The sequence below is a fragment of the Mirounga leonina genome, unplaced genomic scaffold (genome assembly GCF_011800145.1).
Source record: "Mirounga leonina isolate KUSES-001 unplaced genomic scaffold, KU_Mleo_1.0 Mir_101529, whole genome shotgun sequence".
In the NCBI taxonomy this organism is placed as follows: Eukaryota; Metazoa; Chordata; class Mammalia; order Carnivora; family Phocidae; genus Mirounga; species Mirounga leonina.
In genome coordinates, this window is record NW_023270143.1 from 913,281 (window position 1) to 1,043,742 (window position 130,462).

Consider the following 130,462-nt stretch of genomic DNA (forward strand, 5'->3'; position numbering starts at 1 on the left):
AAAAAATCTGCTTCACTAGGTCTGGATACCCCAGTATCCTTAATTTTTAAAAGCTTCACTGACTTGAGTTTACCTAAAAAGGTAAATATGGAAGAATAACTAGAACATTTCTAAAAAAGAAATTAAAAAAGGAAGTGACAGAAAACTAGTTTCGTCAGATATTAAAAATACTACAGAAGTAAAATGATTAATACAGTTTAGAACAAGAAATGAATTAGATCAATGGAACAAATATATTCCTTAAGTAGACCTCAATACTAAAGGAATTCAGTTTATGATAAATGTGGCAATTGAAATTAGTGGGGAAAAAAAGAGGCTTATTCCATAAATAGTGCTCAGAGAGCTGGCTATTTGGTGTTGGGGTGGGGCAGGGCCTATCCTTACCTTACTCCTTGTACCAAAATATAATTCTAGATGGATCAGATGTGGAAAAGGAAAAAAATGAAAACATAATTCTAGAAGAAAAGATGAATGTACTTATGTGTACTTAAGAATAGGGAATGCCCTTTTAAAGCAGAATCCCAAACCCAGATACCAATAAAGGAAACTATTGATGAATTTGTGTGCATAAAAGTTAAAAGCTTTGTGAGACAAAAAATACCATAAACAAATTCAAAAGATCAACAGAGCTGGGAAAATATATTTGCAACATATATGACAAAGGGCTAGTTTCTTTAATTTACAATGAGTTCAGAAAAAAAATCAACATGAAAAAGGCAAAACCCATTAGTAAAATGAGCTAAAGAATAAGCAAGTAATTTACAAAGAAAGACATATACACATCAATAAAGATTTGAAAAGATGTTCAATCTCATCCATGAGATATATAAGAAATATATTTCTTATGTGTTATATAAGAAATAGAAATCAAAACAATAAAATACCATTTTCACCTATCATATTGGGAAGTGTTTAAAGTTTGATTATATGCAGAGCAAGAAATAGATATATGCTGCTGGTGGGACCATAAGTTGGTGCAACTTTTTGCAGATACGAATTGGCAATATTTATCAAAATAGAACATGCACATATTCTTTGACTGAATGTGGTGGACTTTGCTAGAACATTCACAGCAATTATTCCCCACTTTTTCCTTTCTACCAATTCATAGGTTTTATTTGTGTATTTATTCTTCCCACTCATAGCCCATGTATTTTGGGGTAAACTGATTCTACTCCTAGTTCTTCTGGCCACAGACATTATTACTTCAGGGAAGATTTGTAACATCAGCAAGCCAATTAGAGTGCACCTGGGGAGTCCCGCTCACTTGAAAGGCTGGATCAGAAGTTTTTGTGAACTTAAAGGAAGAGACTCAGTATCCATTGCCACTGGCAGCCATCTCATGGTTACCTTGCCTATAGCAATGGTTCTTGGCCTTTAGTGTGCAACAGAATCACCTAGTTTGTTAAAACACAAATTGCTGATCTCCATCTCCAGATTTTCAAATTCTGTAGCTCTGAGGTAGGGACCAAGAATTTCCTTTTGTAAGAAGTTCCCAGGTGCTGCTGAGGCTGCTGGTCCAGGGACTGCACTTAAAAATCCCCTTGGAGGGGTGCCTGGGTGGCTCAGTCGTTGGGCGTCTGCCTTCGGCTCGGGTCATGATCCCAGGGTCCTGGGATCTGGCCCCGCATCGGGCTCCCTTCTCTGCGGGAAGCCTGCTTCTCCCTCTCCCACTCCCCCTGCTTGTGTTCCCTCTCTCACTGTGTCTCTCTCTGTCAAATAGGTAAATAAAAAATCTTAAAAAAAAAAAATCCCCTTGGATAAAGTAGGGATTGCAGAACATAGAGACTGAAAGAAACTGGGTAACTCTAGCTCACCCTACTGCTGGAGTTGTGTTTTACTTGTAAACAAAAGCATCTTAATCATTATACTTAATAATCTTGCCACTAAAAATTTACCCTATGGATATCCTTGCAGAAGTTCACCAAAATATATGTCCATGGATGATCACTGCAACTTTGTTTGTAATAGCTAAAACTGGAAGCAATCAAGGCACTTCTCAATAGGGAAATGATCTGATGGAATCATCCATCTAATGGAATACCATGTAGTGTTAAAAATGATGAAAGTCTTGGGGCACCTGGGTGGCTCAGTCTTTAAGCGCCTGCCTTCGGCTCAGGTCATGATCCCAGGGTCCTGGGATTGAGCCCCGCATCGGGCTTCCTGTTCGGCGGGAAGCCTGCTTCTCCCTCTCCCACTCCCCGTGCTTGTGTTCCCTCTCTTGCTGTGTCTCTCTCTGTCAAATAAATAAATAAAATCTTTAAAAAAAATTATGAAAGTCTGTATAAGCTCATAAAGAAATATCTAAGATATATTAAGTAAAAAAAATCATGATGACTAAGAGGGAGTAATTTATACTTTTTAAACAAAAGAACAAACATAAATATATGCAGGTATATGCTTAATTATTTCCTGGAAGGTTAATTACTTCCTGGAAGGTTAATTCTGATTAAGAATGGCTACATTTGAGGAGAGGGGTTGGGATTGGGGTAGTGCTAGAGGTTTTCTAGCCATCACTTTGTACATTTTTATTGTTTTAATTGTCTAACTTTAGGTAAATTTTCCTTTTTTTAAAAAAAGGAAATGTATTTAGAGTTATTTGGGCAAGGCATAGGCCAATTTTAGTCTCTTTGTATTTCTGTATTGAAAAAACAATAAATGTTATATTCTTTTTTAAAAGATTAAATCATGAAAAGATAAATGGAAAATTGAAGACTTCCCAGGTACTCAACAAGGCTCGAGTGCCACAAACACAGTGCATAGGTTATAAACTGGTGAGGACCTATACCTACCCAGATTGAAACTCAACTATGGAGTTGTTTATCGTACCCTAGTATGCATATGAATCACCTAGGGATCTTGTTAAAATGCAGATTCTGATTGAGTAGATCTGAGGTGGGGCTCAATATTCTGCAGTTCTAATAGGCCCCCAAGTGATGTTACTATTGCTGGACCACTGATCAAACTCTATAGCAAGAAAAAAGGAGGTGAAGAGGAAGAAGAAAAAGGAAGAGTGGGAGTGGGCTGGGAAGATGGAGAGGAACGGAGAGATATAAGACACTGCAGCAGAATGATTAGACATGGTGGATGAGGAGAATCTGGGATGATGAGGTTTCTGGCCTGGGTGATGTGAGGATAGTGCTGACATTAGCCAGAGACAGAGGAATCAAGCTGGAGATAGGGGGAGAAATAGGAAACAGTGGAGGAGTGGTAGCAAGACTTCACATTTAAACATACTGAGTTATGCTTTTTCTGGGAAAGTATTATATGGACTTGCCCAGCAGACCATTTGAACTCTGCATCTCTTCAGTAGAGTTCAGCTGGAGGTAGATTTGGAAGTCATCTATATAAAGATAAGAGTTGAGGCCATGGGATGGGATGAATCTCACCAAGGAGAAAGAATAGTGAGAATATGGCTGACAACAGAAACTCTGAGAAACGCTAATCCTAAGAAACAGGCTAAGGAAGGAAATGAAGAAGTAGTCAAGAGGCAGCACTGAAGACTAGATATCCTGAAGGGCCCTCCTACCAAAACTTGATCCTGCATAAAACTTAATTTGTACTGTATTGCTGGATATGTGAGTTAGCAACTGCTGCATCATAAACCATCCTCAAACTCAGTGGCTTGAAACCAAACCATTTATTATTGCTTATGAATCTACGTGTTGGCTGCATAGCTCTGCTGTTCTGGACCAGGCTTGGCTGATCTTGGCTGGGCTCATGTACCTGTGGTCTGCTGGTGGGTTGGCTGGGGGTTGACAGGTCTAGGATGGTCTTGTCTGGTATAGCTGGACAACTGGGTCTCACCCTCCAGAAGGCTAGCCCAGGCTTGTTCTCATGGGAGTTCCAGCGGTTCAAGAGATTGAGCAGAAGCATCCAGCCTAGGCATGGAACTGGCATAATTATCACTTCTGCAACAGTCTATTGGCGAAAACAAAACACTAGTCCAGATTCGAAGGGTGGAGAAACAGATGCCATCTCTTAATGGGAGGAGCTGTAGAAGGTATAGATAAAGGAAGATGTGAACAACTGTGGCCATTTTTGTAATCAATTAATCATGCTGGATTTACCAGAAGTAAAAGGAGTCTTTAGAGGATAAGCAAAAAAACAAACAAACAAACAAACAAACAAACAAACAAAAAAAAACCCAAACAAATCTATGACAGTGACAGTTAACAAACAACAGTGAGCTGGCTGGGGAGAGCAGAGCACTTAAAGAAACTTCCAAATATAGAATAGAGGTATATCTTTGGAAAACTGAGGTGTTATTACTGGATAGAACAAGAAAGGTTGCTGGTCAGGTAGGAAAACAGACAGACAGCTGCCTCAGAATCTAAGAGTCTAGCCTTTTTTATCAGAAAATTCTAGAAATACTTTAAATTGACAATGAAAAGTTTTGGTCTTTCTGGTCCTAGAAACTAGCATGCACATGGGTCAACTTTAGGAGTTTGAACTTGGACTCAAAACCAATATGCCAACCATGTCTTCTTAATGTACTGAATGTGTTTTCACATCCATTAGCTTCTTTTATTCTCACAACTATCTGTAAGGGAGGCAAGGCAGCAGGTGTTATTATTCCCACTTAATGCTACTTTTTAAAATAATTTTTTTTCACACACAAAGATTTTTTTTCACTATCTTATAAAGGTGAACATTTGCATGCCTTAGGTCCCAGCAGGAGCCACGTGCAAAAGTATTCACAGCAACATCAATGGAAACCCATAATACCACCAGACAGAGAATGGGTAAATTGTGGTATATTCATACAACGGAATACTATATAGACGTGAAAACAAATTAACTACAATTATAGCAACAACACATTTGAGTCAGAGAAATCAAATTGAGTGAGCAAAGGAAGTTGTAGGAGACTACATAAAAATTACTTTTTTTTTTTAAGATTTTATTTATTTATTTGAGACAGAGAGAATGAGAGACAGAGAGAGCATGAGAGGGAGGAGGGTCAGAGGGAGAAGCAGACTCCCTGCCGAGCAGGGAGCCCAATGCGGGACTCGATCCCAGGACTCCAGGATCATGACCTGAGCCGAAGGCAGTCGCTTAACCAACTGAGCCACCCAGGCGCCCCTAAAAATTACATTTTTATAAAATTAAAAACCCAACAATATATTCAGAGGTAAGTATGTGATGAAAATATTTAAAAAGAAAACAAGGGAATGAAAAATAAAACCCAAGGTACCAGTTACCTCTGGGGAAGATAGGGAGATGGAATAGGTCTTAGGTTGAGCAGTGGGCTCATGAGTGTTCATTTTATTATCTAATCTCATAACGTATGTTACATATTGCCTTTTGGTTTTCAAACATTACATGATTTTTTCAAAGTAGTCAAAAAGGAAAGAGAAAACAGGAGAGAAATGTGAGGGAAGCCAGTTTCAGGAAATAGGTTCTGTTTCAGTGTCAGTTACTGTGGAAGTCCTCGGTGAGATGAGGCCTGTATGAACACCCAGGACTTGGTGACTGGGGGCACACTGGTCACCTTTGGAAGCAGCCACATTCAAATGGAAGGACTGGCACCCAATTATAGACTAGGAAGGAATCTGTTATCAGGAAGTCAGGACTGGGAGCGTAAAGTCTTTCATCTATTACCACCTCCCCGCAAAACCACAACAATAGCTCACATTTATCAAGGCTGGATGATATGCCAGGCACTTTACATATACTATGTCACTTAATCCTCACAACCACCCCCACAAGGTGGGTTAGGGGAGCTAAGCTCAAATGCTTGTTACCTTCAGCCACATGCAGAGAATCCCTTATGACACTGGAATGGGAATGAATCCTTCACTATTTCATTCCAAATTTTAGGTATAATGACTCAAGTGGTTAGATAATGGCAACCAGACAAAATGTGACAAATCAGTTCTACCCAGAAATGGGTCATTTCTCCTTGTGATGCTTTTACTGCAACTCACCAAACTTACCTCTCCCTTGTTCCAGGCACATAGTATAGAATTGTACTTTTCCACTTCTGTGAAGTTAGGTGCAAACATGTGACTTGCTTTGGGCGATGAAAAGAGAGAAGTGATGTGTGTCATTTTAAGCTTTAAGAGTCAGTATGCATTTTGGCCACTTGCCTTCCCTTGACCCAGTAATGGGGCTTGTTAGTCTGAGTTCCCAAGCGACTGTAGATGAAGCGCTCCTGCCAATGCATGCTGGACATATATGAACAAGAAGTATACCTCTGTTATGTTATTGAGATTTGGGGGTTATTGCAGCAAAACCTAGCTTATCCCGACTGATACACTCCCCTTTTCAACAGTTAGAGATTATTGATGTATAAGGACTGAATCGTGAAATGTGAACGTATACAACCGTGTAAAATAAAGTGCCCAGACCTCTCTCTGGCAAGACCTCAATAGATCACTTTCTGTAATCTGTTCCTAAACAATGACCACAGAATTTTCGTATTTCTCACACACAAAGACCAGTTGTAGAAGATATAAATAGAAGGCAATGTTCTAGGCTCACATTATTCCTAATGCTTGTGAGTTTAGAAGATACATTTTAATCCTTTGTTACTTTCTCCCTCAAATCCATGAAAAAGCACAATTGGCCCTGCTCGGATCATATACCCATCCCACTGGGAAGGTGAAGCCATGTGACTGACCACCAACCCACCTCTACCCCAAGATAGGGAGGAGCACTACCCCAAAGGGAAAAACTGAATTTAACTGCTAGAAAGAAGGAATGCTGGGCAGGCAGAAACAAAGTTATCTACTTAGTCAAAACAAACGTAGATTTAGAACACTGGTTTTATTGCTCACTAGCGTGTACAGACTTGGGCGCCACTGAATGCATTTGCTCATACACAAAGTGGGGATAGTACTTATAGTACTTACTTTGCAGAGTGGTTTGAGGATTAGAAGAGCCTAGTACTATGCCTGGTACCCAATAGGTGCTCAATAAATGGTAACTTTCAAAAGCCAAATGCTAAAGATTTCCTACTATTAATTTCTGAGTCCCAACCCCCAAAGATCAAAGGCTAGGAAAAGGCATCTACAGCCATGATAAACCCAATATAAAACAAAGTATGTTACAAATAAGAATTTTAATTTAAGGGTAAGGTGTTTATAAGCTTCAGTAAGCCTCTAATGCTCCCCTTTAGACTCAGCTGTTTCCTTTGGTACTCTGTACACACAAGGCACAGAGCAGTTAGGGAGGCCAAGCCCAGCTGGTGTCACTCAGCAGAAGCAGTAAGGTAAGAAAAATGCCCTAGAGTCTTGGCTTCAGACTCTGCTCCAAGCACCCCTCTATGGCTCAAAGGTGACTCAGAGCTCAGGGTTGTTTTTTTCATAGCCCCATAACACATTTAAATGAATACCATCCAGTGCTGAACCTTCATACTCAATCGTGTGTTTTTGCCATCAACACATCCTGCCTCAGAAGTCTACAATCTGCTTTATACCAGGGAATATTTTCAAAGGTGTTTTAGCTGTCCTTGATTTCCTAGGTGCATGCTGGGTGGTAGGTGCCAAGAAGACAGAGATGATTGAGTTTAACTGAGGGGCAGACATGCAGCAAAGTGCTATAGGGACTGGGTGTGATGAGTCTATACAGGGATCCCTAGTCAGGGATCAAGAAAAGAATCACAAAGATATGAGCTGAATCTTGGGGGGTAAAGTTGAGAATGCACCAGAGACAAGGGGAGAGAGGCATTCTAGGCAACGGTACAAGCAAATGCAAAGAAACGGATATTAACAGCTGTATGGGATGCACTTTAGTGTTGCTGAAGTGGGTTAGGGTTGTAGGAAATGGGGCTAGGAAAGTGGTCAGGGGCCAGATCATGAAGGGACCATAGAAGCAGGGGTACAGCATGTTAGGACAGATTACTCTGGAAGCTGATATACATGGTGGATTAAAGCAGTGGTTCTTAATGTTTCTTGAGTCATAGCCTTCTTTAAGAACCCAAAAAAAGCTACAGGCCCTTTCACTGGGAAAAGGTCCATACACTTAAACACGAAATGTTGCTTAAAATTTCCTGGTTAGGCGTAAGACAGGGGAGCAACTACAATAATTCAGGTGAGACATGAAGGGGCCTGAACTAAACCACAGCAGCTGGGACAAAAAAGGGACAGATGTGAGAAACAAAAAGCTGGTTGAGTATTATCAACAGATCTTGTCAGGAGTTGGGTTTCAGAAGTGAGGGAAAGGCATGAGTCTAGGATAACTCCCCGGTTGGTTTGTGATTTTGACCATTGAGTAGAAGGTAGTGTCGCTCACAGAGAGGGGGAGGCTTCAGAAGAGAGGATGTGTTCAGTCTGGGAAATGTCAAGTCAAAAGTGCCTTTAGAACATCCAAATAAAAAAGTTCAGCAGGAAGCTAAATATGCCCTTCCTTTTGATGATTCTTGTACTATTTCTCTTGCCCTGATATTCAACTACATATAGGCTCCTAAATCTCTGTGTGCAACATTTCTGAATTGAGAGAAGCATATCCCCCACTTGCAGAAAGGGATCCAGAAATGGGAGAAGAAATCAAACTTCACACACCCAAAATTATTTCACATTTTTTTTTTACTAAAAGAATAGACTTTTATTAAGCACTGTAAGTTTCTTTCCATCAGCATTAACAGAACAACAGACCAATTTCCATCACAGAACAACTCCTGAGACATTTTCATTCCTTTCTGAAACACTTCCAGAAACTCCTGCAGTTTCCCCTAAGAAGCATCCATTCAAACTTACATTAATAAACTATGGAGCTTTTGTGGTGAGGTGGGCCAAAAAGGCAGGGAATTTGGAATCTGGGAGTGGGAAAGAGAAATACATATTATCCATCCACTAAACACACTGTCAAGAGCACAGGAGAAGAGATATTAACACAGGAAAAAACAATGAAAGAATTTACTTTTGTCAATAACATCATTTATCAGGGAGCACTACAAATCATTGACTCCTTGCAGTTAAAGTTTCTTTAACCTAGTATGTTATTCTAAAAATAGAAGAGAATAGAATAAAAGAAAAGGAGGGGAAGTGTCTTCGGGGAAGTAACTAAAATGAAGTCATCAGATTTGGCCAGGGTTATGAGAGATTAATAAAATCTGAAATATTTAATTTGCTTCATTTACATGAAAATTCACTAGTCATTAGTTACTACCAACACGGACAAAAAGAGCATCTATGAAAGTACAAGGGCAATGTCAAAAGCTGAAATGGGCACCCTAGCACAGGGGGTATTTTATTTTGCTTTTAACTTGGAAAAGATGATTTTGTAAAAAAAAAAAAAAAAAATGAAGTTATCTTCTTAGAACATCAAAACAACCTCTGACAATATTGAAGGTAATTAGTAGTAATAAGGGAATAAGTGCACTGAGCTCTACCTGCCCCAGCAGACTACTGCAATAAAGCCAAGGGAAAGAGAATGGAGGGTCAAATTAAAGATGCCAAAGTCACGAGAGGGAGAAAAATATAGAGTGACATACAATGGAACAGTGAAAACTTACCCCCTGCCCCAAAACCCCAAGCATATTTAGGAAATATGCATCAGGAAATGAACAAGTATAATGATTAAACCTTAGTAGAATTCTACTAGCTACTTTAAACTGTGGTCTACTTGTATTGTCATTTCAAAGGGGGGGGGGTCTTAAGAGACTGAAAGGGTAGCACTGACATGCCCACACGAGCCTTCTAAGGTTCCAACGGACTGGATCACTATAACCGAACAGTTACTTCCACATTCTTCCTACCCTATGTAAGCATTCCTCCCCCCCACCCCCTCCCCCACCTTAACCACCCTCCCTAATGCCTTGTCTGGCTGTTTTTCTCAGTGATCAAAAGAAGCTAATGTGACTTGGCCAATCAATGCCAGAAAATCAAGATGGAGACCAAAATCAAATGTCACTGGTCAAAGCAAGTGCCATTTCTTGGGCTTTAAAGTCTACCCAAAGTCCTCCTGGCTCAGAATGAAAATGATGCAAGTGAGCAAAAGTTTGTCAGGCCTGGTTCAGACCAGACTGCCACTGAATAAGGGTGCGAGTTACAGGCTGACCCCAAGACATACCAGCAGAAATCAAGAAGAACTGCAAGTCTTTGGGAATCAGTGGCTATATACAACCAGGGTGCTTTTGCCTGTGGCCCTACAAGGTCAAAGGGTCATTTCTGGGGGTACCTATATGACTTTGTTCAAGAGAGGCCACACATATCATAGTAAGAAATGGAACCTCGAGTAAAGGATGACAGTCTCTTCAAGTGGTACTTGCAGCAAAGATCAGACCCATCTTCCCCAATTTGTCCTCAGATAAGAAAAAGTTCATCTTTCAGTAATGAACCTGAGCCTTTCTGGCTTCTAAACTGTATATTTTGGCAGATAAATTAAAATGCAGGAATGTGGCCCTTTATGGTTCTTTCTTAAAACCTTCCAAACCCAAAATGCTGAATCCAAATAAAAATCAAGGTTGGAAGTGAGCCACTTATTTCACCCTGGGCCAGGCTAGGAGAAAGCAGAGGTGTGTGGAAGGGAGAAAAGCAAGCCTTTCGGCAAACTGGAATCATCCCTGTCAAAGCAGCAATTTTACTTCTCACAGTGAATGCCTATAAAACAAATTTTCTTAAGGCTGTGAGAGTTAACAATACTGTCATTTGATTGTGTCAAATAGATTCAAGATGCACAGAAACAGTTAACTGAAGAAAATACCTTTCCATAGAAAATGGTGTCTACATACTTAATTTAACTCAGCTCAGTAATTGTGTGGTCATTTTTAGAGCTTCGAAGGATTCCTCCCTCTGTGGCTCCAGAAAGAAATTTCCAAGCCACCTAAGTGCATTACCAAATCCCTCTCTTGCTGGACGTAGAAATCCTAACCTTCAAGATTTTGGTGAAAGGCTGGGCAGGTCCACTAGAAGAGGGGGGACCAAATTAAGGGAGCAAATCCAAAGAGGAGGTTTCTGTACACTTTGTTCCTGGTTATATCTTGCTAGGTGTGCACTCTCGTCATCTTGCTTTGGTTTATGTAAGAAGTGTCTGGGCAGGGAGAGAGGCATTCTAGGCTCCCTCCCCCTACAAGTTGTGGGTTCTTTTAAACTGGGCCAGACTAGGATTAAACAGTCTGAGACTGTTTCCAATCTCTCATGATGCACTCATTGTAAGTGGGCAGTGAGCAAACAGCCTTCTGGTTGTCTGGAAAAAAAATCACCAAGGACCTACTGTGGGTTAAGGTGCATGGGGTTTTTCAAAAAGAGAGAGAAACCCTGCTAGAAGTCTAGTCGGTTGAATTCCTGTAGAAATGGTACTTCTTGGGCAAGAATATCACAGAGCCCAAAAGGAGATGTGTAAGGCTGGAAGCCTCAGTTCCTGAATGAAGACACAATGCTAATCTGTTGTAAGCCATGTTCCCATCCCTCATACTGAAGTTGCTGAGGAGGGAAACTGGAAATGCAAGGTTGTCTCAAGAGTATCTCCGGCAAGGAAGAACAGCTTTTTTTGTCCTGGACAGATTCTGGCCTCCTCAGGGGCTGGGAGCCTTTCCAGAAAGCCCCTAAAGGCCTGGGCCAGAGTCCTCTGAAGTCCTCCTTGCAAAGCAAATGAAAAGATCCAGTAGTCAAAATGTCAATGAACAAATAAAACAATCTAGGCATGTAAAATCAAATTGTTGATTTCCTCACACTTCCCTACCCCATCTTTCCAATGCTAGTCCTCTCTCCTTCAGGGATTCATGGCAATCAATTCTAGCCTGAGGCCAGTTTGACCCAGGAGTTCCAGATGAGATTTCCTCCAAATTGGCTGCAAGCCCTGGTAATCACCTCCCATCCCCTTTCTCTCTCTGAACGAGGCTGTTCCCCCCGAAGGAAATGCCCGAATCTTCCCCACGCCATTCCAACCTCCCTGTGTTCACTCTATGGGATGTGAGGGCTCTGTTCAAGATTAAACTTGTGACAACCCAACTGTTTGTTGTTCTGAACAGGCAATCTCTGGAAAGTACTTTTTGTCTGCTTTAGAGAAGCCCATCTTCACATAACTGATGGGCTGTGACTCAGTAAGGATTTTAAAGTGTGGTCTTTTGAAACCCACCACTCCATAGCAGTGGAAGCATTTCTGGGAAATTCAGTAAATCCTCTGGGACATCACCATGTATGTATGTATGTGTGCATGTATGCACACACGCACACACACATATATTTATATATATAAAATACGTATAGATAAATAGATCTGTCTCTTTATATAAAGGGTATGTGTATGCATATAGATACACACATTCATATATACATCCACCCACACACCCACACACCCATACACACACACACACACACACGCACGCACTGTCTTTTCAGTTCCCTTTCAAACTCAGTTTTAATACATCGATTCCCACCCTTTCAGGGTGTGGGCAGCAGGGAGTGGGTGAACTGCACCACATCTTCTATTTTACAAACAATGCATTAGTTCAGAGGCAGGAAAAATCTGCCCAGTACTTTTCTGACTCACTAGAATCCCCCAGTACAAAGGCCATTGGTAGTTTTTGTTTTTGTTTTTTTTCTAAAGTGTATAAAATAAAATAAAAAATAAAAATAAAATAAAATAACCAGTACTATTTCACTTCCCTGAAAACATTTACCTATCTGATTGTCAGGCCAGAGTTAGAGGTGGTGGTACAAAATCCTGGATGAGGTGAATGGGGAGAAAGAGTGAGAGGAAGGTACGGATTATATACCAAGGTCCCACTACTTCATAGAGGAAAAAGCAAGTTAGGAGGCCATAGACGGCAGTCCCTACCCCTACCATCCATGGGTTTTGTAAATGAGTAACGTGATGAAGACTCAGAAAACCAAAGCTGGAACTTTTCTATAGGGCCTTACATGATGACACCAGATTTCTGACAGACACTGCCTTACTACGCTCCCAGGGGAGGCAAAGAGAATATTGGCACTTCATATTCAATTTGAGAATAGGAGCTAGTCCTGCTGCCATTCGTCTCTGCCAGAGCTTCCCCAGAAGCACACCACTAAGTCTGGAGGTCCAGAGAAACACAGGGAACGGGAAAAGATGAATACAACAGGACATCCCAATAAAATGCTGGATAAATCTAGGGAAAGCATTTAGGTGTCCTCCTCTAACTTGGGCCTACAATCAGAAAAGTATAGGTTTTCCTCTCTTCCTGATCTGCTGAAGCCATCTTCTGCTCGTTACCCCTCCTTCTGCTGTACCATAGTTCCTAGCTTTTGCTCTCGTAAGCGGCTCTTCTCCCCATTCTTCGCAGGGAAGTAGCGGTTACCATTATTACACATGTTGCTGTCTCTGGGTAAGGCACACTGGGATGGAGCTGGAAGATGATGATCACTCTTCTCTTCTTTGATCAATGTGCCATTGTTTCCATTTACCTGGGAGTGGGACCGACCCTGATGAGGCTCCAGGGATTTAGAAACTCCATCGGAAGTGCCCTGTCAAAGACGGAGAGAGTCAGTGGAAATGGTAATTACCCAAACATGTTCTTAAGCTAGCCTCCAGAAGCTGCTTCAGTTCTTCAAACACAGCAGAAAGCCCAAAGCTTGTTACCACCTAGTAGTACACTCTGATGACTGTCCTGAGAACTTAGGGTGACAACAGACGGATTTGACCAAAACTCAATGGCCATGACAACCACATAATAATGACATAGCTATCATTTATAAAGCTTTACAATGTATTTTTCTAATAGTAGTAGGAACCCTGAATGTAGACATGGTGCCCCATTTACAGATGTGGAAGCTGAGGCTCAGAAAGGTTAAAGTAACTCGCTCAAGGACACTCAGATAGAAAGTAGTGGGGTCAGGAATCCATGCCAGGTAGGTCAGCCTCTAAAGTCTATTCTCTTTAACCGCTGCACAATACTGTCCAATGCTGACAACTGGACATGTAAATGAAAGGAAAGGAAAATCAGAAGATCTCTATGCACTATTCCACAGAATCTTTCATAACTAAAAACAGTCACCTGTTTTTCTGTTAATTCCAGGGATGTGACTGCTATTGAAATGCTAATGACATGAACTGCATTACCTTGCAGTGCAGGGCTGTCTCTCCATGAATGTTATTAGGAAAATAGCAGCTTCCGATTGCTAAGTGGTTGGGTGTGCCAGGTACTCTGTTGTCTATTTTATGGATAAGACAAATGAGGCTCAGAAAAAAGTAAAATGATTTGCCCAAGGTCACTGGCATGCCTAGACTTACATCCAAGTCTATTTGACTCCAAAGACCTTATTCTTTCCACTAAGATACAATACATAATAGAAATCTTATTTATCTATCTATTTATTTATTTATTTTAAATTCAATTCAGTGTAACAGAAATCTAATACCTGTTGAATCTGTGGTCAATTATAAATAATAACTTAATTTTTATTGAGTACTTCCCATGTTACAGCCTCTGTGATAAACACTTTATATCATTTAATACTCATAATAACTCTGTGAGGTAGATGCCAATTTCTCCATTTTACAGACAAGGATACTAGGACACAGGGAAGTTAAATAACTTGTGTAAGGTCACAGAGCTAGTAAATGGCAGAGCCAGATTCAAAGCTAGATCACTTGGCTCCAAAACCTATACTACTGTATAGTAGTACTATGGGCACTACTATAAAGTGTTGCTCAAGAACCTGGAAAAAAAGATGCAGCTAGTCAAAATCCGCACAATGGATGGAATTAGCTACCTGAGGGAGTCAACAAAGAAATCAAAACATTACCAATAAGTGACTTAAGAATCTGAAAATACACAAAAATCCAGTGGCCTAGGAATAATCTCAAGAGGACAGGACAATAGGGGCACCCGGCTGGCTCAGTCGGAAGAGCATGTAACTCCTGATTTCGGGCTTGTGAGTCTGAGCCCCATGTTGGGTGCAGAGATTACTAAAAAAAAAATAAACAGACTTTAGAAAAATAAAGAACGCAGGACTATAACGTAAGCAGATTTAATAAGCTGGAACAATGATCTCATACTCTGAAGAAAGGGTGACTGAACAGAAAAAGTAGAGTCATCAAGGCAATCAGCAGCAGCTCTGCCCAGAAACGATGCCTTAGTTAAAAACAAAGTCAACATGAGAATTTCCTTGGCCAGGCTACCTCTGGAGTAGATAACAGTATCCTCAGTAATCTTAGCAAAGAGAAACTTAAGATCATCTATCATCCCTTTTTTTCCCTTAGTTTCTTCATCTGTAAAATATAATACTACTATCTGTTTTTTAAATTCCTATAAGGATTCAATGAGATACTCCATGTAAAGCACTTAGAACACGTTGTGCCTGGCACACTGTAAGAACTCAATAAATGCTAGCTAATATTATTTTGATTCCAAGTCCCCAAGCAAACTTCCATTACCATGGTTTCCCTTGCAGCTTACACTTAAAGAAAGCAAGCTCTGGTAGAAATGGTTAAGAGTGTATGCACTAGGGTCAGCCAGACCTAAGTCTGAATCTTGTCTCTGCCAATTAGAGTTGTTATACTGCAGTGGAATCAGGACAGTACAGGGCTTTGGAATCAGCTCAGGACGGAATGGCAACACAGATATTGACTTGATGGATAATTTGGGGCAAGATGTTTCATCCCTCTGAGCTTCAGTTTCCTCCTATTTAAAATGGAGAATAATAAGCATCTCACAAGTATTTATAAGAGTGACCAGAAAAGAGTAAGTGTACAATATATCACAATAATTACTGTGGAAAGTACTTGATTGAGATAAAGTACTGTGAATTCGTACCTTTCACTACATCTTTCACAGATCTTTCAGTATCTTTCCCTCCCTCTCTTCTTCCCAAGGCCACTCTTTCAGCCATATCCACATAGCTATTTCTGTGATTTTAATGTGAGTCAACCCCTGAGAGATAGAGCTACTCTTATTGTACCAAAAAAAAAAAAAAAAAAAAAATCCAGTTTTTTAGACCATATACCTAATGATCAGACCCTGAATCATGGTGAGTTAATCAAGGCTGTATTACCTTATGGGAACCTATCTGAGCGACCAGTTTTCCTTCTAGGTATAATCCCTTGTATCTTACTGAACAGCTTCTGGAAAAAGTTGAGAAGCTTTGGAAAAATCCCAAAGTCCTTGCTCTCCTTGCTCTCTGACTGGTGTGGAGGACTTACCATTCTAGTTCCATTTTTACCTCAAAATAACATTAAAGCAAATATGTATCTTTGAGAAAACATTAGACAATGGGGATTAACTGGATGCAACGAGGGCTGGCTGTATACAGGAGAGCTAATTTGGGACCGAGAACCTATGTCAAAGTTGCTTTGCAGTATGGTCTCATCAGTGACCCTTGGGAGGATTAGAAACTGCATGTAAAATGTCTAATAGAGGGCTTGGTAGAAAGGGGGCACTCAAGAAACAGCTGCTGGGGCACCTGGGTGGCTCTGTCAGTTAAGCGTCCACTCTTGATTTCAGCTCAGGTCATGATCTCAGGGTTGTGAGATCCAGCCCTGCGATGGGCTCTGTGCTGGGCATGGAGCCTGCTTAAGATTCTCTCTCTCCCCTCTGAAAAGCAAACTGAGGGTTCTAGAGGGGAGAGGGGTGAGAGGATGGGTTGGCCTGGTGGTGGGTATTGGAGAGGGAGCGTTCTGCATGGAGCACTGGGTGTTATGGGCAAACAATGAATCATGGAACACTACATCAAAAATTGATGATGTAATGTATGGTGATTAACATAACATAATAAAAAATCAAAGATTAAAAAAAGATTCTCTCTCTCCCTCTCCTCTCCCTCGGCCCCTCCCCCACCCCTGCTCATGTGTACTCTCTAAATAAATAGGAAGGAAGGAAGGAAGGAAGGGAGAAAGAGAGGAAGAAAGAAAGAAAGAAAGAAATGGCAGCTGCTATACTATGAGGAGCCCAGCAGGCTGAGTCCATACAAGATTCTGATTCACTATAAGATTAGGTTCTTCATATCTGGGGAGAGGGGCATGTCTAATGAAGACCAGCAGAAACTGTATTATAATTCAAGGTGTACATTAGAGGAAAGTTAAAGACCATTTTGAGCCATTAAGAATAAACAAAATGGCAACACTTCCTTCCCTCTCATATTCAGCAAAGGGTAAAGGCCAATTTTCTGAGCATCTCTGGTAGTCCCTCAGAAAGCCTGAGCTGGAGGCAATCCCACTGTTAACTTCACTCTGGCCCCTTTACGGCTACACGTAGCACATACTATGCTAGGTATGGGTGTTCAGGACACAGTGCCTGGTTTCTATCCTGTGGTCTCACTCAGGGAAAAGGATGACACTCTGCAGCATTATGGGGACATCCTGGGCAGGCTAACCCTCACTAGACAGCTAGAGAGCAAGAGAATGGAATCAAATGCTGGGAGAAGCTAGGAAAACAGTCTTCCATGCCTGATCTGATCTTTTGCAAGTTAGCTGAAAAGACAAGAGGTATTAAACAGAAGCCAGAGGATCTCAAAACAGGGCTTACTTGTTTGTTTCCTTTTTTATGTCCTTTGGATCCTCTACCAGTCTGTTCTTTTCCATGCCTGTAGAAAGTGAGGGAAAAAGTGATCCTGAGGAACATATAGAGCCCACACCCACATTTTCACTTAGTTAACTACTCACCTCCTCTAGGAAGTTTGACCCTCTTAAGTTAGATGACCCTCTTAAGTTAGATGCCCCTCCTCTGTGTTACCATTGTAAACCTTTCTCTCTCTCATTTCTGTATCATACTAAATTGTTCTGTGTCCCATATCCTCCTCTAGGGCAAAAACTTTTTCACTGAGGCAGGGAATTGAGTGTATGTTTGCTGAACTAAACTGAAAACTGGCTTTAAAAATGGAAAGTTAGTTAATGCCTCTTACCTTAACAGAAGTATTCAATAGTTGGGCATTTTCCCAATGGCACCTTGACTGACATTAGCTCATACCAACCTACTGGAATACATACCCTTTTCCTGGCCCACCGACAGAAACAACTTGCATGCCAAAAGAGCCTCGGCCCCTGGAGGACCTGCTGCCAGCCCACTGGCCCACAACCATCCCGGCAATCTCCAGTTTTCCTCCTTGGGGCGGGATTGGATGGAGACCTGGAAAGACAGGAAGAAGGGCAGTGAATGCTAAGTGCAAGGTAGGAGAAGAGGTGGAAAAAAAGATCCTACAGCGCCCCCTACTCTGCTTATTTCCATTTCTCTATGATAAAGAGAAATAAAGACTCGGGGTGGGGGGTGCCTGGGTGGCTCAGTCCTTAAGCATCTGCCCTCGGCTCAGGTCATGATCCCAGGGTCCTGGGGTCATGATCTCAGGGTCCTCGGATCAAGCCCCGCATTGGGCTCCTGGCTCAGTGGGGAGCCTGCTTCTTCCTCTGCCTGCCACTCCCCCTGCTTGTGTTCCCTCTCTCACTGTCTCTTTCTCTGTCAAATAAATAAAATCTTAAAAAAACAAAAAACAAAAAACAAAACCTCTGCGGTGCCTGGGTGGCTCAGTCGTTAAGCGTCTGCCTTCGGCTCAGGTCATGATCCCAGCGTCCTGGGATCGAGCCCCCAGTCGGGCTCCCTGCTCAGCAGGAAGCCTGCTTCTCCCTCTCCCACTCCCCCCGCTTGTGTTCTCTCTCTCTCTGTCTCTCTCTGTCAAATAAATAAATAAAATCTTTAAAAAACAGCTCTGATAACAACAAAGGTTCTTAGTGGAAGCATATTTAGGGACGGGGGTCGAAGATCTGTAGCACATCCACTTTGGCAAGCTGGGTGTGGACGACTCATTTTTCAGCTACAGAGCCTGGCACATAGTAGGCATTCAATATCTGCTGAAAGAATGAATGTCCTAAAATCTAGTTATTAGAAAATTATATGCCAAAACCACTTTTATTTTCCTTTCTTTTTTCTTTTTATTAAAGTTTAGTGGGCACACAATGTTACATTAGTTTCAGGTGTACAACATAGGTATTCAAGAATTGCAGAATTACACTCTGCTCACAAGCGCAGCTACCATCTGTCAGCATGAAGCGCTATTACACAATTCACTGACCAGATTCCCTATGCTGTACCTTTCATCCCTGTGACTTACCCATTCCATAAGCAGAAGCCTGTACCTCCCACTCCCCTGCACCCATTTTGCCCAGCCCCCCACCTCCCTCCCCTGTGGCAACCATCAGTTTGTTCTCTATTTATGGGTCTGATTCTGCTTTCTGTTTGTTTATTCATTTGGGCCAAAAACACTTATCTTTTTTTTTTTTCTTTCTTTATTTTTGATTATGTTATATTAGTCACCATAGAGTACATCATTAGTTTTTGATGTAGTGTTCCATGATGCATTGTTACCACTTTTCTTTTCCTTTTAAGTGTTTATTTAAATTCTGGTTACTTAATATAAACTGGGCCCAAACCACTTTTGATTCAAATACGTACCACTACACAGTGGAGGCTCAGCCAAACTACCAAACTAAATGGAAAATAATGAAACTAAACTGAAAGTAATTTATAATTAATAAGCAAGAACAGCAACAGTTGAAAACCAGAACCAATTTAAGACAAGATAGCATATCTCCTTAAAACAGGAAATTCCAACTCCGTATATATGTATGAGCTCACCAGCACAGCAGAGCTTTGTAATCTGGCACAAAGGGAAGCCTTCATAGAATACAGAGTTCAGGTAAACCTTTAATTTTAGTTTATGGAAAAAAAAAACGAATGTTAATAACCCTTCGCTCACTAAGCAGGTCGCCAGTAAAGAGCCCTTCAATCATAGGACAGTGGGAGTCTAAGGAACTAGGGTACTAGAGCTAGTCCTAAGAAGGCTAGAAAGACTTGCATTTGGGGATCTTATTGTGGCCTTTCAGGAGGCAAGAGGTTCCTCATGAACCACCAGTAACTGGAGACCAGGCATCACTGGGAGCTAGGACAATGGCAAGGACCTCCTGAGAACTTAGCCTTAATTAAGGCTGGCTTCTGAGACACAATAAAATCAACATGCAAAGAATGAGAGCAAGGATCTCTAAAGTCAGCTTCAAGGAATGGAATGAATGAATGGCTGGCTCCCTGGTTTATAAGGCTTGATCATTACCTGACTGAACAGAGCAGATATTCACACTGCTCATCTAAGGAGAGCCTTGATCCTAAATTTAAGACAAACTTCAACTTCCAGCTTTAGTTTTTTAAAATGATGAGCAATAGACAACAAACAGGAGCCCCTGGGTGGCTCAGTTGTTAAGCGTCTGCCTTCAGCTCAGGTCATGATCCCAGGGTCCTGGGATCGAGCCCCGCATCAGGCTCTCTGCTTGGCGGGAAGCCTGCTTCTCCCTCTCCCACTCCCCCTGCTTGTGTTCCCTCTCTCACTGTCTCTCTCTCTGTCAAATAAATAAATAAAATCTTAAAAAAAAATAGACAACAAACATCTTCAACCATAGCAACGACACTCCCACCTGATCAAAGAACCTTGATTTCATGTCAAAATGTCCCTATTAAAATATCCTGTTTTGCCAGGGTTGTTTGAATTATTAGGATCAGTATCTGAGCTGCCTAAGCATGACTGTCTATTCGTCATTAAGCCACAGCTCAGGTGTCACCATGATTTATACTTATATATGTCTGTGTGTATGTGTGTGTATTTGTTTTCCCCACTAAACTGCAATCCCCTCATGGGCACAGACTGTGACTTATTTCTCTCCATGCTTCTGGAAATGTGTCAGGCCTACCCCCAGAGCAAAAATGGGTACATCAGGTATGGTTGTCTGTGGACACTGGTCATTTGCTCTTACCTCCCATTTGGTCTTTCTGGAAGCTCCTATGTACATCTGCCTATGGGGAATGAGTGAGCTAACCGGCAACTATGATGATCCAGTTCACTTGAGATATAGTTCTCAAAAGTAATAAAGTAGCTCCAGGTTTCTACATCAATTACTTTGTGAGTTTGGTTGGTGAGAGTCAAATCCTCAGGGACCAACCACCTCTATGGAGCATGGTCTGGGAAGTCAGTGGACTTTCTTTCCTAGGCTATACCCCTTCCTGTCAATAAACTTCTCTTCAAGTAAATTAGATAATATATATATGAAACTACTGATTCTGTATCTGGCAATAATTACTGGATGGGTTATTGCAAAACAGACTGAGGATGACAAATACCTCATTCTTAGGTACTGACCGGCAAATCCCCGGCTCCGTCCTTGAGGGGGAGGTGGCACTGAGCCCATGGCTCGGGAATAAAGTGAAACAGGGTAGAGAGAGGGCACCATGGGAGGCACAAAAGTAGGTGATGGAAGTAGAGCCGAAGGTGGTGGATGGTTCATGTTGACTCCTTCAAGGATACTCTGTCTCATCTTTTCCACTTTGGTTGCCAGGTCAGCCTTCAAAGGAAGAACAGAATTAATAATAGCAACTGCCATTTTTTAAAAAGATTTATTTATTTATTTTAGAGAGAGATGGGGAGAGGGGCAGAGGGAGATGGAGAGAGAAACCCAAGCCGATTCCACACTGAGTGCGGAGCCCGGCGTGGGGCTCGATGTCACAATCCTGAACCAAAACCAAGAGTTGGACGCTTAACTGACTACATCACCCAGGTGCCCCAACAGCTGCCATTTTTTAACTTCTATGTTTCAGGCACAGTATTGGGCACTCTAGGTACAGTTTCACAAATCTATTGCCATTAAGAGAACTGAGGTCTGGAGTTAAATGGCGCAAGGAGCCATACCCAGGAAAACCTGCCTGGCACTGTTTGCATGACACCAAACTATCATATTAGCTCTGACAGAGGGCTTGTGAGGCACACTGACTAGGTCCAGGAAGACAAATATAACTATAAGTATTTACCGATGGTCTATCACATGACCAGAAAGAAAAAGGCTAGGTTATTTTTTAAGGGGGAAAGAACAGAATTAGATGAAAGAATAAAACCTGACATACGCCAACCTTTTTAACCTTTTCCTCCATACCCAGGATCAGAGACCATGACCTCTGTCCAGGATAAGTCCAGGCCTCTAGGCCAGAGGTCAACAAACCAGTTCTGAAAAGGGTCATATTGTCTCTGTCGCAACTATACAACTCTGCTGTTGCGGGGGGAAAGCAGTTATAGACAATATATAAATGAATGAATGTGGCTGTGTTCCAATAAAACCTTACTGGAATAAAAATTCTAAGTTTTGAATTTTGAGGTAGTTTGCCAATCCCTGTTCTAGTCCCTCAGCACATTCCCCCCAAATGGATAAAGGAGTAAGTAAGGGTGCCTTTCCTCATCTTTCCTAAGGCTTCATTGTAAAAAATCCCCTGCTTCTACTCTGTCATCTACTTTACCACCCTCTTCTAGTTCCAAACATAGTTCCTTTATGAAAGATATCATCACTTGCAAAAGTAACTTGCAGTTTTTTTTTTTTTTACAAATAAGGGAAATGAAATTCTAAGAATTGCAGGAAAGGCAGTATATCTGAGTATTCCACGGGAAAGAAATACTCAGAGTAAGAAAAACAATATGAAAATTTGAAGTTCATAAAAAAACACTTTCCAACATATGATTTTATAGCATGTACATATCAGACTCTGGGCCTTTGGGCTGATCCTTGACCAAGTTAGGTTAATGGCAGACACGTTCTCCCACTTCTCCTCCCTCCCTCTCCAATGTCTCTGCTCCTTTCCACCCTCTGCCCATTCATCCCCACAGCAGATCAGAGATGGCCCTCAGCAGCCACCCAACTTGCTGGTACCTGGCCATCGCAGAGCTCAAGCAGGGATACTCGCTCTCGGCCTGCTTTAATTAACTTGCTCTGGAACAGCTTGCCATCGAAGTAAATCCAGGGGCAGCAGTGCTCCCACGGGACTGGCTGGCCACAGGCATCATTAGCAAACAGAGCTGTGTCAACCCCACTCATGAAGAGGGCAGCAAGCTGGATCCCTCGGGCATCCAGTTTCTCAATCTGAAACCACCACAGAAGAAAAACTACTATTAAAAACTTACTGTTATTGGGTACATTTACTCTTATCCCCGTTGTGTTGATTATTCTAGTTAAATCTGAACATGCTGCCTTTTAATTACAGACATTTGAGTGCACAAGTAGCTTCTATCCATGTCGTTCCAGGAGACAGTTTTTGAAAGATACTCATTACCACCCCCCCCACCAAAAAAAAAGACATCAGCTTTAAAACTTTAAAAAGACACCACCTTGAGATACCAGTTTTTTTTTTTTTGGCCTGTCAAATTAGAAAAAAATTTAAAAATTAAAGACAAAAAAGAACACCCAAAGCTGATGAGGAATGTATGTTACACTTAAGCAGTATGTCAGTAACCCTGAAAATGTTCACATTTGTTGACTCAGAAATTCTATTTTTAGGAATCTATTCTAAGGAAGTAGAACTGAGAATAAAGCTCTATGCATAAAGATCTTAATGATAACATTACATATAATTGGGGAAAACTGGAAACCAAATGGCTAATGTGATAATAATTAAATGATACATACATGTAATAAATTTATTATACTTTTTTAAGACACAGAAAATATGTGCTATGTTAAGTTTAAAAATACAATAGGTGATTACATCAACAATACCTCAACTATGTAGAAAATGCATGGCAAAAGATAAAGAAAACATCAAAATGTTTATACTTGTTATCTCAAGTGAGCATGTTAGATGGCTTCAATGGGAAAAGGGGAAGTACTTGTAGGTCCCCTCCTACATGTGATCTGGCCTCAGTAACTGCTTTAGTGCCAAGCAATATTACGCTTACCGTAAAAAGGAACCAACATTGTTTTCCTTAGACTGTTTTTGTCTTTCCCTTAGTTAACCTCATTCAAATTAAAATTTTCTAAGTCCTACTGGACTGCTGCTTTTCCAGGTTCATCCTAGGTTCTCAAAAGACCACGGCTACTGAAGTCAGGAGAGGGGTGGCCTGCACTAATAGCTAGTCTAATAACTAGTATTATTGGATACTAAAAATATGCGAGACACTGTTCTAATAAGTGTTTTGCATGGATTATTTTATTTAATATCCTCATAACCCTACAAGTAAGGAAACTGAAGCTGGAGAGGTTAAGCAACCTGCCCCAAATCACACAGCTAGGAAGTAAGGAAGCCAAGATTCAAACCCAAGGCAGCCTGGCTTCAGAGCCTGCCCTCTAACCTAGTATGTTCTAATGCTTTCAGTTATATGGTGGATTTACTTTCTGCCTTATGTTCTTCTAGACTTCCCTCTAACGCCCAATACATATTGTTATAAAGGGAGGGTGGACATTTACTCAGAAACAAACAGAGGACACCAGGGAAAATCCCCTGTAGTGTATCTTGCAAGAGTCAGAAACCCTGACCATGGTTTGTGGCCACGACTTACTTGTGCTGTATAATATCCATTTTTTCTGTCCATTCTCACCCAATCATATGGGAGCAGTGGTAGAGGCACCTCTTGGTTTTATTAACAAACATACATGTTTGGCTAAAGTGAATCAAACACTTACCTGCAGAACTTACTCTTCTTCCCAGCTCCGGGGGGGTGGGGGTGCGGGGCGGGGGAAAAGACCAAAAGGAAAGCCATGAACTCATAAAAGAAAGAATTTAAGTGAGGGAAGATCAAATCACCTTGAGTTCTTGAAGTTGATCTGGTTCATAAAGCTGGGTAGATACTGCCTGGGCAAGGAAAGTGTCAAGCTCATGGCGGTGCAGGATTCGGCCACCAGGCCACTGAACCATGTACCTAGAAAATAAAAGCATCGTTATTGAGCCACAAAAGCTCATTTATTCATTTCACAAATATTTACTAAGCTAAGAACCTATCATGGACCAGACTCTAGGTGAGGTTTTGGCAATTCCAACAGAATAAAGTAAAAGAGTCTCTGCCTTTGGTTGCTTACAATCTGGGTGGTAGAGGAGATAGGCAAGTGTATCAACAATGACGGGACAGTGTGGTAAATACCAAGATAGAAGAATGCCCAGGGTGCTACATGAGCACAAAAGAGGGCGAGGCTGGAAAAATGAGAGAGGTCATGCTGAAAAAAGTCAGTAGGAGCTGGGTTTCAAAGGGCCTGTAGAAAATAGTGAAACAAAAGGTGGGGAAAGGATGTCCTAGGTTGAGAGAACAGTACGCATGAAGGCACAGGGTTGTGGAGTCCAGTATGATATAGCAGGTTCCATAATGCTGGAGCTAAGCAGGTTTGCAGTGACAGAAGGCAGGATTAGAAAGTAGGCCAGACTATGGAAACCAGTATGGAGGTTCCTCAAAAAATTAAGAATAGAACTACCATATGATCGAGCAATCCTGTTTCTGGGAATATATCCAGAGGAAATGAAAACACTAACACAAAAAGATATCTGCAACCCCATGTTCACTGCAGCATTATTTACAATAGCCAAGACATGGAAACTACCTAAGTGACCACTGATGGATGAGTGGATAAAGCAGTTGTGGTAATATACGCAAATACAACAGAATATTATTCAACCATAAAAAATGAGGAAATCCTACCATTAGCACCAATACGGAGGACACTTGAAGGCATTATGCTAAATGAAGTAAGTCAGACAGAGAAAGACAAATATTGCATGATTTCACTTCTATGTGGAATCTTAAAAAAACTGAACTCATAGGGGTGCCTGGGTGGCTCAGTAGTTAAGCGTCTGCCTTCAGCTCAGGTCATGATTCCAGGGTCCTGGGATCAAGCCCCACATCGGGCTCCCTGCTCAGCAGGAAGCCTGCTTCATCCTCTCCTGCTCCCCCTGCTTGTGTTCCCTCTCTCGCTGTGTCTCTCTCTGTCAAATAAGTAAGTAAAATCTTAAAAAAAAAAAAAGAAATGAACTCATAGAAAAAGAGATCAGAGTTGTGGTTACCAAAGGTGGGGGGGGCACTGGGGGAAGGGGAGGTTGGGGGAAGGTGGTCAGAAGGTATAAACTTCCAGTTATAAGATAAATGAGTACTAGAGATAATGTACATGATGACTATAGCTAACACTGCTGTGTGGTATACAGAAAAGTTGTTAAGAGAGTAGCTCCTACTAAGAACTCTCATCACCAGGAGAAATTTTTTTTCTTTTTCTTTGTATCTATATGAGATGATGGATGGTAACTAATCCTACTGTGGTAATTATTTCACAATATATGTAAATGAAACCACCATGCTGTACTCCTAGAACTTATACTGTGATGTGTATCATTTTTTTTCTCAATAAAACTGGAAAAAAAAAGGCCAGATCATGAAGTGTCTCAAAAAACAGTATTAAGGAATTTGAACCTTGGTTCTGAAAATATAAGAAGACACTTAAGGATTATCAGCAGGACAGTGATAGTGACTGGCTCATAGGATAAGAGACAAGAGGCATGGATAACAGTTGGGAGGCAACTGTAGCAACCTGTGGCTGAAGAGGTATGAACAAAGGCACTGGCTCAGGGGATGGAGAGGACCAGGGGACAAAGACAAGAGCTATTGAGGAGAGGAGATAAATCCATAGGATTTGGTCATGCATGTTATGAGAAGGGGGTAAAGCAAAAAGAAGAGTCTAAGATTCCTAGAATTCTGGCTTGAGCAGATGGCCAGATGATGGGGCCATTCTCCAAGACAGGAAATTCACTAACTAAAATAAGTACTCTTTTTTAAAATTATTATTATATTCAGTTGGCCAATATATAGTACATCATTAGTTTCTGATGTAGTGTTCAGCGATTCATTAGTTGCGTATAACACCCAGTGCTCACTGATGAGTATTTGACCTGAATTTCATGAACTGAATATGTTTTAATATTCTAGGCACCAAGAATGCAGAAAGAGGAAGAGAAAGATGAAAATATACATCTATGTCTTTGTCCATGGCTTCCTGAAGACCCACAAGACAATGATGATTCATATTTATTGGAGCTGTGTGAGACTTCAGAAAGCTGGCATTTAAAGCAAGGGCTGGTCTCTTCTGAGTGGCACGTGGAATGAATTCCTGGGGACTCCGATCCCATCACTACTACTAGGAGGCAGTATGGTGCCCTGGAAAGAGCCTGGGCTCTGCAGCCAGGCAGCCTGGCTTTGAATCTCTAACCTGCTTTTTCCTCACCCAGAACGATCACAGAGGCACAGACAGCCCTACTGCCATTACTCTTTTTTCAAGCCCGACTGTCATTTCCCTGAACTCCAGGGTGTTTTGGGGACTGCAGGACATGCCGACAAGCCCTGTTGCTTCTTTACAAACTAAGTTCCAAATGACTGGGCTTTCCAGGAGGTATCTTCCTGGGCCACATAGAAAGAACAATTTCCACCCTCTTCCCTGTCCACACATTCTCCCCTTGGAAAATTTATTCATACCTTATAATCTATTTTATACTTTTTAAAAAAGATTTTATTCATTTATGAGAGAGAGAGCACAAGGTGGAGGAGGAGCAGAGGGAGAGGGAGAAGCAGGCTCCCTGATGAGCAGGAGCCCAACGCAGGGCTCGATCCCAGGACCCTGGGATCATGACCTAAGCCGGAGGCAGATGCTTAACCAACTGAGCCACCCAGGCACCCCTATTTTACACTTTTTGATGCTATATTATATAGTGCACAATTCAGAGCTTATTATCCTCTATCAATATAAAATATTCTCCTTTGTCCTCAATGTTTTTTTGCCTTGGGGACTATTTTATTTATTCTTTCTTTGATTTTTACTTCCTTGATTTAATTTTGCCCATTCTTTTATTTTTAATCTTTCCATCTTATTTTGTTGGCAAAATATGAGGCAAAAATAGAAGAAAATGAACAGAAATGCAATTACAGTGGGAGACTTTCAAGCATACTACCATTGAGCTTTGACATGTAAAATATGCCTAAAATACATTTAAAATCACAGAAGATTTGAACAATACAACAAATAAGGTTCAAATGCTTGACTAATTTTGTACAAAGAAAACATATTCCTTTCAAGTGGCCACGTGAGTTCCCGTGAGATCTAGGACCTTGTCTGTTTGGCCCTGTCTATTGTCTTGTTTCTTATTCATATTTATTATAAACTATCTAGCATAGTACATGGCATAGAGTGGGTATCAGTAAATATTTATTAGGGGACTGACTGAATGCATCAACCAGGTCATGGAAAAAAACAAAACAAAACAAAACAAACAAACAAACAAAAAAACCCAAACCAAAAAACCTCAACAAAAATCCTCCAAAGCCAAATTGTACCAGTCACATCCTGAGTACTGTGAAAGAAAAACTGACCTAAAGGAGCTCCGAAAGAAGTCAAGTGTGGGAGACAGGCAGGCTCACTGAAAGACTAATACATTGAGAGGGATGTGACTTTATAAGTTGAACAGGTTGTTTTGGGTGCTCTTAGGAAAGAGTGACTAAATTCACCTGGCAGAATCAGAGAAGGCCTCACAGAGGAAAGAGTATTTCATTTCCTAGGGATGTGAGATTTTTGGTTAGTTTGATTTATACTTGTTAATATTAATTTGCAATTTTTCACATTTCTCTAACCCTTGTATGATGCATGGCAGAATGGATGCTCAATGTTTGCTAAACAAATGAGTCTATAGCAGGATATTCAAAAGGAAACGCTAGCTCCATCTTTTGGCCAACACTGCTAATCAGCCAGCCTTGAATGAATTATAAGAAAGAGAGGACAGTGTCCAAAGACAGTGAATGAGACAGCAGGAAATAGTAATTATTAAACCAACCAATATTTGGTGATGTTCATCATGTGTTATTTGTTAAATTATATGATTCCACTGGGGATTTATTCTGGAAAAACTACAGGATTACTAATTCCCCGCAGAAGTTCCTCAATCTCAATGACAAGACAGCTTGATTACTATTAGTAGTATTTACGTTATTATATATACTATGTCCAAACATTATATATTACAATATATGCAGCAAACTGTAAGTTACTCATAGGAATAACATTTACTAAATGCCTCCTGTATTCTGGACTCCCTGCCATAAACTTTATACACATAGAACACAGTAGCAAAGAATACTATAGACTTGAAGTCTGACATACTTGGTTTCAATCTAGGTTCTACTACTTCTTTTCTGTGTGATTTGGGCAAATGCTTCAGCTTCTAGGGGCTTTAGTTCCCTCTCTCATCTCTAAAATGGGGATAATACTACGTACATCTCAAAAGGTTGTAATAAGTAAAGGAGAAAATGCACATAAAAGCACTTAGCACAGATAGTGCCTACCATAGCAGCACTACTGGTTAACATTTGTAACTGAGCCAATTATGGTCTAATGCTTCCTTCACTATTTGGTGAAGCCCCCATATCATATATTAAATTCTCATATATACAAGGATCTGTTCTACCCTACTTATTCTATTTTTATTTCTCATGCCAATACCATACTGACTTAAGTTTTAAATATGTCTTAATGTACGGTAGTCTCCCCTTTTACTCCACTTCTTTTAATTTTAAATAATACTTATGATTTTATTCTGCTTTCAGAAGTTCATTATCATTCAGAAAATATGAAAAAAGCAACAAAAAAGTATAAAGAAAATGAAAGATAAAAACTGAAATAATTTGTACTTTTACCATTCAGATATTACCACTGTTAAGATTATGATTTTGGCTTCCTTCTTCCTAGCACCTCAATTTTCTCTATTTCAATATATAGAATACTGTATCTTGCTTTTTTCACTCAACATTATGAGAACTCTTCACTCATTAATTACTTTTCAAAAACATTTATCTTTCATTTTCTTTAAATTTTTTTTTTTTTTCATTTGATAGGACGCCTGGGTGGCTCAGTCGGTTAAGCGTCTGCCTTCGGCTCAGGTCATGATCCCAGGGTCCGCATCGGGCTCTCTGCTCAGCCAGGAGCCTGCTTCTCCCTCTCCCTCTGCCCCTCCCTCTGCTTGTGCACGCGCATGCGCACGCTTTCTCTCTCTTTCTGTCAAATAAATAAAATCTTTAAAAATCTTTTTTTCATTTGAGTATAGCTGACACATGATGTTACATTAGTTTCAGGTGTACCACTTAGTGATTTAACAAGTTTATATATATATATCAAGATTTTATTTGAGAGAGAGAGAACAAGCAGTGGGGAGGGGCGGGGGGAGAGAGAGAGAGAGAGAGAGGGAGAGAGGAGCAGACTCCCGCCTGAACAGGAAGCCTGATGCGGGGCTCCATCCCAGGACCTGGAGATTGTGACCTGAGCGGAAGGCAGATGCTTAACTGACTGAGCCACTCAGGTGCCCCAAGTTTATATATTATGCTCTGCTCACAAGTGTAGCTACCATCTATCACCATACAAAGCTATTAAAATATCATTGACTATATCCCCTATGCTGTGCCTTTTATTCCCATGGCTTATTCATTCCATAACTGGAAGCCTGTATCTGCCACTCCCCTTCACCCATTTTGCCCAGCCCCCACCCCCTCTCCTCTGGCAACCATCACATTGTTCTCTGTATTTATAGGTCTGATTCTGCTTTTTGTTTGCTTATTCATTTGATTTTTTAGATTCCACATACAAGTGAAATCATATGGTATTCATCTTTCAGTCTGACTTGTTTCACTTAGCATAATACCCTCTAGGTCCATTCATGTTGTCTCAAATGACACTATCTCATCTTTTTGTATGGCTGTGTAAAATTCCATTTCATACACACACACACACACACACACACACACACCCCCCATTCTTATCCATTCCTCTATTGATGAACAGTTAGGTTCCTTCCATATCTTGGCTATTGTAAATAATGCTGTAATAAACACAGGGGTGCATATATCTTTTTGAATTAGTATTTTTGTTTTGTTCGGGTACATACCCAGTAGTGGAATTATTGGATCATATGGTATTTCTATTTTTAACTTTTTGAGGAACCTCCATACTGTTTTCCACAGTGGCTGTACCAATTTAGTTCCCATCTACAGGGCACCAGGGTTCCTTTTTCTTTACATCCTCGCCAACACCTGTTATTTCCTGTACTTTTGATTTTGGCTATTCTGACAGGTGATATCTCACTATGGTTTTGATTCATATATATCCCTGATGATGAGTCATGTTGAGCATCTTTTCATGTGTCTGTTAGCCATCTGGATGTCTTTGGAAAAATGTCTATTTAGGCCCTCTGTCCATTTTTCAATCGGATTGCTTTTTGGTGTTGAGTTGCAGAAGTTCTTTATATATTTTGGATATTAACCCCTTATCAGATACATCATTTGCAAATATCTTCTCCCATTCAGTAGGTTGTCTTTTTGTTTTGTTGATTTTTTTTTCACTGAGCAAAATCTTTTTGTTTTGGTATAGTCCCAACAGTTTATTTTTGGTTTTGTTTCTCTTGCCTTAGGAGACAAATCTAGAAAAATGTTGCCAGGCTGATGTCAAGGAAATTAGTGCCTATGCTCTCTTCTAGGATTTTTATGGTTCCACATCTCACATTTAGGTCTTTAATCCATTTTGAATTTATTTTTGTGTATGGTGTTAGAAAGTGGTCCAGTTTTCCCAACACCATTTATTGAAGAGACTATCTTTTCCCCATTGTATACTCTTGCCTCCTTTGTTACAGATGAATTGACCATGTAAGTGTGGGTTTATCTCTGGGGTCTCTATTCCATTCCTCTGATCTTTGTGTTTATTTTTGTGCCAGTACCATACTGTTTTGATTACTACAGCTTTGTAGTATATCCTGAAATCTGGAATTATCACACCTCCAGCTTTTTCACAAGATTGCTTTGGTTATTCAGGGTCCTTTGTGGTTCCACACAAATTTTAGTATTATTTCTTTTTTTTTTTTTGCTATTTTTTTTTATTCTTATGTTAATCCCCATACATTATTACATTTTAGTATTATTTCTTCTAGTTTTGTGGCAAATGTTGGTATTTTGATAGGGATTACATTGAATGTGTAGATTGCTTTGGGTAGTATGGACATTTTTAATCAAAAACATGATTTTTAATGACTGCATATTCATGATGTGAGTATACCAGTTTACTTAAACATTCCCGTAACAGTGGAAACTTATACTGTTAACAGTTTTTCTTTTATTATAAATATATATTATATATAATAGTATAAATAATACTACAAAGATCACATACATATATCTCATCTGTATCTCTGATTATTCATTCTCTTAGGATAGATTCTTAGATTTGGAATTATTGTGCCAAAGTTATGTCCATTTTAAAGGTCCTCAGTACATTTTGCAAAACTGTTTTCCATACCAGTTTGTCCTATCTTCTAGCAGTGTATAAGCATGTATTGTTATCATTAATGTTTGATGATTTGAAGGGCAAAAAAAGTCTCTTGCTATTTAAATATCTTTTTGTTGCTACTGATGAGGTTGCATATTTTTAAAAGATTTTATTTATTTATTTGAGAGAGAGAGAGAGAGCACAAGCAGGGGGAGCAGCAGTGGGAGAGAGAGAAACAGGCTCTCCACTGAGCAGGGAGCCCAACTCGGGGCTTAATCCCAGGACCCTGGGATCATGACCTGAGCTGAAGGCAGACGCTTAACCGACTGAACCACCCAGGCACCCGAAGGTTGCATATTTTTTACAAACACTTATATACTTCTATGACTGGTCTATGTCTATCATAAACGTATCAATTAATTTTCTTGTCCTACTTATAGCTCCTTCTCAGATAATCTAGAGCTTTATCTTTATGATAGTGACGGCTATTTGGACACAGAGTAGACAGCGAATCTAAGTCAAATCAATCCATGGCTTGCCAGAGTCTCAAAAACTTGAGCTAAAAGATCCCGAGAGTGATGAAACAGAGAGTGACAGAGGCCCATGAAAGAGTAGGGGCAGTCTCCATTTCTGCCTTTCCAGCACTATTCCCTGTGTGTACCTTTCATGACAATGGCCTACCTGGTAGGTAGAGATGGCTTTTGCTTGTTATAAACAAATGAATCTGAAGAGAATGTCATTTACCCATTTTTGTTTTGGGGTGCTAGTACAGGCATATTTTGTTTTATCGTGCTTTGCAGATATTGCACTTTTTACAAATTGAAGGTTTGTGACAACCCTGCATCAAGCAAGTCTATCAGCACCATTTTCCCAACAGCATTTGCTCACTTAGTGTCTCTGTATCACATTTTGGTATTTCTTACAATATTTCCAATGTTTTCATCTTTATTATATTTGTTATGGTGATCTGTGATTAATGATCTTTGATATTGCTATTGTCATTGTTTTGGGGGCATGACAAACCACATCCATATATGACTATGAACTTAATTGATAAATGTGCGTATGTGTTCTGACTGCTCCATCGACTGGCTGTTCCCTAGTCTCTCTCCCTCTCCCCAGGCCTCCTTATTCCCTGAAACACAACAGTATTGAAATTAGGCCATTTAACCCTACAATAGCCTGAAAATGTTCAAGTGAAAGGGAGAGTCACATATCTCTCACTTTAAATCAAAAACTAAAAATGATTAAGCTTAGTGAGAAAGACATGTCAAAAGCCAAGACAGGCTGAAAACTAGGCCTCTTCTGCCAGTTAACCAAGTTGTAAATGCAAAGAAAAGGTTCTTAAAGGAATTATTCACTATTCCAGTGAACATATGAATGGTAAGAAAGAGAAGCAGCCTTATTACTGATGTGGAGGAAGTTTTATGGTCTGGATAGAGGATCAAACCAACCACAGCATTCCCTTAAGCCAAAGCCTAATCCAGAGCAAGGCCCTAACTCTCTTCAATTGTGTGAAGGCCCAGAGAGGTGAGGAAACTTCAGAAGAAAAGTCTGAAGCTAGCAGAGGCTGGTTCATGAGGTTTAAGGAAAGTAGTCTCCATAACACAAAGGTGTAAGGTGAAGCAGCAAGCGCTGATGTAGAAGCTGGATGTAGCAAGGGAATCACCTGCTCTTTGTGAAAGTAAGTCAATGGCAAACTTCACTGCTGTCTTATTTTAAGAAATTGCTACAGCCATCTCAGCCTTCAGCAACCACCACCCCTATCAGTCAGCAGCCATCAACACTGAGGCAAGACCCTTCACCAGCAAAAAGACCGATTTGCTGAAAGCTCAGATGATGGTATGCATTTTGTAGCACTAAAGTATTTTTTAATTAAGGTATATATATTGTTTTTTTAGACATAATGTTACTGTATACTTAACAGGCTACAATACAGTGTAAACAACTTTTATATGCACTAGGAAACAAAAAACTTCATTTGACTTGCTTCACTGTGATAGTCACTTTATCACAGTGGTCTGGAACTGAACACACAACATCTCCGAGGTATACTTGTAACCAGAAAGCCATATTAGTTTGAGACTACTGACAAACTAACTGTCCTGACTTGCAAATATTTCCCAAGTTTGTCATTTGTCTTTCAATTTTATGTATTTTGGGATACACAAGCTCTTACAATTATTGATCTCCTTTTTATATCTTCCCTTTTTTGGTCAGGGAGTGCCTCAAGTCTTAATCTTTTTTCTTTAACACTAATCATTTTTTAAAATAAATTTTTATTTTGCAAAAATTTTACATATACAGAAACTTACCTTTAAAAAGTTCGGTTGAGGTATAATTTACATACCATAAAATCCATCCACTGTAAGTGTAGAATTTAATGATGTTTAGTAAATTTACAGAGTTGTGCAATATCATGACAATTGAGTTTTAGAGTATTTTCATTGCTCCCGAAATATACCCCATGCTCATGTGCAGTCACTCCTCATTTCCACCCCAAAGGCAACTACTAATCTACTTTCTATCTCCATGGATTTGCCTTGCTGAACATTACATACAAATGGAATTTTGTGGTCTTTTGTGACTGGCTTCTTTCCCTAGCATAGTTTTTTTTTTTTTTTTTCCCCCAAAGAGAGAGAGAGAAAGCACAAGCTGGGGAGACAGGCAGAGGGAGAGGGAGAAGCACACTCCTTGCTGAGCAGGGAACCTGATGCCCAGCTTGATCCTAGGACCTTGAGATCATGACCTGAGCCGAAGGCAGACACGTAACCGATTGAGCCACCCAGGCGCCCCTCCTTAGCATAGTTTTTAATTCAACTTTTAAGTTTGATATTGTTGTAGATTCACATGCAATTTTAAGGAATAAAACAGAAGGATACCTTGAACACTTTACCTAGTTCTCCCAAAGGTACCATCTTGCAAAATGTAATACAACATCACAGCCAGGATACTAACACTGACCCAATCAAGAAATAACAGTTCCATCACCACAAGGATCCCTCATATTGCCTTTTATAACCATACCCACCTTCTTCCTCCACTCTATGTTCCTAACCTCTGGAAATCACTAATCTGTTCTCCATTTCCATAATTTTGTCATTTTAACAATGTCATATAAATGGAATCACACAGTATGTAATCTTTTGGGATTGACTTTTTAAATTTAGCATAATGTCCTTAAGATTCATCCAAGTTATTGTGTGTTATCAAGAGTTTGTTGCTTTTTACTGGTCAGTAGAATTCCATGGTATGTGTATACAATAGATGAACAATTCATCTATTTAAAAAATTAAAAAAAGAAATCAGGGTTGTTTCTAATTTTGGAGTATTAAGAATAAAGATGCTATAAACATTAGTGTTCAGGTTTCTGCAGGGATATAAAATTTCATTTCTCTGGGGTAAATGCCCAAGAGTGTAATTTCTGGGTTGTATAGTTATTTTTTAAGAAACTGACAAATTATTTTCCAAAGTGGCTGTACCATTTTACATTTCCAACACTACTGTATGAATGATCCAGTTTCTCCACATCCCCCCAGCATGTGGTATTATCACTATTTCTTTTTATTTTTTGAGAGAGAGAGCATGTGTATGCATGCAGGGGAGGGGAGGGGCAGAGGGAGAGGGAGAGGGAATCTTAAGCAGGCTCCACCCTCAGCACAGAGCCCATCTCGGGGCTTGATCTCACGACCCTGAGATCATGACCTGAGCTGAAATCAAGAGTCAGATGCTTAACTGACTGAGCCACCCAGGCACCCCATCACTATTTCTTATATTAGCCATTCTGATAGCTGTGTAACATCTCATTGTGGTTTTAATTTGCATTTCCCTAATGGCTAATAATATTGAACATCTTTTCATGTATTTATTTGCTATTGTATATCCTCTTTAGGGAAATGTTTATTCATGTATTTTGCCTATTTTTTAATTGGATTGTTTGTTTTTGTGTGTGTGGTTTTTTTTTACTGTTGAGTTTTGAGAACTCTTTATATACTGTAGATACTAGTCCTTTACTGAATATGTGGTTTGCAAACATTCTCTTCCAGCCTGTAGTTTGTCTTTTCATCCTATTCACATGGGCTTTCTTCCAGTTGGTCAAAGTTTTTTTTTTTAAAAAAAAAACACATTTATTTTAAAATTTTACATAATCTTTGGGTAATTCAGAATTAGATTAGGCATGTTTCAGAAGCTTCTGAGATTGAGGTCTCCAAACCAATGTGAATAGCTTATGTGATTGGTGGAAGGATTGTGGGACCTCATGACACAGGATGAATAGATGGCTACTGATGAAGGCAGAACCCCTTATGGATAGGGACTTTCCTGTAGCACTTAGTTATCATTTTTAAGTTATCTGTCACAAATATTAAATATGTCACCAAACCAACAATACCCCTATCTCATTTGCATTTTACTTGTTTCCATGTAGAAAAAACACAGAATTAAAAATTCTGTAGACCAAGAATCACACTTAATCTGATCCCTTATATTAATAATAACAATTAAGAGTTAGCATCTACCCAGTGTAGTCTCAGTGTCTACACCAACATCTATCTCCTGTTGATGGAATGCCACCTTCCACTCACTCAGTGTTTATGATTCAAAGATTGCAATGAGTGCCTCCATCAGAACATGAACCAACCCAGATGGTTGCCTGGCTAGCTCAGTCAGTAGAGCATATGACTCTTGATCTTGGGGTTGTGTGTTCAAGCCCTACATTGGGTGTAGAGATTATTTAAAAAAAAATAAGCCGGGAATTCATGGGCCCAAAGAGGTGGAAAAGACTCACTCCACACAGCAGTAAGTGGCCCAAGTGCTCCACCCATTCCCAAGCAGAATCAGGCCTGAGTTGCAAGGAGGGAGGAGGAGGAAGGGCGTGTTCTGCATCCTCCACTGCCTTGGATGGTTTCCTGGGTGTTCCAGGCAGGGTAGTTATTGTCTCCCGATAGGATAGTTAATTCTCTGAGGACAGGACCCCCTCTCTGGCCTCCCTCAAAGCAAGGTCCTCCTCAGGTGTGAGCACAGAGCAGGTCCTTAATGAAGGAAGGAAGGAAGAAAACCACAATGTACTGAGCACCTGCTATGTGCCAAGTACAGAACCAGGACAGATATTTCATGTGACCCTCACAACAGTCCTGATGTAGGCTCATCACCCCCATTTTACAGATGAGGAAACAGTCTCAGGAGAATTCGCCCATGGTGGAATAGCTAGTAAGTAGGGGATCATCAATTTGAAAACCCAGGGCTTCTCCCTTCAGGGCTCCTTCTACTGCTTATATAAGCCAAGGGTTTAGGGCAGCAAGTGAGCACTGCAGCTCCCAGATGGCTGGTCTGGAGCTCACACTTAAGAGGCCCTTGAACACATGGAGTCCAGAATCCTGGGTCTAGGAGCCCTGGCTCTACAGCATTACTTTCTGACCCTATGTGAGTCCTTTACTTTCTCCACACTGGGGGCCGGACTACTCCAATGTGCTTCTCCACTGGGGGAGGGGGTAGCAAAACTACCTGGAAGCATGTTTGCAGACCGTGGTGGCAAGACCTGTCTGGAGACTCTGACGTTGCTCCCTTGCTGGAGGGGTGGAGGGCACGGCAGTCTGATAAACATTGTGAGAATCAGTCATGATCTCTAAGGCTCTGACTTCTGAGAACGACTAAATTCTAGGGAACCACAGCCCCACTCCCTGAGAGATGTTCTACAAAACGCCCATGAAGGTCAAAAGAAATTGTCAGGTCAGGATACTCAAAGTAGAAAATGCTTAAAAGCAATTTGAGAGAGGGGAAAACTACTACTTTCAAAGGGAAAAGCAAGATTGGCAGTCAGGAGGGGGTAGGGTGGGCATCAACAGGGAAGCAGTGGACACGGTGGGCAAACCCAGCTATAGGGTAGGGTCTGGCCAGGGTGAGCCTGGACAAATCCGGTTTTTGGCATCTGGCTTGCCTAGTGTGTGCCATGGGGCTGTACTTGCTACCTCAGACAGGGCTAAGGGTTTCCTCAAAAAATAATTTGAGCCTTTAAGTTCAGGCAGACCTTAGAGAATAAATACGGGCAACAACGGCAGAAAGGAAAACACAATTCAAATGACTCAAATATCTGCTTGACATGTTTCTTCTCTTCCTCTAAAATTTCCTCCACAGCCCCAGCTCTGTGAAGCCCTCTCCAGCCACAGACACAGCAAGTGTATGGCCCCTCCAAGTGTGCTGGCCTCTCCACAACACCTCCCTCCTCCAACCCTGTGTAATGAACACACTGTATCCTCCCTGTCTCTCTTCCACTGAACTATGAGGAACTGGAGGATGGTACCCTTCTGTGCCTCTCATCTCCATATGGAGATGGCTATGGGTTCATCAAGACCCTTTGCTCATAAGCACCCAGGCTAAGGATCCACCAAACCAGCCAGCCAGACAGAACACCACCTCTCCCAGGGGCATGGTCCTTGGGGGCAACTTTGTTCTGGAAGAATTGAGCATGTTTCCTATGTCCTGTACCACTTACTGGCCCCCCAGAGCCACCCTATACCAGGGCACAATCATAATTTGGGAGAATTCAACACATGAAATCAGTGTCTAGGTGCAGATTTCAAACAATAGAGAGTGCTGGTTTGTGGGAATAACATTCCAGTGGGGGAAAACAGCCCAGCTTTGGCAGCCCTGGTGGGAAAGGTGGAGCTTGCATTTACCTGTCGAAAGAAAGCTAGGTGTGTGTGTACGTGTGTGGCCGGAGGATTTGGGCTCGCATATCTCTGCAGCTACAGGGCAGGCTGGACCTGGCTGCTTGCTTTTGGGCTCCTCGAGCCTGGGACTCTTGCTGACAGAAAGCCCACAGTGCAAGCTGTGATTATTCAGGAATGTGGTCTGCCCAGGCTTGGTGGAGAAGGGCAAGGGGACCTGACCAGGGAGCCCATGCTCAGCAGCGAATTCTCTGGAAGCCAGGCAGTGTAATTTTGCCAAGCAGGTAAATGTCCTTGTCTGTGCCCTGGTTGAGGTGCTTTACCAGATTCTTCTCAAAGAGGAGTGGGTAGTAGGCACTCACCGTGCAGGCACTGCCAAAGAACTTCTGGTAGTAGTAGCACACATTGGTCTTGCACTTGGATGGGAGGAACTGGTAAATGTCCACCTGGTCACACAGCATCCCAGAGGATGGGGGATTTGGCTGAATCTCTTCTGTGGAGACTTCTTGAATGATGTTCCACAGCTCCCAAGGCATCTTAGGCTTGAGGATATAAAAGGGCTGATCAGGATGCAGCTTGCAATAGCTCTTATAGTTCTCAAAGAAGCTGTAGTCGGGGCTCCGGTTCCACTTTGGGTTATCTGAGTGGCAAACAGATGGGTCCCACACAATTAGGAATCCCTCACTGTACAAGCTGTCTTGAGGAAGTGCCCTGACGAGGTGACCAACTGAGAGTCCATCAGGCGAAGGGTAGTTTTTGTGCCCACATTTTGCTGGAAATTGGTTGTGGGTGCCCCATTAAACCTCGGGACTGCGTCATGATCATCTATTTCCTGGCCCATCTGGGAGGACTTCAGAGATTCTGCTGATGAGATAATAGCACACCTGCCCCATGGCCCAGCCTTGGTCCTAATGTTCTCCTTGGGCAGGAAACCCTCCCATTTGGAAATGTTGAAGGGAAAATCTACAGCCTCTACTATGGATATGTTCACAGGGTCCCAGAGGTGGCAGTGCAGGGCCTCTGCACTGAACTTGACCCCCGGCCCTAGCCCCTTGTAAGACACTTTATATTTCTTCATGTTCAGATAATTCCTCCAGATTTTCTGCAGCCTGGTGATAAAGTTTTTGGAAGAGCTGTTCTTGTTCCACACTTGGAAGGAGGCCTGTGGCTTGGTCTTTGCTGGGCCCCGGGGCCTGTTGGCCTGGTTGCCCCTGTGGGGATTCTGGGTGCTGCTTGAAGTCATAGACCATTTCTCCAAACTTCTCAACATCTGGAATTCTTTGGTTTGCAATTTAAAGGGAATCATAGTAACTCCATTTCTTCTTCTCCTGCTACACACAGATGACTGCAAATAGGAGAAAGGCCAGCACACAGCAACTGAACTTTCTCTTCAAGTTGGTGTGAATCATAATGAAAGAGGCATTCAAGGCAGCCACTCTGTTCCAGAGCAGGAAAACAAAACTGGTTTTTGGCTAAGCCCCCTGGGGCTGCAGGCCCTTCAAGTCCTCAGGAACCAGCACTATTCTCCATGGGAGGAATGTTTACTTTATTGGGCCTGGAGGCCAATGTTCATTTATCTCAGGATGATCAAAATTCATCTTGATGTTTCCAGGGCCAAGGTCAGTGCCTGTAGCTCAGCTCATGTGCCAAATAAGCAAACGTCTTCTTCCTGCAAAGAAGGTTCTCCTTAGCCCAGGAGTAGGGGCACACATCCAGCCTGGGATCAAAGCATTCGTGGATGAGGAAGACCTCAGTGCTGGGACAGAGGCTTGGCGCCAGGGCTTGGGCCCACTCAAGGAGACCAGTTCATTTTCGGCTGGGCTCCAGGACTTCACTGCTTCTCTCTGGGCTGCTCGCTGCAGAGCTCTGCACAATTGGCTTTACCCTGCTTGCTGCACGCTTGACCACCTGGGCTGCAGCCGCTCCCTTTGTAAGCGCCACGTGGCTTCCCAGGCCTGGCCCTGTTACCCCACTCCCCTCCCCCAGGTACCAGCCAACTCTATGCCCTGCAGCCACAAGGGCGCCTGGTGCCAGGCACCAAGTCCCGGCAGGAGGGTCTTCTGGGGAGGAGTGGGGAACCTGGGCTGAGCGGGGGATGGGACGGTGAAGGAGGGAAGAAAAGAGCTCAACTGGCAAAAGTTTTTAGTTCTAAGGAGGTCCAATTTATTAATTTTTCCTTTTATGAATTGTGCTTTTGGTTACAAGTCTAAGAACATAAAATCTTTAAAAGATCAGTTAAGTGAATAGTGAGAAAAAGTATATTTATACAACTTTTTATATTTGCCTATGAAATTACCTTTACAGGTGGTCATTACTTACCCATTTGGTGTCATTGCCTTTCAGTCCAAAGGACATTTTTTTTCTGTTTTACATGTTTATGTACTGTTTTTTTAATTCTAATTCCAGCATAGCTAATATAGTGTTAAATTAGTTTCAGGTGTACAATATAGTGATTTAACAATTCTATTTACTACTTACTGCTCATCAAGATAAGTGTACTATTAATCCTCTTTCACCCATCCCCTCACCAACCTCCCCCTTCTGGTAACCATCTGTTCCCTATAGTTAAGAGCCTGTTTGGGGTTTATTTCTTTTTGTTTTGTTTCTTAAATTCCATATATGAGTGAAATCATATGGTATTGGTCTTTCTCTGACTGACTTATTTAGCATTATACTCTCTAGCTCCATCCAGGACGTTGCAAATGGCAAGATTTCTTTATTTTTTCTGATTAAATAATATTCTATTGTATATAAATACCACGCCTTTATCCATTCATCTATTGATGGACACTTGGGCTACTTCCATAATCTGGCTATCATAAATAATGCTGCAATAATCATTGTGGTGCATATATCACTTTGAATTAGTGTTTTGTATTCTTCAGGTAAATACCTAGTAGTATGATTATTGGATCATATGGTAGTTCTATTTTTAATTTTTTGAAGACCGTCCATACGGTCTTCCATAGTGGCCACACCAGTTTGCATTCCCACCAACAGTGCATAAGTATTCCTTTTTCTCCACATCCTCACCAACACCTGTTGTTTCTTGCATTTTTGATTTTAGCCATTCTGACAGGTGTGAGGTGATATCTCATTGTAGTTTATTGTAGTTTTGGTTTGCATTTCCCTGATGATGAGTGATGTTGAGCATCTTTTCATGTATCTGTTGGCCATCTGGATGTCTTCTTTGGAGAATGTCTATACATTTCTTCTGCCCATTCTTAACTAGATTATTTGTTTTTTGGGTGTTGAGTTGTATAAGTTCTTTATATACTTGGGATACTAACCCTTAATCAGTTATGTCATTTGTAAATATCATCTCCCATTTGGCAGACTTCCTTTTAGTTTTGTTGATAGCTTCCTTTGCTCTACAGCAGCTTTTTATTTTGATGTAGTCCCAATAGTTTATTTTTGCTTTTGTTTCTCTTGCCTCAGGAGACATATCTAGAAAAAAGTTGTTATGTCTGATGCCTGTGCTCTCTTCTAGGATTTTTATGGTTTCAGGTCTCACATTGAAGGACATCATTTAATACTTCCTATAATGCAAGTGGTAGCAATAAATTCTCTTAATCTTTGGTTATCTGGCAATCTATTTATTTTACTTTCCTTTCTATTTTATAGGTTGAGATAAAATTAACATACTATACATTTCGTGTATTAAATGGGTACAATTCAGTTTTTTTTAGTATATTCTCAGGGTTGTATAACCATCACCACTATCTAATTCTAGGACATTTAACTCACTCCCAAAAGAAACCTTGTATCCATTCACTCTATATTTGCCCCTCTCTTAAGACCCTGGCAAACACAAATCTTTGGATTTGCCTATTCTGAACATTTCATATAAATAGAACTGCATGATATATGTCCTTTTGTGACTGGTGCCTTTCACTTAGCCTAATGTTTTTGGGTGGTTCATCCATGCTGTAGCATGAATTAGTAGTTAATTCCTTTTTATAGTCGAATAACATTTTATTGTCTTAATATTTATTTTGTCTGGTATTATTACAGTCACTCCAGCAATCTTATGGTTGTTGTTTGTATGTATGTATTTTCCCATCTTTTTACTTTCCATCTATTTGTATCTTTGATTCTAACCTTTGTTTCCTGCGGATAGCATATTGCTGGATTTTGTTTTCTTACCTAATCTGACAATCTCTGCCTTTTGATTCGATTTTTAATTCACTCAAGTTTAATGTTATTATTGATTTGCACCTGCCATTTTCCTTTCTATGTATCTCATGTGTTATTTGATCCACTATTCTTTCCTTATTGTCTTCTTTCTTTTAAGTGGATATTTTCTAGTATAACATTTTAATTCCTTTAATAATTTTTAAATTACATATTTTTAAAGATTTTATTTATTTATTTGAGAGAGAGAGAGTGTGTGAGTGAGCGAGCCTGAACAGGGGGAGGGGCAGAGGAAGAGGGAGAAGCAGACTCCCTTCCTGAGCAGGGAGCCCCATGTGGGGCTCGCTCCCAGGATCCTGGGATCATGACCTAAGCCAAAGGCAGATGCTTAACCGACTGAGCCACCCAGATGCCCCTTAAATTACATTTTTGAGTTATTTTCTCTAGGGCTTATAATATACATCTTAACAGTATCTGCTTCAGATATATACTAACTTCATTCCAGTGTAATATCAAAACTTTATTCTTATGTAGCTCTATTCCCTCCCCTCATTTTTGTGGTATTATTGCTATACATGTTACATCTGCACAAACCCAAGAATACATTGTCACAATCATTACCTTATATAATCTTACTTCTTTTAAAAGATTAGAGAGGAGAACAAGTACATATTTATAGTTTTTGTTGTATTAACCTAATTATTTCTGGTTCTCTACCTGTGGATTTACCATCTGGTGTCATTTTCTTACTCTAATACATCTTTGTTCCCATACACTTTCTTTTTGCTGATTTGTCAAATATATTTCTATATGATATAGGCTCAACAATACAATTATATACATATTGTTTGATGCAATTATATTTTAAATAAGAACTATGCAATTATTCTGGTTTTTGTATTTACCTACATTAATTACCTTTACCGGTAGTGTTTTTCCATATGAATTTGAATTACTGTCTGTTATTACTTGCTTTCAGCCTGTAAAACTTCCTTTAGTATTTCCCATATGGGAAGTCTGCTAGCAACACATTCTCTCAGTTTACCTTTGAATGTCTTTATTTGGCTTTCGTGTTTGAAACATAGTATTATTGGATATAAAGTTGGCAGCTGAGAATTTTATATTTAAGCACGTTGAATTATGTTGTCCCACTGCTTTCTGGTCTCCATTGTTTCTGATGAGAATCTAATCTTTGTGGTTCCCTTGCATGTGATTAGTCATTTTTTCCTTATAGTATTCAAGATCCTCTTTTTGTCTTTGTCTTTCACCATTTTGACTATGATATGTCTAGTGTGGTTTTCTGAGCTCATCTCATCTTAGATTATGAAATAATGTGTTTTTTGTCAAATTTGGGAAGTTTTCAGCCATTTTTTTCAAATTTTTTAATTCCCCACTTCCTGCTGGTACTCCCATTACATGAATGTTGGTGCACTTAATGGTGTCACGCACTTTTCTGAGGCTCTGTTCAGTTTTCTTTATTCTTTTATCTTTTTGCTCTTCAGGCCACGTAGTCTGTATTAATCTGTCTTCAAGTTTGTTGCTTCTTTCTTCTGCCAGTTCAAGTCTACTGTTGATCTCTAGTCAACGTTTCATTTTGGTTTACTGTACTTTTCAACTCCAGCATAGTCCACTTGGGTTTTTTTAAGACTTATTCTTTATTTATATTCTCTATTTGAGGAGACCCTGTCATCATGTTTTCTTTTAATTCTTTATGCATGGTTTCATTTGGCTCTGAACATTTTAAAAATAACTGCTTTTAAGTCTTTGTCTGCTAAGTCTACTATCTAGGCTTCATTAAAAGCCTGTTTTATTTACTTTGAGTGGGTCACACTTGCATATTTTTTAGAGTGTCTTGGAAGATTTGTTGAAAACTGGATATTTTAGATAATATACTGTAACAACACTGGATACTGACCCCACCCCCCAGCCCAGGGCTGGTTGATGTTTGCTTGGTTGTTCTCTTGTTTATTTAGTGACTTGGCTGCACTAATTATGTGAGTTCTATTTCTAAAATATGTAGGATGCAGCCTCTGATGTCTCTACTTGTTTTTCTTTTAGCTTGGCAACCTAGATGTTCCCTTCCGGGTCTGCATAAGCCACTAATTGGTCAAAGATTATGCTTAAACCTTCTTAGCCAGTTAGATTTTTACCTTTTACCAGTGAATATAAATGTAGAGTAAGGCTGCTATCATAGTTCAGGAAGTTGACACATTTTTGCCCTATATTCAATGAGGGAATATTAGTTTGGAGGCTCCTTCTCTGATCATTGCTAAGAAGGCTAACTTTGGGTATTCACAATCTTCTGGTCTGGCAATGATGAGTTTTATTTTTGTGCTAAACATGGCTTCCTAGGAGTTGCCTCTGGGTCAGAGAAGCTTATTGTTCAGTTGATGCTTGATCAGAGGTGGTATTTCAATTCCTTGTGTCAGTGAGGCATCTGCCCTGTATTGATGGTCTCTGGGTGGTTTGGGGAATGCTTTGAAGTCTGTCCTGTGTCCTGTTCCGGTTGCTCTGGAGTGGGTGCCATCTAGTGCATGCATACACCCTTCCCGATCTCCAGAGTTGACTGTGATCCTAGGAGGGTTTTTCTTGGCTGTTTCTTTCCCTGGTTTTCTCTATAAAACTTCTGGATGCCCTGGTGTTCTGCATGTATCATGGAGCTACCAGCCTCCTCTTAATTGCCCATCATCAAGATACCTGTTGTTCTTGACATGCTCTTAGGCATGGAATTCTCCATACTCTGCTCCAAATAGAGACAGTCCCTTCAGGCAGGTGTAGAGCTCCTCGTTCTTATGGCCTACTTTCTCCCTGAAAAGAACTGCTCATTGCACCATACTGAGGCTGCTTTTCCCAGAGTGACAAGTGACACCCCTGCTCTGTAAGTGTGCACTGAAAAAGGGTGGGGTGGTTGGCAGCCCCTAGTCTTTTTGGTTTGATCCTCCCAGTGTGGAAACTCCTTCCTACACATGCGCTGGGGTGGGAATGATTAGGGCCCCAAGTATTCTTGGCATGCTGCCCCTAGATTAGAGCTTCTGCCCTGAGTGGGGGGGTTGGTGGGTGATCCTCTTTACCATGCCTACCTGGACACAGGGCAGGAGTTGATGAGAAATGGCAATGTTTTCCTCCCCGGGTGAAACCATGACCCAAGAATGAGAGCTGGGAGAAGGAAACCTCATCTTCTTGGCTATATATACCTAAGGGTTAAATGATCAAAAAAAATGATTTTCACCAGATAAGGTGCAATTTTGCTGGGGAGTGGGTTTGTCCACGTCCTTACTCTGTCCTTTTGGAAGGGGAAGAGGAAAAAGGTATCCCTTATGTACTTTTTTTTCTTTTGTGGTAAAATATATATATTTACATTAATAATTTTTCACTGTACATTTACAGTGGGATTAAGTACATTAAGTACATTTACACCATCACCACCATCCATGTGCAGAACTTTTTATTCTTCCCAACTTGAAACTCATGCCCACTAAATACTCCCTATTCCCCCAACCCCAGCCCCCTGGAAATCACCATTTTACTTTCTATCTCTGAATCTGACTACTCTAGGTACCTCATATAAATTAAATCACACCATATTGTTTTGTGACTGGCTAGTTCACTTAAGTATAATGTCTTCAAGGTTCAGCCGTGTTGTAGCCTGTGTCAGAATTTCCTTCCTTTTTAAGGCTGAATAGTATTCCATTTTATGTATATACAACATTTTGTTTATCAATGCATCCATCAGTGGAAACAGGTGCTTCTACCTTTTGATTATTATTAATCTTCTTTTGATTCCTTGTATGTGATAAATTGTTTTTCTCTTGCTTCTTTCAAGACGGTCTTTGTCTTTTATAACAATAAGTGTGGATCTTCGAGTTGGAGGATTGGAGTTTTTGATCTTGGATGTGTAAATTTATGTTTTTCACCAAATTTGGGAAGTTTTCAATTCTTAGTTCTTCACATAGTTTTTCTAACCATCCCCCTCTCTCTTGGGTCACCTATTGTGCATATGTTGGTATGTCTGATGTCCTGATAGGTCTCTTAGTCTCTTTTCATTTTTATTCTTTTTTACATTCTGTTCTTCAGATTGGATAATCTCTATTGATCTACCATCAAGTTCCTTGATCTTTTTCTTCTCTCAGCTCAAATCTACTATTGAGCCTCTTCCTTCAAGTTAATTTTTCATTTCAATAATTGTATTTTTCAATTCCAGAATATCTATTTGGTTTCTTTTTGTAATTTCTATCTCTCTATTGCTATTCTCAGTTTGATGGGTCACTGTTATCATACTTCAATTTTTAAAATATGGTTTCCTTTAACTCTCTGAATATATCTATTGTAGGTATTAAAAATCCTTATTTACTATGACCTACATGCATACTCCCTCAGAGACAGTTGCTATTTATTGAGTGCTTTTTTTTTCTGTGTATGAACCACATATTATTATTTCTTTGGAAGTTTTATAATTTTTTGTGGGCACTGGACAGTTTCAATCATATATTGCAGCAACCCTCCTGAAGCACTGTTGTTGCTGTTGTTTTGTTTGTTTAGTGACATGTCTAGACTAATTTTGTAGAGCCTGTCCCTCCTGCAGAGTGTTGCCTGATAGCCCTGCCCAGATTTTTATTTTTATTCTTAACTCTTCTTTTCATTTTTAAGCCTAGCTTCCTAGGCAGCTGCCTTGGATCAGCATAGCTTACTGGTCAGCCAATGATTAGTCAAAGGTTGTGCAGAAACATCTTGAGCCAATAAAGCTTCCATTTTTGCCAAGGGGATCTAAGTGTAGGTTAGGGCATGCATTAAAATTTTAGGCAGTTAGACGTCAGGCTTTTATTTTTATCTTGTGCAGGTCTATGTAATTGGGACTCTCTCCAGCTTCTCTTGAGTATGTATGTAGCCCTACGATGTACACAACCTTTCAGAGCCCCAGGAATATAAGGCAGCTTATCAAAGCGCTTTATGATTGTCTTATTACCCAGTCTACCAGTTAAATTTTTAGCACAATGTACAGCAGCCACTGGCAACAGAGGTGTTTGCCTTCCCTGATACTGTTATTGTTTTTGATACTGCCCTGGACTTGAGGCTTTTCATTTAAAAATTCCTTTCTTATCTCAAGATCAGTTAAATCACTACTTAGTTTTTATTCTATCTTTTATCTTTTTTCTTTTACCTTTATCTCTATAGTAAATCCATCTGGAATTTATGCGAGGCAAGGCCCGAACTTGATGTTTTCTCCCCAAATACCAATATAGCTTTCTCAACAATTATTTAAAAATTCCTCTATTCCTCACTGATTTGTGAAGCTTCCTTTGGCTTGTTTTAAGTTATCATATGTCTAGGATCTTACTCAGTATTATCTGCTCTAAAACAATGACCTGTCAATTTTTATGCCAGTATCACATCATTTTAGTATAAATTTAGAATACATTTGGGTATTTTTTTTGTTTGAGCCAAGACTGCTCTTTTTTGTAATCCCAAGCTATTCTTATTCATTTGTTTCTCCCAATAAACTTTAGAATTATTCTGTCAAGTGAACAAGAACTAGTTCTTATTTATCTTTACTTTTTACATATCACGATGGCACTTGGTTAACTCAAATGCCCTATTACAGCTGATAACAAATCCACTGCTTCTTAACAGAATTATTCGTCAGAAAAGATTCAACTTTACCCATGAATCTAGAGGTATGACCTTGTCCAATTTCATGTTCTGTTTCTGGAAAACTGTTGCGATTTGAATGAAACCTTGCTACAAATGACAGGGCCTTGTTACATGCCTCTCCACATTCAACAGGGCTGCACCCCACTCCTGGAAGCCTGACAGAGTTCATTATCCTTTCCTCCTCAGTGGTGTCTATTATATGTGTAAAGGTTATGCCTTCCTCAAACTGTACCAACCTTTCTTATAGACTCTCATTTCTCTAGGCCAACTGTCCAAGAGCTGCATCAACATTAACTTTTAGTCACAACTTCCCCTGCATTACTTTACTTCCATGAGAGGTATCTTATACCTATAGTTAGCAGAAGCAAATGAGTTTAGACTCCTAGTACCCAATTAGGCCACAGTTCAACACTGCTACCCAGTCTTCACCTGACATTGCTGAGCAATGCAGTGTTTAGGATTAGTTAATCTTCATTTAAAGTTGAATTTTAAATTTGAACCAGATTTTACGTTAATTTTTAAGACTGTATTTTTCCACCATTTTGTCTTTTAAAGAGCATAGGAAATGGGAGTTGGAGAGACTTGGGTTCAAACTCTTAACACTACCCATTACTAGCTATGTAACCTTTGCAAGTCACTTCTCTTTGAGCCTTTGTTCCCTCATCTATAAATGGAGATAAATAATATTTACATTTTAGCACTATTATGAGGATTAGTAGCATTGTACACAAAAGGCTGACTTAGCACATTGTCAGGTACATAACATGTAATATTATAGAACCTGTTCTTGATGATTTTCTGAACACTGATTATTGCCTTGTGCTTTATTAATGAACTTATATGAGTTACTGGTTTATACAGGGCAGTTTCCCCTATACTACATGGGTTCTTAGGTCTTTTTACGAGTAATATTTGTACCTTTTTCCCTAAAAAAGGCAACTTTTAAGCTGCCACTTATCACTGCTGTCACTGGGGCTGGTTCTAAGAATAGGTCCTACTCCTCGTCTCACCTCCCTTACAATTTGCTGCTTCTGATCTGTTGTACACTGTAAAATCAGATAACCAAATTGTCAGAAATGTGTCTAAATTAAGAATAAATAGGTTGAGCAGGAGGCTATAGGGTTTTCTTCAGGGAAAGCATATGGAACCTATTAGAATATTAGAGCATAGTCTTTGTGATAGCTATCAGGGCTATTCATAAGCCATTCTTATTTTCATGTTCCTGGAAGTGTTTCAAAAAATCCAGAGAATCAAACATATGGAAAAATGAGCTATTACTGTACTTTTGAGAATAAAGGTAAATAAAACAGGTAATTCCAGAGTTAATATGTGACAATGCAGGGCTGTGGCCCAGAAACATGTTAGAAGCTTGGAGGAATGAATCCTGTCATTATTCTAATTGGGAAGACTTCTTAAGTCACCAATTTTAATCTCAAGGCAGTTAGAAAATTAACAAATATTAAGCATCTATTATATGATCGGGCCCCTATATGCATTACCTCAATCCTCAAACAGCCCTGAGAAATAAGAATTATTATACCCATTTATGGTAAGGGAATGGATGTTCTAAAAGGTTAAAATGACTTATCCAAGCTGTAAAGTCCCAAAGCCAGAGTTCAAACTAAGGTCCATCCAATTTCAAAGGTCAGTGCTCTGTAACCCTTTGATGACTTGTTGAGACTGACTTCTTCTCTGCACAAAAATTTACTTCCTCTACATCAGCAAATAAACAATGAGAAAGTGTAATAGAAAACAGAATGTCATCCATAATCACTACAATATACATCAAGTACCTAGGACTTTAAAACGCAGAAGACCTCTATGGAAAAGAAACTAACTCTACTAAGACATAAAGGAAGAGACCTAAATAAAGGAAGAGGTAAACTATGATCTCTGGATGGGAGCACTTAACATGATAAAGATGTCAACTCTCCCCAAATTAATCTATTAATTCAATTCATTGACCAAAAAATCCCAACAAGATTTTGTGGAAACTGGACTAATTCTAAATTATATGTGGAAGAATAAAGATCACATGGTTCAGAAACAGTTAGTACACGTCTGACACAAGAAAAGTACAGAGTGGAGATTTGCCCTACCTGATATTAAGGCAAATTAAAAACCTATAATAATTGAAACAATGTGATCCTGGCCAGAGATCAAATAGGCAATGGAAAAAAAATGAATCCAGCAATGTACTCATGAATATATAGGAATTTGGTACATAAGAAAGGTGGTAATATACATCAATGGAGAAAGAAGAGATCATTTAATAAATGCAGTCGGGAAAACTAGCTTATTATGTAAAGAAAATGAAATCACCTTTCTTACAGAATATACAGAATAAATACGCACTATATTAAAGACCTGACATGGAAGGCAACATTATAAAACTATTAAAAAATGTAGAAAAGTATCTTTATGACACAAGGGTAGAGAAGAATTTATTAAATAAGAGCTCAAAAGCACACACCACAAGGATACAAGTTGAAGGGTGTGACAAAACCAAACTTAAATATTTCTTGGTTGGGGTGAAGTATACTGATGTCTGCAACTTATTTGGAAATGCATCCAAAAGGATGGATAAATGGCTGGCTAGAGGTGGACAGATGGACAGTTATATAGGATAAAGCAAGTGTAGCAAAATATTAATTATAGAATCTAAGTGGTGGTCATATGGGTATTCACCATACTGTTCTTCCAACTTTTCTGTGTGTATGAAGTTACAACAATAAAAAAGCTGGTGAAAATGAAACACTTCTGTGTTCAATAAAATATTGTACATAGTTTTTAAACTGTGACTGGAAAATATATTTGATATACACACACAGATACAGAAATGATATTTGCTATATACGTATGCATATACACACATTTGACAAGAAACTTCTGTGATCGGCAAGAAAGACAAGTAACCTAAGAGAAAACTTGCAAGGTAAAATAAACAGGCACTGCAGAGAATGAGAAAACAAATGGTTAATATGTATAAAGCAGAAGCTCACCTCATCTATAGTCAAAGAAATGTAAAGTAAAATAAAAGGTACAACTTGAGGGGTGCCTGGGTGGTTCAGTGGGTTAAGCGTCTGACTCTTGGTTTTGGCTCAGGTCACGATCTCATGGTTGTGAGATCTAGCCCCCGTCCAGCCCCCTGGTGGGCTCTGCGCTTAGTGCAGAGTCTGCTTCAGATTCTCCCTCTGTCCTTCCCCCACCCCTCTCTTAAACAAACAAACAAATAAGTAAATAAAATCTTTAAAAAAAGATACTACTTGAAGTTCACTGGGCTGGCAAAAATTAAGAAGTTATGTGGTATCAGTACTGGCAATACTATGAAGAAAGAGAAACCCTTACGTGTTGTTCACAGGACTATATATTAGTACAGAAATGATCTAGAGCAACTTGGCAATATGTGGCAAAAAAATATATATACATATCTTTTTTTATTTTAGATTTTATTATTTATTTGAGAGAGAGAGCGAGTGAGCACATGAGCAGGGGTTGGGGGAGAGAGGCAGAGGGAGAGGGAGAAGCAGGTTCTCCACTGAACAGGGAGCCCCATGTGGGGCTCGATTCCAGGACCCCATGATCACGACCCGAGCCGAAGGCAGACACCTAACCAACTGAGACACCCAGGCGCCCCCCTATATGCATATCTTATAGGATCCAGGAATTCTACTCCTGAGCATATACTTCAGATAAACTGACACAGGAACACAAAGAAACAAAGACATCTATGAAGGTATTTCCTGCAGCACTGTTTGTAACACTCAAGAACTGGAAAACAATAAATATTGTGTGACATTACTATCTGATGGAACATAATCCAGCAGTCATGAGGAATGAACCATGTATGAATATGGATAGATCTCAAAAATAACAGAGTGAAAAAAATAAGAAATAGAATGAGATGTAGAGCACCTTCCATGTTAAGAAAGAGAAAAAAATCTACACATACAAATAACACTATAGACTCTGCAAGGATACACTTATGTCTAAATAAATACATGGAAAATGGCTTGGAAGGACACACACCAAATACCCAAGAGTGGATAACTACAGGAAGAGAAGGGAATTAGATCACAAATAAAGACTGAAGGGGACAAAAACCAAATATAAAACCAAATATAAAAGTTCACGAAGATCATGCGTGAACTGATGTTGACAGAGGATCATGAAGTGAGGAGACTGTTGTAGCAATCAATTTCAGTGTTTCTGAATTCTAAGCTAAACATAAAACAAAAACCTCCCCATCCCAAAACACCATTAAAACACATGCTTAAAGGAAATGTGAAAAAAGTAAAAGAGAAATGAACTGGCCACCTCCCTGTCACATGTCTTACCGGAGTACACAGCACATGAGCAGCAGATGGGTTGGGACATTAGCTGGATTGAGCATACTGGGTGTATCTGACTTCATACAGGCCAGGAAGGCCCGCATCCTTCTGTTCTTGTCCTCGACTGCTTTGCCTAGCCAGAGCTTCTTGAGGTTTGGGCAAGTCCATTCCCGAAATGTCAGTGCAGACACCAGCTCAGGGGTTTGAGGTGACTTCCCTTTATAGGCAGACCACTCTTTGAGGATCACTGAAGGAACTGGAAAGCAGAAATTGAGGAAAAACAGGCTCTAGAGAATGTCTGAGCATTTCTGCAACTGGCCACAGTTGACAGGATCTGTCACATTTCAACAACTTTTTTATTTTTTGTTGTAATTTTTATTGTTAGCAGTAGTAACAGAAGGAGTAGTAAACACTTATCAGATGCTTGATATGTTAAGAACTTTACATATAAATGTAAATCTCATTTACTTCTCAGAACTCAGAACTCTAATCCTGAGAGAGAAGTATATCTATTTTATCATAAAATATAGTGTTCATTTTTCAGATGAAGAAATAAAGGCTCAAAGTCACACAGTTAATTAATTACACAGAAACTCATTTAAGTAAATGTACCAGGCTAGTAAGGAAAGAAGTCCAAGGAAGAATTACATAAATATCTGGCTTCATAACAGACTATGGGACACTCCAAAAGATTTCTAAAAATTTCACAACATTCTCCAAAAACCAACATCTTTTAGATTTTTGAAGGTTTAACAGATGAGGAAAACATGGCTTCTGTCTACTTCTGGTATACCTCAGGCTCTTAAGCTATGGCCTCTTTTACTTAAGACGTCAAGCATCTACTCAATTACCCAAGCTAGAAACCTGGAAGTCATCCCACAGTCTGCATTCTCGTTCACCTCCTACACATCTGGTTATTTCCAAGGTCCTGCTGATTCTATTACTTTATTATCCTTTATATCTGTTCCCTTTTCTTCATCACAACAAATATTGCAGAGGTTCAGATCTCATCACCTGACAAGAGCTTCCAGACTGCTGTCCCTGACTTCATCCTGTCTGGTCTACTTCATATGCATGCTCCACAATTTTGACAGTGCTCTTTTTAACAAAATTTTTAATTTGAAATAATTGATTTACAAGGAGTTGCAAAGATAGTTGAGAGAGGTCCTTTGTACCCTTTACCCAGGTTCCCCCAAAGGTTGTATCTAAAACAACTGTAATATCAAAGCTAGGGGGGCGCCTGGGTGGCTCAGTCGTTAAGTGTCTGCCTTCAGCTCAGGTCGTGATCCCAGGGTCCTGGGATTGAGCCCTGCATCGGGCTCCCTGCTTGGCAGGAAGCCTGCTTCTCCCTCTTCCACTCCCCCTGCTTGTGTTCCCTCTCTCGCTGTGTCTCTGTCAAATAAATAAATAAAATCTTTAAAAAATATATCAAAGCTAGGAAGTTGGCATTGGTATAATTTTGTGTATAGTTCTATGTCGCTGGTAGATTTGTAGAACCACTACTGCAATCAAGATACAGAACTATTCAATTACCACAAAGATCTAGTTTATGCTACCCCTTTTATGGTCACACCCAATGCCCCACAGCACCATCCCTAATCCCTGGCAACCACTAATCTGTTCTCCATCCCTACAATTTTGTCAATTTGAGAATGTTATATAAATGGAATCAACTATATAGTATACAACCTTCTGAGATTGGCATTTGCACTTGGCATAATGCCCTTAGGATCCTTCCATGTTGTTGCACATATCAATACTTTTTTTGCCAAGTAGTATTCCATGGTATGGATGTACCACAATTTAACCATTCATGTTTTGAAGGACATCTGGGTTGTTTCCAGTTTGGGGCCATTATGAATAAAATCTTCTATGAATATTTGTTTATTAGTTCCTGCATGAAAATAAGTCTTCATTTCTCTGGGATAAATGCCCCAAGGTGTAAGTGCTGGGTTGCACGGTAAGTCTATTTTGAGTTTTGAAAGGAAATGCCAAATTATTTTCTAGAGCAGTGGTACCATTTTACATTCCTACCAGCAATTTATGGGTGATCTAGTTCCTCCACATCCAATCCAGCATGCTGTATTAACACCATTATTCATTTTAGCCATTCTGATAGGTATGTAGTTATATCTTGTTGTGGTTTTAATTTGTAATTCTTTAATGGTTAATGATGTTAAATATCTTTACATGTCTACATGTCTTTATTTGCCACATGTATAATTTCTTCAGTGAAATGTCTGTATTCTTTTGCCGATCTTCTAATTGGACTGTTTTCATAATGCTTAGTTTTCAGAGTTCTTTATATATTTTAGACAGTAATCTAGATGTGTGGTACTTGTTCACCTATGGATGTCCAATTCATCTAGTACCATTTGTTAAAAGGACTACCCTTCCTCTAATGAAGTACTTCTGCAGCTTTGTCAAAAATCAGTTGGTTCTACTTGCATGGGGCTATTTATGGGTTCCCTATTCTGTTCCACTGCTCTATGTGTCTATACCACTACCTATACCACACAGTCTTAATTTTTGTAGCTACGCAGTAAGTCTTGTAAATCAAGGCAGAGTGATTGCTCCCAACTTATTCCTTTTCAAAACTGTTTTAACTGTTCTAGTTCCTTTGTCTTTTCATATAAATATCAGAATAATCTTGTATATATCTACAAAGAATCCTGCTGGGATTTGGATAGGAATTGTGTTAAACCTGCATATCAATTTGGAGAGAATTGACATTTTACTATGTTGAGTCTTCCAATGCATGGAGATCTATGTCTTTCCATTTATGTAGTTGTTCACTGATTTCTTTCATCAGCATTTTATAATTTTCAGCATACAGATCTTGAACATCATTTGTTATATTTATGCCTAAGTATTTCATTTTCTTTGGAGGAATTATAAATGGTATTTTTTTAATTTTGGTTCCTCATATTCATAGTATACAGAAATATAATACAATTAATTTCTGTATATTTATTGTGTATCCTACAACCTAGATGAACTCACTTATTAGTTCTAGGAATTTTGTTGTAGATTGTGATTTTCTACATAGACTATGTCATCTACAACTAGGGACAGACAGTTTTATTTCTTCCTTTCCAATCTGTATGTCTTCTATATCATTTTCTTGCCGTTCTATGCTGGCTAGAAGTTCAACACTATGCTGAAGAGCAGCAGTGAGGGCATAACTAGCCTTGCTCCTGATTTTAGGAGAAAAACATTCAGTCTTTCACCATGAACTGTAATGTTAGCTGTAAGGTTTTTGTAGATGTTCTTTATCTCATTGATAAAGAACATCTTTATATCTTCATATAGTTGAAGGAACTATATCTTTATATAGCTGAAGGAATTCTCTATTCCTAGTTTTCTGAGAGTTTATCATGAATTGTTGAATTTTGTTAAATATTTTTCCACATCCATTGAGATGACCATATTAATTTTCTTTTTTATCCTGTTTATATGATAGATTACACAGACTGATTTTTCAAATATTGAACCAGTCTTGCAAGATGGAATAAACCCTACTGGGCAATGGTGTGTAATTCTTTTTATATATTGTTGAATTCTACTGATGAATATCTTGTTAAGAACTTTCACACTAATATTGATGAAGGATACTGGTCTGAAGTACTGTTTTTATATACTCTCTTTATCTGGTTTTAGTATTGGGGTAATACTGGCTTCATAGAGTGAATTGGGAAGTGTTCTCTCCTATTTTCTGAAAAAGATTTGTGTAGAATTGATGGCAATTCTTTTTTTTTTTTTTAAAGAATTTATTTATTTGAGAGAGAGAGAGTGAGAGAGAGAGCCCAAGAGGGGGTAGGGTCAGAGGGAGAAGCAGACTCCCCGCTGAGCAGGGAGCCCGATGTGGGACTCGATCCCGGGACTCTGGGATCATGACCTGAGCCGAAGGCAGTCGCTTAACCAACTGAGCCACCCAGGCGCCCCGGCAATTCTTTTTTTTTAATTTAAAGATCTATTGTCCACAATAAGTGCCCGTGTAAAGCACTGTTGGAAATTAAAAGATTTGAGACAGACTCTATGTATTTGTTTTTAAAAAAATTATTATTGAGGGGTGCCTGGTTGGCTCAGTCAGTAGAGCATCCAACTCTTGACTGAAGGGTCATGAGTTTGAGCCCCATGTTGGGTGTAGAGATTACATTAAAATTTTTTAAAAATTTATTATTGAAATATAATTAACATACAATGTTATATTAGTTTCAGTTGTACAACATATGGGTTTGAAAATAATTTGTTAAAAATCTGGTAGAATTCTCCAGTGAAACCAATTCAGTCAGATTTCGTTTTTGGGAAAATTTAATTTACAGGGCTATTCAAGTTATCTATTTCATATTAGGTGTGTTGTGGTAGTTTGTAATTTTGAGAAATTGACCCATTTTGTTTAAGTTGTCAAATTTATGTGTGGAGTTGTTTACAGTATTCCCATATAATCCTTTGGATATCTGTAGGTACTATGGTGTTATTCCCTGCCTCATTGTTGATATTAGTAATCTGTGTATTCCCTATTTTCTTCTTTGCAGACTTTCTAGAAGTTTGTCAATTTTATTGTTCTTTGCAAAGAACCAGGTTTTTGTTTCACTAATTACTCTGTTATTTTTCTGTTTTCAATTTCACTGATTTTTGCTCTTTATTATTAATTCTTCACTTTGGTTTGCTGCAGGTTTAGCTTTCACCTCTTCTTGTTTCTTGAGGTGAAAATTCAGACGACAGATTAGAAATGTTTCCCCTTTTCTAATTTGAGCATTTAGTACTATAAATTTCCTTCTCAGCAATTTAGCTCCATTTCAGACTCTAATATACTCTATTTTTATTTTCATTTAGTTCCATGTATTTCTTTCTTTCTCTTGAGACTTGCTCTTTGACCCATGGATTGTATAAAAGTGCAGTGCTTTGTTATTTTCCAAGTATTTATTGATTTTCCTATTATCTTTCTGTTGTTGATTTCTAGTTTGATTCCATAGTGGTCTGAGAATATACTCTGTATAATTTTAATTCTCTTAAATTTATTGAGTTTGTTTTATGGCCCAGGATATGATCTATCATGTATATGTTCTGTGGGCATATGAAAAGAACATATACTTTGCTCTTGTTGCATGTACTATTTTTTTTTTAAAGATTTTTTATTTATTTGACAGAGAGAGTCACAGCGAGAGAGGGAACACAAGCAGGGGGAGTGGGAGAGGGAGAAGCAGGCTTCCCGCCAAGCAGGGAGCCCGATGCAGGGCATGATCCCAGGATCCTGGGATCATGACCTGAGCCGAAGGTAGACACTTAACGACTGAGCCACCCAGGTGCCCCTGTTGCATGTTCTATTAAGAGTCAATTAGATCCTATCCATTGATGGTATTGTTGAGTTCTATATTCCTGATGATTTTCTGTCTAGTTGTTCTACTCATTATTGAAAGGGGAGTTGAAGTCTCTGATTATAATTGTGGATTTGTCTCTTTCTAAGTTTCTCAGTTCTTTTTCGTTTGTTTGTTTGGTTTTTTAAATATTTTATTTATTTGATAGAGCGAGAGAGGGAACGCAAGCAGGGGGAGTGGGAGAGGGAGAAGCAGGCTTCCCGCCAAGCAGGGAGCCCAATGTGGGGCTCAATCACAGGACCCTGGGATCATGACCTGAGTGGAAGGCAGACGCTTAATGACTGAGCCACCCAGGCACCCAGTTTCTCAGTTCTTCCATCACATATTTTGTGGCTCCATGGTTTGGTGATACACATTTAGGATTGCTAGTCTTCTTGGTATATTGACCCTTTTACCAGTATATAATATCCCTCTCTCTCCCTGGCAATTTGCTTTACTCTTAAGTCTACTTTATGTGGTATTAATACAGCCATTCCTAATTTCTTTTGATTAATGTTTTCATGGTATATAATTTTCCATCATTCTACTTTCAACATACATATCATTTATCTTTAAAGTGAATTTTTGGAGACAACATATAATTGGGTCATGATTTTTATCTAGTCTGTCAATGACTGTATTTTAATTGGTGTAATTAGACCACTACATTTAATGTAATTATTGATATGTTAGGGCTTAAGTCTATCATTTTTTTTGGTTTGTTCTCTCTGTTTTTCATATCTCTGCTTTCTTCCTCTTCCCTTCCTATAGGTTACATGAACTTATTTTAGAATTTCATGTTGATTTATCTATAGTGTTTTTGAGTATTTCTGTGTACACCTTTTCTAGTGCATTTTCTAGGCATTGCATTATGTACACATAAGTTACCACAGTCTACTGGTGTTGACATTTTACCGGTTCAAGTATAGAAACCTCACCAGTTACATCCCTTTAATCTTCCCCACTTAGAATTGTCTTACATATTTTCCCTATAGACACCAAGAACCAAATTAAGCAGTGACACTTTTGCTTCAACTGTGAAACATAATTTAGAAAACTCAAGAAAAGCAAAGTCTATTGTTTTTACCTACATATTTGTTCTCTCCATTGTCTTTCCTTCCTTCCTGATGTTGTTGCAAGATTCCTTCTTTAAGTTTTTGCTTTAATTCTAGTTAGCTAACATACAGTGTTATTAGTTTCAGGTGTATAATACAGTGATTCAACACTTTCAGACACCACCCTGTGCTCATTATGACATGTGTACTCCTTAATTTCCTTCCCCATCCCCCTACTCTCTACCATCCGGTAACCATGAGTTTGTTCCCTATGATTAAAAGTCTGTTTCTTGCTTTGATTATCTCTCATTTTTTTTCCTTTGCTTGTTTGTTTTGTTTCTTAAATTCCACACTTGAGTGAAATCATATGGTATTTGTCTTTCTCTGACTTATTTTGCTGAGCATTATACCCTCTACCTCCACCAATATTATTGCAAATGGCAAGATTTCATTATTATTAGGGCTTAATAACATTCCATTATATATTCTAATACAATATTCCATTATATTCCATACACATACCACATCTTTATCCATCCATCAATTGATGGACACTTGGGCTGCTTCCATATCGTGGCTATTATAAATAATACTGCTATAAACACAGGGGTGCATGTATCCCTTTGAATTAGTGTCTCTGTTTGGGTAAATACCCAGTAGTGCAATTACTGGATCATAAAGTAGTTCCAGGCTTAAATTTTTGAGGAACCTCCCCACTGTTTTGCACTGTGGCTGTACAACTTTGCATTCTCACCAACACTGCAAGAGGGTTCCCCTTTCTCTACATCCTCACCAACACCTGTTGTTTCTTGTGTTTTTGATTTTAGCCGTTCTGACAGGTGTGAGGTATTATCTCATTGTAGTTTTGATATGCATTTCTCTGATGATGAGTGATGTTGAGCATCTTTCCATGTACCTGTTGGCTACCTAGATGTCTTCTTTGGAGAAATGTCTGTTCATGTCTTCTGCCCATTTTTTTATTGGGTTATTGCTTTGAGTTTTATAAGTCCTTTATATATTTTGGATACTAGCCTTTTAGTGGATATGTAATTTGCAAATATCTTCTCCCATTCTGGAGGTTGCCTTTTAGTTTTCTTGATTGTTTCCTTTGCGGTACAGAAGCTTTTTATGTTGATGCAGTCCCAATAGTTTCTTTTTGCTTTTGTTTCCCTTGCCTTGGGAAACCTATCTAGAAAAAAGTTACTATAGCTAATGTCAAAGAAGTTACTGCCTGTGTTCTCTTCTAGGATTTTCATGACTTCACATCTCACATTTAGGTCTTTAATCCATTTTGAATTTATTTTGTATATGCTGTAAGTGGACCATTCTTTTCAATGTCGCTGTCCAGTTTTCCCAGCAGCACTTGTTTGAAGAGACTGTCTTTTTCCTACTGGATATTCTTTCCTGCTCTGTCGAAGACTAATTGACCACATAATTGTGGGTTTATTTCTGCATTTTCTATTCTGTTCCATTGATCTATGTGTCTATTTTTGTGCCAGTACCATACTATTTTGATTTACTACAGCTTTGTAATATAACTTGAAGTCTGGAATTGTGATGCCTCCAGCTTTGCTTTTCTTTTTTCAAGGTTGCTTTGGCTATTTGGGTTCTTTGGTGGTTACATACACATTTTAGGATTGTTTGTTCTAGCTCTGTGAAAAATGCTGTTGTATTTGGATAGGGATTGCATTAAATATGTAGACTGCTTTGGGTAGTACAGAACATTTTAACAATATTTGTTTTTTCAATCCAGGAGCCTGGAATGTCTTTCTATCTCTGTATGACATCTTCAATTTAGTTAATCAGTGTTTTATAGTTTTGACAGCAAAGATCTTTCACCTCTTTGGTTAACTTTATTCCTATGTATCATTATTTTGGGTGCAATTACAAATGGAATTTTTAAAATTTCTCTTTCTGCTGCTTCATTATTGGTGTATAAAATGCAACAGATTTCTGTACATTGATTTTGATTCCTGCGACTTTACTGAATTTATCAGTTCTAGCTGTTTTTTGGTGGTCTTTAGGTTTTCCTACATACAGTATCATGTCATCTACAAATAGAGTTTTACTTCTTCCTTACCAATCTGGATTCCTTTTATTTCTTTTTGTTGTCTGATTGCTGCGGCTAGAAATTCCAGTACTATGTTAAATAAAAGTGGTGAGAGTGGACATCCTTGTCTTGTTACTGACCTTAGGGGAAAAGCTCTCAGTTCATCCCTATTAAGGATGATGTTTCCTGTGGGTTTTTCATAGATGGCCTTTATTATATTGAGGTACATTTCCTCTAAACCTATTTTGTTGAGGGTTTTTATCATAAATGGATGTTGTACTTTGTTAAATGCTTTTTCAGCATCTATTGAAATGATCATGTGGTTCTTGTCCTTTCTCCTACTGATGTGCTGTATCATGTTGAATGATTTTTTTAATGTTGTTGGACTTGGTGTGCTAGTATTTTGTTGAGGATTTTTATATCTATATTCATGAGAGATATTGGTCTGTAGTTCTCTTTTCTAGTGGTGTCTTTAACTAGTTTTGGTATAAGGGTAATGTTGGAGTCATAGAATGAATTTGGAAATTTTCTTTCCTTTTCTATTTTCTGGAGTAGTTTGAGAAGAATAGGTATTAACTCTTCTTTAAGTGTTTGGTAGAATTCGCCTATGAAGCCACCTGGTCCTGGACTTCTGTTTGTTGGGAGTTTTTCCATTACTGAATCAATTTCTTTGCTGGTTATTGGTTTGTTCAAATTTCCTATTTCTTCCTGTTTCTGTTTTGGTGGTTTATATGTTTCTAAGAATTTACCCATTTCTTCTAGGCTGTCCAATTTGTTGCATATAGTTTTTCATAATATTCTCTTACGATTGTTTGTATGTATATCTGTGGTATTGGTTGTTATTTCTCCTCTCTCATTTGTGATCTTATTTATTTGAGTCCCTTCTCTTTTTTTCTTGAAAGTCTAGCTAGAGATTTATCAATTTTACTGATTTTTGCAAGGAACCACCTCCTGGTTTCATTGATTGGTTCTAATGTTTTTTACTTTGTATATCATTTATTTCTGCTCTAATGTTTATTATTTCTTTCCTTCTGCTAGTTTTAGGTTTTGTTTTCTCTTCTTCTTCTAGCTCCTTTAGGTGTAAGGTTAGGTTATTTGAGGTTTTTCTTGTATTTTGAGGTAGACCTGTATTGCTATAAACTTGCCTCTTAGTACTGCTTTTGCTGAATACCAGAGGTTTTGGACCATTGTGTTTTCATTTTTATTTGTTTCTGTGTACATTTTGCTTCTTCTTTGATTTCCTGGTTGAGCCAGTCATTGTTTAGTAGCATGTTATTTAACCTCCATGTATTTGTGGTCTTTCCAGATTTTCTTTTTTTTATGGTTGACTTCTAGTTTCATAGTTTTCATAGCTTTCTGTTGTGGTCAGAAAACACGCAAGGTATGATTTTTATCTTCTTCAACTTTTTGAGACTTGTACTGTGGCCTAATATGTGATCTATTCTGGAGAATGTTCTTTTTGCACTTAAAAAGAATGTCTATTCTGTTGTTTCAGGATGGAATGTTCTGAATACATCTTTTAAATTCATCTGTTCCAGTGGGCGCCTGGGTGGCTCAGTCATTAAGCGTCTGCCTTCGGCTCAGGTCGTGATCCCAGGGTCCTGGGATTGAGCCCCGCATCGGGCTCCCTGCACCGCGGGGAAGCCTGCTTCTCCCTCTCCCCCTCCCCCTGCTTGTGTTCCCTCTCTCACTGTCTCTCTCTCTGTCAAATAAATAAATAAAATCTTTAAAAAAAAAAAATAATAAATAATAAATTCATCTGTTCCAGTGTGTCATTCAACGCCATTGTTTCCTTGTTGATGTTCTGTTTAGATGATCTATCCACTGACATAATTGGGGTGTTAAACTCCACTACTATTATTGTATTATTATCAATTAGTTGCTTTATGTTTGTTATTAACTGTTTTATGTATTTAGGTGCTCTTAGGTGCCTAAATATTCACAATTGTTACATCTTTTTGTTGTACTGTCCCCTTTATTATTATATAGTGCCCTCCTTTGTCCCTTGTTGCAGTCTTTCTTTTAATGTCTATTTTGCCTGATATACGTATTGGTACTCTGGCTTTGTTTTTACATCCATTTGCATGATAGACATATCTCCATCTTCTCACTTTAAATGTGCAGGTGTCTTTAGGTCTAAAATGTGTCTCTTGTAGGTAGCATACAGATGGGTCTTGTTTTTTTTTTAATCCATTCTGCCACCCTATGTCTTTTGATTGGAACATTTATTCCATTTACATTCAAAGTAATTATTAATAAATATGTATTTATTGCCATTTTATTATGTTTTCTGCATGTTTCTAAAGATTTTCTGATTCTTTCCTGTCTTTCTGTCTTTCATGTTTTGCTGATTTTCTTTAGTGCTATATTTGATTTCTTTCTCTTAATTTTTTGCATATTTATTAGTGGTTTTTGACATATGATTGCTATTAGGTTTGTACATAACCTCTTCTGCATAAAGCAGTCTATATTAAGTTGATGGTCGTTTATGTTTGAACCATTGTTTTCTCCTCTCCTTCCCACATTTTAGGTATATGTTATTATATTGTATGTCCCTTTTTGTGAGTTCCTTGATTGATTTTTTACAGAAATATTCATTTTTACTGTTTTTGTGTTTCCTACCTCTATATTGTCACTTTTGGTCTCTCCTTTCCACTCAAAGTGCCCCTTTTAATATTTCTTGTAGGGCTGGTTTAGTGGTCATGAACTCCTTTAGGTTTGTTTGTCTGGGGAACTCTTTATGTCTCCTTCTATTCTGAATGATAGCCTTGCTGGATAGAGTATTCTTGGCTGCTGATTTCTCCCATTCAGCTCTTTGAATATATCACGCCATTCCCTCCTGGCTTGCAAAGTTTCTGTTGCAAAATCTCCTGCTAGCCTTATGACTCTTCCCTTGTAAGTTAATGACTTGTTTTATCTTGCTACTTTTAGAATTTTTTCTTTATCACCATATTTTATAAATTTAATTACAATATGTCTTGCTGTTGGTCAGCTTTTGTTGATTCTGTTGGGGGTTCTCTGTGCCTCCTGTACCTGAGTATCTGTTTCCTTCCCCAGATTAGGGAAGTTTTCAGCTGTTACTTCTTCAAATAAATTTTCTGACCACCTCTCTCTCTTCTGAGACTCCTGTAATATAAATGTTATTACATTTAATGGAGTCAATGACTTCCCTAAGTCTATTCTCATTTTGCATAATTCTTTTCTCTCTCCTTTATTCAGCTTGATCACTTTCCATTACTCTGTCTCCTAGGTCACTAATTCATTTTCATTTGTTTCCATGTACATGTTCCTCTGCTTCTTCTATCCTGCTGTTCATTCCATCAAGTGTGTTTCTCATGTCATTGATTGTGCCCTTTATCTTTGCTATGTTATTCCCTATCTCTGTGTTAAATATCTCACTCATGTCTTTTGCTCTTTTCTCAAGTTCAGTGAGTATTTTTATGATCATTGCTTTAATGTCTTTATCCAGCATGTTACTTATATCTGTTTTGCTTAGATCTCTGGCTGTGGCCTTATCCTTTCTTTCATTTGGGATAAATTTCTCTGTTTTCTCATTTTGTCTGCCTCTCTTTGTCAATTTCTCTGTGTTAAGAAAGTCAGTTGCATCTTCTGCTCTTGAAAGTATTGACTTTATGAAGAAGAGGTCCTGGAGTGTTAACCCCCTGTTCACCAGAACCTGGCACTTCAGGAGAGTATCCTAGGCATGTTGCTTTTGCCTTCCTATTGTTTATGAGTCCTTTTACCTTTCTATGTAGTCATCAGCACTGACTCTCTGCCTGTTGTGGGTTGTGCTTGCTCTCTATGGTGGTAGTGGGACCCAGGCAGGCTAGCTCTGGGGGAGTGGGGCATGCCTACCAGGGAATGCAAACAGGGCAGTTGTATTAGCAAAATGTGCACTGGGCCACTAGTCCTATGCCAGATCTCCTTTAGTGCTGCAGTGGCTGGAGGCTGCACACTGGGTGGCCAGGCACACAAGAGCAGCTGGGGGTGCACAGCTGGGCATGGTGGGAGATGGTGCCTGTGGGTGCTCGGCTGGGTACATGCACAAAGGTGCCCGGAGGACTGCTGCTCAGTGTGGTACATGCTGGTGGCTGGGGACATGTGTACACAAGGGTGGCTAGGGGTGCACAGCTAAGCACAGTATGACAGACATGCATGCTGTGCATCTGGTAGCTAGGTGGGGTACCTGCTTGGCTTTAACAAAACTTGCCCTGGGATGCTTAGGTGGTATAGTCGGTTAAATGCCCAACTCTTTTTATTTTTATTTATTTATTTATTTATTTTTTAAGATTTTATTTATTTATTTGACAGAGAGATAGCGAGAGCAAGAACACAAGCAGGCGGAGTGGGAGAGGGAGAAGCAGGCTTCCCGCTGAGCGGGGCCCGATGCGGGGCTTGATCCCAGGACCCTGGGATCGTAAACCCGAGCCGAAGGCAGACGCTTAACGACTGAGCCACCCAGGCGCCCCTCTTTTTATTTTTTAATATTTTATTACTTTTTTACTCTTTATTTTATTTTTTTTATGTTTAAAGATTTTATTTATTTGACAGAGAGAGAGAGAGAGAGCACAAGCAGGGGAAGGGGGAGAGGGAGAAGCAGGTGCCCCACTGAGCAGGGAGCCTGATGAGGGGCTCGGTCATGATCTGAGCCAAAGGCAGACGCTTAACAGACTGAGCCATCCAGGCGCCCCCTTTTTTTTTTTTTTAAAGATTGTATTTATTCATTTGACAGAGAGAGAGCACAAGCAAGTGGAGTAGCAGGCAGAGAGAGGGAGAAGCAGGCTCCCTGCCGAGCAGATAGCCTGATGCGGGGCTCGATTCCAGGACCCTGGGATTATGACTTCAGCTGATAGCAGATGCTTAACCGACTGAGCCACCCAGGCACCCCGCAAGTGCCCAACTCTTGGTTTCAGCTCAGGTGGTGGGATCAAGCCCCGAATCAGGCTCTGTGCTCAACATGTAGTCTGCTTGGGATTCTCTTTCCCTCTCCCTCTGCCCCTCTTTCTTGTGCTTTCTCTCTCTGTGTGTCTCTCTCTAAAATAAATAAATCTTTTAAAAAAAACTGCCCTGAGGGCGCCTGGGTGGCTCAGTTGGTTAAGCGACTGCCTTCGGCTCAGGTCATGATCCTGGAGTCCCTGGATCGAGTCCCGCATCAGGCTCCCTGCTCGGCAGGGAGTCTGCTTCTCCCTCTGGCCCTCCCCCCTCTCATGTGCTCTCATTCTCTCTCTCTCAAATAAATAAATAAAATCTTAGAAAAAAAAAAAAAAAAAACTGCCCTGAGCCCAGGGCCAAGGCCAGCAAGCTTGGAGTGGATAAGTCCTCAGGAGAACTCGTGAGTATGGAGCACTGCTAGTGAGTTAGGTGCCAAGTGTCTGTGCAGCCCCACCTCCAGCAGGTGTCTCTGTACTTATGCTGACAGGTGGGGATGGAAAATGGCACCTGCCAGCTCCGTGTTGTGGAAGTCTCCCAACATACTCGGAAGTAAGTATGAACAGATCTGTCTACTGTTTGTGGAGTTTGTTCTACCAGTCTTCAGATCGCTCTCTAGTTTATTGACTTGGATGCGGATGATATCTAGTTGGAAACATGGGACTGGGTGAGCTCAGGGTCCTCCTACTCTGTCATATTCCCAAGCTCCTCCCAAGATTCCTCCTTTTATCATTTCCTTTTTGTGTACAGGAATACCTTTAGCCCTTCTTTTACTGTAGCTCTGGTGAAAAATTATCCTAGTTTTCCATCATCTGAAAATATGTTGATTTCTCCTTCATTCCTGGAGGATGTTTTTGTTTGATACAGAATTCTAACTTGTTTCTTCCCTTTCAGCTCTTGAAAATGTTGTGCAACTTCCTTCTGGACTCTGGCTTCTGATGAGGGATCAGCTGTTATTCATATTATTTTGCCACAATAGGTAAAGCATTGCTTTTCTCTGGCTGCTTTCAATAATTTTTCTGCCTTGAGCTTTCAAAAGTTTCGCCACAATATATCTTCACATGGATTTCTTTGGGTTTATACTGTTTATAATTCACTCAGCTTCCTGAATCTGTAGGCTTGTTTTTTCCCAAATTTGGTAATATTCGAGCCATTATTTATTTGAATACATCTGCTGTCCCACCCTCTTCCTCCTCTCCTTCTGGAACTGTGATGACACAAATATTAGATCTTTTGTTCTGGTTTCACTGATCCCTGTCCATTTTTTCAGCCTATTTTCTATTATTCAGATTGGGTAATTTCTATTGTCCTGTCTCCACATTCACTGATTATTTCTTCTGTTGTCTCCAATTTGCTGTTTAACCCACCTATTGAGTATTTTATTTGTTTTTGAATTTTTTAGTTCTTAATTTCCATTTCTTCTATCTTCTGTTTTTTTGCTAAGACTTTCTATTTTTAATTTGTATCATGCATGTTCAGAATTCTTTGTCAAAGCATTTTTATGATGGCTGCTTTGAAATCCTTGTCAGGTAATTCAAACATCTGTGTCATCTCAACGATGGCACCTATTGACTTTCTTCCTTGGTTTGAGAGCTCAGTTTGAAATCTTTTTGGTTCTTAGTATGATGAAGGATTTTCAGTTGAAACCTGGACATTTGGGATGTTATTTTAAAAGACTCTTCTTTCAATCTTTTAAAAGGATCTTTAATATTTTAAAAGGATCTTATTTTAATCTTGTGTTTTAGCAGGTATTTTCTGACACCACTCCGGTGAGTTAAGGGAGATGCTGTCTCATCACTGCCCAGTGGGACTGAAAGTCCTGGCTCCCCACTCAGCTCCTCTCTCTCCCTTGTTACAGTCTGGCAAGGATAGAAATCTAGGTTATTTATCTGGCCTTTGCTAGTAGGGGTGAGGGTGGGCCACAGTTTTTTTGTGGTATTTGGCTAGAGTAGAGTGGTTATTATCTAAAAATTTTCTGTGTTGCTAGGTTGTTTCTTTTGGGGCCTTTGACTAGTGTGAGAAGGCATTTCTTGGGGCTTTTACTGGTCTGTACCTGTTGGGTGTTTCTGGGCTGCTGGCTTGTCCCACACCTAGTTTAGGATATATGCAGCAATAAGAAAACCCAGGGAACTCACCACTGCATTATTCCTTGGATCCCAAAGTCCTTAGCCAGTCTGCCTTCTTCTCTTCACCTTTTAGAATGTCTTGTGCTTGTTATATATATAATGTCCTGGGCTTTTAGTTGTATTTAGCAGGAGGAATAAGGAAAAGTATATACTCCATCTTCCCAGAAGCAGAAATCTAGAGGGTTCTTTTGAACACACTAATTTGACCATGTCACTCTGCAGCTTAAAACATCTCAATGGCTCCAACTCTCTAAGGGATCAAATCCAAAACAAAACCTTACTGAGGAGGAAAAACTTTGTCAGATATACCTCTACATTCTCAAAGTCCAGCATGGTTCTTACAAGTAGTAGTTACTCTGAACGCTTACTGATTAAAGAATTGAGGCTTAAGTTCATGCATTACCCATACCAATATGTATTCTGGCAAATTATGTATTTTCTCAAAGACTGCTCCACAGCCAAAAGTATGAGGTGCTTGCACAGACATTTTTGTTCCATACCAAGCTTTGAGAGAGCTGCTGAAGCTAGAACTAAACTCACCTTCCACAGGTAGTCGCCGCCGTATGGCCAGGCGTTCCATTTTCCGCTGTGTTTCTGCCAGACTGAAAAGGACCCCATAAACATACTGACGTGCTGACCGGAACAGGAGAGCAGCTGGAGGCAGCTCCATGTTACACTCATCCTCAATACATACGGGGATCTTAATCTCACCCTAACAAAAAAAAATGGTCCAGGACAAAGAACAAAATGAGTTACCTCAAGGTTTGGAATTGAGCTGAGAAGAATCAGTAATGAACTTTAGCCTCTGTAGCCAGAAAATACAAATTTTCTACTTGTATTTAACAGTTTCAGAATAAAAAGAAGCTGTAATAAGCCCAAATGACCATAGCCAGCTTAAAAGCTATGCTCCATCTATAGAGTCTCTGCTATGACTGACTGTAGCTGACTAAATGGGGAAAGTCACATCTTAGACATTTTGCTGGGGGATAGATTTGTATGGTAAGACTGGAGGAAGGAAACAGCTCTGGAGAAGTACAGGAAGAGGTAAAGAACAAGGGCATAAAGCCTCTTCTTAGACTGTGTCCAGCCCTAGACCACAGTCTACCAACATGGTGCATGATCTTCTTTGAAATCTCACAATTAGGGGCGGCTGGGTGGCTCAGTCCTTAAGCGTCTGCCTTCGGCACAGGTTATAATACCAGGGTCCTGGGATCGAGCCCCGTATCAGGCTCCCTGCTCAGTGGGGAAGCCTGCTTCTCCCTGTCCCACTCCACCTGCTTGTGTTCCCTCTCTCGCTGTCTCTCTCTCTCTGTCAAATAAATAAATAAAATCTTAAAAAAAAAAAAAAAGAAATCTCACAATTATAGTTCTCTTCTTGGGGCCTCATTTTTTTTTTTTTTTTTAAAGATTTTATTTATTTGACAGAGAGAGACACAGCGAGAGAGGGAACACAAGCAGGGGGAGTGGGAGAGGGAGAAGCAGGCTTCCTGCTGACCAGGGAGCCTGATGCGGGGCTCGATCCCAGGACTCTGGGATCATGACCTGAGCCGAAGGCAGACGCTTAACGACTGAGCCACCCAGGTGCCCCTTGGGGCCTCATTTATTATAAAGTTCTATCTCCTGCTGGTCTCACTTCACCTGAGGCCCTTAATGCAATGAGGGGCCCCAGTATACTTGGTTTCCTTTTATCTCCCTTCAGATAACAATTAGAATTTTCTCTGATAACTTATGGTTCTAGGAAGTGTGAAGTACAATGTTAAAAGCAGGGAGGCAGGTGCTGATGTGCTCTCTTACCTTAGTGAGGACATGATAGATATATGGGTACATAAGACCCCTTCGGTGTCTGTGCTCAGCAACCCGCAAGACCTCGGGAGCTACTGGAGGTAAGGGCGGAATGGTGATGTCCATGTGGTTCCTTGTAGACATAGACAGCAGGGATGGGATGTGGGGCTCTCCATCACCCAGGGTGGTATCTGCAACTCCAGCATCGATGGGCTGTACCCAGGACCCTCTGTCACCATTTGGATCCTCCCATCCAGGCTGCTGCTGAAGTGTTTCTGTGATGTGACTAAAAATTTCAAAAGACCGTGTAGAAGGGATAAAGGAGGGCACGTGTTGTAATGAGCACTGGGTGTTATATGCAAATAACGAATCATTGAACACTACATCAAAAACTAATGATGTACTGTATGGTGACTAACATAATAAAATAATTCAGTTGGAAAAAACCCCAAAGATATAAACATATGAGTATACTCAGAGAAAAAAAAAAAGAAATTCCAACTGAAGATTTCTGTTCTGATCCTAAGGATTCTTACAAACCCTCTGGAAGTCAAGACACTAAGTATTGGACCTGATATATTTCCTCTACACCTTATAAGAGGCCATGTCTAGAGTCAGCTTACATTCTAAGAAATTAATTATAACTGAAACCTCAAAGTAGCTCTGTTTCCCAGGATGAATCTGCTTGGAGAAATAATCTAAGAACAAATAAGCTAGTATAAAATACCACTGTTTTAATCCTCAGAACCCTGTCTTAAGCAATATAACTGCCTACTCAACTGTTCTAATACTTCAACTCTATAAATTCTTTTCATTTTTTTCTACATTCAATCCATCCCTCTCAAAAATTGAGAAATGACAGCCATGAAATGTAGCACACCCATTCCTAGGGCTTCCCTAACCAGCTGCTATGCATCCTTTTACTTCAGGGGTCTGGGTATCTGAAAATTACCACCTGTACAGAGTCCATATGAGTATGAAATAGTTAAGCATAGAGTTTTCCTACTTCATTTAAGAGTAAAGAGCTACAGAGAAAAGACAGAAACATATACTTCCCCACACCCAACCAAGGTTACCAGCAAAAAAAATACAGATGCACCAGAAGTCTGTTCCCTTGAGTGCCTATTCAGATACTTACTCAGAGCTGGTTCCATTTGGTTCCTCACCATCAGAGGAAGAGGAGTGAGAAGAGTCTGGTCCCAAAGGAGGTGAGGCTTTGGAAGTCAGGTAATTGGGAAACTGGGATGCAGAGGAGTCGTAAGAGACAGCCCAATTGGCAAAGGGGCTGTCCTGCAGCATGGGATCCTCAGAAAAAGCATGGGGTTCCCCCAAAGCATGGGGAGAGAAGAGAAGAGAGGCGTTGGGTCCCATTGGGAATGGTGGTGGATATTTCATTTTCGGTGGCACATGGTTAGAAAACTAAAGGATAAAACAGACAGAAAAGCTATTTAACATTTGAATAGGCTCCAAAATGGTTCCCTCAGAAGTTGTGACACAGTGGGTAATGCCAGTAGCAGGGATTATTGGGATATAAAGAACCTACTGAGAATAATAAGAAATTATTCTAACAGTGATATATGGGCAGAATCCTCCAGAGGCAGGACAATGAACTAATCCATGTCTCCTAGAACCACTCTCCAACATTAGCTAATCTACCTTCACAATGCCCTAGTGGTTACTAATGTGGATGTTTTCTTTACATAGTCTGCCAGCCTCGAGTTGAGAATGTGACATAGGTATATACAGCCTTGATATTCTGATAACATTGAATTACCTTAACTTCTTAACTCAGAGTATAAAAATCAGGAAGCAACCTGAGTCTAATGCTAACACATGGTCTTGAGACTCTTGAAAGATATTACCACTGGCTTTCCAGCAGAAATAGTGCCCATCTGATTTCGTGGAAGGGGAGGATTTCCAAGCCGATTATTCCGAAAACCTGAAGCCAAGAGAAAGGGCTATACTTTAGTCAATCCAAATAATTCTACCATATTACATTCTGCTAACCCCACATTGCTTGAAAAATTATTAATAGATAAGTTATAATTTATTGAACACCAGCTATGTGCCATGCCAAGAACCTTATAGAAATTATTTTTTAAAAAATCCTATAAAATAGGTATCATAAGCCACATAACATACATGCATATGTGACTAGTTAAGATCACACAGCTATTAAGCAGCAGAGGTGGAATTCAAACTCAGGCCTGAACCCAGAGACAGGGCTATTTTACATACACCAGGCTGTAATGGAGGTTAGTGCCAGAAGAAGCCCAAGTTAAGGAAATGGCATTGGACCCCACCTACAAGTTTGAAACCACTCTTCTGACATGAAAATCAAAAAGAGAGTATCCACCAAACAGGAATGACTTCTACAAGAGTGCAATACAACAAGTCATTTCACTCTGGCCCAGGAGTTCCCATGAGGGACTGGGTTTCCCGTTTGGATAGAGGAGCTCTGCATCAGATGGAATCCTTACCTAGAAAGGAGGAGGGACCCACTGGCAACGAAGAGAGTTTGGTTGTGACTGAATAGTATTCAACTGCTTTCTTGAATCGCTCTATTTTATCTTCTGTCCTGGACTGGACATTGGAACATCAGAAGTTCAGGAGAAGAAACAACATGAGAGTGTATTTTGCATGCAATTTATAATTGAAGAGTCAAAACAGTAGCAGAAATAACATATTTTAAGAAACCCAAGAGAGCAATTTTTCATGTCGCAGAAAAGATTAGGTAGAGAGAAAGCATTATAAAATGTAAAAAAAACCCCACAAACTTAAAAATAATAAATAAATAAAGTTTATTTACATTTTGTGCTATTCTAAAATGGTTATATGATCATTAGAAAGAATAGATAAGGATGGGGAAAAATTACATATTACCATCACCCGAAGATATTTTGGTCTGTTTTCTTCCAGTATTTTATTTTTTAAATTTTTAAAAAAGATTTATTTATTTATTTATTTGAGAGAGAGAGCGGGGGGAAGAGAGAGAGAGAGAGCACAAGCATGTGAGTAGGGTGAGGGGCAGAAGGAGAGAGAGAATCCTCAAGCAGATTCCATACTGAGCAGGGAGCCTGACACGGAGCTCAAGCCCAGGACCCTGAGATCATGACCTGAGCTGAAATCGAGAGTCAGACACTTAACTGACTAAGCCACTCAGAAGCCCCTTCTTCCAGTATTTTAAAATAAACTTTTGTTGACATACAGTCTATTTTAATATACATATTTTCTATAGTTGATACTATATAATTTCATATCCTTCTTGTATTATAATTTTGAATGACCATATTTCTTAAGCATAAATGTAACTACTTCCCTAATATTTGATACTTAGGGTATTTCTCACATTCGGCTATTATAAGTTATGCAGCAAAGAACATGTATGTACATATAAATTTTTTCTGGATTGCAGATTATGTTCCTAGGAAGATGTCCCCAAAGTGGAATCATTGGTTCAAACGGTATGAACACTAAAATAAAAAGCACTTAAACATATACAAAAACCACAATGTGTCATCGCTATATATCCACCAGAATGGTTAAAATGAAAGATTATAAGCATCAGGCACTGGTAAGGATATGGAATAACTGGAACTGCAGTGCATTGCTGGTGGGAGTGTATATTGGTATAATTTGGGAAACAGATCGGCAGTTTCTTATAAAGTTAAACATATATTTACCGTAAGGCACAGCAATCCTACTTCCAAGTATTTACCCAGGAGAAACGAGTACATATGTCCACAAAAAGATAGGAATGAGAATGCTAACAACAACTTTATTCATAATAGCCCCAAACTCAAATAACTCCAATGTATACCAAGAGAAGAACGGGTAAATTGTGGTCGATTCCTACAATGGAATACTATACAGTTATAAAAAGAACAAAGCGCAACATAGATAAACCTCAAACACCTTATACTGAGTGAAAGAAGAGAGACACAAAAGAGTACATATAAAGTTCAAGTAGAAGCAAAACTAATCTATGGCAAAAGAAGTAAAAATACTGGTCATCTCTGAGAGGTTAGGGCTGACTGAAAAGGAGCTTTTCCTTATCAAACCTTTTCCAATGTAATTTTAAAGTCCTATTAAATATAATTTTATGAACTTCCTAATATTTCATCAAATGGAATATAAACTATTAAAGTCATTTCTACTTTATCATTATAAAAATGCTTTGATAAGCATAATTTTACATAACTTTCTTGGATTATTTCATAGGGAATATTCTTAGAAGTGGAAATATTAGGTCAAAGGATATGGTCATTTTCATAGACACATTTTTTAAATTTAAATTTTAGTTAACATACCATGCAACATTGGTTTCTAGAGAATTCAGTGATTCGTCAGTTACATACAACACCCAGTGCTCATCAAAAGTGCCCTCTTTATTTTTTTAAAAAGCCTTTATTTATTTATTTGACAGAGGGAGACAGAGAGAGGGAACACAAGCAGGGGGAGTGGGAGGGAGGAGCAGGTTTCCCATGGAGCAGGGAGCCCGATGCAGGGCTCGATCCCAGGACCCTGGTATCATGACCTGAGCCAAAGGCAGACGCTTAACGATGGAGCCACCCAGGTGCCCCAAAAGTGCCCTCTTTAATACCCATACCCATCTAGCCCATCCCCCACATGCCTCACTCCATCAACCCCCAGTTTGTTCTCTACAGTTAAGAGTCCCTTATGGTTTAGGAGCACCTGGGTGGCTCAGTCAGTTGAGCATCTGACTCTGGGGCTTTGGCTAAGGTCATAATCTCGGGGTCATGAGATCAAGCCCCACACTGGGCTCCACACTCAATGGAGAGTCTGTTTGTCCCTCTCCTTCCCCATCTGCCCTCTCCCCACTCACTCACTCTCTAAAATAAATAAATTATATCTTTTTAAAATAGTCTCATGGCTTGTTTTCCTCTCTGTTTTCTTTTCCCCCTTCCCCAATGATCCTGTTTTTTTCTTAAATTCCACATGTGAGTGAGATCATATGGTAATTGTCTTTCTCTGACTGACATTTCACTTAGCATAATACAATCTAGTTCTATCCACTTTGTCACAAATGGCAAGATTTCATTCCTTTTGATGGCTGAGTAATATTCTAGTGTGTGTGTGTGTGTGTGTGTGTGTGTATACATACATACATACATACATACATACATCACGTCTTCTTTATCCATTCATCAGCCTAAAGACATTTGGGCTCTTTCTATAGTTTGGCTACTGTTGATAATGCTGCTATAAACAGCATGTACCCCTTTGAATCTGTACTTTTGTATTCTTTGGGTAAATACCTAGTAGTGCAATTGCTGGATGGCAGGGTAGTTCTATTTTTAAGTTTTTGAGGAACCTCCAAACTGTTCTCCAGAGTAGTAGCTGGACCAGTTTGCATTCCCACCAATAGTGCAAGAGGGTTCCCCCTTCTCCACATCCTCACCAACACCTGTTGTTTCTTGTGTTGTTAATCTTAGCCATTTTGACAGGTGTCAGGTGGTATCTCACTGTGGTTTTGATTTGTATTTCCCTGACGATGAGTGATGTTGAGCATCTTTCCTTGTGTCTGTTGGCCATCTGGATGCCTTCTTTGGAAAAGTGTCTATACATGTCTTCTTCCCATTTCTTAACTGGATTATTTTCTTTGGGGGGTGTTGAGTTTAATAAGTTCTCATTAGTATCTCATTGGATACTAACCCTTTATCAGATATGTCGTTGGCAAATATCTTCTCCTATTCCATAGGTTGCCTTTTAGTTTTGTTGGTTGTTTCCTTCACTGTGCAGAAGTTTTTATCTTGAATAAGTCCCAATAGTTCATTTTTGGTTTTGTTTCCCTTGCTTCTGGAGATGTGTCTAGGAAGAAGTTGCCTCTGCCGAGGTCAAAGAGGTTTCTGCCTGTGTTCTCTAGGATTTTGATGGATTCCTGTCTCACACTGAGGTCTTTCATCCATTTTGAATTTATTTTTGTGTATGGTGTAAGAAAGTGATCCAGTTTCATACTCGTGTATGTTGCTATCCAGTTTTCCCAACACCATTTGTTGAAGAGACTGTCTTTTTTCCACTGGATATTCTTTTCTGCTTTGTCAAAGATTAGCTGACCATAGAGTTGAGGGTCCATTTCTGGGTTTTCTATTCTGTTCCACTGATCTATGTGTCTGTTTTATAACTGTGTTTCTGTGGTGTTGGTTGTGATCTCTCCTCTTTCAATCATTATTTTATTTACTTGTGTCCTTTCTCTTTTCTTTTTGATAAGTCTGGTTAGGGGTTTATCAATTTTGTTAATTCTTCCAGAGAACTAGCTCTTAGTTTTGTTAATCCATTCTATGGGTTTTTTGTTTTGGTTTGGTTTGGTTTCTATATAGTTATTTCTGCTCTAGTCTTTATTATTTCCCTTTTTCTCCTGAATTCAGGCTTTATTTGCTGTTCTTTCTCCAGTTCTTTTAGGTGTAAGGTTAGGTTGTGTATTTGAGACTTTTCTTGCTTCTTGAGGTAGGACTGTATAGCAATGTACTTCCCTCTTAATACTGCCTCTGCTGCATCCCAAAGGTTTTGGACTGTCCTGTTTCCGTTTTAATTTGCTTCCATGTATTTTTAAATTTCTTCTTTAATTCCTAGTTAACCCATTCATTCTTCAGTAGGATGTTCTTTAACCTCCTTGTATTTGCGGTCTTTCCAAATTTTTTCTTGTGGTTGACTTCAAGTTTCATAATGTTGTGGTCTAAAAACATGCATGTTATGATCTCAGTCTTTTTGTACTTGTTGAGGGCTGATTTTTGACCCAGTATGTGAATCCTTCTGGAGAATGTTCCATGTGCACTTGAAAGGAATGTGTATTCTGCTGCTTTAGGATGAAATGTTCTGAATGTATCTGTTAAGTCCATCTGGTCCAGGGTGTCATTCAAAGCCATCGTTTCCTTGTTGATTTTTCTGCTTAGATAATCTGTCCATTGCTGTAAGTGGGGTGTTAAAGTCTCTTGCTATTACTGTATTATTGTCAATGGGCTTATGTTTATTATTAATTGATTTGTATATTTGGTGCTCCCATGTTGGGGGCATAAATATTTATAATTGGTAGATCTTCTTGATGAATAGACCCCTTAATTATGATATAATGCCCTTCTTCATCTCTTGTTAGTCTTTGTTTTAAAACCTAGTTTGTCTGATAGAATATAGCTACTCCGGCTTTCTTTTGATGTCCATTAGCATGATAGATGGTTCTCCATCCCCTTGCTTTCAATCTGCAGGTGTCTTTAAGTCTAAAATTCATAGACTTCTGACACATGACAGTAAATCTCTTTCCAAAACCCATGTCTCAAGTTATATTCTCATCATCAATGCATGAGAGTGCCCAATTTACCATACAGCCCCAATGATGAGTACTTTATACAAAAAAATCATCTAACTACAAGAAACATTTCTTATAGAAATATATAAAAAATTATTAAAATATGTAATCCAAAAAAGTAAAATTTTAAACATTTATAATCTTTTCTCTCACAACCTGTAATTGTTAACGGTCTGGGATCTATATAGCATTCCAGATGTCTTTATTTGTATACATTCAGGCACACAAACAGAGAAATCAAGATCACAAGGTCCTCCAGCCTCACTTAGAAATAAAATCTATTGAGTATATAATTGACTGAACAAGTATTCCAAATCTCAAGAATATATGCAAATTACTGACTTATTGGTTAAATAATATTCCACTGTATCAAGGTTCCATTAGTTATATATTCACTATTATTTCCGTATTATACTTAATTACACACCTAACAATCTCCTAAAAGATATAAGGCATACACAGTCTTCCTTAATATCTATAGCTCTGTACTTATTCCCCTCCACAGAAGGGACCAGTGTTATCAATTTGATCTATGTCCTGTCATATACACATTATGTAGGTATACCAATATGGTTTTGCTTTTGTCATATATATGGAATCATATTATTATACTGTTTTTCAACTTGCTTTCTGCACTTAACTTGTAAACTATTTAACATCAGTGAGTAAAGATCTATGACCTAATCCCCTGAAATACTGAGTTATGTGTACTTCCCTCAATGTACCACTGTTCTGTGCCCTGACAAACATTTACTCTTCCTTGAAGGGTATGACTTCTATGAAACCTTCCCTTCTGTGACACATTTATTGTGGTTTTTCTTTGTTGTGCTTATTTGCTTCTGCCTCCCATTTAACCTAAAGTTCTCCAAGAACAGAGAAGGGTTTATTCACATTTATATTTTAGTGTCTAGCATGGGACCTTGTCTGTGGAAGTATATTCAGTATTTAATATATGATCATATTTAATAATGTCCTACCCTTTTCTTTTATAGATCCCCAGAGGCCATAGGTAGCAGAGTAGAACACTGTCCTTTGATGTTATTACCTAGCAGTTTTTGTATGTTTGTTTAGAAGAGCTCTCATAATTCTACAACTGCTAAAAATGATGTTTATGAAAATTATACAACAACAATGAAAACTGGTTTAAGACGTAATGTTAAGTGAAAAAAGCAGGTTAAAAATTTTTACACTGAGATCACTACCACATCAAAACATACATACAAAGGTGCCTAGGAAACACTATAAAACATTTAGGGTGGATTTCATAGCAAAGACCCTATTTTTAAAATTTTTTGTTCTTATTGTTTAGTGAAAAGGGGGATCTTTGTTATTAAGAATAGTCATTATCCAGAGTCCAAAGATCATAAAGCTATAAAGGCAAGCAAAAGCTGTAACATTAAAAATATTCACCACTCAGATGAACACTTTTAAAATTTTTCCTCTGTCAACATATGATGGAATATTATTTGGTTTTAAAAAGGAAAGAAATTCTGGCACGTGCTACAACAAGGATGAACCTTGAGGGCATTATGCTAAGTTAAATAAGTCAGTCACAGAAAGACAAATACTGTATAATTCCATTTAGATGAGGCACCTAAAGTGGTCAAAATCATAGGGAAAGAGGGGTGCCTGGGTGGCTCAGTCCGTTAAGCATCTGCCTTCAGCTCAGGTCATGATCTCAGGGTCCTGGGATTGAGCCCCACATTGGGCTCCCTGCTCAGCAGGGAGCCTGCTTCTCCCTCTCCCTCTGCTGTTCCCTCTGCTTGTGTTCTCTCTCTCTGTCAAATAAATAAATAAAAATCTTTTAAAAAGTCATAGGGAAAGAAAAGAGAATTGTGTTTGCCAAGGGCTGGAGGGAGGGGAAAATGGGAAGTTATCATATAATGGGTATAGAGTTTCAGTTTTACAAGATGAAGAGTTATGGAGATAGATGATGGTTATGGGTACACAACATTATGAATGTATTTAATACCACTGAACTATACATTTAAAATGATTAAGATGGTAAATTTTATGTTATATATATTTTACCACAATAAAAAAGGGAAGGAAAGTTTATTCTCTATCCAAACAGTATCTCCGACTTAACACTAGCATCTTTCCCTACCCACTATGTCAATTTCTTCCTTTGTGAGTGTTTTCCTAATTGTCTGATGCAAACAGCTGAACGTACAATGGAAATTAACAAAGTGAATGAGCAAAATCTATCATAAAGGTTAGGATTTCCTTAAGTCAAGGGAAATAATGGAGGACTGTGTACATCATGCTAGAAGTCATGGAAAATGAAGTGTCTGGAAGAAAGAATTATGAAAGATGATGTTAGGAAAGGCACTTGGAAAAACAATGATTTGAATATCGAAAAGAAACTAAGCCCTTTGAGAAAATAAAGCCCCAAGTACATTTTTTATGAAAAACAACCCTTTTTATAATTACGCTAGAAAGTTAGATGTAAAGTAATAGATGCTAGACTGTGCTATCACATAACTGGTTAGGAAAACTTATGCTCCCAAAATGAAGTATTGATGGAGTAAACACACTACCTTATTCCCACTGGAAGGTAGTTATAAAACTGAGGAGCAGCTATTTGAAGACTCTGAAAAGTAAACAGTAGCAGGAGGACTGGGGAAGAAGACCAGAATTCAAAGTACCACAGAATCAAGGGTGAGTTTAGCATTTCTTTTTCTTCCAGTATCCCTTGGTGTGGACAGAATACAGTCTAACATCTGGAAGCATACATTGATGTGGACAGAGAGCGCCACGGGAAACCTTAGTTTAGTTCTGGCTTGAAGAATGGGAAAGGGGTTCTTGAAAACTCTAGAAAGTATATGGAAACACTCCAATTTTTTTTCTTTTCCTTTTTTCTGTTATCATGTGTGCCAGACTGAAGCAAACCTATGGTGGCAGCAGTGGCAACAGGGGAATAACAGTAAACTTCTTTTCCAATCACAGAAGCAATGGTCTCAGTAGGGTAGGGTAAGCCTTTGATGCTTTTCCTCTCTTTCTATCCTTCTGCTGCTTGGACCCAGACACTGAGAAAGGGTGGCCCAATTAACCAGGAAGTACTGAAGAGATGGCAGAGAGGGAGCAGAAGAATGTGTGGATCTGACACTAAATAGCAGACCACAGACTCTGAGAACTGAAGAGATATACAACCAAACAAGTCCCAGATTGGATACTGACTGGGTGGCATATACATGGGATCGAGCCAAATAAGTTTGCAAAGACTTTGAAAATTGCACTGACAATGAAACCACAGCCCACAGAAGGATGGTAAGAACTTGTGGTCTGAACCTAAATGGGTCAATTGCCTCCTAAAACAAAACTGTCAACATTCCCTATTATACTGAAACAAGATCAAGAATCTCAATGCTGAGATGACAAACACACTGGAATTATCTGACAAAGATGTTAAAGCAGCTTTATAAAAGTGCTTGGAAGTAAGGGGAACACTTAAGAAACAAAGAGAAAGATGGAAAGTCTCTGCAAAAGAAGATAGTATGTAAAGAAGAACCAAATGGAAATTTTAGAACTAAACAATACCATAACCAAAGTTTTAAAAAACCTCATTGGATGGGCTCTATAACAGAATACAGATGATCAAGGAAAGAGTCAATGAAATTGATGATAAATCAAAAGAAATTATCGAGTGTGAAAATCATTGACAAAAACCATAATTTTATTGGAAAATACAGAGCCTCAAGGATCTACAGGATAATACCAAAAGGTCTAACACTGGTGTCATCCTACTCATGGAAGGAAAGGAAAAGATGGAACAGAAAAACTATTTGAAAAAACTATCTTGAAAACTTCTCAAATTTAGTGAAAGACATACTTAGATATTCAAGAAGCTTAGAAAACTCTAAAGAGCATAAATTCAAAGTAATCTCTGCAAGAAATCACTGGCAAATTCTACCAAACAATTAAAGAGGAAAAACCAATTCTACACAATCTCTTCCAAATAAAAACAGAACACTTGCCAACTCATTTTGAGTCCAGCATTACCCTAATACCAAACCAAAGACAGCACAAAAAAAACTACAGACCAATATTTCCCAAGAAAATAAATGAAAAAATGTCCAATGAAATACTAGTAATTCAAATCCAATAATATAAAAAAGGAAGAATATACCTTGACCACATCCTGGGAATGCAAAGATGGTTCAATATTCAAAAATCAATGGACTAAGAAGAAAAAGCACATGATCCTATCAGCAGATGCAAAAAAATACATTTGACAAAATACACCATCCTTTAATGATAAGAACTCTTTGTAAACTAGGAACATAACTTCCTCAACCTGATAATGTACATCTACAAAACTGATAGCTAATGTAATTCTTAATGCTGACTGAATGCTCTTCCCAAAGATTGGGAACAAGATCCTCTCTCATCACTCCTATTCACCATTGTTTGAAAATCCTAGATGGTGCAGTAAGGAAAAAAAAAAAGCATACGAACTAGAAAAGAAATAAAACTGTCCTTATTCACAGACAGTATGATCATCTACACAGAAAATACCAAGAAATCTACCAAAAAACTCCTTGTGAGTTTAGAAAGGTTGTAGGATACAAGGTCAACATACAAAAATCAATCATATTTTTATACAGTAGCAGTGAACAATTAGAAATTGAAATGAACAAAACAATATCCTTTAAAAAGGGGCCTCAAATATAAAATACTTAAATAAATGTTAAAAAATGTATGGGACTTGTCCTAGCCTCAGCAATCAGACAACACAAAGAAATAAAAGACATCCGATTTGGCAAAGAAGTTAAACTCTCACTCTTTGCAGATGACATGATCCTCTATGTGGAAAACCTAAAAGACTCCACCCCAAAATTGCTAGAACTCATACTGGAATTTAGCAAATATTTATATATTTAACAGATATATATATATGTTTAAATATATTATATATATATAAATATATATATTTAACAAATAAACATCATTAAAATGTCTATGCTACTTAGAGCAATCTACACATTCAGTGCAATCCCTATCAAAATACCAACAACTTTTTACACAAAACTGGAATAATCCTAAAATTTGTATGGGATTAGAAAATACCCCAAATAGCCAAAGGAATGCTGAAAAAGAAAACCAAAGCTGGTAGCATCACAATTCCGGACTTCAAGCTCTATTACAAAGCTGTAGTCATCAAGACAGTATGGTACTGACATAAAAACAGACCCCTAGATCAATGGAACAGAATAGAGAACCCAGAAATGGACCCTCAACTCTATGGTCAACTCATCTTTGACAAAGCAGGAAAGAATATCAATGGGAAAAAGACAGTCTCTTCCACAAATGGTGTTGGGGAAACTGGACAGCAACATAAAGAAGAATGAAACCGGACCACTTGCTTATACCATACACAAAAATAAATTCAAAATGGATGAAAGATCTCAATGTGAAAGGAATCCATCAAAATCCTATAGGAGAACACAGGCAGCAACCTCTTCGACCTTAGCTGCAGCAACTTCTTGCTGGGCACATCTCCAAAGACAAGGGAAACAAAGGCAAAAATGAACTATTGGGACTTCATCAAGATAAAAAGCTTTTGCACAGCAAGGAAACAGTAAACAAAACCAAAAGACAACCGACAGAATGGGAGAAGATATTTGCAAATGACATATCAGATAAAGGGCCAGTATCCAAAACCTATAAAGAACTTATCAAACTCAACACCCAAAGAACAAATAATCCAATCAATAAATGGGCAGAAGACATGAACAGACATTTTTCCAAAGAAGACATCCAGATGGCCAACAGACACATGAAAAAGTGCTCAACAGGGATATCCAAATCAAAACCTCAATGAGATACTACCTCACACCAGTCAGAATGGCTAAAATTAACAAATCAGGAAATGACATATGTTGGGGAGGATGCAGAGAAAGGGGAACTCTCCTACACTGTTGGTGGGAATGCAAGCTGGTGCAGCCACTCTGGAAAACAGTATGGAGGTTCCTCAAAAAGTTGAAAATAGAGCTCCCCTATGGCCCAGCAATTTCACTACTGGGTATTTACCCCAAAGATACAAATATAGTGATCCGAAGGGGCACGTGCACCCCAATGTTTATAGCAGCAATGTCCACAATAGCCAAACTATGGAAAGAGCCCAGATGTTCATCAACAGATGAATGGATAAAGAAGATGTGGTGTGTATATACATATATACACACACACACACATACACATACAATGGAATATTATGCAGCCATCAAAAAATTTAAATCTTGCCATTTGCAATGACGTGGATGGAACTAGAGGGTATTATGCTAAGTGAAATAAGTCAATCAGAGAAAGACAATTATCATATGATCTTACTGATTCGTGGAATTGAAGAAAGAAGGCAGAGGATCATGAGTTAAAAATGAAACAAGACGAAACCAGAGAGGGAGACAAACCATAAGAGACTTTTAATCTTGGGAAACAAACTGTGGGTTGCTGGAGGGGAAGGGGGTGGGGGATGGGGTAATGGGGTAATGGACATTGGGAGGGTATGTGTTGTAATGACCACTGGGTATTATATAAGACTGATGAATCACAGACCTGTACCCCTGAAACAAGTAATACATTATATGTTAATTAATTGAATTCAAATTTAAAAAATAATAAAAAAGAAAAAATGTATGGGGTTGTATGCTGAAAACTATATAATGCTGACGAAAAAAATCAAAGATGAACTAAGTAAATGGAGAGATATATTGTATTACTGGATTTGAAAACTCAAATTCATCTATACGGTTGACCCTTGAACAACACGTGTTAGGTTTGAGCTGTGTGGGTCCACTTATATGTGAATTTTTTTCATAAATACAATACAGTACTTTAAATGTATTTTCTCTTCCTTGTAATTTTCTTAATAACATTTTCTTTTCTTTAGCTTACTTGATTATAAGAATACAGTATACAATACATGTAACATATAAAATATGCGTTAATCGACAATTTATGTTATCAGTAATGCATTCAGTCAATAATAGGCTATTAGTAGCTACGTTTTTTGGGGAATTAAAAATTATATGTGGATTTTTTACTGCATGGGGGGGGTTGGTTTCCCTAACCCCTATGTTGTTAAAGGGTCAACTGTATATTTAATATAAGGAATTCCCATTAAAATCCCAGCAGGATTATTTTTTGTAGATATAGAAAAGATTATTCTAAAATGTATATATACGGAGAGACAAAGGAACTAGAACAGACAAAATAATTTTGAAAAAGAAAAAGAAAATTGTAGGGATCACTACCTTATTTTGACTTACCATAAAGTATTCAGAGTCCTATTTGCACATAGATAGACATATGGGTCAACTGAACAGAATAGTGTCCAGAAATAGACCCACACAAACAGCAATTCAATGGAGAGAAGACAGTCTTTTCAACAAACTGTTGAAAAATTGGACATCAATATGCAAAATATAAACCAAAATACCTGACACATTTTATACAAAATGAACTCAAAATGGATGATTTGTTCTAAATGTAAAATATAAAAGTATATAATTTTTACAAGAAAACAGGACAATATTAGCATGCCTGCAGTTAGGCAAAGGATTTTTATACGTGACACCAAAAGCATGATCCATAAGAGATGAAAATTTAAAACTTTTCCTTTGCAAAAGACACTGTTAAAAGAATGTAAAGATAAACTATAGGCTGGGAGAAAATATTTGCACAAACCAGATATCTGACAAAGGACTTTAAGCAAGAATATACAAAGAACTCTCAAAAATCAACAGTGAGTAAATAAACAACTCAAGTAAAAATGGACAAAAGACTGTTCACGAATAGACTATTCACCAAAGAGGGTATATGAATGGCAAATACGCACAAGAAAAAAATGTTCATCATTACTCATTTGAGAAATGCAAATTAAAATTATGAAGAGCTACCACTATACCCCTTTTAGAATGGCTATAAAAAAATACTGACAATAACAAGTGCTAGCGAGGAATGGAACAGCCACACTGGAAAATGGTTTGGCAGGGTCTTACAAAGTTAAAGTTAAACATATACTTACCATATGACCCAGAAATCCCACTCCTAGGTATTTACACCAAGGAAATGAAAACTTATGTTCATAAGAAAAAGCCCCGTACACAAATGTTTATAGCAACTCTATTCAAACCACCAAAAACTGGAAACAGGTCAAATATCTTCCAGGGGTGAAAGAATAAACATACTGTGGTATATCCACACAATGTATACTACTTGGCAACAAAAAGGAATGAATTATTGATAGATGCAATATGAAACAACTTAGAAGATTCCCAAAGGCATTATGTTGAATGAAAAATGCTATTCTTAAAAGATTACATACTGTATGATTCCATTCATATGTTATTCTCTAAACGATATAACTGTAGTGACAGAGAACAGACTGGTAGTTGCCAGAGACAATGATGTTTGCATGTGATTACAAAGGGATAACGTGAGAGATTTCTGGGGTGGTTCAGCTGTTCTGATCCTGATTGTGATGGTGGTTACATAGTCTGTACATGTGCTAAAAATTCACAGAACTATATACACACATATACAAAAGTCAGTTTTACTTTATGTTAATTTTAAAAATAAACTGAAAAACCCATAGTGCAAGTATAAATTAAATTATTAGAAATAAAACTAACTTATTTTCCTAACTTTTAATTTTATTTCATAAGACAAATTCCCAGCAGAGCCCATTTTTCACTATTAACAATGATGTATTGATTTTTGTTTTATGTGGACCAACTTTAAGTAGTCTTTTCATTACCCATTAACTCCACTAAGCAAGACCTTCTTTATATTAAAATATACGTTGAAGTAAATAAAAGAGTAGAAGGACATATTCTAGAGTGATAACTACAGCAAGCTGTTTGTGAGTAATGACATTTTAAGTGACTTTGTTTTCTAAATTTTCCAGAATGAGCTTATATAACATTGATAATCAGTGGGAAAAAGCTGAAGAACCCTTTCAGTCCAGGCCTAGTAATGTTTTCAAAGGAAACTGTGGAGCTCTGGTCTGTAAGCACGGAGAGAACAAGCAGATACGAGGAGAGAAGGTAGGTAGCACAGACAAAAAAAATCAGGTCTGCTGGTGGTACTAGTGAAGGTAAGAAAACTGGCGACTCTTGAGAAGGAGAAGGCTAGCTCACCTGAGACTGTTTGAAAACATCCTTTCCAACGACATCCAGGTTTGAGGGGTCTTTGATGGAACTAACATACTCCGAAACAGCCTTGATCACCACATCACAGGGAGGAAGGACCAGCTGATGAGCTCGGACCTAGGAGATTTAAGATAAGCAAGGTACACTGACATCGGTGGTGATGGATCACTAAGAGAAAAAGTGAGGTAGGTGTAAGAGAATTCAAATTCAGTAAATGCACTGAGAGATAGGTAAAATCTTTTCTTTGAAAATATTGTCCCCTGTAATTCTCAGTTAGAACACTTGGAAAAGATCAAACAGTATAAAGAAAGATAACATCATATCATTTATAAATCCTACTACAGAGAGAGCCACTAGTTGATGACATTGTCATAATTCATCAGTTTTCTTTCATAAGACCATTTGGCTGCTTCCAATTTTTTGCTATTAAAGGTAAGGTTTTAATTTGTGGACCATGTTTGGATCCTAATTTGAACTAACCACAAAAAAGCCTTTTGGGGACAATCAGGAAGATCCTAAAATGGACTAGATATTAAAATGATGCCAAGAAATTATCATTAATTTTGTTAAAAGTAACAATGCATGAAAATGCCTATATGTTTTAGAGATGCATATCGAAGAATGTGGGAGTAAAATGACTTGAGGTCCAGAATTTATTTTAAAACACATTAGCAACAGAAACAACAATAACAAAACCCAGCAAGTGTGGCTACATCTTGATAACTGTTGGAGCTAGAAGATGTTACAATAGTGACTGCCTATGCTATTATTTTCTCTACTTTCATGATGCTTGAAAATTTTTTAAATACAGGTATTTTTTTCATGCCATGATAAAATGTAGGTATGATTTGTTGTTCACTTTCCAATTATTTAATTACAAGGTTCCTAAAATTGTAATTACTCAGTCAAAGGGTATAAACTTCTTAAAGACTTTTTGTATAAAATTGTTTGGGCAAAAGGCTGTACCATTCATTCCTTTAACAAGTATTTACCGCCTTCTGTGTACTAACTAGGTACTCTCACAGGCATTAAGAATACAGCAGTGAACAAGATAGAGAAAGATCGCTGCTCCCATGGAAGCTTAAATTGTGGGGTAGGTGTGTCAGGATAGGATGAGGGGAGTCAAATAAAATAAACAAGTAAAATGCATACTGTGCCAGATGTAGATAAGTGCTATGGAGAAAATCTAAGCAGAGGATGGCCTTGGGAATTCAAGTGTGTGCATGCATCTGCACAAGCAAGTAATATTAAATAAGATGGTCAGGAAAGGCCTCACTGAGAAAATGACATTTGAGAAAACCTCTAAGAGGGAGGTACAAAGCTATGTGGGAGGAAAAAGCATCCCAAGTAGAGGAAATAATAAGTACAAAGGTTCTACAAACAAAAGAAAAGATGACATCATAACTATAACAGATGTCAGTCAGTACAGGACTTTGTAGGCCATGGTCAAGATTGAGTGAGTGACATGAAGAGCCACTGGCGGGTTTTGAATAGAGAAGCAACATGATCTGAATCAGTTTTTAAAAGATCCACTCTCACTGTTGTACTGAGAATAGGTTTTGGGGAGGGGAGGAGAGTGCAAACAGAAGACCAACAGTTAATAAGCTGTTATAATAATCCAAGCAAGAAATAATGGTGGCTTGACCAGGGTAGTAGCAATGAAAATGGTGAGAAGTGGACATATACTGGAGGGAGAACTGATGGTATTTGCTGGCAGAGGAAATGTAGGGTGTGAGAAAGAGAGAGAGAAGTCAAGGATGACTCTATGGTTTTTAGCCTGAACAACTAGAAGGATGGGATTGCCTTTAATAAAAATGGGGAAGGCTCTGGGAGGAACAGATTTAGGGGAAAGATCACGAGTTTCCATTTAGATACACTTCCTTAAGATGTTTAGTAGGCTGTTAGATATTACAATCCGGAGTTCAAGAGGGATGTCAAAACTAGAGACACAGATTTAGGAGTCATCAATGGACTGGTGATACTTAAAGTCATGAGACTGGATGATATCAATCACTAAGGCAGAATGTGTAGGGAGAACTGACAGAAGGGACCAAGGACAGAATTCGGAAACACTCCAAAGATAAGAAGTAGAAAAGAAGACAAAGAAGCAACAAAGGAAACAGTAGCTGCAGCCAATGAAGGTAGGAAGGAAACTAGAAGAGAGTGGTGTCCTTAAAGCCAAGTGAAGAACATGTTCTAAGAAAGAGGGAGTGAGCCACTGGGTCAAATGCTGCTGTTGGTCAAGTAAGATGAAAACTGAGAACTGGCCATTAGATTTATTAACATCAAGAATTATGAACATCTGGACCTCGTCAAAAACAATTTCAAAACAGACTGCAGAGAGAATAGGGAAAAGGGATAATAAACAGCTCAAGTGCAGAAGACTCTATAGAGGGCTTTGCTATAAGGGAAGGAAGAAATGTGGGCTATAAGAGAAGAGGAAATATGGAACAATAGCTTGGGTGGAGGGAGTAAGGTCAAGAGCAGGATTTGCTTTATTTTTTAATATGGATGCATGCTTATAAATCTGATGGGAAAAATCCAATGAAGAGAGAAAATTGATGATGCAGGAGAAAGAAGTAAGAACTGCAAAAGTGATGCCTTTCAGTTAGCAAGAGGGGATGTGATCTGGCATGTAAGTAGAAGGGTTGGCCTTAGATAGGAACATGGACAGGTACTCCACAGTTAACACAAGGCAGGCAGAAAATGTGGGCACATAGATGCACATAGGTGAGAAGATGAAAGGCTAGGAGCCAGTAAAGTTCTGTTTCAAATGCTTCCATTTACTAAGTGAAATAGGAAGCCAGCTCATGAGCTGACAGTGAGCAAGGAGGAGGGAGCACTAGAGGCTTGAGGAGAGAAGAAAAAGTATGAACTAGCAGAGTGGAAGAATTAGAGAAAAGTTATATATTCACCAACTTACACTACCACCAGAAACGTATGAGAGTATCAGTCTCAACATAGACTCGACAGGAGTAGGCAGACTAATTTTTCAGTATTTGCCGAACTGTTAGGTTAATAAAAATCATTTAATTTACATGTGTGGGGGGACCTGGGTGGCTCAGTCGTTAAGCGTCCGCCTTCGGCTCGGGTCGGGATCAAGCCCCGCATCAGGCTCCCTGCTCGGCAGGAAGCCTGCTTCTCCCTCTCCCACTCCCCTGCTTGTGTTCCCTCTCTTGCTGTGTCTCTCTGTCAAATAAATGAATAAAATCTTAAAAAAAAAGATCTTTTAAAAAAAATTTTGCATGTGTGATCACTAGGGAGATTTAACATCTATCTAGTCATACTATTGGCCACTGTATTTCTTCTTTTGTGAGCTGCTTCAGTCTTTTGCTCATTATTTCATTTACTGGAGTATTAGTATCTCACTTCATAGGTTTGTATGAATCCTTAAGATGTTAAGGGTATTGTCTTTATAACAAATGGTGCTGGTAAAATTGGACAGCTACATGAAAAAGAATGAAACTGGTCCACTTTCTTACACCATACACAAAAATAAACTCAAGATGGATTGAAGACTTAAATGTGAAACCTGAAACCATAAAAGTCCTTGAAGAGGGCACAGGCAGTAATCTCTTTGACAATGGCTATAACAACATTTTTCTAGATATGACTCCTGAAGCAAAGGAAACAAAGGGAAAAATAAACTGTAGGGACTACAAAATAAAAAGCTTCTGTGCAGCAAAGGAAACAATCAACAGAATAAAAAGGCAACCTACTGAATGGAAGAAGGTATCTGCAAATGACATACAATAAAGGGTTAGTATCCAAAATATACAAAGAACTGATATAACTCAACACCCAAAAAACAAATAATCCAATTAAAAAATGGGCAGAAGATATGAACAGACATTTCTCCAAAGAAGACATACAGATGGTCAACAGACACATGAAAAGATGCTCAACATCACTCATCATCAGGGAAATGCAAATCAAAACCACAGTGAGACACCACCTCACACCTGTCAGAATGGCTAAAATCAGAAACACAAAAAACAAGTGCTGGCGAGGATGTGGAGAAAAAGTAACCCTCATGCACTGTTGGTGGGAATACAAAGTGGTGTAGGCACTGTGGAAAACAGCCTGGAGTTTCCTCAAAGAGTTAAAAATAGAACTGCCTTACAATCCAGTAATGGCACTACTGGGTATTTACACAAAGAATACAAAAGCACTAATTCAAAGGGATACACGCACCCCTATGTTTATGGCAGCATTATTTTCAATAGCCCAGACATGGAAGCAGCCCAAGTGTCCATTGATAGATGAATGGATAAAGAAGAAGTAGTACATATATACAATGGAATATTATTCACCAATAAAAAAGAATGAAATCTTGCCATTTGCAATGACATGGATGGATCTAGAGAATATAATGCTAAGTGAAATAATTCAGTCAGAGAAAGACAAATACCATATGATTTCACTCATGTGTGGAATTTAAGAAAAAAATGAACAAAGCAGAAAAAAAGAGAGAGACAAATCAAGAAACAGACTCTTAACTGTAGAGAACTGATGGTTACCAGAGACGGGGATGGGTGTGGGGATGGGTTAAATAGGTGATGGTGATTAAGGAGTGCCCTTGTCTTGATGAGTGCTTGATGCATGGAATTGTTGAATCACTATACTGTATACCTCAAAGTAATATAATACTATATGTTAACTATACTGGAATTAAAATAAAAACTTAATTAAAAGAGATATTAAGGGTATTGATCATAATTATAATTTTTGTATTTGAAATATTTCAAGCCTAATGAAAGGTAATTATTCTATCAAAACTCCAATGTAAAAAACCTGATATCCCCTAGGCATGGATGTATAGGAGGAAATGGGGCACTTTACCTTAAGTGATGCAAGGGGATGTTCTGGTCCCAAGAGGCTCCAGTGAAAAGCAGCCAGGTCCTCATCTGGGAGAATGTGGTTACCTATAAAGTACATTTGTCATTTATTGACTGTGCAAATGTTTTCATAGAACCTCCAGGCCATGAAAGGGCTTTTGGGGAAGAAAATAATCAAATAATTCACATAGGTGTAGATTCTCAATGTAATATCTATAGTATCTATGTGTTGATTACCTACTATGTATCACATATATTATATGTTTTATTATTGTAATAACCATCCCTAGTAGTATTATTATCCCAATTTTACAGATAGGGAAACTGAGGCTCAAACAAATTTGGTGACTTAGCCAAAGCAGCTTGGTTAATAAGTGCCCCCACCAGGATAAGAAGCAGGCTCCAAAGCCCATCCTATTATCTATCACCTAGTCATTCTGCCTTTTATAATAGCAGCCACAATTACTGACTGCCTAGTAAGTGCTGGGCATTTTATATATCTCATTTCATTTAGTTTTGTCAGTAACACAATTGAGATATACTATTCCATTTCACAGATGAAACCAGGGAGGTGTAACTTCAGTAATTTGTCATAGGCCTAATTCTAAAACTTGTGCTGACTCCATTAGATGAGCCAAACTCAAATCCTTTGGGATTATAAGCAGAGGTTACACCTGAGACAACATATTAACCTTCATGCTGTCAGTACTTGGAAAGCCAACTGAAAACATAATAAACTCTCAGGGTGCTTGGGTGGCTCAGTCAGTTAAGCATCCAACTCTTGGTTTCAGCTCAGGTCATGATCTCAGGGTCCTGGGATCGAGCCCCGAGTGACTCCGCGTTTAGCAGAAGTCTGCTTTAAGATTCTCTCTCAATCTCCCGCTGCCCCTCCCCCCACTCGCGTTTTCTCTCTCTCTCAAATAAATAAATCTTTAAAAAACCATAACCAGCTCTCTGCAATTTACTTTTAAATTCATCTTTAAAAGATAAATTGATGAATGGCTAGAATGGACAGATATATGATAAAGCAAGTATAGGAAAATGTTAATGGCAGAATACAGGTGGTAGATATATGATATATAGGATTTTCACTACCAAATCCTTTCAATTTTGCTGTGTGTATGGATATTTTCATAATAAAATGTTCACACAACAGAAAAAAAAAAACACATATAACAATTTGTGTTCTTCATCTAAACTGAGACAGTAGGAAAGAAATGCTAATGCTCTGAATGGGGAACCAAAGCTATCTAGGGCTAGTAAAACATTTGGCCTAAGACAGTACTCTGCATAAATAGTTATGGAATGTAACAAAAAAAGTTTTACAAAAATCGAAATAATTTTCAAGGATGTCCTGTATTAAATTCCTAAGACAAACATGCTGAGTTTCTAGTAAGAAGTCCAAGAGCCTCCTGGGTTTTCTCCAGCATAGTGTTTAGCATGTGGACTTTAAAAAGATAAATTCAATTATGATAGGCTAAATTGCTCCGGTCTTCGTGTCTTAACATTGGAAGAGGAAATTTTACCAATCACTGGAGTCTGTTCTTTGGATACCTACCTAGCAGCGCAGCAAATATGGGAAAATTCATCCGCTTCAAGCCCAGCTGCTTGGCCACCTCCTGCATCAGGAACTGATTGGTAGTGAGATTCTTCCCATTCCAGCTCAGCTTCAGAGCATGGGAACTGTAGTAAGAAGGAATATTGTAGAGAGCATACTCGGAATCATGGGCAAGAAGGCCATGGAAGCCATTTTCCCTGAAAAAAGCCACCACTTCCAAATGGTGGTCTTCAAGGCTCTGAAAGACCTAGGAGGGAAGAAGAGAGGAACATGTCATGCAACAGAAACTGGCTATATTTGGTTAGAAATCCAGAAGGTTAGTAACTAAATTTTATAGTTGAAATTTAAGATCACACATGGCTGAACACAATACTCTACAAAAAAAAAAAAAAAGTCTCTCCCAGCTTCAAACTTGATTATTCCTACTATAAAGACAGTATTATCTATGTATTCATTAAAATGCCCAGTCCTTTCATGAAACTGTGGTATGAGGCATTTCAAGAGAATACCGAAATTAACATGGTATATATTACTTAAGTTTCCACTTCACACAATAACAGAAGATATCTTTGTTAGAAAGATAATAAAGCTATTATTTATTGCTCAGCACCTTCTATATGCCACATATACTTTACATACATTATCTCATTGTCAGAACAACCATGAGCAAGGTAGATATGGATGAAAAAACTTATATGTAGAAATAGACCCAGAAAGGTTAAATAACAGAATCTAAGTTCATCTAACTCCTTTTTTTTTTTTTTTTAATCTAACACCTTTTAAAAAATCCTTGCTCGTGGGTGTCTGGGTGGCTCAGTTGGTTAAGCCTCTGGCTCTTGGTTTCGGCTCAGGTCATGATCTCATGGGTTGTGAGATCAAGCCCCAGGTTGGGCTCTGTGCTCAGTGGGGAGGCTGCTTAAAGAGTCTCTCCCTCCCCCAACTCACGTGCACCCACCACTGTCTCTATAAAATAAATAAACAAATCTTTAAAAAAAAAATCCTTGCTTGCTTTCTTAGGAACATCTTAGACCACAGAGCACCCATATAGGGCACTTCCAGCAGGTAGAGGTCAGAAACTTCACCCCACTTTAGAAACGGGTAAACTAAGACTATGAGAGGTTGGCTGCCCCTAAAGCTGCATTATGAATGAGTGTACCCAGGATTCAAACCCAGGCTGTTCTGACTCCAGAATGCACTAATTTCCACTGTACCAGGCTTCTTCCTGGAGAGCACTGTTTTTCATGTAATAGAGACAGACGCTTAAGTGCCCTTCCTATGCATGTCTCTATCCCTGCACTTAGAGCATACTGAAATAATCTGCATACTGGTTATACCACGCTAACTTCCTTGACTGCAGAGACGTAATTTATCTATTCCTGGCTCCAACATAAAACCTGGGGTATAATAATATGAATAATAATGGTTAACAGATACTGAATACATACTCTGTGCTAAGCAGCGTTCCAAGTACTCTGCATTCATTAACTCATTTAATATTCAATCACATAAGGCCATAACTATTATTATTATCATCCCCATTTTTACATTGCTATTCCTAAGGTCGCATGGCCGGAAGGAACTAGGCCTGGATTTTGGCTCTAGAACCCATGGACCTAAGTATTTTTGTGGAACTCAACTGACCTATTTTTTTTTCATTTAAATTACAAAATAATCGTAGTTTTCTGGAGTCTGACAGGAGTTTCAATGCATTAAGCTTCTGCTAGGCTATGGAAAGAGACTAGCCACAGCAAATAGTCATGTCACACATTAAATCCACAAAGGGAGGGACACTGATAAGCACACAGCAAAGCAACATGTGTATGTTTGTTTCGAAGCAAAGGAACCAAAAATCCTTACTTTGTACTGCAACATATTTACAGCTAGAGTTATGATGAACTCCAATTGGGTCAGAGTAGGAGTATAGTTTTATGCTGTCCCCTGGTGAGTTTGTTCCAGCATACCTCTCATACAAGTCACTCATTGAGCATTCATCTGTACCAGGCATAGTGCTAGGTATGGTACTTTCCCTCTCTTCATCACAATCAGATCATGTAGGTGTTATAAGTCCCATCTTACAGATGAGGAAACTGAGGCTCAGAGAAGCAAGGTGCCATGCTTAGGGCCATAGAGCATTCCAAATATCCATCAACAGAAAAAATGGCTAAACTGTGGTATAACCATACAAGGGAATATTATTTAGCTATGAAAAGGAATAAAGTACTGATTCATGCTAACATAAATGAACTTAAAAACACTATAGAGTACAAGAAGCCAGACAAAAAGGCCACATATTACACGATTCCTTTTAAATGAATTTTCCAGAATAGGAAAATCCATTGAGAGGGAAAAATAGATTAGTGGTTTCCAGGGACTGGGGGAAAAGGGAAATGAAGAATGACTGCTAGAAGGTACTGAATTTCCTTTTGGGGTTTTAAAAATGTTCTGGAATTAGACAGTGATCACAGTTGCACAACTCTGTGAATACAAGTTAATTATACACTTAAAAATGGTAAATTTTGGGGTGCCTGAGTGGCTCAGTCGGTTGAGCGGCCGACTCTCGATTTCAGCTCCAGGTCATGACCTCAGGGTCCTGGATCGAGCACTCAGTGGGGAGTTTGCTTAAGGATTCTTTCTCTCCCTCTGCCTCTCCCACTACTCACATGTATGTGCTCTCTCTCTCTAAATAAATCTTTTTAAAAATGGTAAACTTTACGGTATTATGTAAATTATATATATTAAAAACCAGAACTAGAATTCAAATTCAGCTCTGTCTACAAAGCCTATGCTCCCTAAACCTCACTTGTAAAACTTATTATGGAAAATTTTAAATATACAAAGGTAAAGGAAATACCGTAACGAACCCCTATGATATCATTATCCTGTTTCAACCATTATCAATGTTGAGTCATTCTTGTTTCATCTACTATGCACCCCTTTTGTTCTGGCATTTTTAAATGCACTTTTTAAATCATGACTAAAAAACCACATAAAACTTACCATCTTAACCGTTTTTAAGTGTATAGTTCAATAGTTAGGTTTAATCACATTGTTATGAAACACATCTCCAGAACTTTTTAATCTTACAAATCTGAAACTCTATACCCATTAAACAACTCTCTATTTTCACCTCTCCCCCAGCTCCTGGCAACCACCATTCCACTTTCTATGAATTTGACTACTTTAGATACCTCATATAAGTGGAATCATACAGTATTTGTCTTTTTATGACCGACTTATTTCGCTTAACATGATGTCCTTGCGGTTCACTCACATTGTAGTATGTGGCAGGATTTCCTTCCTTTTAAGGCTGAATTAATATTCCATTCTATGTACATACCACAATTTCTTCCTCTATTAACCAATGGACTTATGGGTTGCTTCCACTTCTTGGCTATTATGACTAGCACTGCTATAAACACAGATGTAAAAATATCTCTTCAAAATCCTGTTTTCAGTTCTTTTGGGTAAATACTCAGAAGTGAAACTGCTGAATCACATAGTAGTTTCATTTTTAATTTTTAAAAAGAACTTCCATATTGTTTTCCATAGAGGTTACTCCATTTTATATTCCCACCAACAATGCACAAGGCTCTAACCTCTCCACAACCTCACCAACACTTCTTTTCTTTCTTTTTTTATAGTAGCCATCCTAATGAGTATGAGGTGATATCTCATTGTTTTCATTTGCATTTCTCTGATAATTAGTGATGTTGAGCATCTTTTCATATGATTGTTGGTCATTTCTGGCATACTTTCAAGCAAATTCCAGATATCAAATCACCTATAATACTTTATTCTTTATCTGTAACAGATGAAGAGCTTAAAAATAACAAACAAAACTATCATTTCACTGAAGTTAACAAGTTTCTTAATATCTTAATATCCAGTCCCTACTCTATTTTCCAAGATTACCTTAAAAATGTCTTTTGACAGTTGGTTTGTTCAAATCAGGATCCAAATAGGGTCCACATGCTGCATTTGGTTGATATGGCTCCTAAGTATCTTAATTTATAACAGTTGCCTTTATTAAATGCCATTTATTTGTTGCAAAAACCATAACTCACTTTTTAAATTACAAAGGTAATATGGATTATTCTACAGATTATGTTGGGATAACTGGACATTTATTTGAGAATAAGATAGATCCATTCCTCACATTTTAATTAGGATAACCATAAAAATAATAGAAGATTCCATGAGGATTTTTTAAATATAATTTCAGAGTAGGGAGTGTTTATGTATAAGAGAAAACCCAGGAACAGTAAAGAGGAAGATCAATCCTCTTGACTAAAAATAAAACATTTGTTTGGGAAAAGCCAATGTAAGCAAACGCAAAGGACAAATGACAAACTGCAAAAAGAGTTGCAACTCATAGTATAGAGGGCTAATTTCTCTAACAGAAAAGAAAAAAACCTAACAACACAAGAAAACAGTTCACAAAAAAAGGAAAAACAAACTGATTGTAAGCATATAAGATGATCAAACTCACTTGTGATAAGAAGTGAAAATTAAAACAATACTGAAAGATGGTTATTTCAACCATAACATTACCAAATATACTGGTAAGGGAAACAGGCACACACAAATATTGAAGGTAGGTATGTAAATGGTACAATCTCTATGGAGAAAAACTTGGCAAGATTTGTCATAATTAAAAATGCACATACCTTTTGACCCGGTAATTTTGCTTCTATGGATTTATCTTTTAGATATGTAAAGTACTTGGAACAATGCAAGTACTTAGGTATAAGCAAGAGCACTGCAACTGTACAAGTATTCATTATAGCATTATTGTAACAGCTGAAAACTGGAAAAAATCTAATTAACTGCCCATCAATAAGAGACTAGTTATATAAGTTATAACATATACATACAATGGAATAGGGTGGAACCATAAAAAATAAGGACAAAACTCTTATGTACTCACATGGAAAAATCAGCATGATATAGTAAATAAAAAAGCAAAGCACAAATTATGTATAGTAGGCTACCATTTTTTGAAAGGTATATTTATGGTGTGTGTGTAGCAAGTATTTATAAGTATTTGCTCTCATAGGCATAATAACTTTGGAATAATACACAACTAACTGATAATACTAGTCAACTCTGGAGAAAATAATCTAGTGACTAAGGATGGGGTGAAGGGGAGATTTTATCATATATCCTTTCGTACCTTTTGAATTTTTATAACATGAATTGCAATACTTAATTCAAAAGATAAATTACAACTGAATAAAAGAATATACTCCAGGTAAAAAAGAAATTAAAGAATACAGAAAGGTGTATGGTGAAAAGTAATACAGGCATGCCTCAGAGATATTGTGGGTTCAGTTCCAGAACACTGCAATAAAGCATGTATCTCAATAAGGCAAGTCAAATGAATTTTTTGGTTTCCCAGTGCATATAAAAGTTATGTTTACACTATACTGTAGTCTATTAAGTGTGCAATAGCATTATGTCTAAAAGTACATACCTTAGTATAAAAATACTTTATTGTTAAAAAATATTAACAATCATCTGAGCTACAAGTCATAATTATTTTGGTGTTGAAGGGTTTTGCCTTGATGTTGATGGCTGCTGGCTGATCAGGGTGGTGGATGCTGAAGGCTGAGGTGGCTGTGGCAATTTCTTAAGACAATAATAAAGTTTGCCCCATCAATTAACTCTTCCTTTCAGGAATGATTTCTCTGTAGCACCTGGTGCCATTTGAAAGCATTTTACCCACAGTAAAATCTCTTTCAAAAGTGGAGTCAGTCCCTCAAATCCTGCCACTGCTTATCAACTAAGTTTATGTCATATTCTAAACTGTTTATCATTGCAACATTCTTCACAGCATCTTCACCAGGAGCACATTCCATCTCAAGAAACCACTTTCTTTGCTCATCCATAAAAGGGAACTCCTCACCCGTTAATTTTATCATGAGATCATGGCAATTCAGCCACACCTTCAGGTTCCACCTCCAATTCCAGTTCTCCTATTTCTACCATGCCCACAAGTACTTCCGCTGTTGGTCTTGAACACCTCAAAATCATCCATGAGGGTTGGGATCGACTTCTTCTGAACTCTCGATAATGTTGATATGTTGACTTCTTCCCATGAATCATGAATATTCTTAATGGCATCTAGAATAGTCAAGTCTTTCCAGAAGATTTTCAGTTTACTCCGCCCAGATCCATCAGTGGAATCACTATCTATGGCAGCTATAGCCTTACAAAATTTCTTAAATAACAAGACTTGAAAATTGAAATTACTCCTTGATTCATGGGCTGCAGAATGGGTGCTGTGTTAGAAAGCATGAAAACAACATTTATCTTATGTATATCTCCATCAGAGCTCTTGGATAACCAGGTGCACCGTCAATGAGCAGTCATATTTTGAAAGGATTCTTTTTCTGAGCAGTAGGTCTCAACTTAAAATACTCAGTGAACCATGTTGTAAACAGATGTGGTGTCATCCAGGCTTTGTGTTTCCATTTATAGAGCACAGGCAGAGTATATTTAGCATAATTCTTAAGGGCCCTAGGATTTTCAGAATGGTAAATGAGCACTAGCTTCACCTTAAAGTTACCAGCTGCATTGGCCCCTAACAAGTTAGCCTGTCCTTTATATATTTGAAGCCAGGCATTGACTTCTCCTCTCTAGCTATGAAAGTCCTAGATGGCATCTTTTTCCAATAGAAGGCTATTTAACCTACATTGAAAACCTGTCTAATGTAGCCTCCTTCATGAATTACCTTACCTAGATCTTCTGGATGACTTGCCACAGCTTCCAAACCAGCACTTGCTGCTTTACCATGCATTTTTATGTTCTGGAGATGGGATTCTTTCCTTAAATGTTACGAACCAACCTCTGCTAGTTTCAAACTTTTCTTCTGTAGCTTCCTAGAATTAAGGAGAGTTAGGGCCTTGCTCTGGATTAGGCTTTGTCTTAAGGGAATGTTGGAGCTGGCTTGATCCAGATCACTCAAACTTTCTCCCTATCAGCAATAAGGCTGTTTCACTTATCATTCATGTGTTCAGTAGAGTAGCATTTTTAATTTCCTTCAAGAACTTTTCCTTTGCATTCACAATGTGGCTACCTTGTGGGCAGAAGAGGCCTAGCTTTTGGCCTATCTCAGCTTTCAATGTTTTCCTCACTAAGCTCAATCATTTATAGCCTCTGATTCAAAGTGAGACGCAGTGCCTCTTCCTTTCACTTGAATACCTGAGGCCATTGTAGGGTTATTAATTGGCCTAATTTTAGTATTCTTATGTCTCAGGGAATAGGGAAGCTGAATGGGTGGTCAGTGGAATAGTCAGGACACACACAACATTTATTAAGCTTGCCATCTTATATTGGCAAGGTTTGTGATGCCCCAAAACAATGACTATAGTATCATCAAAGATCTCTCTGATTACCGATCACTATAGCAAATATATTAATGATAAAGTCTGAAATATTATGAGAATTACCAAAATGTGACACAGAAACAGGAAGTGAGCAAATGCTGTTGGAAAAATGGCACCAACAGACTCGATGCAGGGTTGTCAGAAATCCCCAGTTTGTAAAAGCAGTATCTGAAACGCAATAAAGCAAAGAGCAATAAAATGAGGTATACCTGTAGTCCTTTTACCTCCATTTGCTGAAGGTAATACTTATTCCAAGCCTCTCCTCTGAGGAGTATAATTAAGTAGATCTAGGGCTAGGCTGGGAATATATTTTTTAAACCATTTTATTGAGGTATGATTGACATACAAAAAGCTGTACATAATTAATGTATACAATTTGAGTTTAGAGATAAGAATCATCACCACAGTCTATGCCATAAACATATCCATAACCTCCAAAAGTTTCCTCCTGCCCTCTTATTTTTTGTGATAAAAGCACTTAAAATAAGATCTACTGTCTTAGCAAAGTTCTAAGTACCCAATACAGTATTGTTAATCATGGGCACTATGCTGTGCAGATCTCTAGGACTCATTTGTCTTGTATAATATCAAAATTTGTACCCTTTGACTAATACTTCCCCAATACTCCCTCCTGACAGTTCCTGGCCACCACCATTCTACTCTCTGCTTCTATGAGAGACAATTTTAGATTCCTCATACAAGCTCTATCCTGGAGTATTTGTCCTTCTGTGTCTGGCTTATTTCACTTAGTATAACGTCCTCCAGGTTCATCCCTGTTGTCTCAAATGGCAGGATTTCCTTTTTTAAGGCTGAATAGTATTCTACTGTATGTATACACCACATTTTCTTTATTCATTCATCCAACAATGGACACTTAGGCCACTTTCAAGAACCCCAGGTGATTGTCATAATGAGGCAAGTTTAAGAAACAGTGATGTCTAGACATATCACACAGCATGGCAATTTATTTTTTAGCAAAATATCATCTAGAGTTAACTGAAGGCAATTAAATTCTGACCAGGGCAAGGAAGAAGTCTTCCAGCCACAATACCCCTCAGAACAGCTGAGTACCCTGGCTCCATTTCCATGTGTGATGACTGCTGCCACCTGTAAGCAGAATGACTTCCAGTCCCTGGCTCAAACTGATTCAGTTATTTGTTAACCTTGCAATTTTTCAGAAGACTAAAATGATTTAGGTGAGCTTAAACAACATACCCAAACAACTACTCAGAAAAGAAGCACATTTGAACTTTAAAAAAAGTAAGAGTTGAGATTCTGAACAACCGCCTATAGCTTTTAATTGCTAGCTCACTGTTCAGTACAACAAATATGAATTGAGGGCCTTCTAAGTGCCAGGATGGAGAGAGCACACAGTAAGACACTCAATATACATGTTAAGAAGTTATAACCATAGGGTGCCATGGAAACATAGAGGAAAGGCACCTAACCAGTCAATGGGGCAATGCTTTCTAGAGGAAGCAACACTTATTTATAAAACTCAAGGGAAAACAACTCTCTAAGAAAAGTTTAATATCTCATTTCACTTTATAAGAAAAGTCAAGGGGAGGGGTGGATTATGTTTAAGTCTGCTTTAGCAATAGAAATATAGACAGTTTATATTTTAGCTGCAAGGCCTTTGTGCCTTGGAGTCTAACTACTGAAAAAATGCAGACCAAAACTACTACCGAAACAAATTTTCATCACTACACACTGTGTAGCCCAACAACTATTAAGAGACCAAACTGATAGTCATGAAGCTAAATATAGAACTCAAAAGTAAGAATAGCAGCAATAAAAAAAAACCCAAAGCCAATTCAAGGCAACATCATACAAAGTGGCCTTCTCTCCTGACTGTAGGAATCTCATCTACATACACATGCATTGTAGAGTCTTTGCTATTAAATATCTCCATCAAGTTGGAGACAGAATACTGATCCAGTGTTTAGTAAAGGCTATAAAGGTGTTAATTTTAATTTGCAAATACCCAATTTTAGTAACCTTAATTACTATTAGGCTATTAATTACTATTAGATTTTTAAAAATCTGGTGTGGTTCATTTGGAGGCTGGAGACTCTACTTTGAGAATAACTTCTATCATCAGAAGATATAGCAGGAATTTCAGCATCCAGTGGACCTATGCTTAAATCCCAGTGATGGGTAAGTCATGGGCAAGTCACTTAGCTTCTTCATCTATGAAGTCGAGATTTTGCAAATTCCTGATTTTAAGACTTAGAAATTACTACTGATAAATTACTGAACACTACATCTGAAACTAATGATGTACTATAAGTTGGCTACTTGACTTTAAATTAAAAAAAGACTTAGAAATTACTTATATAAAATACCTTGCATGCAGGATCTGAAAAAGTGGTTATGAAATAAATTAAATAAATTAAAGTCTGTTTATTTTGCAGAGATGAAGCCTATTTTCAGGATTGAAAAATCAGAAAGCCTGATACAAAAATAGAAAAAGTTCATCATTACATTTGTGTGTGTGATTTATTCTCCTATAACTTGGAACAGGAGGTCTGATGCCTTTCTTATGTGGCCAAGAGGTCAATGTCAGGTCTTATATTTTTGTGTTAGGATGTGCAGTAAAGAATTTAGCCTTTGGTCCTTTCATTGGAAATGATTAATTTTATCCTATTTCATAATGGAAAACAGCTGTTTAGAAATGTAGGCATTTCTTAACAGACATTTTGCACAGTGCTTTTTTTATATTTAGGGTAACAACTCCCAAGATATTTGTAGAATTCTGGTATTCCAATGATATCATGCTTCATTTGCAGTACCATCACACAGTAATTCAGTATCTCCATTGTAGCTCTTCTTTCACGCCATAAACATTAATTGAGAAAGGCTAACTGAACAATATTAGTTCCTTTTCATAAAATATAATACCAGAGAGCCTTTCCTGGAATGCAACAGAAAATTCTGCAATTTTGGGGATGTAGTTCAGGCCATCACTTTCATTTCTTGGAAACCAATTTCAGCACAGTAGAGTCAGCCAGTTTATCACATGCCAAATGAGTTTCCCAAAGGCATAATTTTGCTAGGAATGAGCCAATACAACCATGCATTTGTGAAGCTATTTTTGAATAAAACTGCTTTTATTCAGAGTGGCTAGATGAGTTGCAGTGTCAACTAAACAGGTCAAATATTTTATTTCAGTCTTTGCTAATGCACTGAATGCCTGTGGATGCCAAATAAGTCATTTTTTTTTTTTCAGTATCTTCGGTACCATGCCTCAACTAAGCCAATCAATCTATATATAATAGGTCAGATTTCTATAACGTGCATCTAATAAATCAAAGTATTCAACTGTGTTTGGTGTAAACCACAACGTTAACCACTAGATCCTGACATGATTCATTTTGAACATTTCTGCACAAAAACTGAATCCCTAAGCAGTGACACAATGAAAAGCTTTAAGGCCTTATAAAGTGTTTCTGCTTCAAATTGAAGTATTCTGAGCCCAAGAGTAACACTACTGCAGAAGCACTATCTGTAGTCATAATTTTGACCAAGCTATACTAAAAATTTCAAGAGTTTCCTCAACACACAAAACCCAGGTATTTCTTTCTTTTTTTTTTTTTTAAAGATTTTATTTATTTATTTGAGACAGAGAGAATGAGAGAAACGGAGAGCACATGAGAGGGGGGAGGGTCAGAGGGAGATGCAGGCTCCCCGCCGAGCAGGAAGCCCGATGCGGGACTCGATCCAGGGACTCCAGGATCATGACCTGAGCCGAAGGCAGTCGCTTAACCAACTGAGCCACCCAGGCGCCCAAACCCAGGTATTTCTGAATGTACCTGTCACAGGCTCCAAGTCCAAAAGAGTTAGATTCCACCAAAATTCTTATCACATGAATTATATCTAGATGCAGTTGTTCTCAAACTTTAGGGTGTATCAGAATCAGCTAGAGGGCTTGTTAAAACAGATTGACAAGCCCCATATCCAGTTTCTTATCCAGTAGGTCTGGACTAGGGCCTAAGAATCTGCATTTCTAACAGGTTTCCAGGTGACCTGGAACTGTACTGTTGGTCAGGGACCATACTTTGAGAACTACTGGCTAGGCACATAGTTAAGTGTATAGCTATTTGGGTAGTGTTTAGATCTCTTATAACCAGCTGCAATCTAAAACTTCACAAATAGCTTCTTGACCCAATTTGTCCCAAAAGTGTTCATCTACCAATCTTTAACATCCTGAGCAACAGTATTTCCTATCTTTACAAATGCTTATGATGTAATTTCTGCTGTACTCAACAGACACTCTTTTCTTAAACCACCACCTACAAAAGACTTTCAAGCCCTGGCAAATTCTTCATTTACTATATAAATGCATTTCATAGCAGTATCACTTGTTCTGTCTGTATTCCAAAACACAGCCTATTGAAATTCCAAGCCCTCTTAAAAATTCTTTTTGTTTCAGCACTCCTCATTTTTATACTGGTCATATTTCTTACAATGGTTTATTTTAAAATGTGTCTTAAACTGCAGTATTTCAACACATAATTTATTTAGATATAGAGGAATATGTGACCTTCTTCAGTTGATACTGCCAGCTTTTTGATTTGAGAGAGAGAGAAAAGACGATGCCTCAAGCCCCATGATTGCTTCTTGCCTTCGGGCAAAGATGTATGTAGACTTAAGTGTATTCTTTGTAATATAAGAGTGCCCAGAAGATGGACTAGTCTACTCTTATAGTTCTGGTTCAGATGCTTTGGCTGTGTTAAGAATTGTTCAATAGACCAAATTTAAGCCTTACACAGTGACCTTATATGAAGATTTATCTGTACAAATTGTCCTCTTTATAGACATGCCTGCCTATGCGCAAATTGGCAAAAGGAAGTTTCCCAAAGTTGAAAGATACCTTGGTTAAGAATTTGAAGCATATTTTAGTGTTTTTAAAATCTCATTAGTTATCTAACAAAACAACCGTTCATTCTGTCAACCAATGTTTTTTGCACACTTGGTATGTGTCCAAATACTGTGTAAGGAGATGCAAAGATGAATAAAATATGGTCCCTTCCATCAAGTCACCTGCATATAACAGATAATCACAATATATTATGGTACAAGCCAATGGAAATACGTAAAGAGTACTATGGAAACACAGGAGGGACTGAAATTAATATGAAGTAACACATATGTCAAGTATGTTTCACATACATTATATCCAGTAGTTCTTTTGACTGTCCTGGGAAACATGGTATTACTTCCTTATCCATTTTATAAATGAAGGTCTTCAGAATTAAATAATAAATTACCCAAGATCCAATTAGTGACCTGAATCCAAGTCTTTGGACTTCAACTCATTTGCTCTTTTCACTGGAGCACAACAAACCCTTGTCACTGAATTAAAAAAAAATTATGATTTTTAAATATGTGACCTTCTTGTATAATTTTTTTGTCACTTTTCACAGATGTGGAGCATAAGAAATATTTCATGCTTATCAAAACTGCTATAAAAAAGTACAACAATCAATGGTGTTTTCATTATCTATTTCTATGTAACAAATTACCCCCAAAACTTAGTGGCTTAAAAAAACATTTATTATCTCATAGTATCTATGGGCATGGCTTAACTGGGTCCTCTGGCTCAGGCTGCAATCTGGGTATTAGCCGGGGCTGCAGTCATCTCAAGGCTCAACTGGGGAAGGATCCGCTTCCAAGCTCACTCACTTGGCTGTTGGCAGGATTCAGTTCCTTGCAGGTTGTTGGACTGAGGGCCTCAGTTCCTCACTGGCTGTTAGTTGGAGGCTGCCCTCAGTTTCTTGTCATGTGGGCCTCTCCATAGGGCAGCTCACAACATGGCAGCTTGCTTCATCAGAGTGATCAAGCAAGAAGAGCCAGAGAGAGAAAAAGAGAGTGCAAACAAGATGGAAGTCACAGTTTTTTATAACCTAATCTTGAAAGTGACATCTGATCACTTTGTTGTAGTCTGTTCATGAGAAACAAGTCACTAGGGGGGCGTCTGGGTGGCTTAGTCGGTTAACCGTCTGCCTTAGATTCAGATCATGATCCCAGGGTCCTGGGATTGAGCCCCACATTGGGCTCCCTGCTCAGCCGGGGGTCGGCTTCCCCTTCTCCTTCTGCCCCTCCCCCCACCCCACTCATGCCCTGTCTCTATCTCAAATAAATAAATAAAATCTTTAAAAAAATAAAAAGAAACAAGTCACTAGGTCCGGCACACACACAAGGGTGGGGGGAGATAACACAAGAGTGTGAATACCAGGAGGTGGGGATCACTGGGAGCCATTGTTACAAGATCGCAATCACGAATGGCAAGAGAATGGCAAGAGGCACTTGGTCACTGTGTCAGGGAGACACCATGGAATGGCAGAGATTCCAATAAATGAAGACCATGTGGCTAAGCAAAAGGATGCAATCAATGTTGCCAAAGGATCTGATATTTCACAAGTGGTTGGAAAGTCAGACTTTTTTGTAACATTTCACAATTTTTAAAATACTGGCAACAAATTCCTATTTTTTAAAAAAGAAGTGTATTCATATAATGCAAGTTAAATAACAGAGGTTAGTGAAAAATCATCCAACTAGATGATGCCTTAATATTCAGTCCAAACCTGCTGTTTGATTTCAGATTCTGATAAACTCTACTGGTCAATAAAAATCAATGAAGTTCTTTTAAAAAAAATGCGTGCGCCTATGGGCCACCAGTCTGCCATCCTTGCCATAACCTTTGTAATTTCCTTCATGGTATAGGTAAAAGGGCAAGGGTTCTGGTGTCTGGTATGCATATCCTGGTTCTGCCACTTCCATTGACCATGTCCCTGGGCCTATGACAAGGGTCAGAGAAATGATCCTCAGGGCTCATGCTGTATTTTCGTACTTGTCTCCCCTACCAAACAACAAGGTCCTGGAAAGAGAGAGGGAGAGAGACTATCCCCCTGACATCCACACTCCCTTATCTCATTTCCCTGCTTCATTTTCCTCCATAGCACTTACTATACCACCTAAAACACTACACATTCTTTTTATCTTGTTTATTGTCTGTCCTCTCCAGTAGAAGGTAAAGTTCGTAAGATCACAAATCCATTTTGTTCACTACTTTATCTTCACAATCTTGAACTGTGCCTGGCATACAGTAGGAGCCCAATAAATATTTGTTGAATGAATTCCATTGTTCATAGTACTTAGCATATAGGGTCTGGCACAAAGTAGATGCTCAAAAAATGTTACTTGAACTGAAAACCATTCACTGTCCTGATAAGACAAATGGGGTGAAATGAGGCCAGAGAATGGCAGGCAGATCATAAAGGACCCTGCATGCCATGTCATGTTAATCTTAAAGCATGAGGGTAAAATGATCCATGTTCAACCAACTTGGCATACAAGATACTTTGTTCAAAGTAATAGTTGCTGGCATTTATATAGCATTTACTGTGTGCCACGTAATGTTATAAGCACTTATGTTAAGTCATTAAGACTCACAACAAAGTGTGTGATGCAGGTATTATTAACCACCCTCCTCTTCCAGATAAAGAAACTGAGGCACAGAGAGGCTAACTTTCCTAAGTTTACGTAAGAACAAGAATTTAAACCCAGGCAATCTGGTTCCAAGTTCTGTGCTCTTAGCCATTACGCTACTCCAAACTAAATGTAAGAAACATGTTCTTGAAAAAGTAATTTAAAATGCAAAAAAATAAAAATAAATAAAATGCAACTATACTGTTTTACAATATATTAAAAGTTGAAGGATTCTGGTGTCAAATATATTTAGGTTTGTATCTTGGCTCAACCATGTTCTAGCAGTGCAACCTCAGGCCAGTAGCTATGCTGAGTCTGTTTTTATTTTAGCCATAAAAAAGGGAGATTAATACATATCCTGAGGGGTGGTTATGAGGATTAAATGGCATAATGAACCTATGTAAGGTATCCAGCCCATGTGGTAGTTATTATTATTACCACCAAGAGGGAATTTATTCTATAAATATATTGTTAAGCAGCTACCAAACTTACTTAACAGAGTTTTGCAATTCCATTTGGAAATTAAGTTGATTTACATGGAATTAATATATAACATTATAAAACACTAATTTTAAATTCTTCCTCATCTGACCTTTACAGCTCTCTATGGTCAATCAATCAACCAATCTCTCTCTCCCAACAACCATTGTTGTATACAATGTGTCAAGCCCTGGAAGCAAATCTCTGCCCTCTTGGAATTCAGTTAAAAGAGAATTATATACAAACTTCAGGTTATAAAGTAAGTAAGTTCTGGGGATGTAGTGTACTGCATGGAAAAAAAAGAACTAAATGTGATATGAAAATACTATGAAAGAGAAAAAATGAGAGGTAATTAAAGAGCACTTGGGCAGCACATTATTGATGTTGACTGGGAAAGATTCATAGTGATAACTTTTGAGCAATATGCGGGAATTTGCTCTGCAAGAGTGAGAGTAAAATAGGCAAAGCACTAGGTGAGCACACTGTAAGCCTAGGAAAACTAAAAAGTTCAGGATGGTTGGGACATTCCAATGGTTGGAACAGGTGTGGGCAGAGCTAAGTACCAAGTAAGGCTGGAGAGAATTTGGAATCATACTGTAAAAGGCCCTGCCTGCCATGCTGAGAAGTCTGGACTCGGGAGGGTAGGCAAAAAGCAGCCAGTGGGTATCTTTGGGCACATAACGAAGTCAGCTTTGGTCTTCAGGATGGTATCCCTGACAGCAATGTTTAAGAGGGACTACAAGACCAGTGTTCTAACCCCTGAGCTATAGGGCCTAAGAGGGACTATAGTCCAGAAAATGGTAAAGGAAAAAGTTAGGCTATTTTCATGGTTCAGATAAGAAATGATGGCAGCTTGGAATAAGGCAATGGGATGGAACCGGCTGGACTCAGGAGACATTTCTGAGGTAGAAGTGACAGGACCAGGTAACCAAGTAGATATGGGAAGTGACAGGAGAGTGAAGAATTAAAGACTCCATCATCTCTGGCTGGAAATAGAAAAAAGACAGCGTTCAAACAAAAAGAGAATACTGGGAATAGAACAAGTTCTGGAGGAAAATAATAAACTCCATCTTGAGTATTTTTAAGGTTAAGTGACCTATAACACATTGAGCAGTAGAGCTGAAAAGGTATGTCAAAAGCTCATGAGACAGCTTGGGGGTAGAGAAAGAGCTATAGGAATCATCAGAATATAGTTAGTATTTAAAGCCATAATAATGGATAAGATTGCTCAGGAAATGAATATAGAATAGGACTAGGACAGAAGCCTTAAAAGCACCAAGGCTTAAGGAAGCAGGCAAAGGAGCAGGAGTAACTTAGGAAAGGAGAAAGAACTAGACACTTATAAAGAGAACCAGACTGAGCAGCATTATGAAATTGAAGGAAGGCAATTCAAGGAAAGGATGGCTCAATAGTGTCAATTATCTCAAAGAGGACCAAAAACGGTAAGAGTGGAAATGGATGTGGCAGCCTGAGAATGGTGCCATCAGCTATTAAGTGGCAATAGGCTAGGGAATGGGAATTAATACAGTCTTCTTTGTTCATGAATAATGGTTAAAAGGGAAGAATGGGATAAGGATAATAGCTTAAGGGAATAGCAAAGTAAAGGCAAAGTTTTTGTTGTTTAAAGGTTACTTGTTTATGCTGTAAGTGCAAGAAACCAGAGAGGGAGAGACTGAAAATTCAAAAAAGAAAGAGACTGCTATGACTCATTCACTTGGCACTTAGCGTACACATGTGCTTTATATTGGTAATATTGCACATTTAGCAATGCTGGCACAAACTAAGTGCTCAACAAGTTGACTTCTTATTGTTTTTCTTCATGTATTTATGCATATTATCTGGCCGATAAAAGTGCACAATCTTACACAAGAATATACAAAAAGAAGGAAATAGTGTGGTGGAATTGTGGAAAGGGGCTTTAAGCAACACAGACCCAGAACAAGAATTTTTATCCAGCACTTAACAGTGTACAGACCAAAGAAAAATCATTTCACCTCTTTGTACCTCAGTTATTCAACTGTTAAATGGGAAGAATACTGTGCATTCTTGCAAGCTTGTGAGGAATAAATGAGATATTAAAAAGCACTTTATGTACAACTTGGTGCTCAAGAAGTAGTAGTAGTTATTATTATAATCATTTTTCCTACCATTAGAGCGCCTAGAAGTGTCACTGACTGGAGCGCCTGGGTGGCTCAGATGGTTGTCTGCCTTCGGCTCAGGTCATGATCCCAGGGTTCTGGGATCGAGCCCCACATCAGTCTCCTGGTTCAGCGGGGAGCCTGCTTCTCCCTCTCCCTCTCTCCCTGCTCATGCTCTCTCTCTCCCTCTCTGTATCTCTGTGTCTCAAGTGAATAAATAAAATCTTAAAAAAAAAAAAGTGTCACTGACTTTTCAGGATGTGTCTATGACTGAGGGTAAATAAATAATAGAGAAGCATAGCAGCCATTGTGGAAGCATAAAATGACATCAGCTCTTGGTCAGACTTTTCAAAACTTTGATCGTTTGTGTACCACCAACATGATTTCTGCCACATCCAAGCATTGCAACTTAACACTTTTCTTTAAATCAACTCATTTTTCTTTAATTGGTCCCATTCTAAAGAATTGTAACTGTGAAGTGGTGGGTTTGATGTGTTCTCTTTTTTTTTCTAATATACAGTAACCATTAAACAAAGCATTCATCCCCAGAACCACCCCATGTCATCTCCCAAACTACAATCTAAAACTGCTTTTGGCTGCTCTACTTTTGAGACCCTTAGGAAGATATCAGGCTAGCAACTGGTCAGTTTACTTAACTTTCCTGCCATTAACGACTACCACTTACAAAGGTTTGCAGAACATACCAGTGAAACCAAAAGACAAAGTTCACGCCAATAATATACACTGAATCTTTTCATGGGAAGTCTTATGTTGTCTAAAGCTAAACGGACAACCCAACAATTTATCTTTTATTTAATCCCTCCACCTTTATTTTCTCAATTACAAATGAAAATGATATTAGGAATAAAGACCAATTTTGTGGCCTAGGCTGAAGAACAAAACCAAAGGGAGGAGAAATAAAGTAGTGGGTTTTGTTCTGAAGCACTTAGCAGTTCAGTTGAAAGAAATGGTAACCATGCAGATCATCCAAGTGAAAAACTGCTATCTTCAAGAGAGTGGTATATTCCTCTATAAAGGCAAACCACGATCAGTTATTAACCAATACCTTTTAAGTCTGTACTATAAACCAGGAAGCTCTCCATCACTCCAACAACAAAAATCACCAACCAGAACCAGGAAAGAGAACTTCATTCACTGATAACAACTACAGATACTTTACATACATGATTTTGGAGCCAGTCTTAAATCCACTATATTAAGAGCCACACTACACACTTTTTAATCCTACAATCCACTCTCTTAGAATTACTGACCTATTCATTCAGGGGAAAAAAAAACATATCCTAAACCCAAAATATACAAAAGATTACGGAGAATATGAAAAGATCAAAGAATTTGTTTACAATCTAGCATAGGGAATAAGATTTATATATTCCCCAAATGGTAGTTCTCAGGACTGAAGAGGACTGTTGGGAATTTTTTCCCCAATATCATATTACAAAAAACTTCAAACATATGGCAAAATTGAAATTTTGCAGTAAGCACGCAGATACCTACTACTGAGATTCTACCATTTTCACTCTGTTGGGATTTTAAAAATAAGACTATGTGTGATAGAGAATTTTGGTAGGCCATAGTAAGGCTGCTTCTCAAAACTTTTGATCGATGGGGTGCATGAACAAAAAAAAAGTCTGGAAACCACAAATCCACACTCAGTGTTTAACTCTCCTGCCAACCTACAGTCATAATCCATTCAGATCTCATGGCTGGCCATTTTAGGTCTCCACACCCTTGTCCACTACCTGAACTATATCCTTCCCGGCCCTCTTTCAAGGCTCAGCACAAATCTGTGAAGCCTCCCCCAACTTTCAAATCTTCATTCAGAATTAACCATGCCCCCTATAGGGGCCATAGTTTTCATTGATCGCGATTAGCTCACAGTATCTGCAACTTGATTTTGTCTTTTACTACACTGACCTCTGTAAGTACAGAGAATACCCTTTTTTACCTCTGAATCCTCAGCAATAGGCATACTACCTAGACTATAGCAAGCAATAAATGAATATAAATAAATGACTCCGACCTGTCTTTACCCAGGAACCAGGGAAGATTTTAGGTGAGTATGGGAAGGATCTAACCACATTGGCACTTTAGAAAGATTCATCTTAGAGCACCATTGTTAAGATCATGAGCTCTGGAGTCAGACTGCCTGGGCATGAATCCCAGAATCTCAGCTCTGCCATTTATTGCTGGGTGACTTTGGGCAACTTTCTAAACCTCCTGTGCCTCAGTTTCCTCATTTGGAAAACAGGGATAATACTGCTTCACAGGTTATTGTGAGGATCAAATGAAATAATTTTGTTGTTAAAGCACATAGATTAGCACCTGGCACATACTAAGCATTCCATCAGTTAGTCACTGTCACCAGCAACCAGGTTAATAATGACACTGAGGTAAAAAGTCCTTAAAGCTTGGGTGGTAGCAATGAAAACAAAAGGCAAAGAATCGTCATGAATGAAGAATCTACTGAAGATGTTCAGTCAGGAAGGCAAACAAATGAATGTCATATTATCTTTTGCTACTTTGTATGTTTGATATAGCTCTTTACTAGATCTTTACTAGATTTTTTGTTATTAAAAACAGCTATAATCTATCCAGCCCAGGCACAGATTTGATGATGTGCACAAGGAGTTCTAGCATGAATGGACTGTAGCCACAAACTCTATGACCACTGCAAGCTTCTTGATGCAGGTCTTTCAGTCTCTCAGATGATTTTTTTTTCCTCTACATTACTCCACTCAGGACCATTTCTTTATGATTCTCACAATTCCCTGTCCTGTCTTCCAATTGTGACCACATACCCAAGAGTCTTGGTTGGAAAATGGTTTTGAGGTTTTGTCCTACCCAACCCTGTACTACTTTTTCTTCTTCCTGCCCACCTCCTTTACTTCTCAAGCCTTGCTATTCCCCACACGTAAGAACTTGAAACCTAAGAGTATGGGAAAGCAACAGAGCAATAGGAGCAGTGCCAAGAACTGGGGATGCTGCCAAGCTGTTCTCCAGGCCCCATATGCAGTGACCAACTACATGCAGATTGGACTTAACTGCCCATGGGGCCTCACATGCTTGCTATTCCTTTTTGCTTCTACTGATTCTCTTTCTCCCACTTAAAAGCAGCCCTCCCAAACCCAGAATCCATTCAAATCCAACCCATCCCTGAAGAACTAGAGATCCACCTTCTTCAAGGAAGCCTCCCCTGACCCTTTTAGCCCACAGATATCCCCCCAACACACAGATACTGTACTTACAGTCTGTACCAAAAAGCATAATCACATACACACTTATACCATTAAATAAATCTTTCATGTTTATATATTTGATTTTCCAAGGGCAGGAAACCATGTCTCACATGTCCCTTAAGCCCCTCACTCTCAGTGGTCTAATACTTGTTGAACAGTGATTGAATCAGTGGGGTTTTTTTATTATTATTATTTGTTTAGGCTAAGGCAGGAAGAGATAGAAGCATGTGGAAATGAAAAAGGCTGAATGGACAGATGGGTAAAAAAAAAAGCGCACACGGTCAAAATGGGGGGGGGGGGAGGAAGTTGTAGAAGAAAGGTATTCGATTAACATCTGTTTAACTGATTTGCTGCCAGGTTGGAAGAGACATACGGAAGAGGGTTGCCAACTAGAAAAATTTGGAAAAAGGCATTTCACCTTGAGGCAGAAGACAGCAGAAAGATGGGGCCACAATAGAAATTCGGCTAAAACCCAGAGATAGGCCACTGGATGAGTGAAGGTAAAAAGGGAGTTATTGGGATGACATGGGTAGAGATATGGTTGTGTTGGAGAGCGAATCGGTAGGGGGTGGTATGAAAGGGTGGGTAAATGGATAAAATGATAAAGGATAGTTAGGCAAGTGGATTAGCTGATTAGGCGGTGAGTAGATGGGGGACAGGTTAGTGGGTGGGTGGTTAGGTGTTTAGCTGGGAGGGAATAGGTGTGGGGCATATTATTTAAGATCCGGCCCCTCCCTCACCTTGACCCGGAAGCGGATGAGTGCTAGCCTCACGCAGTGGCTCAGGCAGGCCGGTGGCAGGAACCAGGCCCGTGGAGGAGGGGTGCCCTTGTTGCCCACGTGTCCCACGATCAGTTGCGCTGTCTGCCGCTCGGCCTGGCACCGACGGCCCCATTCGGCCAGCCGGTCCTTTCCCAGGCCCCCGGGGAACATGACCACCAGCTCCAGGCCGTCGCCGCCGGGATAGGCACAAGCCTGGCATAGCGCTGACAAGTAGCCCAGCATGGCGTTCCACTGGCCGCCACACACCCAATCCGTCTGGTAGCCACCATAAAGCCGCGGAAGCGCGGAGCCCGCGTCCACAAGCACCCGGGCCCCGGGCAGCGGAGGGGGCGGCGGCGGCGGCGGTGGCGGGTGCAGCCCAGGGTGCGCCTGGCCGTGGTGGTGGAAGTGGTGAGCGGGGTGATGGTGCCGAGTCGGCCCCGCGCCCCCGGAGTAGGCACCCAAGGCAGCGGGCGAGAGCGGCGGTTGCAGAGGCGCGGAGCCTCTGGCGGCGCGTGGAGCCCCGGGCGCTAGCGCTGCCGTAGGCGGCAGCTGACGATGCTGGTGCTGTTGCTGCTGGCGCGAGACCGTGCGCGCGAGTTTGAGGAGGTCCACGGGCACCACGGCCCCGGGACAGCGCTTCTCCAGGAACTCTTGGAAGCCCTGGACGCCCATGCTTCGTCGGTGGGCAGACGAGACGGCGGCTGCGCGAGCAGGTTAGGCGGCGATCTGGGCGCGAAGCTGGGGGCGGGCGCGTGCGCACTCCGCGGGGGGCGAGGGGGCGGGAAAAGGATTCCCGAGGGGAGGGGTGAGCGAGCGAGGGGATGAGGGCGGGGTGGGGAGGAGACCACAGAGTGGATTTGGGTGGGGAGAAGGGGTGAGGCCGATAGGACTCAGGAGAGGCTGGGAGGATAAAAGCGATGACAGGCACTAGTGACTTCTGTTTTTTTTTTTCCCCCCTCTCCGGCCGCTCTTCACCGCTTCAAAAGGGGTGAAGCCTCTTCCTTCCACCTCCGGGAGCCATGTTGCTTCGTCTTCTCTATGGTATACGCTTTCTAGCTGGGGGAGGGGGAGCGGGGCAGGGAGGAGGGGCATCCTGGGAGTTGTAGTCTTCTCTATGGCCTCAGGATGCAGTCGAGGAACAAGATTACCACCCCTTGCTGCCCTTGCGGTCCCAGGCTCCGAGGTGGCGGGGCGTGAAACGTGTTTAGGATTTGCACGCCAATTCCCTGCATCCGCCGAGTTGCTTCAGGCTATTTACCAGGAAAAGGAGTTGGGGGGAGAAGTGATGCATCATGGGAAAGGAAGTAGAGTGGATTGAGTTCAGCTAAACAACGCTAAAATTCCCGAGGAGGGAGCGTTTTCCTTTCCGGGGGGAAAAATAATATGCGTAGCTTTTAATGAATGAGATGGGACACATACGAAACGTAAAAGTGCTAACCAACTTTTCTGTAGTAACCCACTTAACTTTTTTTTTTTTTTCAAAAGATTTTTATTTATTTGTCAGAGAGAGAGAGCACAAGCAGGGAGAGCAGCAGAGGGAGAGGGAGAAGCAGGCTCCCCACTGAGCAAGGAGCCCGATGTGGGACTCGATCCCAGGACCCTGAGATCATGACCTGAGCCGAAGGCAGACGCTTAACGACTGAGCCACCCAGGCGTCTCCCCACTTAACTTTTAACACCGTAATTCTTCCAAGAGTTCTTGGCCCCAATTTATGAGTGGTGAAATTGACATTATTTGCCCAACGGAATGCAGAGACAAAGTGAAATGATCACTTTTTTTTTTTCAGAATGTCTTTGGTCAGGGAAATAAGCACCAACACAAATTAAACTTCAAGTTGTACCTTTCCACTACTCATAGAGCTACAGTGTCCTATAGTTAGGACCTTTGTGAATCTGTCAGGGAGCTCTTGCAGAATAACTGCAAGGGCTACAATTTCAGACGTAACAGAATCATAATCTTTTGGAAAAATCGATTTTCAGCACACTTCTAAGTTGATTCTGATGTAGCACCAGTCTTCTGACTGCCTTTTAAGGCCCACTCTTAGCAGGAGGAGGGCAGAAAACAAGATCTGTTTTGTAATAGCGAGTAGTAGCCAGATCTGGCTTGGAAAATAATGAAAGATGGGAGATAATGGCAGGCAGAGTTAAAATGCAAAAGTGCAGAACCCAAGAGTAGTTAAGATGAATGAAGTTTGAGAACAGTCTAGTAGGATGCAAAGGCTGAAAATGCTTCAAGCTCCAAAAAGGAATTTATCATAAAAGAATAGTACAGATAGAACAAGCTAGATTGGCAAGGAATAAATAGATGGTGAAGCAGTGCACATAGGTAACTCTTTGAAAATGAGCAGTGGCTTGAAGGGATGAAAGATGGAAAGAACAGAGGTTTTCTAGTACAGTGAACACCTATTGGATTGTCTCTCAGCCCTCCTTTTCTGAGAATTGACCCTCCTCCCATTGACAGTTACAGCAAAAACTGTCATGTTCTTATAACCATAGCTGAATGGGTCAAAGGTAGACAAATAATCCAAGCTGGGTCAGTCAGAATCTCATTTCCTATAAAGTTGGAATTGGATCAGAGAGATCAGTTTTTCTCTAAGCATAAAACTTGGAAGCTATCAGCAATTTTACCACCAGAGGGACAGAAGTAAAATATACTGCTCTACAGAAAGAGAAGAAAAATGCAGATTCTCAGCACAGAGATGAGAGTCTTCTTTGTGTTTAAGTTCCAGGGTCTTTATCATTCCTGAAGCATTCTTGGTCCTTGGTTTCTGTGAGGCAATCCCATATCCTATTACTACTTTTCAGACAGAATTGGGTTAGAAACTACTTAGGACCAAAAAAAACCCAAAAAATAAAAACCAAAAAACCTTCAAGAACTGATATGAGAAATGGAGTGTGGCAATTTACAGACCCTAAAATATGGAACTGGCAGAGATTGGAGATCTCCCACAGCAGTTAACAGCAAGTTGGCATTCTGTGTTACTTAGCAGTTAAGCAGTTGCTTATTGCTCTTGGCACTCAAAACAGAGCAGCCCCTCTGCCTGTATCAAGAGATCTGCAATTGCTGAGTGTCGGATATTCATGGGCTTTGCTGACTTAGAGCAGTAGAACTCTTATGTCAAATGTTTCACTGATTAGGAAATTGGCATCTAGGTAATTGGAATGAGGTTATCTGTATAAGCCTCCATAGATTCCTTATTCTCCAAGCCCCCACAAATGTGATGATGCCTCCCTCTGTAAATGCATTCAGCTGGAATGCAAGGAAGAGAGGGTAGGTGTAACATACCCACAGCAGATCAGAAAAGAGAGATGGGGCGCTTGGGTTGCTCAGTCAGTTAAGCGCCAGACTTCATTTTGGCTCAGGTTGTGATTTCAGGTCATGGGATCAAGCCCCGCGTTGGGCTCGGCGCTCGGTGCGGAGTCTGCTTCTCCCTCTCCCTCTCTCTCACTCTCATAAATAAAATCTTTTAAGAGAAAGATGCCTCATAGCCTTGAACTCAGCCTATTATTATCTACCCAAGCTCTGAACTGCAGACCTTGAGCAGAATGCCAGGGGGAATAAGTTAAAACATTAGATAGAGTGCTAAGAGATAGAAGCTGCAACAGGATGAGCCAGGTTATTCCCTTTAGTAGATCTGAAGATTCAAAGAGCATAATTTGACAAGATTCTTGGACTTGTTATTAGCATTCTGAGTCCCCTCAAATGAAATCCACAGGCAGTCAAATGAGGTTTTGAGGAAGTTGTATCACTAGAAAATCATATCTAGTGAGTAGGGACCACGAGTCAGAACAGTGATTTTCAAAGTATGGTCCCGGGACCAGCACATCAGCTTCACCTACAAACTGTTAGAAATTCTCAGGCCTCCAGAATCAGAAACTCTGTGAGTGGGGCCAGCAATCTGTGTTTTAAGTAATGTCAAAATAAACAAAACTCGACATTAGTTAAAGCAGTGAAAACTGGGTGATGGGCATTAAGGAGGGCACTTGTGATGAACAGTGAGTGTTATATATAAGTGATGAATCACTAAATTCTACTCCTGAAACCAGTTTTACCATATATGTTAACTAGAATTTAAATAAAAACTTGAAATTAAAAAAAGAGCAGTGAAAACGGATTTTATTCAGTAACTACTGCCAGCAGGGGAAAAAGCTGGGCTCTGTTCCCAGTTGTGCAGAGGTGACTGGGCGTTGTAAAGTGAGGATGAGGGAGAACAGAGGAGGGGGCAGGGCCTCAAGGAGAGTCAGAGAAGTGAAAAATTACCAAAAGTGGGTAAGAGTGCAAAAGCAATTAGGCCAGCTAGGTCTGCTAGCTGGCACTTACGGAAGTTAGGGTGCTATCCTACAGAGACTTTGAGATAGAGGCCCTAGCCTTTCTGATGATTACATTTCAAAGGAATGGCTCTCAGATCTTTAAGAAGTATCTTTCTGAGTTGTAAGAGATACATATACATCTCAAGGGGACAGGGGAAGAACTCACAGTTGTAAGCCCTTTTTAGTAAATGCTCTAAAAAAGGGAGGTCCAGGGCCTTTCTTTAAGTGTTGGCTAGAGCAAACTATAAGTTCTGACAGCCCTGAGCTTTCCAGATGGGAAATGGGTCATCTCAGGGACTAGCCTTAGGCTTCCAGAAGCCATACTAAAGTTTGGTCAAGTCTCTTGGCACAGGTGTTTGAAGGGAGTGTTTGTGTTGAGAAAAGTTTTTGCAGGTCTCTCACCTCCAGGTGACTGTAATGCACTCTCAAGTTTGAGAATCACTGCTCTTCTAGAACATGCCCTAGGTCCAAGTACAGACTGGTTGAGAGGGTGCATCAGTAAATTGACTCGCGTAAGTTTTTCTATGCCCGTAATTTATTTCCTTTATTCCTATCCAGGTGGAAATGGTGCATACTTGGACCTGGTGGCTGATAATGGTGTGCCCCTCTCCTTTCCTAAAAGGGAATTTTGATCATGGTTAATCTATTTCTGTATTTCTCATGTTAGATCTATTGGTGGCAGTTAAGTTTACTAAAGGTTGCAGGATCAAGAGGAGTCACATTTAGGTTGTCACTGAAGTAGATGAGGAAGGGGCATGTCTATGCCATGCCATTGCTTCTGGATGCAGAAGTTGCATGTGACTTGCATTTATCCGTGGATTCTGTTAGGTATGGGCATTTTTGGAATTGTAGCTATGGGGAAAATGGCATGTGTTTATGGGCAGTTAAGAGGAGGAGTATAGGTAAACATCTGTTGTTTTGTCTTCCCAGCACCCCTTTTCTACCACCTTCTCTACCTTATCCTCATGGTTGCAGCAGGAGCCATCCTTTATGTACCTTCACAGAGAATTTGGGATTGAGCTGGAGAAGAGATGAAAAATCCTGGCTGCATTCAAGCACCTGATTTATTTGTTCCTAAGGTCCATCTGCATTATCCCTGGGTTTTGTGAGACACCACCATCTTTATAATAAATTCCTCTTTTTGTTTAAGCTTGTTCAAATTGGATTTCTATTACTTGTACACAAGAGTCTTAACATACCTAATACAGGAGAAACTTTAGGCCAGAGAGGGTAGAGATAACATAGGCCAAAGCCCTGAAAGCAGAAGGGGATAGATGTCACAGAATAGTAGTTAAGGGGCGTGCTTTGGAGCCAAGATCTGGGTTCCAATACTAGTTCAACTCCTTATTAGCTATCTAACTTTAACAAGTTACTTAGCCTCTTGATCCCTTACTGTATCTGTGAAATAGGGACTCATTAATTCATTCAACAGATTTGGTACCTACTACGTGCCAGGAATAAAGCTGGACACTGGGAGAAAGCAGTTTTCAGCAGTCGAGGAGCTTAGAAGGGAGATGGTAATGATTCTTACCTCAGAAGCTTGTGGAGATTAAATGATGTAGAGTGCTTAGCATAATAACTGGCACAGTACGCACCTAATTAATCTTCATTCTTATCATGAAGGGTGGAGAGAAGCATAAAGAGTTTGCCTGGAGAGTTCACATTGGACTCAATCTTCTGATATCTTCCACTTAGGTAGCAACTAGCTGTTCAGTTTCTGCAAGGGGCCCACTTAGCTTTCTCTATTGCCCAGAACCTTGGGGCCTCTTTGAGAGGCTATAAGCTCATATGGTTATAGGAAATAGTTCATTAGAAGGTCTAATGAGGCTGCCATATTTCTTGTTTTTCTTGAACCAGCAACTGGCTAATAGCAGGCAGGGAAGTCATTTGATTAGTAAACAATGACAGTGGTTCTCAACCCTAATTACATTAATATGTGGATGTAACAATACTGGTTGTAGGGGTGGAGCACAGACACATTTATTATTTTAAATTGTGGTAAAATACATACAACAAAATTTACCATCTTAAACCATTTTTAAGTGTACAATTCAATAGTGTTAAGTACATTCACATTATTGTGCTTTACATAGATTACGTAGCTCCCCAGGTGATTTTAATATGCAGTCAGGGTTGAGAACCTCTGAGCTGGAATGGAGAAACCTTACAAATACTGGTTTAATTCCTGAGGCTATTTCCTCATTTGTAACACACATGTGAGCTAGTCCTTTCCAATTCTTCATCTATCTATCACAAGGTCCTGCTCCTATTTGGACCATTACCTATGCTGTACATCTTTATTTCTGTGTTGAGCTTCTGTTTTAAGACCGACCCCACTCTATTTTTCCCAACTACTGCTATTACTTCAGCTCCTTCTAAACTCTTTAGGCACAGACAATTCTGCCATCTCTTTCTTTTATCTAGTGGTGCACATTTTAAATGGGTTTTATATTGTCTTATCCCCCAACTTAAACACTTTCAACTCTGGACCTCACTCTGTTACATCATCTAGGACCTTTTGGGCCAATACCTAATCTCTTCCACCAACAGATCTCACACTGACTCACAAGTTGGGTTCAGTTTTGTCACCTGTTTCCTCTTCTCTTAAAATAGTGATAATGTAAGGTCCCTTAAGTAGTCATTACTATTATTTGAGCAAACCTACTACATACCAGGTATAGTGCTGAGCCCTTTATATGCTTTTTCATTTAGTCTGGAAACAATCCAACTGAGGCAGCTATCCATTTTACAGAAAAGGAAATTGAGGTGTTAAAGTTAAGCAGTTTTCCCAAGTTCACAAAGCCAGAATACAACTCTGGGTCTGTTGGACTCTAAAAAGTCTATCTGTATTAACTGTAATAAGAATGAGGTCCCATTTCCAAACCAGCCTGATTTCCCAAGTACAAGTTTAGTGTGAAAGTCACCAGAGATATCTCACAATAAACAATTAGCAAATTAGGGATGGAGGTAGCTGCTTTTGCATATCTCATTTAATACAACCACCACATTTTACAAATGAGACAGTGGAGGTTTGAGAGGTCTATGAATCAAAACCCATGCTTGTTCCACTATGTACCTTGTATCCTTCCTTTAGGGAATCATCGAAGATAGAATGCCTCAGAGTTACTGGGTCAATAAATAAAGGTAATAGATTTTTTAAAAAAATATTTTTTAAATCCTCAGCTAACCTTGGATATTTTTGATAGGTCTGTTATCTTCCTCCAGGGCTGGTTGCATAAACATATGCACAATTCTTCTAAGTTATCAAGTGAACAAATGATCGGACCTCATTTGGCAGTTTCCCAAGTCATTGTAGTGTGGTAAATGAGAGATGTGGGAGGGAAATTTCCAAATGTACTTTTTTCCTAAAGATGTACCATAAACATTGTCACTATGAAAGGAAATTCCTTAATAAGTTTGTGCAAAGGGCACATTTTGAATCCTTGTTTGTACTATAAACACATACTTCTACTCCTGAAATTATGAAACAAGCACTGGATATAACCTCATGAAAGACATGTAAAAAGAGCACCTACTAATCCTAATAATAGATGAAAACTTATTGTAAATGTATGTGGATTATTTTTCCTACAGTATATCTGATAGTTGTATGGTCTGGGGTTTTTCCTATGAGCTTGGGAGTCAGACAGACCTGGGTTTGGATCCAGGCTTCACCATTTCCTAGCTGTGTTAACCATGGCAAATTCTTTAATCTCTCTGATCCATAAATTTTCTCTGTAGAGATAGTAACAGACTCAGCTTATAGGATTGTTTTATGAGTTAAAAATATCACAGGTAAAAGCCTAGATAACACAATAGGTACTCAGAAAATCATAGTGACTGTTATAATTATAGCTCATTGATAAGAGTGGTGAAGAGGTAAACTCAAAATTTGCTAGAGCTATATATCAAGAGGTAACCAACGGCTTGGTTAATTTGTTCAGTCAGCATAATCTATAGGACTAAATCTTTTAAATCTGCTAAAAATTACATTTGATAAATGAAGAACCAGTTTAAGCCAGGTGATTGCAGTGACTATGAAAGCATTTTAATAAGATACCATACTCATTTTATAACACAGCCTTTATTTTCTGTTTCAAAACAAAATTTCCAAGAAACAAAACAAAATACTTACAATGGTTGGGTACAAATGAAATAAAAATCACAGTTTCAAAGAACCAAAATCAGACAACTGCTTAAAGGCAGATCACTTGGTTTACAAAAAAAAAAAAAAAGTTAATGTCAAGAAGGATTAAAATTAAGTTTAACAACATTCTATATAATGCTACATTCCCCAATTAAGAAAGGAGAGTTCACATATACAACTAAATGTTAAGAGTAAAGAAGTGGCTGAAATTCTGCATACTTCATAGTAAATTATGCATGAAAGTTTATTAACTGCATAAACTTCCTGAGTGGCTCCCATGCTGCACTAGGTCTACATGCTTAATATTCATATCAAACAAATTACAGCTTTAAGTGATTGAGCATGACAGACCTTGAACAACTGCACTTTCCGATCAGTCACTATTTCTGCTGAGGGTATGTTCTGGACCACAAACCTCAATCTGAAATCTTAGCTTATAGTGGAAAAGAAATGCAACTTAAAAACAAAAACAGAAACCTGGAAGGATGACAAGCACGCATTTAGGAGTTTATTTTACACCCATTTTTTTTTCTCAAGAGCCCAGTTTCTCTCTTCCCTTCTTGCTTGACTTTTAGCCTTTTTGAGGTTTTTTTTTTTAATTAAAAGAAAACCTTCCAGAATGGAAACTGTTGGTTTGTACAGTCTTCCAACTATCTCAGTTGAAAATAATGTCAGTGTCACCTAGCCACTATTCCAGGCCCCTGCCTATGTTGGCTATGAAGGACCCTGACCAATGTTTGTGTTCATCCTTCACGTACAAAGACTATTTCCATGGTGAACTGAAAGCATTTGGCTCCATCAAAATTTCATACTAATTGTAAAGGATTTTACCAAGTTTGAGTGTCACAATTTTACAGTCTGGATTGGTTTAAAAAAAATGAACACCAGAAATTACATTTATCAAATCAATGGCCTTTTCTACAACACACCCCCCTCTCTGATTCATCTTCAAAACAAAGGGGGGATTAAAAAAAGTCCCAAGGACACTACAGAATGAAAAAATGAACAATCTATTCTAGAAAATGGCCTGCACACCACCTCAAATCCCAAGTTTCTCTAAACCAAACAGAAGATTAAATAACTGAATCCTAAACTGATGGCAAACATACTTCAGGAATGTATTTGTGCATGAAGCCTGAAATACAGTATTTGCTAACATTAAATATGCTGTAGTGTTATACAGTAAACATGTGAAACAAGGAACATGTGGCTTACAAACAGTAGCTGAGTGTTCTGGAAAAAGAAAAGGAATGCATCATTTCATCATTCAGAAAAGACAGCAAAGAAGAAAGTCAATGCCTCCAATAAACTTTAGAGATTGAATAAACAGTTACCACCAACTACGATTCAACTAAAAGCATACAGCCATTTTAAGGTAAGAAAATACCACTGCAAATACCTAGCAGTATGCTATTATGCTGAATGACAGGCCACTGCTGTAGGATTGAGCAAATAATGTCACTGTGGTAGTTAAAGCAATTTCAACCCATAGCCCTTTAGGCACACAGATGAGAAATGCATCTTTAATAAAAGATGCAAAGTTACAGGCACTGGACTGTCTAATTTAGATACTTTCTTACCATTTATTTTAGGACTGACTCCTAAAACTAGGTCCTACATTGTCACCAGCTGGATTTATTTCTCTGCTCTCCTTCCCCAAATCCCCAAAGCTTATTCTGCAGAAGCACATGGCTCTCATCACTTAAACACAGATTGGTGGCAGAGTGGTGGTCCCTCTCATCTCGAACTCATGGTTAGCACTGGGACTAGGAGGCAGGCCAGATGTATAACCTGAAAGAATACTGAGAATCTAGGCAAAAAAGCAAGTTTCACAGGCAGTGTTTACTTCTGCACCCCCAAACAGCACTGAAAACGAGGTAGATAAACAAAAGTAATTGGACTGGAATTAAATCTGGGGTTCTAAAATGATACATCCCATCATACTGTACATAACACTCCACACTCAATCCAAAAATCACAGCGGAAAAGTGCCTTTTAAACTTTCACAGATAATTCTGCTGCCAAACCATGAGAATTCATGCTTGATATAAAATTGGCAAGAAAAGGATGAAAAACAATGGGTATTTGTTATATTACAGCAAATTACCTTAAATAGAGATTCAAGACTGCTACAAATATACATAGGGTTATTTTCGTTAGATTTACACCAATACTGGTTTCATAGTCTTATGATGTTACACCCAACTTCACAAACATAGCAGCATGTACTTCATGATGAAATGCTCACATTGCCACATATGGAGATACAGTACTATTCATCAGACTTGTACTTTGAGAAGTAAACATGGTGGTTGGACACACAGACTATCCCCCAAATAAATTTTACAAGCAGGATGGTTTAGTACAACCTCTTTCTGCTACAAAAAGGAAAATGAAAAGGACAGGTTTGTGTGTTTTTTTGGAAATGGGTAGAAGGCCCTTGTTATATAGTAGGCTCTTTGTTAAGTAAGAAGGGAATTTCTGAGCTTCACCTCAAGAGTTAATTGTTTCTGGGGAGGAAAATTACCTCAGCAAGGATGAAAACAGCACTATTATATGAATTAGCAAAATTATGAAATAATGTAAAACCCCTACATAGAAAACTAGCCAATATTTACAGTCAAAGTGACTATAATCTGAATCAAACATTTAAGTAATGGGGAAAAAAAATAAAAACCCACAGTGATGTGAATAACACTGTTTTCTTCATTTCTGCACAAACTCACTTTTTTCTGTATTTTTAAACTTATACATGTTACATATACATAATGTATACATAACATATGTTAACCCAACGACTGCGGTCAGCATGGAGACAGCAGTACACTATTCACCATCTTCAAACTTTAGAAGACTACTTTTCTTTCCAGCAAAAAATCTGAAAAGATTCTAAATATTACAAGGCACTGCAAAAGTCTGCAGGCAAATGAATGATGAATTATACATAAAACAGAGGTGGTGGCAAATGTGGGACATCTGATGTAGAGCAGCCATTAATAAATGTAATTGTGCATGTCATCCATGGAGGTTTTTTCATCCTGGGGTACACTGTTTAAAAGGATTACATCTAGAGAGGAAGGGATCTTAAAACCTGCAGGATTTTCACTTTATAGGTTGTAAGTCTTAATGTAATTACACAAAGCCAACTCTTATAATGAAACACGAGCAGTTTTAAAGAATTACGGATTTTAGGTGCATTGTTTTTGTACACATGGAAAACACTGCAATGCAAGCATTTGCATTACACTAATGTCCTAAAATCACTGCAACTTGCAAACCAATACTGTAGAAGAAATTTGAAGAATCTGTACATAAGATTTAGAAAGACTCACCCAAACCAGAGTATGTTTTATGAAAAGAAACTGTGGCTCTTATTAACAGCAATTCTGAAAATGCTGCTTTAAACACCCCAAAGAATAGTGACAGAATCTTTATGGTGGTTAGTGTGATCCTCAGGTAAGCAATACCAGAAACATTTTTTTGAAAAAGGGTACTGAATGTCACAAAGTAGACTATGCAAAAAAAAAAAAAAAAGTTCACCTACTAAGTTTTCCTCATCACCTGGCAAGCTCATGGGGTAAAAATTTTAGAGGAACATGGAGGAAAATCTGTTAAAAGAAATGTTGGGTGGTAATTTGGAATGTTTACCAGTAGACAGAACTCATTATCAGGTAAATGTGTACTAGAAATGACCTTGAAATTTTCAGAGTGGAAAGTATTTTAAACATGTATATGTGGTAGTTGATTAATTCCATGTAAGAATTCCATTTGGGTTTCACAGACTGAGCATTAGGTAACTCTGTGACCAGCCTTTTAAGATTACTACAGTTAGCCTTCTTGAAAATCAAAAGTGTATATTTTGACATTGCCTCACCTCCTAAAACTGGATAAAACCCAGTAAAGTGCAACTTGACAGTGATCTCTCTCAGATTCTAAAGAGGCTGCCAAAATCATCTAAGATCTAAAATCATCTAGGATGCTATATATACTAACAAGAAATTATAACAACTAAAAAAATGGCAACCCCCCCCCAAAAAAAGCTAAGGGCAACTTAAATAGTGTCCTTCGAGGGTCTACTATCTCACTGCAGGACAGTGTATACCCCACATCTTAGAACCCTGTAAAGCCAGTGTTTCATGTGTAAGTCTCAAAACCTACAACCTACTGTGTCAAGTACATTTTACTTCAGAAGAATGGGTCAATAGAGGTGTAACTTGAATCCTCTTTGTTAGGAATACAAAGATTCCCCCAAAATGAGACTCGTATCAGCTGCAATATATCCCTTGCAAAAGAATGCAAGCCAAACCAATGCCTCTCAGATGCTCAAAAACAATGTAGTGTGCACATGAGAAACAAGGAGATAGCTGCTTTGAATTACTATTGAAATCCTAAAGCAGCTACAGTATCTGCAGAATCAAGGAACTGTTACAGTTCTGTTTTTTCCTTTCTCTCCGCCTCACCTAGAACAAGGCTTCACTCCTCCTGCTGTGACGACGGGAAGAAAATCACATTAAAAAGGGCTCATGGTCTATATTGGTTGACAAAGTTATTCTAATTTTATATACCAAAACATTTCCTGCAGCAAGTTACCCTGCCTTCTGTGAAAGGTAAACCTAACATAAACATGTGAAGAATCCCATAAGACTCCGGCTGTTGGAGGGTCTCACTTAGTCCACGTTTGGGGAATATCAATTTAAATAGTTTTTATACATTTTAAAGTATCATCTAGCTGCAGATAGCAGCAGTAAAAAATGGGGGCTTCTCAGCAATTCATGGAAAGTGTCCTGGAAATGGTAATGCTCCAGCTGAGCTTATTAAAGCATTCTGAACGGTATTTTTAAAAAATCAAGTATCAAAGAGGATAGGATTTGAAGTGAAAAAACATTTCTGTGTGCAGTGTTCTATGTACAAACTGCACAGTTCTACAGAATGATGAGCTATATAAAATACCACAATGGAACAACAAAAAAAATACAGTGGAAAGTAAACTCAAATGAGGGAAAATATGGCAGAACCCAAGAAGAAGAACGTTTAGTATCTTAGGTGTCCTGAAAATAATTCTGAAAAAAATCTCCCTTTTCTTCATCATCTACCCTGATTCATTTGGGACCAGGAGGGATCGCGGATGGATTCTGCACTGATGAAGCTGGAAACGCCTGTAAATTCATTCCCGGCTGGAATGGTCCCCCAGATTGAGTAGGAATTACTACAGACTGTTGCGGTGTTCCTGAAATTCCTACCCACTGTACTGGGTACCCTGGCCCACCCACAGCATTATACTGACAAACATGGGGCATTCCATATGATGATAATGGCCCAGGAAATGAAGGGAGTGGGAGTCCTTGTGGCAAGGAGGTTGGGACAGCTCCACGGATTTGGGACAGAGAAGAAATCCATGTTGGTGTGTAGCCCATAGTAGATGGAGTATTCTAACAAAAACAAAAGTAAAAACAAAAGATCAGTTCATTTGGTCGATGCTTTTACCCATCTATATTCCTTCCTAATCTTTCTGGCTTACTCTTCCTATTATTACTATAAGAGGCTACATTTCTGTGTGCCAAGCATTGTTGCATACCTTATTTCATTTCCTCTTCATTACTGCCCTGCAAGGTAGGCATTTTCAGATAAAGAAATTGAAGATCAAAATTGCTGACACCCAATATCACTAAGCAACTTGATAGTGAGGTGAGGATTTGAATAGAGTTCCAGCTAACTCCAAGGACCCTGCTAAATCTCTGTTCACAGTTCAGTGTTGTCTCATTTCTTTATGTTAGCACTACTCTTCTATTTTTATTTCCTCTTCCTAGCCCCATGAATTCTCTCATTCAGCACCACAGACAACAGACCAGTTTACTATGTAATTCTCTGGAGACAGAGGAGCATGATTTAGTGTGGCACAGGGGAAAGAGCCTGGCATATATAGTAGGTGCTCAACAAATGTCACCTCCCCACCCACTTCTACTCATTGCCTTAAAGTCTAACATTCCTATTGCATTTTTGGAAGTTTAAACTCAAGAGCATTATGTTTTTGGCAGTACTGTGAAAATATATTCCTGCCTGACTCTCCTTATCATGTCCTATTGCGAGTATGCATATCTCTCGAGATTGCTGAAATCTTATGCATATGGTAATAGTAAGTCTAACAGAAGTAAATAATTCTCACTTAAAGTAGAGTTTGGTATCAGTCTCAAATGCTTAGTTCTTCTAGGTTGAATAGTCAAGCTAAAAGCCTTTCAAATAAACTGAAACTAAAAGGCTTTTGCTTGACTCAAGAATGAATGACCAGGGGCGCCTGGGTGGCTCAGTTGGTTAAGCGACTGCCTTCGGCTCAGGTCATGATCCTGGAGTCCCGGGATCGAGTCCCGCATCGGGCTCCCTGCTCAGCGGGGAGTCTGCTTCTCCCTCTGACCCTCCTCCCTCTCATGCTCTCTGTCTCTCATTCTATCTGTCTCAAATAAATAAATAAAATCTTTAAAAAAAAAAAAAAAGAATGAATGACCATATCTCTTGATGTGAAAAAACACATTTATTTCAAGTTCAGTAATCCCTTCTTCATATCAGTGTTTTTGTTCTGTTAAAGTAAAATTAAATTTAATACTTCTGATTCAAAAGGGCACATATAGTATGATTGCATTTTTATAAAGTCATTTCCATGTATCCATATACAGACACAGAAAGATATCTGAAATGTTGTTTACCTAAAGTTAGTGACAATTATTTCTAGGTAGTGGGATTTGAAGGGGCTATTTTAAAATTTGTACTTTTCTGCATTTATTAAATTCTATAATGAACATTATTTTACAAACAATAATGTGATTTTTATTTTTAAAAAAGACAATGGAGATGACTTGTTATACTTAACCTTCTTCTGCATATTTCAAAGGAATTTGAGATTCAAATGACTATGGTCTTTCCTCTACCAAAACACACTGCCTACTCATATTCCACATCTTGGTGATTGGTACACTTGAATGATAGCCAGTAATGGCAGCCAGAAACCTAGTCTTGACACCTTCCCTCTTGCCATACATCCACTCCATACTAAATCTTGTCCCTTTTCTCTCTCTCTCTTTTTAAGTAGGCCCCATGCCCAGTGTGGCGCCCAATGCAGGGCTTGAAATCATGACCCCAAGATCAAGACCTGAGCTGAGATCGAGAGTCAGACGCTTAACCGGCTGAGCCACCCAGGCACCCCCATTTTATCTCTTAAACACTTCTTGGAATCTATTCACTTCTCTTTATCTCAACTTCTCTTTATCTAGACTACTGTGACTAACTCTTAATTGGTCTGTCAACTTCTTCCCTTAGCCCCCACAATCCTTTCTTCTTGCTTCAAGTCAGAGTAATATTTTCAGAAAGCAAATATGATGTTAACCCTAGGGCTTCAATGGCTATCCAACTTCTTCTTCTTCTTCTTCTTCTTCTTCTTCTTCTCCTTCTCCTTCTTCTTCTTCTTCTTCTTCCTCCTCTCCTCCTTCTCCTCCTCCTTCTTCTTCTTCTTCTCCTTCTTCTTCTTCTTCTTCTTCTTCTTCTTCTTCTTCTTCTTCTTCT

The 130,462-nt window shown here is 39.1% G+C and overlaps 3 protein-coding genes and 1 long non-coding RNA gene across 6 annotated transcripts in view; 1 reads left to right on the forward strand and 3 right to left on the reverse strand.

Annotated features, from left to right (window-relative positions):
* Positions 1–8,513: 8,513 nt before the first annotated feature.
* On the reverse strand, positions 8,514–115,185 carry FAM120C (family with sequence similarity 120C). Of its 3 annotated transcripts, XM_034988632.1 has the most exons (16): positions 114,431–115,184; positions 92,934–93,180; positions 91,380–91,462; positions 86,526–86,654; positions 72,539–72,641; positions 71,921–71,997; positions 71,197–71,477; positions 70,071–70,344; positions 68,817–68,988; positions 52,763–53,012; positions 24,458–24,572; positions 22,591–22,800; positions 21,039–21,240; positions 17,851–17,989; positions 17,390–17,447; positions 8,514–13,391 (listed from the first exon to the last, which is right to left on the reverse strand). In XM_034988632.1, the coding sequence occupies exons 1-16, from the start codon at positions 115,124–115,126 to the stop codon at positions 13,137–13,139; spliced, it is 3,291 nt and encodes a 1,096-aa protein (XP_034844523.1). In that variant the 5' UTR covers positions 115,127–115,184; the 3' UTR covers positions 8,514–13,136. The 3 variants fall into 3 exon arrangements, with proteins under 3 accessions (XP_034844523.1, XP_034844607.1, XP_034844691.1); XM_034988716.1 differs by lacking the exon at positions 22,591–22,800; XM_034988800.1 differs by lacking the exons at positions 21,039–21,240; positions 22,591–22,800 and having other exon boundaries at positions 13,328–13,391; positions 114,431–115,185.
* Positions 38,239–41,046, reverse strand: LOC117999602 (beta-galactoside alpha-2,6-sialyltransferase 1-like). Its single transcript, XM_034988922.1, is given in 2 exon segments — positions 38,239–39,342; positions 39,345–41,046. Coding segments are annotated over 2 exon segments (1,068 nt in total). The 5' UTR covers positions 39,949–41,046; the 3' UTR covers positions 38,239–38,878.
* Positions 115,052–119,913, forward strand: LOC117999665. Its single transcript, XR_004676301.1, has 4 exons — positions 115,052–115,167; positions 115,441–115,495; positions 119,323–119,592; positions 119,695–119,913. It is a non-coding gene; the product is annotated as an uncharacterized LOC117999665 (long non-coding RNA).
* Positions 119,914–127,263: 7,350 nt separating this feature from the next.
* WNK3 (WNK lysine deficient protein kinase 3) overlaps positions 127,264–130,462 on the reverse strand; it is a 157,045-nt gene continuing 153,846 nt past the window's right edge. The window contains exon 22 of the mRNA XM_034989098.1: positions 127,264–128,340. Within this exon, the coding sequence (XP_034844989.1) occupies positions 128,011–128,340 (330 nt within the window). The 3' untranslated portion in view covers positions 127,264–128,010. The remainder of the gene's footprint in view (positions 128,341–130,462) is intronic.

Excerpts from the sequence above, each read along its gene's own strand:
- FAM120C (XM_034988632.1), bottom strand. The coding sequence starts at position 115,126 with ATGGGCGTCCAGGGCTTCCAAGAGTTCCTGGAGAAGCGCTGTCCCGGG. Across the intron at positions 71,998-72,538 it reads GGGTCCCTCCTCCTTTCTAG|GTTTTCGGAATAATCGGCTT; the intron begins GTAAGGATTCCA and ends TCTTGGCTTCAG. Across the intron at positions 70,345-71,196 it reads CCAAATGGAACCAGCTCTGA|TCACATCACAGAAACACTTC; the intron begins GTAAGTATCTGA and ends TGAAATTTTTAG.